Source organism: Phyllostomus hastatus, unplaced genomic scaffold (assembly GCF_019186645.2).
Source record: "Phyllostomus hastatus isolate PE091 unplaced genomic scaffold, TTU_PhHast_1.1 phas_contig_198, whole genome shotgun sequence".
Classification (NCBI taxonomy): Eukaryota; Metazoa; Chordata; class Mammalia; order Chiroptera; family Phyllostomidae; genus Phyllostomus; species Phyllostomus hastatus.
Genome location: NW_025333715.1, coordinates 4,359,202 through 4,494,205, shown reverse-complemented (window position 1 = coordinate 4,494,205; position 135,004 = coordinate 4,359,202). Strand labels below are relative to the sequence as shown.

General features: G+C 58.6%; 6 protein-coding genes and 1 pseudogene across 11 annotated transcripts; 3 read left to right on the top strand and 4 right to left on the bottom strand.

Moving 5' to 3' along the window:
* The first annotated feature begins 886 nt into the window (after nt 1-886).
* Nucleotides 887-56,590, top strand: SREBF2 (sterol regulatory element binding transcription factor 2). Its single transcript, XM_045834814.1, has 19 exons — nt 887-1,127; nt 25,418-25,831; nt 26,794-26,975; nt 27,657-27,803; nt 29,514-29,735; nt 30,973-31,087; nt 31,299-31,480; nt 33,064-33,256; nt 33,806-33,987; nt 36,545-36,821; nt 38,297-38,466; nt 44,526-44,694; nt 46,077-46,194; nt 47,010-47,119; nt 48,264-48,396; nt 51,131-51,299; nt 52,413-52,598; nt 54,297-54,408; nt 54,888-56,590. The coding sequence occupies exons 1-19, from the start codon at nt 1,040-1,042 to the stop codon at nt 55,106-55,108; spliced, it is 3,390 nt and encodes a 1,129-aa protein (XP_045690770.1). The 5' UTR covers nt 887-1,039; the 3' UTR covers nt 55,109-56,590.
* LOC123816079 lies at nt 13,656-14,041 on the bottom strand (annotated as a pseudogene).
* A 2,253-nt stretch (nt 56,591-58,843) lies between the features above and the next one.
* Nucleotides 58,844-64,123, bottom strand: SHISA8 (shisa family member 8). The gene is made up of 4 exons (XM_045835049.1): nt 63,600-64,123; nt 60,664-60,797; nt 59,758-59,907; nt 58,844-59,509 (listed from the first exon to the last, which is right to left on the bottom strand). The coding sequence occupies exons 1-4, from the start codon at nt 64,121-64,123 to the stop codon at nt 59,115-59,117; spliced, it is 1,203 nt and encodes a 400-aa protein (XP_045691005.1). The 3' UTR covers nt 58,844-59,114.
* Nucleotides 64,124-71,241: 7,118 nt separating this feature from the next.
* Nucleotides 71,242-75,706, bottom strand: TNFRSF13C (TNF receptor superfamily member 13C). Of its 3 annotated transcripts, none has more exons than XM_045835113.1 (3): nt 75,542-75,706; nt 74,933-75,262; nt 71,242-74,484 (listed from the first exon to the last, which is right to left on the bottom strand). In XM_045835113.1, exons 1-3 carry the CDS (start codon nt 75,675-75,677, stop codon nt 74,303-74,305), a joined length of 648 nt encoding a protein of 215 aa, XP_045691069.1. In that variant the 5' UTR covers nt 75,678-75,706; the 3' UTR covers nt 71,242-74,302. The 3 variants fall into 3 exon arrangements, with proteins under 3 accessions (XP_045691069.1, XP_045691070.1, XP_045691071.1); XM_045835114.1 differs by having other exon boundaries at nt 74,933-75,172; XM_045835115.1 differs by having other exon boundaries at nt 74,482-74,596.
* Nucleotides 75,707-82,457: 6,751 nt separating this feature from the next.
* On the bottom strand, nt 82,458-93,595 carry CENPM (centromere protein M). Its single transcript, XM_045834924.1, has 6 exons — nt 93,321-93,595; nt 92,683-92,762; nt 89,777-89,869; nt 88,645-88,724; nt 87,447-87,538; nt 82,458-83,919 (listed from the first exon to the last, which is right to left on the bottom strand). Exons 1-6 carry the CDS (start codon nt 93,375-93,377, stop codon nt 83,779-83,781), a joined length of 543 nt encoding a protein of 180 aa, XP_045690880.1. The 5' UTR covers nt 93,378-93,595; the 3' UTR covers nt 82,458-83,778.
* A 3,560-nt stretch (nt 93,596-97,155) lies between these two features.
* SMIM45 (small integral membrane protein 45) lies at nt 97,156-102,044 on the top strand. Of its 2 annotated transcripts, XM_045835037.1 has the most exons (3): nt 97,156-97,314; nt 98,821-98,968; nt 100,910-102,044. In XM_045835037.1, exon 3 carries the CDS (start codon nt 100,924-100,926, stop codon nt 101,128-101,130), a length of 207 nt encoding a protein of 68 aa, XP_045690993.1. In that variant the 5' UTR covers nt 97,156-97,314; nt 98,821-98,968; nt 100,910-100,923; the 3' UTR covers nt 101,131-102,044. The 2 variants fall into 2 exon arrangements, with proteins under 2 accessions (XP_045690993.1, XP_045690992.1); XM_045835036.1 differs by lacking the exons at nt 97,156-97,314; nt 98,821-98,968 and adding an exon at nt 100,566-100,686.
* Nucleotides 102,045-115,907: 13,863 nt separating this feature from the next.
* On the top strand, nt 115,908-134,293 carry SEPTIN3 (septin 3). Of its 3 annotated transcripts, none has more exons than XM_045835110.1 (11): nt 115,908-116,038; nt 119,977-120,168; nt 122,942-123,070; nt 123,535-123,616; nt 124,180-124,317; nt 125,573-125,690; nt 126,531-126,626; nt 128,238-128,334; nt 130,460-130,511; nt 130,805-130,898; nt 133,008-134,293. In XM_045835110.1, the coding sequence occupies exons 1-11, from the start codon at nt 116,029-116,031 to the stop codon at nt 133,071-133,073; spliced, it is 1,074 nt and encodes a 357-aa protein (XP_045691066.1). In that variant the 5' UTR covers nt 115,908-116,028; the 3' UTR covers nt 133,074-134,293. The 3 variants fall into 3 exon arrangements, with proteins under 3 accessions (XP_045691066.1, XP_045691065.1, XP_045691067.1); XM_045835109.1 differs by having other exon boundaries at nt 128,235-128,334; XM_045835111.1 differs by lacking the exon at nt 122,942-123,070 and having other exon boundaries at nt 128,235-128,334.
* The last annotated feature ends 711 nt before the right edge of the window (nt 134,294-135,004 follow it).

Sequence of the window (135,004 nt, the reverse complement as noted above, 5' to 3'; positions counted from 1 at the left end):
GCCCACTTGTCTGAGCACTCGTCCTTTCATTCTGTAGGATGTATCCCTAGACGCTTGCACATTTGTTTTACATCGCGGCTAGCTCCAAGATGGGGGGCCGCGGGCTGCCCGAAGGAGTGGGAACCTGTGGGGCGGCTATGCGTCAGAATTCCTGCGCCACTTTAGCAAAATGCTCACGCCGCACCCGCCTCAGGAGGCTCGTGGTAGCTCTGGCGCTGGCGGCGTTTGAAAGGTCTGCAGGCGGTTCTGAGGAACCCGGGGTGAGACCCGGAGGAAGAAGCGCGTGGTCGCGGCAGGTGCGAAGGCGCAGAGGTGGCCAGCGTGCCTCGTACTTGGACAATTCGTGGTCCACGTGGAGCCTCAGTTTCCGCCTTTGTAAGGGGCGTGGGAGGGACGCGGTTTGAAGGGTCTCGGACTGTTCCGGGGCCCAGCGTTCGGGAGCCAGATCCGATTACACTCGCAGTCCCAAGCCGGTGCGGGGAGGGGGGAGGGTCGCTGGGAAGATGACGTAATGTGCTCACAGCCAGCTCTGGGACTGCCTGGCGGGCGGGGGTGGAGCTTGTTAACTCCGCAATGCCGGGCGGGTGGATGGAATAGCTTGTGGAGCAGACCCGACGGAGAGGAGCGCGGCTCCTTTAAACTAGGGGAAGGAGGTTGGGCCGAGGACCAGGAGGCTCCTATTCGCATTCGCTACCACACCGCGAGGGGAGGGGTTTCGCTATGCAAATCTGAGCTGCTGATCGCTGACGCGCAATCACCCCACGCGCGGCTTCGCGCGCCGATTGGCCGTGACGAGCCTGGTCCCATTGACAACAAACGGGGGTACGCGCGGCCTGGGGGCGTGGCCGCAGAGGGCGCGGATTGGGGCGGGGGAATCCCGCCCCGCCCCTCCCGCGCAGCGCAAACATGGCGGAGGGTGACACCGGCCGGTGAGGCGGTGCCGGGCGGAGGCTGTGGGGTGTCATGGGTGGTGGCGGCGGCACCGCCCCCGCGTCTTCCTGAACGGGCGGGCAGGGAGGCCTGTTCGCCGAGCCGGGCGATGGACGAGAGCGGCGAGCTGGGCGGTCTGGAGACCATGGAGACGCTCACGGAGCTGGGCGACGAGCTGACCCTGGGGGATATCGATGGTGAGTGGTGGGTGGGTGAGTGGGAGTGCGGGGGCGCGCGGGGAGGAAGGGGTTACGGCGGCGCGCGCGGGTGCGCGTGCGCCCCCCGCCCAGAACCCCGGCTCGCGCGGGAAGAACCGGCACACGCGGTCGCCCCGGAGCTCCCCGGGCTTTCCGGGCGCTGCGGGTCCGAACCCCGGCCGGCCGGCTCCGTTCCTACTGGCCATAGGATGCGCTCCCGGGAGCTGCGTGCCCTTAAGCGAAGCGAGGGGTCGTGAGGCAGGGAGCGCGGGGCCCGGGGCCCGGGGCGGCGCGGCGGTCCGGCGGGAGCGACCTGAGGAGAACGCGCGGCCGCCTCTTCCCTCGCGCGCCTACACACGCCTCCCCGGGTCCCACTCTCCGCCGCCCGCGGCCCCGCGTCCTACCTGCCACTCCCCGCCCCGAAGCGGGGGCGGCTTTGGGATTCCGGGACTCCGCGCCCCCAGCCCCGGTCCTCTGGGGTGGACCCACGGCGGGGTCTCCGGCGTTCGGGAAACTTTGGGCAGCGAGTGGCTGCAGAAGCAAGTTGTCGAGGAAGCGAGCGGTGGCGGTGGAGGCTGCACGCATCTCGGTGGCGTGGAGACACGGGTGCTCCTGCTGCCGCGCTGCAAGGGGAGTTGAGCAGCAGGAATTCTGAGTTGCAGCCCCTCGGGGACAGGCTGGGGAGCGGGTGGCCTTTGTTCCAGCGGCCTTAACAGCGGAGTGGAAGAGCTGGTAGGAGCCCAGGGATCCTCTCTGCAATGCCCTCATTTTGGGACCCCAGAGTTTGGGGAGAATTCAGCGACCTGCCCAAGGTCACCCAGCGGGTTACAGAGCCCAGTCCCTGGGCCAGTGTTCGTGTTTACATCAGGCTTCCATCTGATCCTTGGGGGGTGAGGAATCCATTGAATAGGTTTGTAATGATAATAACTCTGAGTAGCTGGGCTCTTGTGATGTTCCAGTCCCCAGATACTCAATACTTTATGTTGTTTCACTTATTCCTCACCACAGTCCTGTGAGATAGATATTCTTACTTCTGTGTTTACAGGAAACTGAGTCCAGGAGATGTTAACTTGATAAGGTCACTCACCTTAGATTGTCCAGAACTTCATGCTCTTAAGCAGTATCTCAGGTGCATTGTGCTCTTTGCAAAGTACTTTTTGCACCTGGGATCTCAGTACAGCCTTGCAGGCAGGTATGATGGCTCCATCCTACCTGCAGACTATCTTCTAGGGGAAGAGATAAGTGGCAGCAGCCAGTTGAAAAGGATCAGTTTCCCATTTTGTTTCTATAACATTTTTACCCTCTGGCCTAACTTTGCATTCCATTTTTGGTCATCTGGGCAGCATGGTTAGACCTTTAGTTGAAGCCCCAAGTCTAACCACGGTCTTTTCCACTAAGTGCCCCTAAAACAGAGATGTATTAATAAGTGGGGGAGGGTAGTTTTTGGAACTTAACAAGGGCAGCTAAGTTTTGAGCCCTTCATACCAGGTACTCTGTTAGGTGCTTATATACCTCAATGTTCTCAATTCTTAACAGGTACTACTAGTCTACTCTCACAGATCCTGGAACTGAGGCCCAAGGCAGTTTATTAATTTACTCAAGGTCACACAGCCAGTAAGAAGTATGTCTGAAACTACCTACCAGGATGTTCACACATAGAAATTTAGGTCTATTTTGCATTCTCATTTTATAATCCATCTCTACTTGTCTTGATTTGTAATCTGTTAAATGACATAGCGGTTAAGTATTAACTTTGTCCCCAGAGATTTCTGAGTATAGTGTACATTCTGGAAATTGCCATAGTGGTTCAGTGGCTTCATAGGTCCCCATACCAGATTTCGGGGAAAGTGGCTCCCTGTGTTTAATTGGTCAGTAAGAGCCAGTTGTGGTTTCTGGGCTGTAGGGACCATGAAAGATAGGGTATAGACAATTTTATGGCCCCATGGAGCTTGAGATGAATAGCAGTAAAACTGTAGTTGCTGAATACAGAATAGCTCACAATTGCACAGAGCAGTAAGTGAAAGCATCGAGGGAGCTTGATGAAGCCTGGCTTACCAGGAAGATTACACCAAGGAGATTCCTTGCCCTGGGTCTTGGAGGACAAGAAGGGCTAGGCAGACTGAAGGCTAGTGGTCAAGGCCAGTGGTCTCTGAAGGTGCCAGTATCCCCAAATACTTGCGCATGCGTTCTACCTCCAGAACATCAGCACCATGAGGGCGAGGGCCTTTTGTTTTATTCATACTGTATTTCTTGTAGCTAGAACTAAGTATTTGTGGAATACCCGAATGAGCCCAGGGCCTTGAACTGGGCAGGATTCTAAGTTGTACTAGATATAGTTCTAGGGGTTTGGGTTAGGTCAGGGGTGGCCAGCCCAGATGCTTTTGGTGTCAGTCAGATGAAGAAGAAAAGCTTCTGGGTATGAAACACACACACACACACACACACTCTGTTGTATGTGTGTGGTGGGGGAGAAGGGATACTTTCAGCGTAGAGAGCTCATACCTGCCTCTTGGATTGGCAGGCAAGTGGGCAGAATCCTTCATTAGCCATCGTTGGCCCTATTGCAGTTCACGAGGATGTGGACCCAAGGAGGCCATATCCATTCACTTATTAAGCACATCTCTTGAGTAGCTTCTAAGTACCCCCCATGATGGACAAAGTGCTGAGAATAGCTTTGAACGAGACATCCAAGGTCTCTTTTAGGAAACTTCCGTTCTTGAGGGAGGAAATAAGCTGAAAATAAAATAAATAACACTGTTGGCATAGCTCTATGAAAATAAAATGGGTCCATGTTATAGAGAGTGACTGCTGGCTAAATTTAAACTTGAGTAGGTTAGAGAGGCCTCAGCAGAGTGATCAGCATCTGTTCAACTGATGCCCAAGTCTGGATTTTTTACAAGATTTTATTTTATTTTTTAGGAAGAGAGGGAGAGAAACATCCATATGCAAGAGAAACATCAGTGGGTTTTCTCTTGCCCGCCCGCAACTGGGGACCTGGCCCGCAACCCAGGCATGTGTACCCAGACCAGGAATTGAACTGGCAACCGTTCAGTTCGCAGGCTGGTGCTCAACCCACTGAGCCACGTCAGCCAGGGCCCCAACTCCGGATTTTTATGTGAAATACCCAGATTTTTAAATATTGGCCCAGCAAAGCATGTGTGTTAATAGGTCTCCAGTGTCTTGTTCCACTGCAGAATGCTCAGCTGTCACAGGCCACCAGGCCTCTTATGGCAGGGTATCTAGAGTATTATCTTGTGATAGGTGCCTGTGTTATGAGACACTGTGATGAGCCAGGTCTTCCGGAAAAGCAGAGGCAGGATTTTCTTCTACAGGGATCAGGAAAGGCACAATCATAGAGGTTTTTTTACTGGACCCAAAAGGAGGGGTGGCAGAAACAGCATGACAAACGTGGAAAGAGAACAGTCAAAAAATAAATTACTACAAGCAAGTCCTTGGAACAGAGGGCGTGCATAAGGAAACAGAAGATAAGTTCTGAAAGGTGACGCGGAGCCAAATTATGGGGAATTTTCATACCAGACCCATGTTTTGTGGAAAGTAGGGAAGGTACGATGCTAATCATGGGTTTAAGGACATTCAGCTGTGGTGATGGGCAAGGAAGACTGGAGTCAGGGAGACCAGTTAGGAGAGCACTGCGGCCATCCAGGTGTGAGCTGGTACTGAGAGGATGATGCGACTTGGATGGGAAGTGGCCATTGTGCAACTTGCTGGATACGACAGGACATGGCCCCCGAAGGCTTGGCCCTGAAGACAGACCAGAGCTGGAATTCTAAGATGCCCATCAAGGCCCTGATCTTGGGGTATGGGGAGACTGCAGAAGCCAGTAGGAAGAGCTGGTTTGGGCAGATGACAGTTTGTCTTAAATGAGCTCAAGTGGAGGTGCATGGGGGGTCATCCACTAGGAAATGGAAGGCAGGTACTTGGGAGGAGGTCCAAACGGGGGGTGGAGGAGTAGGCGCTGTGGGTGAGTTGAGTGAGGACAGAGGTGGGAGAGGACAGAAATGGAAGGCCAGGGGAGGGAAGTGCCATACCTGAGAGGAGCTAAGCTTTTTGAGGAGTGATTAATGCATGATGGAGACGGTGCTGCAGAGGACGGTAAGGACGACAGGGCCATGCAAGGAGTCATGGGGTCTGGCAGTTAGGAGGTCAACCTTTGACAGTAGTCAGATAAGGGAATGCAGGGCTGGATAAACCAGAAGGGAGTCGGGGGTGAGTGGGTGATGGACAAGGAGAGGCAGCCGTTCTCTTCTGAGATGGTTAGAGAAACTTCAGCCAGCTAGTCTACTTACTGTCTTCATGGATTTGCCTGTTCCGGGCCTTTCATTACAGAGGGACTCATACAGTATGCGGTATAGTGTTCGGGTCCATCCGCATTGCTGCATAGCGTTCACTTGTATGGACACAGCACATTTTGTTTATTAGCTCATCAGTCGATACACATTTAGGTTATTTCCACTTTTTGGCTATTATAAATGAAGCTGCTGTGAACATTTGTATATACATTTTTGTGTAGACGTTTTCATTTCTCTTAGGTAGATCCTCTACATTTTTTGTTGGTGTATGTGTTTTCCTAGGGCTTATAATGGCCCCATTTATTCACTTGCTCACTTCCCATGTTCCCGCAACTAATTCAGTCCTAAATCTTACGATAGAAATTCTCACCATGGTGGACAGTTCCTTTTACCCCCCCTCGTTGATGTCTCTCCTGGAGACCTCCCTCTTGCTGCCCCACCGGGAGGTTGTCCAGGTCTGCTGTCCCACACTTACCCTAAGCACCTTAGCCATCTCCCTGGGGGCCCTGTTGAAGCCCTGTTCCCCAGTTCCTGCTTTTTCACTCATGTGTTTGATGGAACGCATCCTCCAGTGGCTTCCTGAAGAATACTACATTGGAGGTAAATTTGGGGGGACCTTGCCTGTCTAAAAAATATCTTTATTCTACCCTCACTCCAATTTGATAGTTTGGCTGAGTTTAGAATTTTAAGGTTGAGCATAATTGTACGTCAGAATTTTGAAGGCATTGCCTAATTGTCTTCTAGCATCTAGAAGTTAAGAAATCTGATACCATTTTGATTCCTGATCCTTTGTGTGTGACCTGTTTTCTCCTCTGGAAGCTTGTAGGGTTTTGTGGCGTTCTGAATTCCGTGATGGTGCACACTGGTATAACTGAGCTGTCAGTCACTGTCCCGGCGTGATGGGCTCTGCAGGGCCGATGATGTCAGGTACTTGCACTCATTCATGCAGTCCTGCTGGTAGCTCACCCTGCACCCCAGACTGCAAGGAACTTCAGTCCCTGAGCCTTTCGGTGGCACTGCTTTGGGTCTCTGCGAGCTTCTCCTCGCAGTCATCCCCTCTTTAGCGGAGTCCCCAGGCATGACCAGGCGCTCTGTAAAGGAACATCTAATGAGGAGAAGAACGCACTTGAAGTTGAAGGTGTTGGGTGGGCCCCCAGCCCTGGGCTCCACATCACTGGGAAGGTTGGAGTGGCCAGCCCAGTGAGCCAGGGGTGAGAGCTGGTGAGGGTGTGGCCCGCACACCGCTGGGAAGTGGAAGTGAGAGGGGTAAAAACTCACTTCCTATTTTCCCAGTGAGTCATAATTTGGAAAACTGCTCAGTGAGGTGTACCACACACGGATCTACTTTTTACCCTGCGTATCCCTTTTTCAAGACATCAGCTTTGTATTGACCCCCCCAAACTTGAAATTTATTTTAAAATGTATATTTATTCTTACATGCTAAAACTTTTGCCACCTTCACAGTACTCTCCATTTGATGCAATACATCTATTGAGATGGTTTTTTCCACTGCTCAAAACAGTTTTTGAATTCATTGATTTTGATGCCTTTTAGTGCTTCTGCTATTTTTTGTTTCACCTCCTCCACATTGGCAAAACATTTCCCTTTGAGGACTTTTTAATCTGAGGAAACAAAAAAAAAAGGTCACTCGGGGCGAGATCGGGTAAATAGGGAGGGTGGGGCATGGGGGTTATGTCGTTTTTGGTCAAAGACTGCTGAATACTTGGTGTGGTGTGGGCAGGTGTGCTCGCAAATGGCCCATCATAAAATGGGCAAATACATTGAAAGAGTTGTCAAAAAAAATTCACTGAAGCCCAATGCAGCCTCTCACAACAATGCCAGCTGCCACACTGATACAGATGGGTCTCTAGAACACTCACTTGTACTACCAGGGGCCCGCCCTCCAGAAGGTAATTCTGGGTTCTATGTACCCCACTACCCCGCCCTGTATGTCACTGTTACTGATGTTTGGGTTGACAGTGCTGTTGCTAACTCACAGCTCCTCTATTTTCTACCCATTTTTAGCTCTTGATCTCATCTAGGTCCATTTCCTGGGACACATTTTCTGGGGTTGCACAGACACCAAACCAGTCTCCTGGCGTTTTTTTCCTCCTTTCTAGGTCAGACTGGCCTCGCCCTTGACAAACATTCTCCACCCAGACCTTCACACCCAGGCCTTTGGCCTAATGTTCTTCGGTGTTGCCTGCCTCTCACTGAACGTGCTTTCTGTCGGTCTCATAGTCAGTTCATGTCTTGGCATTTTTTTTAATGTATTTTTACTTCTTATTCAATTAGGTCTTTTTTCTCCTCAGTTGTAAGAGGTTCTTAAGCGACTTTACGCAGATAGCCCTTGAATATGAAACTGTCTATCCTTCTGGATTCCGTCTGAACTTTACGAACGTGCACCCAGTTATTACACTTTCACTTACAGGTTGCTGTGTGTTGAAATAGTTGAGGTGCAATAGCCATGTAAACCAACATAATCCATCTGAAAGGCAAACACTGACATATCTGTGTCCCTGTGGGACACTTGTGTCATTTGGAGTTTTTCGTCATCTTAGAGGCTGTTGCTGTGAACACGGACGGGCAGGTCACCTTGGCGTCGGCTCACTGGTGTGTGTTTCCCACAGAGGACCCTTCAAGGCAAGAGCTGTCACACTGCCAGCTGTGGCTCCTCCATTTCTAAAACCTTCCCTGTGCTATAAATTACTGTGTTGATCAGGATTTATGACTTGGAAACAATATAAATTTTTTTGAAAGGGTAATACCTTCATGTAGCAAAATAAAAGGTGTTAGAGGATTCTGGGAAAAGTCTCACTACCAGCCCTATCCACCTTATCTTTTGGACCACAACCCCCACTTCCTCACAAGGAAATCAATTTTTTAGGTTCTTTTATCTCCTTCAAAACATAATGCAAATATAAGCAAATAACAAATACAGATTTTCATTTTTTGCTCCCCACTCTGTTTTTTAGACAAATAGATAGCATTCTCTGCCCTGTCCGGGCAGTTCAGTTGGTGAGAGTGTCGTCTCGGTACACTGAGGTTGCAGGGTGGTCACTCCCAGGTCAGGGCACATACAAGAATCAACCAATAAATGCATAAAACAGCAAATCCATGTTTCTCTCTCTCAAATCAGTTTTTTTTTAAAAAGTAGGCAGCATTCTCTGAGCTTTGTTCTTCTGCACCTTGGTCCCTTTTTTACTTAGCAGTATGCCTTGGAGGTCTTTCCAGTTACCTTCACTGCTGCATGGTTTTCCATTGTATGGCTGTGCTGGGTCTCATCCGTCCAGTTCCTTTACGGTGGACATCTGAGGGCCTTTGCAGTCTTACTACTGAAAACAATGCTGTGGTGAATAGCTTTGTACATTCATCTTTTGGTGCCTCTGCCAGTGTAAGTTCAGGATGAAGGACCATCAGTGGGGCTGCCGCATGTGTGTATTTGATAGTGAATACGGGACCATTTCCTCTGGACCCCGCGCACATGTACCTTCTTTCATCCTGAGGCGCATTGGTGTTCTCCAGGTGAACGAGGCTTGTCTTTTCTTAGGTACTGATGTCTCTGCAGTTGCCTGTAGTTCTCCATCCTTCCTCAGACTTGGAAATCACAGTGCAGGCAGCACCTGCCACGTGCCCAGCACTGGGCAGGCCCACAGTTCAGACCCTCACAGCCCTGTGCTGAGCTCTCGGGGTGAGCAAGATCCCTACCCTCACACGATGTGTAAGGCCCTTTACTACAAGGTCTCATAAGTTTCACTTTTAATCCCTTCTCCAGATGGACCACACACTCCAGATGACTAAACTGAGGCCCAGATCACAATTAGTAAGAGACAGAATGGTGACCTCAGTCTAGACTTGTCCAACTCCAAAGCCCGTGTCCTTCCCCTCTGCCCCACACCACAGCCCTGTCTGGCGTAAGTGGGCTTCTGAGCTGTAAACCAAGGCGGTGTGGTGGGCTGAGGCGAGAGAGACCTGGGCCCCAGTTCCTGCTGTCAGGGGTGGAGAAGGGGGGTCCTTTGGGGCAGGACCTCACCTTTTCTTTTGACTCTATCTGAGAATGAATGAGGAACTTCAGTTTGCAAGTTGAGTCCTCATTTAGGACCAAGGGGCCTTTTTTTTTTTAGAATACAGTTTTAGAATGTTTACTTTTTTCCTTTGAAAGGACTTTTGTAGGTGTGGGTGGGACACAAAGGAGCAGTCACAGAGTGCAGGGTAAAGTGTTCCATTTCTGGACCACAAGCTTCAAGGGTTAAACTTTGTTGACATGATGGAATTTTTTGGAAGAGTAGCAGGATCCCAGAGCCTGGGACTCAAGGTGAGACTCCCCGGGGAACCTCTGTTTAGAAACTAGTCCTACACCATTGAAGGGCTGGGAAACTGGAAAACAGAGCTCTTTCCACATGTCTCAGGCCTTTGGAATTGCTAATGAATGTGTGTCTAAATGTCCCTAATAATTTAGTCTCCATATCCGGCCCCGTGGAACTGGTCTGTTGGGTTTAGGGTCTGGTTTGGAACAGTGACGAAATTCCGGCTGCTGGACCAGATGTAGAACTGCCTTATTAGGGTGGCACTGCTCCGCCTGGGCCCTCACCAGCCACAGCAGCAGGGGAGACCACGCTTCTTCCTAAGAGTGGACAGTCTGATGAGGCCTTGTACGTCACACAAGTCCGGACACACTTGTCTTCCTCACAGTGCTGGGAGGCACGTGCTTGATTTTTGTTCCCATTTTTTCAGATGAGATACTGAGGCAGAGCTAACATGATTTGCCCGAGGTTTCCTATGCCGATGAAGTGGCGTCAGAGGTTGAACTTGGGCGTCCTCATGTGGAATCTCCCACTCATTCCTGCCCTGTGGGAATAAGGTGGGAGATGCCCTGACTCAGGAAGGCGGAGTAAGAGTCCCTGCTCTGGTCAGAAGTTGCTTTTAAATTTAATTAAAAAAATTAGTTCAACTCAATTCAGCTTGAATCCACTGAATTTCCAGCACAGTGCTAGACTCTTTGGAGTATAGAGATGAATGAAACAGTTCCGACTTCCAGGGAGCTGACATCTTAACAACCAGTCGTGGTACCAAGCAAAATGCAACAGAGACCGTGAAAGAGGTATAAACTCCATTTTTGGAGTACAGAGGAAGGGGATTAGGAAAACCTTCACAGGGACTTCGCCTCTGAGCTGAGTTGTGGTGGGTGAGAGCATGGAATTTTGGAAAGGGGTAGGGTGTACGTTTTGACAGAATGGAACCACAATTCGGAATAATTTAACATGTTCTTGGAACACGTGGTTCAGCGTGGCCAGAGTACAATATAGGACACAGGTTTCCAAACTAGGTGCCTAAGAACCCATCAGGGCACGTGCACCTCCAAAGATCGGAATCTGGAAGGCCTGGGGCAGAGTCCAGGAGCAGCACCTAACTAGTGGAGAGGTAAAGGCAGAGAAGGCTTTGTGCGGAGGAGGGCACCTTGTAACCCCAGGTCTTGAGGGCAAAAGGGTGGCAGGGGAGAGGAGCCCTGCTCCAAGCCGAGCGAACAGCCCTTCTAAAGGATTGCCCGGTGCGGGGGTACGTGGACAGTTTGCAGTCTGCACTGTTGATAACTGTTATCTTTCTCAGACGCAGTTTGGATCTGGCTGCTTTTCTGCTTCAGTGTGTTGAGTGTCAGTCAGGAGCCTTGGTGATAAGCAGCAGAAACTTCTGGTGGCTACCAAACAGACAAGGAGTTCAGGGCAGCGATTTTCCGCCGGCACACCGCAAGAACGTTTAAAACATGCAATACCTGGCACTGACCTCTTTTTCCCTTAGATTGTCAAATAAAAAATGACAACAGTCTGCACAACAATAGCTGTCTGGTGTGAATGAATCAAAATTATGCCTTATGTTATTAGATTGGCAAAAAATTACATTTTTTGGTGTGCTGCAGAATGTTAGTAATTAGTGTGTGTATGTGTGTCATGAGATAGAAAAGGTTGGAAATCGCTGGTCTGCGGGAGAAAGATGCAGGGACTGAGAAAAGCTGGGGAGCCAGATTTGGGAAGTGGGCCAGAGCCAGGGGAGGCTCAGCAGCCGAGGGCAGCCCCAGTGCAACTGGGTTAGGAGCCTGCCACCGTGCTTCCCGCCGTATCCCTGCTCTCCTGGGTCACTCCTGAAGAGTCACCTGCTGGGGATGTATGTATCAATCCGAGCCCAGTGGCAGGAAGCCTCTCCATCCGCCAAGACCACCTGTGGGGGTTCTCCAAAGGGAAGCTCAGGGTGCTGATGGGAGGGGGAGGGGTGGGTGATGGGCTGACAAATCAAAAGTGGCAAATGTCCACTACACTAGCTGTGCCTCTCCTTGCCTCTGAAATAAAGTCAGATGCCGTATGGCATGACCGAGGCCTTCCACAGCTTCACCGTAAGCAGCTGCACCTCCTCACTCTGCTCCACGCCCTCCCCAGTTCTGCAACTTGCCGGACACTTCCTGGTACCGTGGGTGTGCTCAGACTTTCCTCTGCCTGTAGTACTCTCCCCTCGCTCTCACAACCCTTCCTTTGTCTATGCCCAGCTTCCACTGCCTGCCAGGACGGACCAATCCTTTCTCTACATTCCGACAGCCCTTTCCTTGTGAGGCACTTGTGGGTTCCCGCCATTGTCACAACTCCTTCCGTTGGTTGGGTTTCTCTGAGATTGGCAGGTGGGAAGGAAACCAACACTTTGGAGTCCTGCTTCATGCTGGGCCCCACACCTGGCACTCGGGATCCTCCAGCTCCCAGCCATAGTACCCAGGGGCTGGGTGGATATTTGCAGCATGATTTAATAACCTGCTTTGCAAGTATTATTTTTGTTCTTAATTTGAGGGAGATTTGGGGGTGTGGTGATGATTGGAAAGGTAAGATGATGAGTTGTTGGTGGCGGGATTTGTTTTTTTTTTTTTTTTTTTTTTTTAATTTTATTTATTGCCAAGGCTGGTGTGACTCAGTAGATTGAGCACTGGCCTGCAAACTAAAGGGTTGCTGGTTCGATTCCTAGTCAGGGCACATGCCTGGGTTGAGGACCAGGTCTCCAGTTGGGGGTGCACCAGAGTCAACCACATATTGATGTTTCTTTCCCTCCTGTCCCCCTGTCTAAACATAAGTAAATGAATAAATTTAAAAAGAAAAAAAAGGATTTATTTACTTTCAGAGAGGGGAATGGAGAGAGAGAGAGAGAGAGAGAAAAACATCAATGTGTGGTTGCCTCTCATGCACCTCAACTGGCGACCTGGTCCACAACCCAGGCGTGTGCCCTGACTGGGACTCAAACCAGCAATCAATCCACTGAGCCACACCAGCCAGGACAGATTTGTTTTTGTTTTTGTTTTTGTTTATCTCAACCAGTTAAGGGCTGTAAAGGTTGAAGAGCATCCCACCCTTGCTATGGGTGCTGCCCCCAAGAGGACAGTTCCAGGATTGTGCCTGACTCTGTTAACACTTGGTTACCTGGCATTGTGAAATGCCGGGCCCTCGGCTTATGGAACAGGATCATGCAGGATGGGTTCCTCAGAGTCTTACTCTCTGCTCTTTCTCAACTTCCAGTCTCTTGTTCTGGAGCAGTGAGAAGGAGAACAAGACAGTGCAGGGCAGGAGCCGGTGAAGAGTTGGAAAACACTGGAAGGGCTGGGGTGATGCTCCTTTTCTTCCTGAGCTGGAGTGTTCATGCTCATTCACGAACGACGCACTTACTGAGCATCTGCCTGATGCCAGGCTCTGTTTCGTGACATCCCTGCGATAACAGAACCAGTGTGGTGGCTAGGAGGGTGACTTCATTTTTATGTAATTTTCTTTAATTTTTTATAACTTATATTTTTTATTTTAGAGAGAGGGAAAGGGAGGGAGGAGAGGGAAAGGGAGGGAGTTGGCTGTCTATAGTGTTCCAACTGGGGACTGAACTCACATCCTAGGCATGCGCCCTGACCAGAATCGAACCGCGACCCTTTGGTTGGTGGGATGATGCCCAGCCAACTGAGCCACACTGGCTGGGGCTAAGAGGGTGACTATTAATCCCAGTACCACCACCTGCTGACGGGGTGGTGCTGGACAAGTTGCTTACCCTCTCTGTGTCTCATTCCCCTCGCCTGTGAGGTGGAGGTGAAATGAGGAAATCTGTGCAAAACACTTAGCATAATTTTTGACACATAGTAAGAGTTCAGTAAATGTTAACAATTACTATGCTATTTTTATTTTGGGGGTTTTTAATGACAAAAAAAGATCTAAAACTGCAGCTTCTGGAAGAACCATTTGTTGTTTCCAATCTTGTACTTCTCTTTGAACTTGAGCTTGGCCTACTGTAGGTCCTTGCATTTCAGAGCAGGGTCTCTGAAGATGTCCTGTTGATAACAATTTTGTCCAAGGGGATGTTCACAGAGTACCTTGCAGGCATGAGGTGATTGTAGTTACAAGCTTTCACAAAAGACTTGGTCTTTGACCTCCTGACAGTTTCCTTCTTGCCCATGGTGGCTGTCACTTTGTGGGGATAGTGGTCCAATTCCAGCAACCAGAGCATGACTATAGGGGCAGTCTGAGGGGCCATGGTCTTTGCAATGACCACTTTTTATCAGGCCAGGACCAGCACCACCTTCCCGGGTTTCATGAACTTGAACAGTCATTCAAAGTTAAATTGAATAAAATGAACCACCTTTCTAACGTGGGTGCTATCCTTCTGATGCCTCTAATTTGGTGTTACGTTAGGAGGCTTGGGTTCCCTTGCTGGACACTGGCTGGGGCTCTTGCATGGACAGGGCACTTATGATGGCATTTGATTGTTGACTGCAGCATTCCAGAGCCCAGTCGCAGAGAGGGGCTCTGAGAGGAAGCCCCCAGTGTGCTTGTTGGGGCAACGAGCTGACCAGAGCAGGGTGCTTGTGGAAAGAGGAGGGGCCTTTGAAGAGAGAGGGGGAGGTTCCTACCTCAGTGAGCTGCTTCCTTACCCACCTGCCTGGGACTGTGTGCCATTTGCTCCCTCTGTAGACCTGCACTTGTTTCTTCCTGTGTAACAACCACCACCACTGTTTTTCAAGAATTTATTAGGTGCTTTATACATATTAACTCATTTAAAACAGTGCTTGAGCCCTGGTTGGTATAGCTCAGTGGATTGAGCACGGGCTGCGAACCAAAGCATCGCAGGTTTAATTCCCAGTCAGGGCACATGCCTGGGTTGCAGGCCACGGCCCCCAGCAGGCACACATAGATGTTTCCCTCTCTCCTTTTCTCTCTCTCTCTCTCATTCTCCCTCCCTTCCCTCTCTAAAAAGAAATAAATAAAATCTTTAAAAAATAGAGTGCTTAAAATAGCTACCGCACAGGGTGATTTGAAGATTATACACAATGCCACAGGTGTGTGAAAGTGCCAGCAAAGTGTTAAAAGCAAAAACAACTGGGTGGCAGTGCTAATGAAGTTCCTTTTCAGTTAAAAAAAAAATCAGTTGTGATGGGAGTAAAAGATAGAAAATTGTATTGCAACAACAATTAAAATAAAAGTTTAAAAAAAATCAGTTGTAGCTGATGTGGCTCAGTGGATTGATTGCTGGTCTGTGAATCAAAGAGTTGCTGGTTCGATTCCCAGTCAGGGCTCCTGCCTGGGTTGCAGGCCAGGTCCCTGGTTGGGGGCTTGTGAGAGGCAACCACACATTGATGTTTTTCTCCCTCTCTTTCTCCCTCGCTTCCCCTGTCTAAAATAAATAAAATCTTTTTTTAAAAAATCAGTTTAAATTTTGTTTCTAAATATACAAGTATTCTCTCTCTCTCTGTCACATACACACACACAGATGAGATACATAGCAGTAAAAAATCAACAATGAAAGCTTTTTAAGCAACATAGTTCCAACAGGTTTCTCTTTTTATCCCAACACTTGGTTCCTGGCCAATGTGTGTATGGCAGATGTGTGCATAGGGTTTCTCTACCAGAACATGTGTGTCTTTTTTTCTTTTAAGGTTTTATTTGTTTATTTTTATAGAGGGGAAGGGAGAGAGAGGGAGAGAAACATCAATGTGTGGTTGCCTCTTGCATGCCTTCTACTGGAGACCTGGTTCCCAGGCCGGCACTCAATCCACTGAGCCGCACCAGCCAGAGCAGAACATGTGTGTCTTGAAGGCATTTAACTTTATGTCTGACACCTAGCAGGCTCAGTTAATGTTTGTTAGATGATGTCTTAAGGGGCGTGTCTTTATTGATTTGTTCTCTATTTAAAAAGAGAGAAACTATTCTCAAAAGGAGCATCTTGTCAAGGTAGAAGGTCTCATTTGGAGAGTAATTTAATAATTTGGGTAGCAAAGTATACTTGCAAAACACAGGCAGGCAAAAATCTCCCCTATTTCCCCGATGAGTCCGTTACATGCACGCTTACCCTGAAATTAATCATCTTCCATTAGCATTGAACTTAATATCGGGAGCTAGAGATGGACTACATTAGTTCTCCCCTCCACACACGTACCCCAAGTCCTCCTTCCTTGTCGCTCCAGGTCTGTCTTGCATCTTTCAGGTTGCGGTGCGTGTGAGTGTGAAATTCCAAGAACGTTTGCAGGGGCAGCTACTGTGTGTAGAGAGAGGAGTGAGTCGGAGGAGCCTGAATGCAGACCTCGGTCCAAGTCTCGGCTCAGCCACTCCGTAGCTCCTATGTGGTGGGCTTGGGCAAGTTACTTAATTTTCTTTAACCTTATTTGTCCTCACTTGTAAAGTAGAATAATAATACTGGTCTCAGGGTTTATAGTACTAAATATTTAGTAAAGTACTAAGTAGGTATCAGTGGTAGCTATTCGTATGTTGTTGTCGTCCACACAGCATCTGTGTGAAATGAATTTCATTTCAGTTCCAACCACTTGCTGTACATTTAAATAAAATGCAAACATGATTTCCAATTTGAAAATAGGTTTATTAACTTTGTCACTGAGTTTTTGCTTTTAAACTTCAGTAGTGTGACCATTGGCTTCTATTCAGAGGTTAAATTGGATTCTAAACTCAGATACCTCCTTTTCCAACTTGATGTTTAAAAAAAAACCTATCAAAGAATCAAATACATTTTATTATGTGCTGGACATAGTTCTATATATTAATATATATCCATCGGAGTTTGGATGCTTCCCATAGTTACTAGTAAAGAAACTGTCGCAGGGAGGCTAAATAATTCTCCCAAGGCAGCGCCATGATTACATCCCTAGGTTGACAGCCTGGTCTTGCTGATTCCGTAGACAGGTGGAGTCCCAAGTGGGTGTCAGTGGGAGTTGTTCTTATGTCATCGTCCACACAGAATTTGTGTGACATTCTCTGTGAATCTAAACTCGGGAATCCCCATTCTGTTTTGTCTTCCTGTGAGTTCTTGGTTTAGCTTTTGGATATTCTGTTCTCCCTGAATAGGATTCTTTGCCTCACTTCCGAGCAGGTGGCCTGTTTCGTGGTGTTGATCTTGTGTGTGTTTTGAGCATTTTTTTAACACTATGCCAGGTGGGGCAAAACAGGTTTATATTTGTCCATAGAGAAAAAAAATACAGTAGTTAATATGACTATAATGCAGTAATGAACTGTTTCACATGCTCACAACTGTAAACCTGCTTTTGTCCCATCTGTACATAACCAGAACTTACCTGTGATGGAGTTTCAGAAGACTCTCTTCATTGGTTGACAAAATGATCCAAGTTTTTGTTTCAGCTGTTCAGATGTTCTCCCCTCAAGTCAGAATTTAGCCCTTCAGAATGACTTTTTAAAAAAATAATCCTCACCTGAGAATTTTTTTTAATTATTGATTTTGGTGAGAGAGAGAGAAAAACACCAATCAGTTGCCTCCCATATGCACCCCAGTACCTGCAACCTAGGTGTGTGCCTTGACTGTGGCTCGAACCCGCAAGCTTTTGGTGTGTGGGACAGTGCTCCAACTAATGCTCAGAATTATTTTTTCTCTGAGAGAGGGGAAGGGAAGGAGAGAGAAACATCGGTTGGTTGCCTCTCATACACACCTTAACCAGGGACTGAACCCACAACCCATCTGGGTCACACTGGTCAGGGCACTCAGAACGATTCCTAATGAATCTGTGGTGTTTCGGGACTCCGGGCAGGAGGCCAGCAGCCCCGCTGTACAAACCAGGGTGAGCAACCGCTGTGCTGGAGGGACTCTTCTCCCTAGAGCTTCATTGGACAACTTGCTCTGGCTCTTCCTTTAATAAAGAGAAGAACCAAGTGCACTACCATGAGCTGCAGAACGCTTTATGATCTGACCCTGCCCGCCCGCCCGCCTGGCGGGTGCCCCACCCTGTCAGCCGCTCGTTCTCCTTGGCGGCCCCCTACACAGACAGCTCCATGCCTCCGGCCTTGGCTCCTGAGACTCTGGCCCTAAAGTGCACCTTGCGCCCTGATCAGCCTTCAGTCCGGCTCTCTCGGGAAGCTGCTTGATCTGCAGGAGCCAGTGGTTTGATCACATTCCCTGTGTCCTTTTTGTCTGCTGTGACCATGTTGTGTCACTTCCAGTAACTCTTCGAGGTCAGGCAGCACTTTATCATCTCTGAGCCAGCACACAGTCGGTATATATTTCAGGGCACATGCAGGCCACATAGATGGGTGGAACCACAAAATCTATCGCAATCTCTCTCTCTTTCCTTCTTCCTCCTCCCTCCTTCCATCTCTCGCTCCCTCCCTCTCAAATCAAAAAATAAAAAATTTATAAATTGTATTGCATTACACACCTGTTTCACCAAATACTGGTGGAAACTTTGTAGAAATTGCATAGATTTGTCTGGATTTCCAAGGACAATTTCAAAACTATCTGGTCCCATTGTGAGGTGATGTGTCCCTTGCAGTTGTTGTTCATAAAGAATGATTGCTATTTTTATAGATTTCATGAAAGTTGCTTTTGGTGGCATTCCATTGAATCGATTCCATTGAATCAGTTTTTTTTTAAGATTTTTATTTATTATTTATTATTTTAGAGAGATGAGAAGGGAGGGAGAAAGGGAGAGAAACTGATGTGAGAGAAAAACATGAGCCCCCACCGGGGACCAAACCCGCAACCCAGGCATGTGCCCTGAGTGGGAATCAAACTGGTGACCTTTCACTTTGCACAAGGATGCCCAACCAACTGAGCCCCACCAGTCAGGGCTGATGCCAGTTTTTTTAACTACCAGAGTGCTTAGTGCTTGGAGAGGTACAGGGTAGTGGGAGATGTTGTCCATGTGCTTGTGGATACAAGATAATGAGAAAAGCATTTAAAAATATAACTTACTGTATGTAATGTAGCAAAATTAAATTTTTGAAATTTTAAACACATACTCATGCTAATAAATTATCAGCACACATTAAAGACTTATTTAACATTATTAATGAAAAAAACCAGCAAGATGACAAAGTTATCTTGCCTATAATGACTATAAATTTATAGTAGATTTATAGAGAATGTAAAAAACTGGTATTTGCATAGTAGAAAAAAGAATAAAATTGCAATTTTAGATGCAAAACTGATTGATGTCCTACAAGCCAACAGAAATAAAGCCTTCAAAGTTATCCCTTTTGCCAGACAGAAATCATTTGCAGTTTATCAGTTTCCTACAGGCAAATGTCTCACTTCACAGACTGCGCCTAATCGGTGGTAAACAGAAAGTCAAACAATGTATGTTTCCATAGAGCATCAGGTGACTTTTGGGTGGGCAGGTTAGACATGCCTGCCTCTCATATGATTTTAAAAGGACATATTTTTTTTTTTGGTTTGGTTTTGGTTTTTGCCTTATTTTCAAGTTTTAGATAATTTTCTTAATGAATCACAATTGGGTTTAAGAGCTGAAAGGTAGCTGGACCTGAGGTAGAAGAGAGTCCTCGATGAAAGTGATTGCAGGTATTTTTGAGATGGGATTGTGAAACACAGACAGGAAGGAGGAGGGAAGAAGTGGAAACGGGGAGGCGTGCATGGTAAACACATTCTGAGAACCCCGCCCCGACTGCCCAGACTGCCCAGAGGCGGGGGTGGAAGAGGGCGTGGGTGTGTTTCCAGGATAGATGGTGACATGGGTGAGTGGGAAGTGAAGTCCCCTGGAGTCGGAGGGGGCAGTGGGTAGAAAGCTTTGTTTAAGAAACTCGATTTGGTGTGAAGGACTGCTGGACCAACAGGCCACTCAAAGAAGATGATTGTCTCTGGGTAGGAGGCTGCAGGTGAGGTCAGGCGGAGTGTGGAAGTGGAGCAGAGATAACTCTGATACCACGGAAGGAGGCCTGCCAGAAATTCAAAGTGAACTTACCGCAGAGGAAAGAAGAAAGAGCAATTGAAGGTGGTGCTGAAGATCACTCCCGGGGGTGGGGGGCGGGTTGAAGCTCGGAGAGCTGGCTCGGGTCCCCTGCTGTGCTGGACCAGAGAAGCCGGGAGCTGGAACCGTCAGGGGCTGCCCCAGAGACAGCCAAGCAGAGCAGACCAGGAGAGCATTTGCGAGTGACTTTGGCTTCCCTTTGTGCCTTCTTTCTCTCTTAATTTTCAAATGTTTTATTTTGTTATGTAATATTTGATAAATGCAAAGGCACATATGACACATTTGTGGATTATGAAACAAGCATTTGAGAAACCCCATCTCTCCACCCAATTTCTTCCTTTATGGTTCCACTGCCAGTAAAAAGGGTTTACTCACCCCTCACTGAAAACATGGGGTGCCTAGTCACTCATTTGCCATCCTGCGTCATTCAGTAACCTCCTCCAGGCTCCCTTTCCCCAGAGCCCCCGTGAGGGACACGGTGCCGTCCCTGTGCTCCAGGGTTTCGTCCCAGTGAGTGTGCCCCCGGTATTGGAGTGCAGGGATTTTAGGCCCCGATTTGCCTGTTAAAACTGTCCCTGTGTTCCTTGTATTACTGCTTGCCTTTCAGGGCGGCTGTGTTAAAGGGTGTGGTTGGTAGAGCCCATCTCCATAGCCCCTTGCTCCTCTGAGTGGATGGGGGTGACTGATGTTTTAGGTCCCAAGAAGCAACGGTGATCACCAACAGCAGAATGGTGGAGAAATGGAAAGTTATTTCACTGTTGACCCTGAGATTTGATACTTGGTTTACGTTATGTTATGTTATGTTATGTTATGTTATGTTATTAAGATTCTGTAATTATTAGGAAAAGACAATCCTAGGAGGGATGGTAGGATCATCGGGTTGAAAGTAAGACACTCAAGAAGGATGCTTGTTGGGAATTAGATTTTCTGTTTACCCCCTTCTCCCCACTGGCTGTGGTCTGTCTTATTCCATGGCCTACACACATCACACACCATGCTTATTTCTGTGTTCTTATGTTTCTTGAACTAGTGTGAAAGATAAAATGAAAAAAACCTAAATGGAGAAAGCTTAGGTGAATGTTCTTCATGATCTTAGGGACGAGGGATTTTTTAAGTGTAACACGAATTTTACTACACAATATTAAAATTTGTATGTGGTCAATTTCTGCTGTAATGTAACATATGAATTCCCCAAAAATCACCGTACTATGTAAAATCATGCAGTAAAAACCACAGGGCTTATGGGGGCGGGGGTCAAATACTCAAAAACTGTAGAGGTAACTAAAAAAAAAAAGAGGAAAGTAAAGATAGGAACCTAATAAAACAGTGCAGTTTTAACAGATGTTAAGGGTCTAAGAAGTATATAAATGCCACCAAAAATATGGCACCTTACCTTGAAAAAGAGATGAAGTGGAAGTGGGCACTGGCACAGGGAAGGGGCGGGAGCGGGCTTGCTGAACTCAGATGGAAAGTTCTGACTTCGCGACGGAAAGTAGGAGGTTGTGGTGCAGAGCGCCCAGTGACCTGACGAGCTGGCGATCATCCGAGGTGGGCGTGTGTGCGCATTTTGTGGATTCCTGTGTGGCTCATTTCAGCTGGGTACGGTTTTCTGCGTTTTCTAGTGTTTCTCTCATGCATAAGTAAACACAAAATTCATGTTATGCTCAAATTGTTCCCTTAATATACCCGGTGCATTGGAACAAATTTGCATTCTTCAAAATAAGAGTCAAAGCAAAACTGGCAGTCCAAAAAAACCTCTATGAATAACCTGTGCTATCTAATAATAAGTGCCAGGCACTTACCCCATGAGTTAGACATAATCGTGAGCCACATTATTTCAGATGAGAAGACTGGCTAACAGAAGTAAAACTTGCCCCAAGTCACAAGGCTAGGACATGGTAACTGTAGTCACTGTGCCATCCCTTTTCCTGAACAGACTAAAAGTAACAAAGTATGGCAAATATATAAGAAAGAGCAAATGTCCCTAATATGAAATTTTTTTCAAATCAATGAACAGAGGCAAATAGTTCAACAGAAAAAATGGACAAAGGTCAGGAGCAGGCAACTTGCAAAGGAAGAAATACAAATGGCCAACACAGTTGGAAGAGGAGACAGTCAGCCTCATTAGTACTTATTCACACCAGTCAAAACAGGCCGATGTCATTCTCTCCCTCTGCCTGATGGACACAAGTAGATGTGGGGGGTGCTGGCAGGAGCGGGATCGTCGCAACCTTGCCAAGCGCACACACCTGCCTGCCCTCTGACTCAGCCATCTAACGCTGGATGTTCATCCAAGAAAGTGATCAGACAACCGGGGAAAGATTTTTCAAGATTTATGTAAGAATTGTTAATAATCCTGAAAAATTGAAAACACCGATCCATCATTACTAAGTGGTTAAATTCTAGTGCATCAATTCAATATAATGCAATACTTTGAAACTCTCAGAAATGATGGTAGTGTAGCCAATATCCATAATGGCTGACAGTGAATATTCTTCATGCCTTACTAAATAAGCAGAGGGAGCAGTGCACAAAAGAGCATAATCCTGTTTCCGCAAAACCATTCACATGCATGCGCACGGTTGTGTGTGTGAGCAAGCCCTGTATCGGAAAAGGTCTGGGCGCACACACAGTTTGGAGACAATGTTTCCCCGCTTGGGGCTTCAGATTCATTATTCCTGATGAGAATTAATCTGATAATATTTTGGGTTGACTGGTTGCAGTGCACAAGTGACAACTGGAACCTCTATTTGGTTGGTTACAAGCTTTTAAAGAGTCCAAAACCCAGGTATAGTTTCTTGGGCTCAGCCCTCTTTTGATCCTGAGTTGAAGCAGCAGCTGAAAACAGGGATGGGGCGTGGCTGGGGAGGGTAACTGCCCGGGGGGCCCACCCAGCTCCGAGGGGGCCCGCATCTGGCCTTCAGCTCTGGGGGCCTCGGCTTGTCGTGCAGTAACCGGAACTTCATTTTCAAAGCTCCATAAAACCTGTGCCTCCTCCCAGGCCTGTTTTTTCTAGGTCTTATGGCTCTCTGCGGAAATGAAAGCCCGTGTCATCAGAGCAGGGAACGGCAAGGAGACATTAGGGTGCTCCCATGGTGAGGGGGTGGGGGTAGCTCAGAGTTGCAGAGCAAAGCTGCACTTGGGGGTGGGCCTCCTGTGCCTTGTTTCTCTTGGCCTCATTCTTGTTGGGGAGCCCCCCTCTTCTTTGTCACGCAGACCAGATGGGGGTCCCACGGAGTCAGTGGCTTTAAAGAGCTTCCCATTACTTCTCCCTTCAAATGCTGGGTCTTAATGGGCCCTTTGTGCCAATCAGCCCAGTGCCAATCTGCCTGGCTGGAGATAACACCACTGGAGCTTGTCAAGTGTGGGTTGAAAAGGATTTATTTTTTTAATTTAAGGAGTTGTATTCCATCTGCCTACACACTCTTACCCTGCTTTGTGAACTGAGCTTTGTGACCTCTGCGAGTCACCTCGCCGCGCCAGCCAGGTCCCCCCCCACAGCAGGTTTTGGAGAGCACTCAACAGGGCGCCATAAGTGGGGCCAAGTGCCCGTGTAGTTGGTGCTCTAGAAGCAGCACTGAGAGGAACCTTTATAAAGGTCTGCCCTTCACCGAGCACTTTGCATAAATTATCTTACTAATCCTCAAAACAGAGAAGCCAAGTGAGGTTTTGTTTAAAGATTTTATTTATTTACTTATTTATAGAGAGAAGGGAAGGAAGGGAGGGAACAGAGGGAGAGAAACATCGATGTGTAGTTGCCTCTCACGCATCCCCTACTGTGGGAGGACCTGGCCGACAACCCAGGCGTGTGCCCTGCCTGGGAACGGAACCTGGTGCCCCTTGGTCCCCAGGCCGGCGCGCAACACACTGAGCCAGACCAGCCAGGGCCCAAGTGAGCATTAGGGCAGCCACTGTGGTGAGGAAACCAAGATGGGTGACTTGCCCACATTCACACAGCAGGTTAGGTGGGTGCCTTGAGACCCACCTGGTACCAAAGCCTGTGCCCACTTACCAGACCTCTGGCTTCTTTTCCCCTTTGCCCTTAGCGTTCCATGGATAAAAACAATCAGCCAGGGAGTGACTTTCTTTTGGCACAAGCAGGCTTCTGTGTCAGTTCACCAAACTCGGCATTTTATGGAATTCTGGAAAGCTCAACACATTATTAGGTTTCTCTTAGTCCTTTTCCTAAAGCTTTTTTATAATCTTGTGTTGTTGGACTTGGAATGTAGCAGCACTAAATTGTGTTTTGTTTCAATTTTGTGCTGAGTTTGAGGATATTCCTCATTTAGTCCTATATTGGGGAACTGGAATCGGTTGGTGCGAGTGGCAGTACCTGCAGCAGCCTGTCCATTTCTCCCCGCCCACGCAGCTGGCCAGGTGCACACAGAGTGGAATGGAGGTGTTGGGAGCAACGTCACCGTGCACCGCCGCTGCTGGAGACCTGGGGGGACTCGCTGCTGGAAGTTTGGGGAAGTGAAAGGAAATGGTGTTTAGGGAGATTGTTTTTGTTTTGTTTTTTATTTTGGTGAACAAATCAGAGCATCCTGTGGCCTTGGGTTTGGAGAGGGAGGTGCCACCGTTCAGGAACAAGCGGTAGCTCTTTGGGAGTATATGGGAGAGGAAAGGTGGGGGGTGATGTGGACAGTGTAGAGAATTGCAGTTCTAAAAATACTTGGGACAAAGCTGAGGCTGTAGACCCCTATTGGGGACCAGCCCTATGAGGAGGAAGGAAGGAGTCATGAGGGGTGAGTCATGGATTCGGTTGGGTTTTGGTAAACCTTTGGGAGGGTGAACCAGGGAAGAGGCCCTGGAAGCAGGCTTGAGGCCCTCTGGGCCAGGGATTCAGGGGCCCCAGGTACTTGGAGCAGGAACCGGAGTGGGCGGGGGCAGTGTATCCAGGTGGATGCGTCCTGTTGGCCCCACAGACTCCATGTCCTGGGGAAGAGGCACAGCCAGGGGAGGGCCAGAGTGGGCCCTCCAAAGCATGGAGTCCACAGCCATGTTGCTCCACCCTGACCTTCTGGCCGTGAGTGCACTGAGGGGCAGAGACCTGGCCATGTTCTCATGAGCTCTACGACCCTGGCCAGGTCATTTCCCTGTTCTAGACTTTGTAGATGGATTTTCCATCCATTCTACGCCTAAAGATCCATGACTTGGGCCAACTTCATGAGTCTTCCTGGGGGTAGCAGTGCCCAGGAATTTGCCCATCTTGGAGAGAAGACCCAGAATCTGCTTGTGGTCACAAGGGAAGTCTGTCTGGGGCGAGGGAGAGTGAGTCTGGCGCAGCTCTGCAGCCAGACCCACGTGACTCCCTCGCGCCGTGGGGAGCAGTGCTGTGACTGGAAGTGGCCTCACAGAGCAAGGTTACTGAGCTCCAAACCCTTAGGCAGTGACACCCACCTTCTGCCCCAGCGGCCCCAGTAAAATGGGACTGGCAGTATCCTCTAAAAGTAGCCTTCACCCAGCACAGAGGTGGCTCCTGATAGGCCAGATGCAGTAAGGAAGGTGGACAGAAAGGGCCCGGAGGCGGGGTCAGGAGAGAGAAGAGGAGCGAATGGATGAACTCCTGGCTCCTTTTCCCTCGGTTGGCCGTCTTCGCCCAGTTCGTAACCCCACATGAGAGGTGAGGGTTTCCTGGCCCACTTCTGCTCTGATCTTGGGAATGCTTTTCGATTTTCATGCCTCAGTTTCTAAGCACATTTGAAAGTTAAATATTTTGGATGTGAGTAAAGTGACTCCTTTTCATTTGTCCACAGAGATGCTGCAGTTTGTCAGCAATCAAGTGGGAGAGTTCCCTGACCTGTTCCCGGAGCAGCTGTGTAGCTCCTTCCCCAGTGGCGGTGGTGGCAGCGGCGGCAGCAATGGCGGGGGCAGCAGTGGCGGAGCCGGGGACCCATCGGTGCAGCGCTCCTTCAGCCAGGTCCCATTGCCTTCCTTCTCTCCCTCGGCCGCCTCCGCGCAGGCTCCAGCCCTGCAGGTCAAGGTTTCCCCCTCCTCGGTTCTCACTCCTCCGAGGGCAACTCCCGTTCTTCAGCCCCGCCCCCAGCCCCAGCCTCCAGCTCAGCTGCAGCAGCAGACGGTGATGATCACCCCGACATTCAGCACCGCGCCCCAGACGCGGATCATCCAGCAGCCTCTGATATACCAGAATGCGGCTACCAGTTTTCAAGGTGATTCAGGAGTCAGGCACCATAGTGATGGGTTATTCAAAAGTTCGTGTGCCAGTTTGCTGATGCTTCTGAGGCAGATTGCAAATAGTTCTGTCCTCTTTGGGGATGCCAGAATCTGTCGATTTGGTCCTGTCCAATGAGGTTTGGTTACTGGCAGCCAGGACAGTGGTGTGGAACAGTTCCCATTCTGCCTCTTCAAATAAATGCCTTAATATCTTTTGTGCCTCCTGCTTCAAAGAGTCCAGCAAGCAGAGTAGACACAGGGCTGTCCTGGCAACTAGAGGTGGAGGCTTAAGTAGAATTAGTCTCGAAACTTACCCAGGTACCTTACAGGAGGCTTGGCACCTGTAAGTTGAGAACTGAGCCTTCAACTTTTAACACAGGTGCTGGGTTTCCGAGTAGCAGGTCTCCGAGCAGGCCCTCGGTGTGGGGGGTGAAGGCGCGACTTTGCCTGCTGTGCTGTGCCCCGGCGCCTTCTCATCAGACACCCTCGGGCCTTGTAGGGAACCCTGGGTGGGATTAGTGTTGCTCTGACGATTCTTCTTTGGGCTTTCAGGGTTTAGGGGATGGGGGTGGGAGCATCAAGGCCAAAAGCTGAGACAGTCATCCCAAAGTGCACTTTGCGTTCGTTTCATGGGAGGCAGTGAAGCCCCAGGGACTTGTTATTCTCAACATCTGTTAACTCCCTTGCTGGGCCCAGTCATTCACTGATTAGCTTCCCTCACCTCCACCCCACACCCAGAATAATAAAATAATTCGCACTCATTCCCTCAGAAATGGATGCAGCCCTTCTGGGGTGTTCTTGTTATCTAGAGCAGCTTGTAAATGGATGCACGCACCTTCAGCAGCCATGGGTGGGGAGTCGGGGTCGTGATGAGGCACTCCATCCTCCGTTACTGCTGCGGCTGTAGTGACAGAATGCATTCCTTGTCAGCGTGACCTTTTTCTCTTCTTCTCCCAAGTCCTTCAGCCTCAAGTCCAAAGCCTAGTGACATCCTCCCAGGTGCAGCCGGTCACCATCCAGCAGCAGGTGCAGACGGTGCAGGCCCAGCGGGTGCTGACGCAGACGGCCAATGGCACCCTGCAGACCCTCGCCCCGGCCACGGTGCAGACAGTCGCCGCGCCCCAGGTGCAGCAGGTCCCGGTAGGTGGCGGGTGAGGTTTCAGGGAGGCACTGCCTGGAGCCCTCAGCGGGCCTCCTGTTGAAGATGTGGTCTGCAGACTAAGCAGGACTGCTGGAGTGTGAGGGAGCACTTACGGGGTGGGTGGGGGCGCCTGGGCCCTGCCAGGCACCAGTGAGCCTGGTGTCGAGACCTGGCTGAGGGGGCGCCTGAGGGTGTGCACTGGCACTCACGTGGACTCCGCAAATGCAGGTGTATCACTTACACAGACGGTGGATATAAAACTAGGAAGAAAGGTGCTCGAATGTTTGAAGTCATGAATCACAGTAGATGTATTTTCTTACAAAGTAATTTTTCTTTGAAAAGAAATCTCGGTTTATCATTTCTGCTTCTTAGCCAGGTTCCCCACTTTCCTGAGTTTGTTCAAAATCAGACCTCTCTCCCCACCACCACCCGCCCCAAGCCGCGCCACTCTGTCCCCGCTAGGCCACTGGCACCGCTCTCCTCGGAGCCTTTCAGCCTCGCAACCCAGGGCCCTGTTCAGCTGTGCTCTCTTTCTCCCTCTCAACCCAGAAATCAGGTTGTGTTCTCCGTTTCATGAAAAGTTCATTCTCTCTTTCCTGGAGGGTCTACGCCGTAAGAAGCTAATGCAGAATAGAAAAAGAATGCCACTTCCCTCTTCCTTTTCCTCCTTCTCCCTCCAGGTCCTGGTACAGCCTCAGATCATCAAGACAGATTCCCTTGTTTTGACCACACTGAAGACAGATGGCAGCCCGGTCATGGCCGCAGTCCAGAACCCGGCCCTCACCGCCCTCACCACCCCCATCCAGACAGCCGCCCTGCAAGTCCCGGTGAGAGCCGCCGGCCCCCTGCCCTCCCCCTCCGCCTCCCTTCAGGGCGTGCGAGGCCTCAGAGGCGTCCATAAAGCCTCTGTGCTGAGGAGCTGCAGAAGCTTTGGGGGATATGCTGGCCCCATTGCAGCTGTCACCCCCCTAGTGCTTTCCCCCCAAGGAGCACCACCGACGCGTGTTACATGGGAGTTCAGGGACTAGAGTGGGAGAGAGGAACAGCGGAGGAGCCCCAGGCTCTGGGCAGCCGCTCGGCTCGGGACCATCCGCCTCTGGATCTGCTGATGGAGGTCTGGCTTCTAAAAGACCCTAGACCTGGTAGGCAGGGAGAGGCTCCAAGGGAGGGGCACGGAAGGGCCCCATCCTTCACGTGTAGGGTTTCGGCCACTTTCGGGATCTTTAGCAAGAGAGTTCGTCAGAGCAAAAGGTGATCAAAATTTGACAGCAAGCTTTATTCATAAAAGCCAAGTGTCCGACCCAAATGTCTGGCCAAAAAGAACTATTGATGTGTATGACTACATGAGTGACCCTCAATGGAGTATGTAGAGCAAAAGGCAACTATCAAGGAAGAGCCTGTGCTAATGATTCCACTTACCCACTTACATGAAGTTCAGGAAGAGCAAAAAAGTAAGCAGTGGTGGCAGAGGTCGGCGTGGGTTACGAGAGGACAAAGGAGCAGGCGTTACTGGGGAGAGAGCTGAGGGAACTTTCTAGGGGGTACAAATGCTCTGTCTTGGTCTGGGTTATCGTACTTGCCCCCATTCTACACATACGTAAAAGTTCATTAAATTGTGTACTTAAAATGAATGTTTTTTATTATGTGCAAATTATTTCTTAGTAACTAATTGAAGTTGAGCAACTTTTTATTTGTGCATTGGTCATTTGGGTATTTGAGGCCATTTCTGGAACAAAATAAAACTAAAATTAGTGCAAATAGAGACAGAGGGGGGAAAGCAAATTTTTTAAAAGATTTTATTTATTTATTTTTAGAGAAGGAAGGGTGGGAGAAAGAGAGAGAGAGAGAAACATCAATGTGCGGTTGCTGGGGGTCATGGCCTGCAACCCAGGCATGTACCCTGACTGGGAATGGAACCTGCGACACTTTGGTTCGCAGCCCATGCTCAATCCACTGAGCTATGCCAGCCAGGGCTGGGGAAAATCAAATTTGAGGGGAGAAATGGGGGAAGCCTCTATGGTTGGCCTATTTACTTAATGAAATCGCTCTGATGAGAGTGTCACTTCTGCCCTCAAGCTTTTTGATGGCCGCATAGTATAAGGAAATGCAGTAAGTTACTTCATTGTCACGTGAGGGGGAAAATGTGTCACACTGTAGGAAGAAGTCCTTCCTAGGGCCAGAGTGATGTGGCGTGCTGCATGCAAGCTCAGTTCAGAGAGGGTCAGTGGTTCAGCGAGAAAACGGAAGTCACATGACTTGTTTCTGGATCCCCAGACCAAAGGATAAGACAATTTTACCTATATTAGTCCTAGCGAAGCGTGAGTTATGAACAGTGAGTCTGAAAGAGGCATAGGACCCGAGGTCCCGTTGCTCCTTGGACTTCTTGAGGCTTCTCGGACTTAACCCTGAAAGGGTCTCAGACCACCCAGAGCCGGGCACCAGCTGGTGCCACGTGGACAAGCCTCAGGTTTGTCCAGTGAGGTTGCTTTACTCAGACCAACCAAGGGGTAACTGCCCTGTGTCTGTGCCTGTTCTAGACCCTGGTGGGCAGCAGTGGGACCATTCTGACCACAATGCCTGTGATGATGGGGCAGGAGAAGGTGCCCATTAAGCAGGTTCCCGGGGGAGTCAAGCAGCTCGAGCCCCCCAAAGAGGGAGAAAGACGGACGACACACAACATCATTGAGAAGCGGTATCGCTCCTCCATCAATGACAAAATCATCGAGTTGAAGGACCTGGTCATGGGGACAGATGCCAAGGTAGGTGCCAAGCAAAATGGTGTTTCATGCCCTACAGTCCTCCCCCCACCTGGTCTTGCTTCAGGAATTGAGGAGTCTCCAGGCCCTGGCTGAGTGAATGCAAATTAGCTGCTTTCTTATTAAATAAAGCATTTTAGCTTTTCAAGAGTACAAAATATTAACCAGTGTAAGTGGACTGTTGTGGGTTGGGTAAGACAGTGGCCTTCCTGGACCTTTGGCTCTGTTCTGCAGTGATCACGGACCCCAGAGTCACAGGCAGAGAAACGCCTGCCACCCATGGGGGCCAGGCACACAGCTGCATGGGCCTCGAAGTCGGCCGACCGCGTCGCTGGCCTGTGTTGAAGTGTGTTCAGGGTGGCCAGTGATACATTTACCCATTAAGGAAGAGAGAAACTGGAACTGGTGTGGGATCAACAGCAAATAGAGGAAGTTGATTTTTTATATATTTCTTGTTTTTTTTTTTTAAAGATTTTATCTGTATATCCCCAGAGAGAAGGAAAGGGAGGGAGGGAAGAGAGGGAGAGAAACATCAATGTGTGGTTGCCTCTCATGCATCCCCCACCGGGGACCTGGTCTGCAACCCAGGCATGTGCCCTGCCTGGGAATCATAGCGGAGACCCTTTGGTTCGAGGGCCTGCGCTCAATCCGCTGAGCCACACCAGCCAGGGCTGGGTTTTTTATGTATTTCTGATGTTTCAGTGAATATATCTTCTTGCACACTGACACCTAAATTTTCTTTTTTACCTATTTGTTCTTCATCTCTATTTTGAGAGAAAATTTCACTTTCCTTTGTCGCCTACAAATCTGAAAGGTACCTGATATACCTTTACTTTAAGATAAACTGTCCAGCAGTGCTCTGGTTTTTTGTCATTTGTTTAAACTTTGTTTGGTGCCGGGATTATTACAGGAAGTAGTCCTATAGCTAAATTTATCACGTGTCACTGTGTGCCAGGCCAGCAGCTAAGCTCTTTCCGTGTATTATCCCCTTGAGCCCTCACTGCATGCCTGTGATTTATACCATTATCCTTATCCTCATCCTAAGGAGGAGGAAAGTGAGGTTCAGAGATGTCAGGTGCTTGTCCTGACAGCAGAGCTGATCGGTGGGAGAGCTGGCATCTGGACCTGGCGCCACCCCCTTCGGAGCCTCCTTGCTGTCACGCACGAGCCCTGGGCCTCCACTCTCCTCACTGTGCAGCCTGCACTGATGCTGCTGTGTTTTTACCCATCTCCCTCCCAGATGCACAAATCTGGCGTTTTGAGGAAGGCCATTGACTACATCAAATACTTGCAGCAGGTCAATCACAAACTGCGCCAGGAGAACATGGTGCTGAAGCTGGCGAGTCAGAAAAACAGTGAGTGTGCTCATTGAGGGAAGGGCTGTCAGGCCTGGTCTCAGGCGAAGTCCTGTGCCGGGCTCTGGGGAGGGCCCACTGATGCGCAAGAGGTGCCTCCAGGGGTGAAGCAGGAGCAGGGGCCATGCACCCCTCGCCCAGCCCCGCCCCGCCCCAGCCCAGGCAGGACTCTGGGAAACAGATCGTTTGCCAGATAGGGTTTTCTTTGCAGAGCTCCTGAAGGGCATTGACCTAGGCAGCCTGGTGGACACTGATGTGGATCTGAAAATCGACGACTTTAATCAGAATGTGCTTCTGATGTCCCCTCCGGCCTCCGATTCGGGGTCCCAGGCTGGCTTCTCTCCCTACTCCATCGACTCTGAGCCCGGAAGCCCTCTATTGGATGAGGCAAAGGTATGAACTTTTGAAATCTCCCAGCCCCTGGGTCTCCCCCATCTCTCCCAGGTCAGTAGTGGGGAGGCCACAGACAGGTGCCTCTGGTGTTCAGAGGACCCGGGCTGGGTAGGAGCAGGAACTCGGTGGAATTAGCCAGGCCTGGGACAATAAAGAGGAAGAGAAAGAGAACACTGACTCTGTGGGGGGAAATAGCAGGGGCTGTTTAACTGGTTCAACGTGGCCCCGTTGAACCGGTCTTGCTGAAAGGGCCCGTCCAAGAGGACTGAGGGCCAGATCCAGAGCGGAAACACACGGCAGCCGTCCTGCGGGCGCCAGGCATTGCTGGAGGCGCCTCCTTACTTCCCTTGCCTGTAACGGGCCTGGCAAGACCACTGTGTGAGGCTCCTCACTCAGTTTAGGGCGGAGCTGCCTCTGGGCCCTCTTCTGGAAATGACTACAGGGTGCAGTCTAACAGATAGCATTCCAACCACGGGCCTCTAATGGACCAAGGAGGCCTCCCAGCAACTGCTGTTTAATGGAATTGGTTAAAAGAGGCTCGAGCCTAATGATCTTCCTGGGCACCCGCGGGGACCACTGGGTCTGCAGTGGATCTCAGCGCTGGCGCTGTCTGACTCTGAGTGCGCCAGCTTCCCTTCCAGTGTACGCTTTTGGCCAGACTGTTTGTGGTATCACACACTTAGTTTTACTAAGGAAGCTTAGTGAATTTTTCTCAAATATTTTATAAATGTGATTCTGTTTGATAACAAAAGGCCATATGACATATGCATCAAATTAGCTAGGCCTCAACAGCATAAGAAATTGTTTTTTTACGGTGCTGAACACCAACATGGCACTTTATTGTTTCATAAGAAATTTTTGAATGATTTTAAAACACTGGAAAGGAGGGGCATGGTTCGTGCATGCTGGGAGTCGGGGGAGATGCAACCCAGCCTCCCTCCCCCTGTGGGGCTCCCGGGTGGGCAAGGCCTCTGCCTCCAGTTCTCCCTCTGTAAAGTGGGGAGGGGAAAAGGCAGGATTATGGTTTTAAAACAGGCAAGCCCCTCTATATAGATACATGCTGAAGTATGGTCTTTAGTCAACTCTGTTGAGGCCTAATTTATGTGTAATAAAGTGCTCCTGTTTTGCAGTATCGTACAGTTTTATCACATGCACATTAATGTAACTACTGCTATAGTGAAGATACAGAGCATTTTCCTCACCCGCGAAGCTCCCTTGCACACCTGTGCAGGTGGTGTACACACCCCTGTCGAGCCTCAGGCCGCCACTCCGCTGCTCACTGGGCCGGCCTTGCCTGGGGTGGCATCACACGGGAGTAGCCGCGCCTGCGCCCTGCCGGGGTGGAGCCCTGCCAGGAAGGCGCAGCCTGTCCGCCTCTGGTCCTCAACGTGTGTTCTTTCCCAGGCGGCAGGAGGGCGAGGGCTGCAGGGCTTGAGTGGCAGTTTCCTCCTGGCTCCGCTGCTGTCTGGCTCAGTGGTCTTCAGTTTCCACGTCACAGTCTGATTCTGAGCTGTGTAAAAGTAAGATGTTATGGAAACCCACGCAGCATTCGTTCACTCTAACCTCATGGCCCTGTGTTGAAGGTCAAAGATGAGCCGGACTCTCCTCCCATAGCGCTGGGCATGGTGGACCGCTCCCGGATCCTGCTGTGTGTCCTCACCTTCCTGTGCTTGTCCTTTAACCCCCTGACCGCCCTGCTGCAGTGGGGAGGGTCCCGAGACCCAGACCAGCACCCGTACTCGGGCTCCGGCCGCAGCATGCTGTCACTGGAGTCAGGTGGGTAGACGAGTCCTCGTGCCACCCACACGGGTGGCTTGCCATGGGAGAGGCCGGCCCTGTGTGCAGACTGCGTGGCTTGTCCACCAGGCCCCAGAGGGCTTTGGCAGTCACCCTGGCCTGCTTGCTTTTGACAGGGACCGGCATAAGTCGCATTTTGGAAGTAACAGAGCAAACCGAAGTTTAGTCAGAAAGAGCACAATAATCCAAGAACCTGCGCTGCTGTAATTCCCCGGGGTGGGGGCGGGGGCTGTTTTCACCTGAGTCCTAGAACCTGTGGCCTGACCCCCTTGGCTAACAAAGATTTTCTGTGGCACTTGGCTCCGTAGTGACAAGGGTTGTAGGGTTCCTATTTAGAGTCCAGAATTGTCTCAGGCTCTCCTGCAGTGTGGGTTATTCCTGTCCTAAGCATTTAGACATCGTTAGTAAACGAGGCGATCTTGTTACGCACCCTTTCTTCTGCAAATGGATTGGTAGGCTCTTCCCTGTCACAGTGCTAGGGGTCGGGCAGGTGCCCTCCTCTCAGGCTGACCGGGAGCTGCTCTGTAGGTGCTGGGGGCTGGTTTGACTGGATGATGCCAACGCTCCTCCTGTGGCTGGTGAACGGCGTGATTGTCCTGAGCGTCTTCGTGAAGCTGCTGGTCCACGGGGAGCCGGTGATCCGGCCACACTCGCGCTCCTCGGTCACCTTCTGGAGGCACCGGAAGCAGGCGGACTTGGACCTCGCCCGGGTGAGCTCCCGTTCACCTCTCCCCCTCCTCCCCCCCCCGCCCAGGGTCAGCCGGCAACTCAGCAAGTTGTGTTAAGCACCCCAGCGAATAAAGTCCTGTGGTGGGTGCTTGCAGGGGCAAGCAGGGTTTGCGAGGAGGGAGGGACCCTGCCCCCAGACTCTGCCAGGGCGGGCAGTGGAGCAGAGGCACCTGAGCGTAAATGGCTCCGTGCACGTGGGGTGACAGAGGAAGGCTGAGGTGCTGCGGGAGCGTGGGGACGGGAGACGTTCTGGCCGAGGGAACCTGGGGCTTGGCGGAGTGGTCAGGGGGCAGGGAGGACCTGCCACGCGGAGCGAAAGGCGTGAACACATGGGCAGTTGGGGAGCGGCGAGTGGACGGGTGTGCCTGGAGCGTGGGGACCATCGGGAGAGAGTGGGGCTGAGGCTGCCGGCGGCGTCGCTGGGGCCCAAACGGAGAGGGCTCTGACTGGAAACCGACTGGGGGCTTTTTTCCCAATTCTTTGGAGAGCCAGGAAGATTTTTGAGCAGGAAAATTAGCTGGAAGTTTTCTTTTGAAACCAACAAGACAGTTTACGGGTCGGGTTCTGGAGCAGCTCGGCCCTGAAGGAAGGGTTGAACGTCCCTGTCTCAGGAGGCGCAAGAACCAGAACACCCTGCTGCAGCGGAGAGACACGGGCCCGGGCCCCCCTCCCGAAGCAGCCTGGGCCCGCCGGCACCGTGCCCGGGCCTGGCTCCTGCAGCGTAGGTGCACTTGTCGGGGCCCGCCTGGAGTGGGGCTGCTCCCAGGGAACAGAACCCCAGGACACATATCCTGCAGGCAGGTTTCGGTCCATGTTTATAGAGTGTGGTTCTGGAGAGAGGCCAAAAAATGCACGGGAGCCGGTGGGGAAGGTGGCGAGGACCTGGAATTAGAAGGCATGTCAAGGAAGACCTGAGACGTAAAATGGAAAGAAAGTGACCATGACATTGGCTCAAAGATAGGAGCCTGGAACATGTGGACTCTGTCTAAGCCACGGTGTTTGGAAGTGCGGAGAGAGGGCCCTGTACCGTGAGACGCCACCAGACAGCAGGCCGTGGGGGCTGGGGAGGGCCGGGGCCAGAGTGTGCTGGAAGCTCTGCACCTGTGGGGGCGGGGGCTGCCTGGGCAGAGTTGGATTAGAGAGTTGGGAGAGGCAAGAGCCAAAGGTTGAGCCCTGGGAACAGCCAACCTTCCTGGACAGGAAAGATGGGAGGAGCTGTGGGTACAAAAGAAGGCCACCTCCTTTGGAATCTGTAAATACAGGTGCTTCTCCTGGCTGGAAAGATGCCACCACCACTGTAGAGGTTGTCCCTCTGAGTATGTTGTCACCCGCTCTCCCCTTGTAATAATCCGCTTTCCTGTAATGATACGGGAAGACCAGAACAGATGTCATCCTCGCTGTATGATGTGGGGAAGGAGAGGGAAGATTACTTCCAGTTTCCCCAGGTGGTGGCCGGAGTCTCTGAACCCTCAGTGATGAGAGAAACAGAGAAAGAAGGCTTCAGTACAGGGCCATAGGCTCTCTCAGGCCGGTGGAATAGTTCATCCACATCCTCGGTTAGAATAGTGTGTTGTGTGTTTGCTAAAGCTGCTTCCCGGACTTCAGCAGGCATCAGAATCACATGAAGGCTTGGGGGGGTGGGGGTTAGACTCTGTAGGCCCAGGAATGTGGGAGTGGTACATCAAGAATTTGCATTTCTGTGCTGGTGGGTGTAGCTCAGTGGATTGAATGCGGTCTGCAAACCAAAAGATAGCTGGTTCGATTCCCAGTCAGGGCACATGCCTGGGTTGCAGGCCAGGTCCCGGTGCAGGGTGTGTGAGAGGCAACCCACACACTGATATTTCTCTCCCTCTCTTTCTCCCCCCCTTCCCCCCTCTCTAAAAATAAATAAATAAAACCTTTAAAAAAAGAATTTGCATTTCTAACAGATCCCAGGGGCTGATGCTGCGGTCACCCCCAGGGACCACACTTTGAGATCCTAAAAGGTCGCATAAGTTATCTAAATGTATGTTATCATTTTATGTATAAAAGCTACTGTGGGAAACTGAAGAGTATTTGCTCAGAGATAAAACACAGTTAATCCCAACTTAGTAAAAAGGCTGGGAGAAAATATATTAAAATGCCAGTAGTCCTTGCTATGGGATAAGATAACAGTGATTTCCTTCTTTTCATGGCTTTCTGAATTCTCCCAGATTTTCTTCAGGGAGCATGTATTACTCTGATGATCTGGAAAATGAAGGGAGAGGGGGAAAATTTTTCTAAAGCTTTTATTCATTTATTCCCAGACAGAGGGGAAGGGAAGGAGAAAGGGGGGAGAGAAACATCAATGTGTGGCTGCCTCCTACACATCCTGCACTGGGGACCTGGCCCACAACCCAGGCGTGCACCCTGGCTGGGAGTCGAACCTGTAACCCCTTGGCTCTCAGACCAGTGCTCAATCCACTTAGCTACACCAACCAGGGCAAGGAAAAGTTTTCATTGAAACGTAAAAAGGCCACGGCAAGGCCAGTGAGCATCACACCTTCTGCTGTTTTCTAGGGGGATTTTGCGGCTGCTGCCGCCAACCTACAAACTTGCCTGTCAGTGCTGGGCCGGGCACTGCCCACCTCCCGCCTGGACCTGGCCTGCAGCCTCTCCTGGAACGTGATCCGCTACAGCCTGCAGAAGCTGCGCCTGGTGCGCTGGCTGCTCAAGAAGGTCTTCCGGTGCCGGCGGGCCACCCCGGCCACCACGGCGGGCTTTGAGGACGAAGCCAAGGCCAGCGCCCGGGATGCAGCCCTGGCCTATCACAGGCTGCACCAGCTGCACATCACAGGTGAGAGGCGCCGCCGCTGCCCGCTGCCTCGAGGTGCCCCGAGCCGCCTTCCCACCCCAGCTTGGTTTGCCAGTTCTCTGCCGCATCCGTGGCTGTCGGGGTGGCTTGTGACCGCAGTTCATCGGTTTGAGGCGCACACGAATGTTCCCATTATCGTCTCTACACCTGGGCTGATCCTCTACACAGTGGCGTGCCGTGGGCGCGTCGGCAGTGTTTCTTCCTCAATGGCACTTACATTAATCATGACACTTAAAATTGTTGACATCTTAGATCCAGTGGAACATGACAGTTTATTTCATTCAGCAAACTCCTGCTCTGACAGAGGCAGACAGGTCAGCAAGTGGGTTGCAGTTCGGTGTGGTGGACGGGGCAGAAGGACCAGGCTCGCCCGGGGGTGGGTACCTGTTGGGGGAGGTTTCACGAAAGGCTTTCTGGAAAGTCTTGGCTTTGCACGGAAGGGTGCGCAGCCTCCACCGGTTCTGCCGTGCGGTGTGCGTGGCACTGACTGGGGGGACAGAGGCAGCTAACACGTGGCTCCCGCACTGCCCTCCACCCTCCCTGCCTCAGAGGAGACAGCCTGGGGGCACCTCCAGGGAGATGGGCGCCTCCCACCCGTGCAGCATGAAGCGTGGGGGTGCGGTCTCCCTCCTCTGACGAGAAGACCAGGGAGCTGGAGTGGCCCCGTGGGGAGAATGCAGCGCTGGGTCAGGTTGCGAGGCCTGGCCTGGCCCCTGCCTGGACCTCTGGCATGGGCCCACCCTGAGGCTCAGCTTCATCCCTTAGCAAAGGGAGGCGACCGCGTACCCTGGCCACCTCCCCGTCCTGTAGTGAGGACCGAAGCGAGCAACAGGCTGAAAGCCTGAGAGCCTCGATGGGCCGCCGCGCCTCTGTGAGGTCCCTTCTGCCTGGTGTCGGGGCCACCTCGGGTGGGCTGTGCCACCCTCATGTGGGAGGGGGCGTGAGCCTCTCCCGCCCTCCAGCTGCTAACCCAAGACACGTGTGGCCGTGGCTGTCATTGCTCGGTGCTGTGCCACTCCCTCCTCCAAGGGGGTGCGTGGTTATATGCTGTGCTGGGGTCTGTTAAGGGAAAATAAATACAAGTCAGGCTGTTTAAAATGTCTTCATCACCACCCTTGCCAAGTTTAGAGACACGGTTCTGTCTCAGCAGACCGCTGCTGTGGTGGTGACACTGTTTTGGGAACTGCTACGGTGTGCGCCTCTGAGCCCGCTGTGGGCCTGTCCTCACGGCCCTCCCGCTCAGACACGTGCCCTGGCCCGCCTTTTCTCCGGCCCCTCTGCGAGGTGGGAAGGAGCACGTGGCTACCGAGCTGCGGGGCCCGGCGCCCCGTCCAGGACCGTGTGGTCACCGTCCAGGCGCTGTCTCGCATGGCTCCGCTGGCACCCTGGCTGTGCTGGAGAAAGCGGGGGAAGCCTGGGGCTGGGGAGCGTGTCAACACCAGCATCTGCCCCCACAGGGAAGCTCCCCGCGGGATCTGCCTGTTCGGACGTCCACATGGCTCTGTGCGCCGTGAACCTGGCCGAGTGCGCGGAGGAGAAGATCCCGCCAAGCACGCTGGCGGAGATCCACCTGACGGCCGCCGTGGGGCTGCGCACCCGGTGCGGAGGCCGGCTGGGCTTCCTGGCGGTAAGTCCCCTCGGCCCCTCCTGCGGCGCTGCCCGCCTGGGGGGCACGCGTGCGCTCCGTGGGTCCTTCGGGCGCTCAGGGCGGTCCAGCAGGCTGGCGCGCACCCGCCGCGGCGCTCACCAGCGGAAGCAGGGCGCGTTGGTGCTCTGGGATGAGATCCGCTCGGTGACACACACAGTGACCCGTACTCGAAGGTCAACAGGGACTCTTCTGCTCTTGAGCGGTGATAAAAATTCCTGGAATCTTCTGGTTGTGTCCCCTGGTTCACTTATTTGCTTAAAGAGTTATTCATTGGGCACCTTGTGTTGGTCGCGTCGCGTGGATCCAGAAATAGCGTAGAAGGTGTCTGCAGCGAGCCGGGCAGACCAGGGCGGGCGCTGTGGTCACCAGGAGCCTCCAGGGCGCCTGGTGTGGAGCCAGCCCGGGAGGCCGCAGAGGTGGTTCGCGAGCCCTGTCACCTGCTGGTTCGCAGGCAGGCTCTCGCCGCAGCAGAGACGGGTGGGTTTTATTCAGCGCCTGCTTTGGGAGGCTGCCACGTACCTCAGCCGTGTCCATCACGTCTCCGTTTGCTTTCGTGTATCGGTAATGGCACTGAGGAGCTGAGCGTGAATGGGAACGTGCCCCGTGGTGACGGGGGTGTTTCCTGAAGTGGATCACAGTAATCTAGGTGACAGTGGGTGTGCCTCGACCCGGTTCCCATGACGCTAGATAAAACACTCGTTCGGCAAACATGACCGTGGGCCAGGCACTTCTCAGAGTGGAAGTGCAGCAGCGAGCAGGACATTTGCCCTGTCCTGGAGGAGCGACAGCCTGGCAGGAAGTCCAGACAAGGAGCAGGCCTTCAGGTTGGCAGGATGAGCGTGAGGTGGGGTCCACCCAGCTGCCCAGAGAGCACATGGGGTCCTGACCCGGTCCTGGGGCAGACGGGGGGCTCTCAGGGCGCGGTGACCCCAGGCTGAGAGCAGGCGGTTGGCCAGGCTGCTCCTCTGTTCCATTCGTTTGTCCCGGTGCTCGGGGCCGCTGTCCTCACACTGCGGCTCCTCTGCCCCCAGAAGGTACGTTGAAGACATTAATTTTATTGAAACCCGGTGCACATAGAGAAAAGTGCACACGTTTACAGCTTGATGAATTTTCTCAGAGTGAGCTCCCCGTGTAACCACCAAGCAGATCAAGAAGCAGAAGGTTCCCGTCACCCCAGAGACCTCCCACGGCATTTCCGCACTCACCCTGCCCCCTACACAGGTAGCCGTCATCCTGAGTCCTGTCACCGCAGTTTGATCTGCCTGTTGTTTATTGTTCCTGTAAACTTTTTATTGCAGTGCAATGTGCACGTGGGAAAGTACACACATTGTAAGGACACAGTTCAGTGACTTCACAGGGGACACGCCCATATAACCAGCAGACACAGCAAGAGAGAGAAAGCAGCCAGGACCCCAGAAGCCTCCTGTGGGCCCCCTTGCAGTCAGCAAACTGCCCCTCCCCCGGGCTCTCCAGCCAGAGTAACCAGCGCCCTGAGCCCCGGGCCTGGGCGCCCTGTCCTGAAGCGACAGAGGCAGAGGCACGGAGCGTGTTCTGTGGGCACCAGGTGGCTTCTGCCCGGGGTCCTGTGCAGTCGCAGAAGGTCCGTCCTCGTGGCCCCGTAGCGTCCCACTGTAGGACGACTCTCGTAGACGGACGGACGGACGTCTGCCTGGATCATTCCTGCTCTGGGTCGTTGTGAGCGGTGAGCGAATGTTCCAGTTCACCTCTCAGTGAATACACATGTGACTGGCTGCATTTCTAGGAACGGCATCGCTGGGTCAGAGGTTCCGCGGAGTAAACACTGCCCAGCAGTTTGCCGAAGCGGTGGTGCTGACTTCCACTCCGTGAGCAGTGTAGGAGTTTGGTGGTCCTCCTGCGTCCTCACGAAACACGCGAGTGGGCCAGTTTTGTTTTGTTAGCCCTGCTGCTGGTGTCTCACTGTGGTTTTTATTTGCATTTCCCAGGTGACAAATAATGTTCAGCACCTTTGCATTGGCCATTCAGATGGTGTGTTGACTATTTGGGTAGACTTTTTGTGAAAACCCTGGCCAGGCCTTTTACCTGTTGTTTATCCGGGGCTCCTGTCCTTCTACGGCCCGAGGAGGCCTTTTCTAATCTGGCTGTGACCCCATGACGGGTGCGTGCCTCGCTTCCGTCCTCCCCACTCCCCGGGGGCATGCTGTCCTCTCCCTCAATGCGGCAGTGGGTGAGCAGTTTCTTAACGTTCGTGAACTCCAGGTTATTAGTCTTTACCTTTACAGGTAGATGTTGTATGTCCTGTTTTCATAAATCTGTCCTGCCTCCAAGTCCCAAAGAGAGTCTCCTGTACTATCTGTTGGGCGCTTTATTCTGCGCTTCCACACAGGGGCCCACAGTCCACCTGGAACTGATGTTTGTGTGCGTTGGCGGTAGGGGTGCAAGGTCTACTTTTCTGCCCATGTGGGTATGTCGCTGCCCCAGACTGTCCTCCTGTTACCACTTTGTGTCCTGCTGAGCCCTGCCGCTTGCTCCTCCAGGACCACCCACTGGGCAGGTGCTGTGCAGCCTGCAGGAAATGCCCCACGCCCCTGCGGGGTGGGGGGAGCTGTGGACGCTGGTGGTTTCCGGGAACGCCGATTCTCCCCTCTCCCCTGCCCTTTCAGGGTTCTGGCTCCGTGCTCCCGGGGTCCCTGCAAGTCTGCAGAAGATTACAGGATGAGTTTTGGGGAGGGGCTGAATGTGCCTCACTTGTTTTTCTGTTATTCACTGTTGGGGGGTGCCCGTTGCGCGTACAATTTGCGTGCGTCTCTGGGAGGTTGTCGGCTTAGGTTGGTCCCATTCATTCACAGTTCTGGCATCGCCATGCGTTTGCCGTCAGGGCTTGGCATTAAGTGGTTTTCTTCGTTCAGATTTGAAGAAAGTAGAATAAATGAAGTGACTATCCTTTCCCACTGCACCAATGCGACTTTTCCCTAACCCAGGCGTCCTCGTACGGCGGGTCTGCGTCTGGGCTCTCGAGTCTGCCCCGGTGCCCTCACGCCACACGCCCGCAGGGGCTGAATCCTTTCATGTGTCTCGATGCCTGGAAATGTTCCTCCTCTGGCTTCCGTGCCAGTGTTTCCTCTTCACCCTCCCGTATAAATTTTGAGATCATCTCGTCATCCCAAAAATTCCACCAGGGTTTCCATCCTCCTTTTTGCTGAGACGCAGCTGTCCTTTGACGGGAATTAGCGAGCCCACATGTGAGAGACACGTGTGTGGCCGCTGAGGCTCGGGAACGTGGTTCCCCCGAAACCGCCCCTGCCCGTGCGCTCCCGTGCCCACCGCCGAAAGTGTCTGGTGCACCTCAGCAGCAGCGGACAGCATGGTACGCCCTCTTCAGGACTTCCTCCCTGCACACGCTGACGCACACACATTATACTTGATGGAACGTGATCGTACCAAAAACCCTGTTTTGCTTCTTTGAACCTGATGGTTGAGTCTTGGGCCTCTCCCTCCGTCAGCTCGTTATCCCACACAGGCACCTGGTACTGCGAGCGCGTGCTTGTACCATCGTTGGCTGAGCCGTTTCTGCTGGCGATCGTGGCCAGCCGTGGCAGGGAGCACCCTCCCACACGGTCTTCACCCACTTCGGGTGACTCTCCAGGAAGCGGAGGTGCTGGTCACGGTGCAAACGTTGGGACGTGAGTGGTATGGACGTCTGGCAGCTTTCTGTCAGGTGGCGGAGGAGAGGTCCTGACCTGTAGGGGAGTAAGTGCCCCTTCCATCTGCTTGCTTCTCTCGGGAAGGGACAGATGAAGAGGCCCAGACAGTACTGTCTAAAAGAGGGAGAGGCTTTGATCTCAGCCGAGTATATTTAGCTAGCCAGGGAGTCAGGCTCTGGGGCGCCCACGCGCCTCTAGGAGCGGATTAGGCCAAGGTTCCCTGTCTTTTTCGTTCCCGGCACCCTTTGTGTCTCAGTCCGTTTTTCATGGTTTGCCTGGAGTAAAAGAAACACCTAACAGTTCTGTCTGTTAGGTAGGTACAAGTATCTTAATAGATACCTATGTCTCCACAATTTAATAGCTACTAAAAAGTAATACACAAAATTGAAGGGAGAGATTATTTCACTGTTAACTGTAGTTACCTACGAATGGGATATGTGTGCCTTCTCAAACTTTGCGGTCAGGGTGGACACCACCACCTTCATTTTTTGTTGCACATCGATTTCCACGCAGCACTTGCTGGGCGTTACAACCTCCGCAAACTCAGCTTCACGGCGATGTGCCATCATCCAAAGGAAGGTCTTTGAGACCTCTTTGAGACTGAACTACCTCCATCAAGTAGTTTACGTGGTACCTGACTTCTATTGAGGATTGCCGTGTTTACCTCAAAGACGTAACCTCCGGCGGCGCCCCTGCAAGCTCACTGTAGTGCTGTGGGCGCTGTGGCACACTCTTTGAGAACCGGAAGGTCAGGCGGTGTGGGAGGGCCCAGCCTGGAGTTAGGATAGGCCGGAGGGTGCGTGGCGGCCCTCAGGATCTAAACCCTGCTGAGTGTCCCGCCTCAGCCACTGGATCCGGCAGTTAGCGGATGAGTTACAGGGGAGGGTCTCCTGGGCCTCGGCTCGGGGGAACTCTGGTGTCTGTAAAATTCTGGGAGATCGTCATGGGGTGGTAGTGCCAAGAAAATTAAAAGAGCATCGGAAGTTATTTTCTCAATTTCCCTTCTAGAAGCCATACTGTGGGTGACTATTCATGGATTTATATTTCTTATTAATTCACACCACTAAACTCAAACTTTTCCTGCCATACCCCCAACTGAGATTTGTTATAACTAAGATTTTTCTTTTTCTTTTTAAAGAATTCAGCATAGAAATGTATTTTAACGTAATGATTTTCTAAATGGCTTCTCTGGGTTCCTCTTTCAGTACAACCCAAACGGGCTCTGTGTCTGCCTCTGGTGCTGGGTCACATTCAGGCCAGGGGCCCTCAGCCTCCCCCGTAGCGGCCACCAGGCAGGTGCCCTCTGGAGAGTTTGGGAGAGTTGGAGCGTTTCCAGCTGTTAGAAGGCTCTCCGGCTCCCGGGGCCCCGGAGTTGCCGCCGGCCACCCCAGCCTCCGCCTGGGCTGGCTGCTGCTCTGAGCGCTGCCCTCGTGAGCCCGGTTCAGCAGGTGCTCTCCTGAGGGTCAGGAGGAGGTCGTGGGACCCCTTTGCCTTTGCCCTGCAGGACCCTTTTGCAGGCATGGGGGCCGGCAAAGAGGAGGAAGGGCCGCTGGTGCCCCTGGCCCGTGGGGAGAGGTTTAAGCGAAACGTCCCGCTGGCCCCGCGAGCACTGTGATGATGTCAGTGCGTCTGGAGAGCAGTTTGGCCGGGTCGTTTCCTCTCGGGTTCAGGGTTCGGGCGGCTGCCTCCAGACTCCCACAGAGAGAAGCAGCCCTCTCGGTCCGGGATCCTTCAGTGGGTGGCACTTCGGTGGTGCCATTTCCGATCCTGGCATTCAAGTCTCCTGGAGCCGTTACATTAGCTGATGGCTCCTGAGAGCCCAGGAAAGGTCAGCACCATCAGACTGAGCCTCACTCGGAGACAGCGCCCCTTGGGGTGGAGGCCAGGGTAGACGTGACCATGGTGGGTCCCTCCGCTGGGCTTCTGAGTGCCCTGTGCCTCGTGCTCCTCCCCCACACCCTTCTCTGCCCAACTCTTTCAAGTTGGCCTGTACCCGGTGGTGTTACATGTTAGAAAGCACGGATTTAGAATGAAGATGCCCTCAGTCAGAACGCGTCAGAACTTCTGAAAACGTGAATGGACAGCATTGTCCCTGTGGTCCTTGCTCCCGGGGCCCAAACGCATGTTACCCTGCAGGCAGAGGAGGGGCCTGGTGCTGGCTCATTGAACTGCCCGGCACAGCGGCTTTCAAAGTCTCTCTTGGCCTTTCCTTGCAGGCTGGCCACTGGGCCGCTTGTCCTGGCTTCGGTGGTGGCATTTACTCTCAGGCACTCGAGGGTCCCAGCCCTCCCGCTGATCTCCTGTCCCCAGCCTACTGCTGCCCCAGGGTCACCTGTGCCTCTTGTCCTTCCACAGAGCTACTTCCTCAGTCGAGCCCAGAGTCTGTGCGGCCCCGAGCGCAGCGCCGTCCCTGACTCGCTGCGCTGGCTCTGCCACCCCCTGGGCCAGAAGTTTTTCATGGAGCGGAGCTGGTCAGTGAAGTCGGCTGCCAAGGAGAGTCTGTACTGTGCCCAGAGGAGCCCAGGTGAGAGCACCTTGCAGCCATTGTGCTCGGGGGAGCCGCGAGCACCACCAGGACAGCAGGGTGACTGCGCCCCGACACGTGGAGACCCGGACGTCTCAGTCTGGTTTCTCCTGAAGCTCGGGGGCTCCTGAGCCTGATCAGCAGCTGCGCTGCGTCTGTGGCTCAACTTCCTCTGGCGTTCAAAGCCTTGCATCGGTCAGACTGTCCTCTCGTCCTTGTTCCCGGTGCTCTGGAGAGACAAGGGATGTGTGGGGTTGCTCTTCGCTGGCCCGGGTCCCACTGGAAAGCAGACAGACATGTACAGGGAACAGTAGGCGACAGGCGGTCATCAAGCACCCAGAGTGGTGGCAGGCCGGGGCTCCGGGCGCTGGAGCGGATGCCGGCTTGCCGTCCCTGGTGCTTGACGGTGATTGGACTCGACTCGCCTGGCTTTGGAGTGGTGGCCGCTAGGCCAGTTGACTCAGGCCTGAACGGCCCAGCGGGCTTCGCTCCCCATGTGCCGTTCCCCGCTCGATGCCATGGGTCAGGGGAGAGCAGGCCAGTCCCACAGGTGCAGCTGTGTGTGTCACACAGTTTGGGGAGTAGGGGTGTCCACTGTCCTCTCTATAAAAATAACTTTATTGCTCAACATAAGAACGTGGTACAGCACCAAAAAGTAAGGATGAAAGCGAAAGCCAACCTGCGTCTCAGCCCCTCCCACCGTCGGCTTTGTCCACACCTAGGTGTTCTCTGGCCTTCCTGCCTCCTTGTTCTCGCCAGAGTGAGGCCCACACGTGTGTGCGAGGGGAGGGGAGGGGCTGGTGATGCCTGGCTTTGAGCCTGCCGGCAGGGGACCTAACTGATGACAGCCAGCTGCTGCAAGCGTTGCAGGGACCCTTGTTCGTTGATCAGCTCAGCCAGACCATCGCTGGCCGCAAGTCCCATGACAAGGCTTTGGAGAACCAGGGCAGTCTTCCTTGTCGTGTCTGGGCAGCAGCCACCTCCTTTTCCCCCGCTGCTGGCTGTCCTCCTGAGTCACAAGGAGAAGAGATAGCATCTCTGAGATGTGGGGAGTCATCTGCCTTCCCATTTTCTGTTTTCTACAAGGCTTGCGGCCACCACCTTAGCCTCCAGCCTCGATCGGAAGTGCTGAGCTCAGCACCGAGACACTCCACGCGTGCACAGCTGTGCATAGTCTCGGTTCTGCACTCCGAGGCTGACCGCTCTCCCCACCCCCGCCCCCCTCCCAACCCCTTAACAAGGTAGTTCTGGGCTTTGGATGGGACCATTCTATCCTGGGTTCCTCCTGCCGCCCTCTGTTTTCTATGTAGAGACAAGATGGGCTCATAGGTAAAAGGCCATGAAACCCTTTTAACTCTGCCCCTGATCTTCCTCTTCCTCAGCTGACCCTGTGGCCCAGGTCCACCAGGCCTTCTGCAAGAACCTGTTGGAGCGAGCTGTGGAGTCCTTGGTGAAACCTCAGGCCAAGAAGAAGGCCGGAGACCAGGAAGAAGAGAGCTGGTAATGTCCCCAGGACGCCCCAGCCTTGGGCCATCTGCCCGGGAAGCTCCAGGGCACCATGAGGCCTGAGCTCCTGGAAGGAAGCAGGCCCTAGGGTCAGGGCCACAGGAAATGGAATGATTCCCCTGGGTTCGTTCCTCCAGCCTGGCCTCTGCCCTTTTCTTCCCAACTGATCGTGTCACTTTCCCAGTTTTTTCCTTTTCCACCCGTGCCTTCAGCAAGTGGCATCAGTTCGCAGAGCAGGTCAGGGACGTGATTTCCTTGGGGTGGGGAGGGGTGGCCTATTAAAAGGACAGGATCGGAGCCCGGAGAGCTCAGTGAAGGCAGCCACCTCTGGCCTGGACATCGTGGAGACCCAGACCTTTACTGAATGTGCCCAACAATTCTCATTTCTACGTCGTTAATAAGCAGTCTTTGCTCCACAGGGTAAGACTGTTCTCGTAGGAGGCCCGCGTCCAAGGCCCGCGTCCTGACTGGGTGTGCCTGGGGGGGCGTTTCCGCCCAGCAGTGCAGAAAAGTTGTGGGAGGGGACGACATTCGAACTGGGCCTTGAGGGGAGGCGTCGGGCTTGGGGACCAGGAACCGAAGAGAGCGCCCAGCCCTGGCAGCAGGGGGAGGGAGGAGTGTCAGCACCGTGCGAAGAAGGAACCCTGCAAACGGCGTGGGGGCAGAGCCCGGGGTGCCCAGCCCGGTGGAGGAGGAGGAGGGTCCAGAGACAGTCCTGGGTCTCAGAGCCGGACGACTGGACAGCCAGGCTACGAGTGTGGTCCTTATGTGCATTTGGATGTAAGTGGGACTCTTCCTTTTCTTTCTAGTGAGTTCTCCAGTGCTCTGGAGTACCTGAAATTGCTTACGTCTTTTGTGGACTCCGTGGGGGTTGTGAGCCCGCCCTTCTCCAGCAGCTCGGTGCTCAAGTCGGCCCTCGGTAAGCGTCTTGCAGGGTGGCGCCCCAGGCCTCCCGGGCTAGTCCCATCCTCCACAGCCCTTTGTCCCCGCGTCCCGGGCTAGCTGTAAGTTCGATCTCTAGAACCTTCTCTGGATCTGAGGTTTGTATCCACAGACCACCTCCACCAAAGCCCTGACCCCTAGTTGCCCCCTGCTGGGCAGCATTCTGAGGTCAGGAAATACAGGTTCTCCTGAGAGTGGGATGAGCCAGTGAATGCCTTCCCCGGGGCCTGGCTGGTAGGGCAGCCCGGCAACCTCCCCAGGCACCCAGAGTGGGCAGCAAGTGATGCAGCACCAGGGGCTGGTGGGAGCGTACCTTGCTGACACGCAGCCCCCACCGCAGGCTGCCCTTGGGTCTGACGCTCGGATGAGAAGACCTGTCATCTGGGCATTTGTGCTGCTCCAGCTGCCCATGGCCCTGGGTGACACAGTGCAGTCTGCTGATTAAATTGGACCAGGGCGCTCTTTGCTTCTGTCCCTAAAATGTCATCGGGATGATGGCACATCAGCTGCCACCTATTGTGGTTCTCAGCCTGCTGGGAGAACAGGGGTATCAGGCTCCTTTCTAGTCACTCTCCCAGGACGGGCGGGTCCCAGAAGACCAGCTGCCGCCCCGCACCCGGCGACCGCCGACCTCGAGGCCTGTCGGTACTTCAGAATCGAGAGCACGCTCTCAGGCCTTTGGTTTACACGTCCCTTCCCCTGTGTCTCGAGGGCGCTGGCATCGTCAGTTTACAGCTGAGAGAACGGACCCCGAGAGAAGAGAGGACTTGAAAGGTGCTGACATGAGCCTGTTCCTGCGGAGACTTTGGAAACACCATTTGTCTCAGCTGCTAGGAACTCAGTCGTTTCCAGCCTTTTGCTTAGAGACAACACTGCATCTTTGTTAAACTTTTTTCTCCATTTTAGGCCAGCTCCATCGGTTAGCTTGCCCAAAATGGGATTTACCAGGTTAATAGGTGTGAACATTTTTAAGGCTCTTAATACCGATTGCCGAGGGCGCAGGAGATGCTTCCACCAGAAACGTGTGGACAGTGTAGGCGGCTCGTGCCGCGTGGGGACTGGGTGCGGCCAGCAGGCCGAGCGCCGCCGGTCGGACCTCTGTGGGTGCTGTTTCCCCCCAGGTCCGGACATCGTCTGTCGGTGGTGGACATCCGCGATCACCATGGCCATCAGCTGGCTCCAGGGAGATGACGCGGCTGTGCGGGCCCATTTTACCGAAGTGGAGCGCGTCCCCAAGGCCCTGGAAGTGACCGAGTGCGTGAGCCTCCTTGACCGCTCCCTTCCCTCCAGGGGAGTACCAAGTGCTGGGGGACCATCCGGGTGGAGGGTCAGGCAGCCCAGGGACCAAACGATAGATGGCGCGTGCCGGGGGGGCGGGGCACTGCGAAGAACTGGGGCCTGGTGAGCTCGTCTGTCTGTGTGCGTCGTCTCAGAACTGTCGGTGCTGTTTCCAGGGCTCCCCCCTTGGCCTCCATGGAGCCAGGGCTGACGATGGAGGGGGTGGGACTCCGGCATCCTCAGAAACTCACGCTGGAGCCAGGTGGTGTAGTGATGGCCCACGGCCAGCACGGGGCGCCAGCGGGCCCAAGGAGCCTTCCCTCGTGTCCTTTCCGCCTCCCTCTACCCCTACCAGCCCTGTCATTCAGAGGGCCTTCAGCACGGGCTAAGCCAGCGTCTCTGACACCCACTTTGGGGACTCAGGCCTGCAGGCATTTGGCCTGCTGACCTGGTGTGACTGGGAGGAGGGGCACAAGGGCTCCACGAGGTCAGAGGTCAGGTCGGTCCTTGGGGCCAGGGCTGCATACAGCATTTCCTGCCTAGCAGACTCCTACCCAGGAGCGCCGGAGGGAGCTGGGAAAAGGGGGTGTCGGCAGGTTCCCTAAAGTAGCCCTGACATCCAGTTTCACTTAACCCGTTTTCTTAACTTTTTAAATTTTTTAATTTTTAAAGATTTTATTTATTTTTAAAGAGGGAGGAATAGAGGAGAGGGAGAGAAACATCTCTGTGTAGGTTCCTTTTATGTGCCCCCCCACTGGGGGCCTGTCCCACAACCCAGGCATGCTCCCTGCCTGGGAATCAAACCAGTGACCCTCTGGTTCACAGGCCGGCACTGAATCCACTGAGCCACACCAGCCAGGGCTGAGTAACCCATTTTTAAGCGCCCTGACCAGTGAGCACCCACCCTGCACCAAGTTCTGTATTACCACCTCAACCTGTGTGTGTCTCCAGCCAACACGCTGAGACTTAGCAGGGAGATTGTCGGAAGTCACCTCACTTCTAAGCAGCCTAGCCCAGAGTGCAGCTAAGACCCTTAGCAGGCATTCCTGCCCCTGAATTCAGGCCTTCCGGGGTCCCTTTGCTCTTCAGGGATAATGGCACTGTGGAAACCTTCCACCAGCCTAGCCTCCCCATCCTCTCCTCCGTTTGCTCTATGAAAAGTAGCTACGTTTCTCCAAGTAGAGTCTAATATCAGCTCCTGGGGGAATGACCTCTTAGAGAACAGGTGCAAATAATGGGCCAACACTATTTGTCACCATGGACAGCAGCACGTGGTACTGTGGCCACTGCATAGACAAGGAAACCGAGGCACAGATTGTTCGACTCACTGTCTCAGGTGGCTTCTTCGTGGCAGCCCTGAATGGTTGAGCCTGGACCACTGACTCCTCGTGCACTCTCCACAGCCCCACCATTCACTCAGCAGACACTCAGCCGAGGGCCTGCCTGGTGCTGGCTCCGTTCTAGGCTCAGGGAGGCAGCAGAGCGCCAGACAGCAAGTTCGTCGTTCTTCTGGGGAGGGCTGTTGCCATGGCTTCCCTGAAGCACCCAGTGCGTCTCTTCACTGGGAGGGGTTCTGGGCCAGAGGCAGGTCATCCCCTGCCCCTGAGAGTCCGGTGCAGGAGGGAGGCCCATACCCCAAGAGCTGGTGCTGGGGCCTCGGAGATGGGTTCAAAGGGCCTGACCCACTGAGCAGCCATGGGAGGCGTGTAGGGACAGGCGGGGGAGCTAGAAGGAAGGAGAACGTGGATTAGAGGGCCCAGCAGGAAGGAGAAGGCGGACTAGAGGCGGGACAGGTCTCAGACGCGACTGGGAAAGGCTCCCCTGTCAGCAGAGGGCAGGAGTGGGAAGGGGACCCATACGCTCTGGTTGCCTGGAGCCTGGAGTGGGGCCAGGGGCAGGAGGGAGACAGGCCACGGCGGGGCCGGGAAGGGCCTTCTTGGCCACGATTGGTCCTGCAGTTCGCCCTCCCCACTCCCCTGCTGCTTCTCTGCAGCCTCGCTGGCCCCTGGGTGTCCTCACGCACGTCCGCACCCAGGGCCTTCGCACAGGCAGCAGCGAGGGAAGTGGGGAGGGTCTCCTCTGCCTGGGACCCTCCTCCCTGGAAATCACTCAGTTCGCTCCCCCAGTTCCTTCAGGCCTCCGCTCAGATGTCACCTCTCCAGAGAGGACACCCTTGACTGTTCTTTGTCAGTGCCACCCTCTCCCTCTGAGTGACCTTCTTCGTGGCTCTCGCACTGCCCGCCGTTGTGCAGTCGGCATCTAACGTGTTTATGTCAGACCCCCCACTAGGAAGCGAGTGCTTGAAGGAGGTTCTGTAGGAGTGGGGACCCCACCCTCGCTCGGGGCCGCCATTTCAGACCTGGCGCTGGGGCCCAGAGCCACTGTGGCCGCATTTGCTTTTTTAGATAGTTTTGTTTTTAAATCCTCACCCGAGGATATTTTTTATTATTGGCTTTGGTGAGGGGAGTGGGAGGGAGAGGAGCATTGCTTGCCTCTCGTGTGCACCCTAACCAGGGATCGAACCCACAACCTTTTGGTGTGTGGGACAATACTCCAACCAGCTGAGCCCCCCAGCCAGGGCTATGGCAGCATTTGAGTCAACAGGCCCACGTGTCCTGGCAGTTTGGGGTGTGGTGGTTGCCTGTTCAGGCTCCTCCTCGTCTTACCCAGGGGACTCACACTGACCGCCTTCCTCCCTCCCACCGCCCAGGAGCCCCCTGGTGAAGGCCGTCCTGCACACCTGCAGAGCCATGCATGCCGCGCTCCCCGGGAAGGCAGACGGGCCGCAGAGTTGCTTCTGCCACTGCGAGCGGGCCAGCGGCCACCTGTGGAGCAGCCTCAACGTCAGCGGGGCCACGTGCGACCCCGCCCTCAACCACGTGAGTCGGGGCTCATCTGGCCCTCCGGGAGGTGCCCAGCTCCGGTGGGTAAGAATACTCTGACCTGCCTTGAGCCGAGCCGACCTGTGAGGCTGTCCAAGAGCCAGCGCCCAAGCAAGCGGCCCCTCCCCCAAAATGTAGTCCATCGGCCCGGGGGGGTTCCCTCTTCAGTCCTGGGGGCAGACACGTTCCACCCGCACCTGAGTCCCAGATGCTGCTCTGCATTTGCTCCGGGCAGCGTGCACGACCCCCCACGATCCCCCAGACCCTACAGGCCAGCCGCAGAGTGGGCCCCACCCCCCCACACACACACACCCTGAGTGGACCGGCTGCATCCTGGCGGGCAGCTGTGGTGCATTGTAGTTGCATTGCATGTTCTGGCAGCACCCATGCAATGTTTCCACAGTGCATCCCAGAGGCCTGCCCGGCCTCGAGAGGTCCTTCCCACCCTGGCCTTGCGAGAGGACTCTGTGGGGCCCTGGGCACAGCCCCCCAGGAGAGGGGAGGGAGGAGCGCACACAGCTGGAAGTGCAGTGTTGTCTGCTCACCCAGAGGAGCAGGGCTTCCCTCCAGAAAGGGAGGGATGAGGTGGTCGCAGAGGGGCAGACTCTCCGAGCCCCTCACTGGTCTGGAGGCCAGGCTGGCGCTTCTAGTTAGAGGTAGCCAGTGCCCCAGGACACTGGGGTGAGCCCGGAACGGCAGGCCAGCCCCACAGGGCAGGCGGTGTGCAGAGTGGGCCGAGACCAAAGGCCTGTGGGGGAGCCACACCCCACTGGTGCCTCCCCTTCGTTGGCCTTCAGGAGAGAACCAGCTGCATCTGGGGAACAAGAGAAAGGCTGTGGGCACCCTTGGGACCGTGTTCCTGGGTGGTGGCTCTGTGTGGGATAGTGGGCTCAGAAGAGGGAGACCCCATCCAGCCTCATGGCTCTCAGAATCAGCCCCAGGCAACTCCCCCACCCAAAGGTGCTCACCTCTGAGAAGTGCCAGGTTTTGTTTTTGGCAGGGTGGCCTCGTCCTGGAGCTGCTGAGTGTTGGGCTTGGGGAAACCTGGTGGGTACTGGGTCTCCCGCCCCAACACTCAGCCTGTCTCCTCCCCCCTGGTCCCACCCACAGGTGGTCCAGCTGCTGACCTCGGATCTGCTGCTGTCGCTGAGGACGGCACTCTGGCAAAAGCAGGCAGGAGCCAGCCAGGCCTTGGGAGAGACCTACCACGCATCAGGTGCTGAGCTGGCCGGCTTCCAGCGGGACCTGGGCAGCCTGCGCAGGCTGGCACACGGCTTCTGCCCGGCCTACCGCAAGGTGAGACCCAGCTGCCTGGGGAGGAAGGGCAGGTGGGGGTCCCCAGGGCCCAGCACAGCACCAGCGTGGGGCCGAGGAGTTGGTCTGGGGAGGTCACCCGGCTGACCTGGCACACACTGGTTGTGTGCTGTGTTCAGCTCCTGCGGGGTGAGTGCTGACCGTGTGCCTGGCCCCAGAGCACGGGGTGAGCGGGCCACACCGGCCCACAGACCAAGGGGCCTGCGCCTCACAATCACGGGCTCGGGTGGAAAGGGCTCGGCCCCTCCAGAGTGGGGTGGGAGGGACACAAGGAAACTCTCCTCTGGCCTTCAGAGCTGGCCTCAGAGACTGACTGTCCTCAGGACTGAGATAGGTCTCCAAGGGCAGTTGTAAAATGGGGCTTACTGCGCTTAAATAATTTCCTTGTTTGTTTGTTTGGTTGGTCGGTCGGTTGTTGTACTGCTGGTTAGTGTGCTCTACGTATTTTTGCCTGAGTTATCTTCACAAACTTCAAGTGAGGAGGCCAGAGTGTCAGTGAGGGGGAAGGGTGCAAAAAAGGGAAAGGGCTCCCAGTGAGGCTGCTCTCACCCAAGGGCGCTGCGGGACCTTCTGAGGTAGGTGCACCGTGACCGCTGTGTTCCGAGAGCCAGGTCGGACACAGCAGACCAAACAGAACCAGAGGGCCGCCCCTGCTGGAAACAGGAAGTGTGCCCCGCGGCTCGCGGCCCTCGGGTCTGCTCCGCACAGGGCTGGCCACAGGGCCTCCCTTGGAGCACCGTCTCCACCCTGCCCCGGCCCTGCTAGAACCCTCCAGTGGCTCCCCCACTGCTTTGCGGGTGCGCTTGAGACCCTCCCCGCCCTGGTTGGTGTGGCTCAGTGGATTGAGCACTGGCCTGCAAACTGAAAGGTCGCAGGTTCGATTCCCGGCCAGGGCACATACGTAGGTTGGGCGCTCGAGAGGCAACCGATCAGTGTGTCTCCCACAAATTGATGTTTCTCTCCCACTTGTTCTCCCTCCCTCCTTCTTCTCTATCTGAAAATAAATAACATCTTCAAAAGAAAAAAAAAAAAAGAACATCCCCATCGTCAGATATTGAGATATGAGAGAACCTGGAGGTTTTAGATTAGGAGGCCCAGGCCCGGGCCTCCCCCCAACGCCCCCTACCATGACTCGAGTTTACAGAAGAGCTGCAGACTCCCACCTGGGAGCGTCCTGGGCTCTGTTTCCTTCTGAAGAAACAGAAGGGAACAGGGCCCTGGGCCTCCGTGGCACCAGCCTAGCTACCTGCCCCCCGCCCCCCAGTAGTGCTCCTGTCCCCACCTCCCATCCTGTCCTGTTTTCAACGTGGAGCAGCCTCCACGGACTGGAGGCCTCACCCGGGTACTTGTCTCCCGAGGCCCAGAGGCGTGGCTGTGCCGTCTTCGTCCCTCGCCGCCCTTCGCTCTCGCTCCCTCGTCGTCCGGCTGTTGCCCCTGCCGGCTGTTGCCCCTTCTGGCTGGCCTGTGCTGCTGCCATTCCCCCACCTTGCTGGCTCGTACCGGGTCAGAGTGCGGACGGCAGAGGTGGCTTTCCAGGGGTGAGCGGGGCAAGGCAGTGCGGAGAGACGGGGTGTCGTCAGGTGGCAGGCGGTGCTGCAGGGACGGCGCCTGCACATGCTGGGGCACAGACTGGAGAAGACCCAGGGCTTCACCCGGGGTGTCGCCCCTGTGCCTCCCCAGGTGTTCCTGCACGAAGCCACAGTGCGCCTGATGGCGGGAGCCAGCCCCACCCGCACCCACCAGCTGCTGGAGCACAGCCTGCGGCGGCGCACGGCTCAGAGCACCAAGCACGGTGAGTCCCCCGGTGCCCCAGCCCCCCAGCCCGAGGGCTTGGTGCAGGCCCTGCCGGAGCGGGGGCAGCCCCCGGCCCAGCACTCACTCGGCCATGTCCTCGGAGGTGCGCTGAGTGAGGGCAGCCCAAGGCTTGCCTGGGTGTGTTTCCCGGGAGGGTCCGTGAAGGTGCTGTGGGGGTGGGCTTGTTGTGGGTGCGGCCGCAGGGTGGGGAGGGGAGGGCTGGGGTATTGCCCGGATGCAGAAGCCGGACTGGCAGCGTGGCCCGCTTCTCACGGCACCACATGAGGACAGCCGTGTGGTGCCAGCCAGGTGCATCTCGCCCTGTCCGTGGAGGGAGGGAGCGCGGGCACTGGGACCCACCTCCCTGGGCAGGCGTGAGGACTGAATAGCCAAGTCCACACCGAGCCCGGGAGGAGGACCTGTGCTCCAGGGGGCTGTCAGCGAGCGGTTCCTACACCTGCCCCCTTGTTCCCACAGGGGAGGTGGACGCCTGGCCCGGCCAGCGAGAGCGGGCCACGGCCATCCTGCTGGCCTGCCGGCACCTGCCCCTGTCCTTCCTCTCGTCCCCCGGCCAGCGGGCGGTGCTGCTGGCGGAGGCCGCCCGCACGCTGGAGAAGGTGGGCGACCGGCGCTCCTGCAGCGACTGCCAGCAGATGATTGTCAAGCTGGGAGGCGGCACCGCCATCGCCGCCTCCTGACCACTGGGCCCCCCCCCCCCCCCCGCCTCGGCCACCGCCGCCGCCCCCCTCTGTCCCCATCTCCCCTTTGGTCTCTCGGCCTCCCCTCCTCTCTCACTGTCTCTCAGTCTCTCCCTCCCCGCTCCCCCTGGAGCTGGGGATGAGCCTTCGTTCCGAGCCCTCACCTGGCGGGGCTCACGGACCACTGCAGACCGGCGGACCCCTGGGCTGTGGGGCGATGCCCGACGGTCCAGGGCCGGTCGGGGCGGGAATGGGGTTACCCTGACTCGAAAGCAACGGGGGATCCCGCCCCCGGGCTGCCCAGCCCGGCTCCAGCCTCCCCAGACTCTTCCTCTGTATGTCTCTCCCCCCTTTCCCGCGTCCATGTTTTTTATCAGGCGGCCCCTCTGGGGACTGCGGTTTGGGCACCTGAGCACTTCGCCCTCGGCCCTGTGCCCGGCACGCCCTCTCCCCGTTTTTATACAGATGTTTTTATATCCGTGTGCTTGGGTTTGCCGTGACGCAGGACTAAGTTGCTGTGGCATTTTTGTTTCTCTCCCTGGGCCTGCGTCCCCTCCCCCGTGCCCGACGGAGCCGGCTCCTTGAGCCCACTCTATCACGCAGGACAGCCCGGGAAGGAGGACCCGGCAGCCCCGGGGAAGGGGGTGGCGGGGGACGGGGGCGAGCCTGGGGGTGGATGAAATAATGTCGGCATTATTTTTTAATTTTTTAAAAAATAAATGGTATCTTATTTAATTGTCCTGTTCCTTCCCACTCCCCCAGCCCCTGGGGAGTCAGCCCAGGCTGAGGGTAGGCCCAGGGCCTGGGGGAGATGAAGCCACCCCCATTGGGACTGGGGACCGTGTCCTTCAGCGTGGGCTCTCAGTCCGTCCCCCCCCACCCCCCCCACCCAACTCCTACCTCCATGGTCTGTTTTTATCCCTAGTTCTTGACCTGAAAATAAGCCAGGGTGGTAGGGACCAGCGCCCCAGTGACGAGCCCCTTTGTGGGGTGGGCACTAGGAATGGGGTCCCTGCCTCGATTGAAGTTCTGAGAGGAAAAGTGGCCCCACTTTCAGATTCCCTGGCCTGGGGCCTCCTCTGAGGCTGTTTCTTCAGAGCCTGGGGCACTCGGCACCCCACAGCCCCCAGGAGGGAGCCTGAGCGGGCTCCCCCCCACCCCCTCGCATTTCTCACCCCCACAGGCTGCTTGGGGGGAGAACAGGCGGGGCGCCCTGACCCGAGTGGGGCAGCTTGGACCACGCCCACCTTCTCCCCCTGGCCTCGACCTCCTCCCCCCACTAATTTATGGCCCCTGGCCACAGGGCGGGCCAGCCCTAGTGTCGTGTAGATACTGTGCCTTTTCTCATCATTGTTTCGGGGTGGGAGGGGGCGGTTTTTCACGGAAAAGGGGGGTGCGCCTATGGCAGCCTTGATGTTGAATCAGCCGTGCACCCTGTCCTGGATGGAGGTCATTCAATAAACACAGATTGGTACCACCCTGCATGGAGTGTGAGAGGCTCTGTAGCGTGACCGCTGTGGGGACTAGCCGGGCGGCTGCGTGGCGTGGCCCCCAGGGGGCCGGGGCCGAGGACGGGCCTGCCCTCTGTGCCGAGAGGCCCCAGAGGCCTCGTTCACTTGGGGCTTCCTTGCCACCACCACCCCCCGCCCACAGCCCCGCACACGCTACCACCAGGCGCCTGGCCCCTCCCTTCCGGCGCCGGCTGCCTGGCGCACACCCCAGGCGGGGCTGGGACAGAGCTGAGGGTGGGGGGGGTGCTGCTCCGTCGGTGGTCACGCAGCCAGGACAGAGCTGGCTGTTCCACTGACAGCAGCGAGCGGTTCTTTCGGATTTGGGGTGCTAAGCCCTCTGTGCTCACCCCTCTGAGACACCACTCTCCCCCACTGGGTGGGCCACCCCTCAGTGTCCCTCCCCATCCTCCCGAGAGGCAGCAGGCCTCTGAGGAGACTCCTGGCCCGCAAGTCACATCCGAGCCCAGCACCTGTGAGTCCCCCGCTGGGTCACCTCAGGCAGGATGTCGCTCCGCCTCTCCGTCCGCGTGTGCAGAACGGGGGCGACAGCCCCTGCCTTTGGCTGCAGCCCTCCAGGTTTGCTGGCCGACAGGAACCTGCCAGTTCACATTAAGTGCCGGTGAGGCTGTGAGGGGCCAGGCAGGGCAACGGGCGCAGTGGGGAGGGGAGCGTGCTGGGCCGCGTGGAGGCGGAGCCGGGGTGCTGAAGTTCATGGTAGCCCAGCCCAGCTGAGAAACGGTCCCAGACCCCTCAGCTCTCTCAGCCACGGCCTTCTCCGAAGGGCCGTCCCAGCAAGCCACTGTCCCGAGGGCAAGCGCAGCCCCGAGAGCAGAGGCCCAGCGGCACCGGGTCCCACGCACAGTTCCCGTTCACGGTCATGCCCACGCCCAAACCGGACCCCGTGGGGTGGAGAGCCAGGGCCTGAGTCACCAGGGTGGGTGATCGTGGGTGGTCAGTGTGCCCGGGAACCGGATCCTTCTTGTGAGTCCGGGCTGGCTGCAGGACTCGGTACCCACCCCACCCTGGGTTGAGGGCGTGAGGCTGTCTTCCCAGCGACCACTGGGGCCCTCACTGCAGGCCCTGGGCTCCGCTGTCCTGGGGCTTCTGGGCCTTGGTTTCAACAGCCTGTAGGGACGGGGGTGAAGAGCTGGTGGGTTTGGGCGCCTCAGGAAACCTGAGACTGTCTGTACCCTGGGAGCAGGGGCCGCTCCCTGCCAACACAGATGCGTCCCCCGCCGCCGCCGCTGCCTGCCATCCCGCAGGGCCGCAGTGGCAGCAGAACATGGAAGGGTCCCAAACTGGAGTCAGCTGGGTGATCTTGGCAAGGTACTGAGGTCTCAAAGCCTCAGTTTTCCTCATCTGTAAAGTGGCATTCCCATGGGGTCTCTGTGAGGCTTAAATGAAAGAAACAGCTACAAATGGCGGCCACTGTTACTCAGACAGGACGCCACGCCTAGGGTGCCGAGGGGAAAAAGGCCCACCCGGCTGGCTTTGTTGAGGTCACACAATGAGGGTCACAGCCTGGCCCTCAACCCCGCATCCCCCCCCCAAGCAGTACCTGTCACAGAAGGTTGATGCACTCGGGCAGTTGGCACTGCCCTGGGCCGCAGCCAGGTACCACCCAACGCCTGCCTGGCAGGAAGGGGGAGAGCTGGCCACGCATGCGTGTGGTGTGAGCACCCATGTGGGGGCGCTGCTGAGGCTCTGGGGCCAGCGTCTCCAGTCCCCTTTCCCTCCACAGCAGTTACTGCGGGGAGGCCCGGCCATCCTGAGCACCAGCTGTCTCCCGGGCCCAGTGCCCACACCCATTAGGGGGGTGGATCTGGGCCAAGCTGACCAAGTGGCCTGCAGCCCAGGGTCCGGCCCGGTGCCAAATTGTGTCAGTGAGGATCAGCCTGGCTCCACCAACTCAAGCTGCAGAGTGTGGGGGGGGGTCCTCTGGAGGGGTGCTCACCGCCAGTCAGGGGGTGATGGCCCCTCCGCCCTCTCACCTGTGCGCAAGCCTCCAGACGGCTAGGGCCTAACTGCCCCCAGCCCCGAGGGTCCACTGGTGTGGACATTAAGCCTGGCCTTCAGCCCTGACCACCCCTCCAGCCGCTGCTTCCCAGCTCCTAGAACACACACGCCCCAGAGCGCTCGGGAACAGGCCTCTGCTGTGCACAGGCTGCGCCCTCCGCCCGCACCACCGTCTGTCCAGTCAATGACCAACGCCTCCGCCGTCAGCTCCGCTCAGACCCAAGCTGGGGCTCCTTTATTCTCAGGGGTGGGAGCCACAGAGTACGGTTTATTTACACGAGGAACCTGGGCCCTAGGGCCCCCGGGACAGGCCCCTCCTTAGCCCTGCGGGCTCCAAGGGCCGCCGTCCGGTTCGGCCAGGCAGAACGGCTGGACTCGCGCTGGCGGTGCCCCTGCCCCTTGTGGCCTGGGCCCCTGGGCCAGGCGGACGGCGGATCCCTGGTAGACGCGATGCCTCGGAAGAGCCAACAGCCCCGCCTTCACACGGTGACCTCGGCTTTGCTGTTGGTGCTCAGGTGCCCGAGGGCAGGGCCCGCGCAGCCGTAGAGGCCGGGGGGCTGCGTGCCAAAGCCTTCGGGCAGCTTCTTCACGCTGAACTGGCGCCGGGGCGGGCGGCCGGACCGCGGGGGGGCAGGGGACGCCTGAGCCGCCAGGTGGCTGCGGGGGGCAGGCCGGGCCAGGCGGCTGGTGGTCCAGGCCTTGCAGTGGCCCGTCGGGGCGGGGCCGGCGGGGGGCGCATAGCCCGGAGGGGCCCATGGGCAGGCGTCAGGCAGCGCGGGCAAGTCCTCGGGGGGCCGTGGGGCGCGCGCCGGCAGGGTCCGTGGGGCGGGGGCGGGCGCCGGAAAATGCTGGTAGAAGTCCTGCGGGGAGGCCTCTGTGGGGACAGAGCGGGCGTGTTGGGGGTGGGGCGGGGCGGGGATAGGCCGTCTGAGACGCGGCTTTCCACGCCTGGGGGCTCTGGGTCGGGCAAGGGGTCCCAGCCAGTCGGCCCGGCCCGGGTGCGGCGCACGGCTGCGGTGAGGGGCGCCCCCTGTAGAAGCTGCTGGAGCGCAGACCAGCCAGGCTGGGGGTCTCCGCCACTCCAGTGGGCCCCGCGCTCCTCCCACAGGCTCGGCCACTCACCTGAGGCCTTCAGCGCGGCCGCCTTGAGGGTGGCGTACTTAGCGTAGTCGGGCTGCAGCGTCCTGCTGCCGCCGCCGCCCTGCAGCCGGGGGCCACGCTGGGGGCCCAGGGTCGCCGCCGACCCCAGGGGCCCGTTGTGGCGTTTCTTGTCTAGAGCGGGGGAAAGGGAAGACGAGACTCAGCCCGCTGACCAGAGGGCTCTCTGCACGTACCCCGCCACCTCTTCGGCCCTCTCTCCAATGGCAGCTCAGTTGGGTGGCTCTTTGGGTGAGACTGAAAGTGGAACCTGTCTCCATGGCACCATTTCCAGCGTCCGGAACAGGGCCTGGCGCAGAATAACATGAAGAGCAGCCAGTCCTAAGTGGGTGCTAACCTAATGGGATGATTCGCCAGCGTATTCAGCGTGAGCCAGGCACTGAGTCCCAGGACCTGACCCGGCGGAGAGGGAGGGAATGTCTGGGCATTAGAGCCCACGGGGTGTGTGTGTGTGTGTGTGTGTGTGTGTGTGTGTTGGGGGGTGCCGTCAAGCCTGCTCTACAACAAGAGGCCCAGAGGGAGGCTCGGGCCTAGAGGAAGGGACCTGCAGGAGGCCACAGACCCTGGCCAGGCACACCCCAGGGTGCCGAGCTGGAGCCTGGAACCACAGCCTGAGCCAGCAATCCCCTTACCTGGAACCTCCCTGGAGTCCCTGAGGCTGGAGGTTGCAGGACCCCTCAGAGGGTTTCCATCCACCTGGGGGAGCCTACCTGCGCGCCCATCCCCCACTCACACCTGCGGAGGCAGCGGCTCACATCCGTCTGGGAAGCAGTCTTCCCAGAGCCTCTGGCCCCTCCGCACAGCCCTTCCCTTGCCCCCAGGCCCATGACAGACCAGGGGGACCCAGTGCCCCCCCATCGGCCCGCTTACCTGTGCTGTTGTGGGGGGAGCCCCGGAGGAGGCCATCGCCCATCTGCACCTGGACATAGCTGCCCACAGGTGGACCCAGAGGCGGAGGCAGTGGCTCCTGCGGGCCGGGCTGCTTCAGAAGCTCCGTCAGTGTCCTGCGAGAGAGAGTGATGAGAAGCAGCACCCCCCAGGGGTCCCTGCTCCGCCATCGCCCAGGCTCTGCCCTGTGGGAGGCCAGCCCCGGCCGGCCACCACTGCCTCGCTGCGTGGCCCTGGGCAACTCTCTCGGCCTCTCTGGGCCTCCCCTCTGCTCCCCTCTGGTTGACCTTACGCATCTAGTCTCCCCCACCAGGCACAACCTGTGGCCCCGACACGGCTACTTCCCACAGCAGGTGAGGAAGCCAGTGGCCCACAGGTAACCAAGGCCACCTTGTTCTCCAAACCCTCCGCCCCTGCTGGAGTCCACTCTCCGAGACCCTTGACTTCAGCCTCCTCCCTCGACACAAGTCCTGTGAGCGCATCCGTCTCCAGGACCTGCTCGTGCTGCTACTTCTGCCAACAGCACCTTTCCTCCACCTCCTCCCATAACGCCACCGTTCTTCAAGCCCCACCAGCGTGCCTCCTCCAGGAAGCCTCGGGAAGTCCCACCTAGCCCTCTGGCCGGGTGGCTCAGCTGACTGCAGCATCGCCTGCACACCAGGACAGGTTGTGGGTCTGATCCCCAGTCGGGGCACATGCCTAGGCTCGGGGTTCGTTCCCCGGTCAGGGCGCATGTGAGGGGCAACCAACCGATGTTTCTCTCTCACATCAATGTTTGCTCCCCTCTCTCTCCTCCCTCCTCCCGCCTCCCTCTCTAAAATCTATAAAACTACATCCTTGGGTGAATATTAAAAACGGGGGGGGGGGGTGTCTACCTAACTCCCCTCCTGCAGCGGCATCTTCTGCCGGGTCCTGGGATGTAGCTGCCGGCACAGGTATGGAGGACGGACAGGTGAGCCAGAGGGAGCCCGGAGGCCCCTGTGGCAGCCCAACATCAAAGGCTGTGTGACCTTGGGCAGTGGCCCCCCCCCCCGGGTACAAGGACACCCGGCCCCAATCCAGCTGTGGCAGCGTCTGACGTAGCCTTCCCAGCGGACAGCCAGGCCCAGGCCGCAGCCCAGCTGCCTTCAGTGCCCACAAGCCATGACTGTCTCCCAGCTTGCTCTGACCCCCTTCAGGGCCGGGGCCTCCCATGATGGCTCGCTCATGAAGAATCGCACTGGAGGTGGGACACCGGGGGCAGGCGCGGTTTGGCCGAGGTGCGGCAGGGTCTGGGAGCCGCCTTGTGCCTGCCTGAGCTGACCTGCGCGTGCTGCCCAGCCCACCACATCTCTGGGCACACACCCCTCCGCCAGCTCTCCCAGACACCCGAGCAATTTTCATTCCTTCGGGCCTTTGCACAAACTGTCTCTAGGGACAGACTCCAGCTCCCGTCTCAGCCCTCTGCGGAGCCTTTCCTGACCATCCATCCCGACATGGCAGAGTTAAGGGGAGACGTGGTGGGAGCACAGGAGTTCACAACACACCCGCGGGTGAGCTCAGGGTGGGTTTCAGGTGTCCCCACGGGAGAAAAGGGGGTCAGGACACAGGGAGCCCAAAGCTCAAGGATGGCAGGACTGGCCCTGGCCTCAGCACATTACGCGAGGGCCGGCTCTCCCGGAAGCTCCACCAGACCTGCCTCCCTTCCCAGTCCGCGCAGCTGAAGCCGGTTCAAGGTGAACGTGTCAGCGAGGCTGCCCCAGTCACCCCGCCCCCCTCTACCATCACAGCCCTAGGTCCTGCCGCCCCACTCGGGTCAAGGACGTGCCCTATCCTCTCCCCCCTCCCCACGAGTGAAGGACTTCAAGCCCAGGGGGCCCCGGCCCTTCCCTTGCAGCATGCGGGGCCTGGGCTCAGAGCCTCCACAGGTTCCAGCCCAGCTCTGCCCTGCAGCTGTCTGGGAGGGGTGACCCCTGGGGACCAGGGGTGCTGTGGGGCTCCAAGGAAGCGCCGATCCTCTGTCCCTGAGGTCTAGGAGGGGGGAAGCATCCACAGCTGGCCCCCCCGGGCCTGGGAACTTCTGTTGTTGTCACTTCTGAGTACTAGCTTGTCACATGCAGTGTCAGCAAGCTCCGTGCCCCCCAAGGGGAACAGGACCTGGGTGAGCGAGGAGGGCCAAACCCCCAGGACACGAGGGTGGCTGGAGGCATGTGAGGGTGGGGGGTGTGGGCGAGGGTTCCAGGGTCAGGACGCAGAGTCCCTGAGTCCCTAACCCGGGGAGGAGGGGAACCGGGTCCTGGACGAGCCACTTCACACAGAGCTCAGGACTCAGCAAGCCCCTGTCTAGGCCTCCCACACGCGCCCGCCCCTTTCTAGGGGTACTGAGTGGGGTGAGCTGGGGGGGCCTTCTGAAACCTAAAGGAAAGGTCAGGCCTGAGTCACAGCTAGGAGGGCAGGGAGAGAGGTGGGAGGAGGGCGAAGTGGGGGGGGAGAAGCTGGAGACAGCCGAGAGGGCCACAGAACAGGCCCCCACCCGCGTTCCTTTCCCGCCCAAGACACCCAACCCTACGCCCCGCCCCCACCCCATGGTGCTGGGGCTCGGGCCCCAGACCCCCTCCCCTGGGCGCTGACATGGCGCCCTCTGCCCACTCAGGAGGCGGCGCGGAGCCGCGGGGGAGGGCGGCCCAGCACCCAGCTCTGCCGGAAGGTCAAGGGGAGACAGGGCGGTGTCAGCTGTCTCCCTCCGTGAAGTGGGGACTGCGGGGAGACAGGGCTGGAGACAGAGGCAGGGAGGAAGGACCCGGAGGAGGGGGCTGTGCAGAGGCCCGGGGCTCCGAGACGGGCACGAAGGACCAAGGGCAGCGAGGAGGCGCCCGCCGCGTGGTCGGGCTGTCCGAGCGGAACGTGCGGGGGCCCCCGGTCGGTCGGCGCGCGCTCACCTGGTCACCGTGCGCCGCGCGCGCGGACTGTGCGCCTTCTCCAGGCCCAGGCGCACGCCGATGCCGGCCAGCACGAGCAGCGCGGCGACGCCGCACACCGCGTACACCGCCATGTGGCTGCGCTCGCGGCCCGGGTCGCGGGGCACGGCGGGGTCTCGGGCCCGCGCCGGCGGCCGGCCGGTCTGCACCCAGGCCGGCGTGTCGTAGTTGGAACAGCGGCTCTGGTCCAGGCGCCGTGGCCCGTCGTGGCAGCAAAAGCGGTAGCCGCACGTGCCGCAGCAGAAGCTGTAGGGGCCCGAGCTGCAGTTGAAGGGCGGGTCCCACTGGCCCATCACGTCGTAGTAGCCCCGGCAGCGGTCGCCGCCGGCCGGGGCCGCCGTGCTGGGGGCCGCGGCCTCCTGCGCGTCGGGGGCCCCCGCGCCGCCCGACGGCGGCCGCGCCAGAAGCAGCAACAGCGCCAGCGCGAGCCGGAGCGCCGGCGGGCCGTAGCCACGGCGCAGCTCCCGCGCGCTGGCCCGCTCCATCGGGCCCGCACCTTCGGCTACAGCGCCCCGCGCATGGCGGCGCGCCGCGGCTCCCTCCGTGCCCGCAGGGGTCGCGCGGGGCCGGCTCCCCAGGCGCTGGCTCCCGGCGGATGCCTCCTCGGCCGACAGCCTCCTCCGAGGACCCCAGAGCCCGGTGGGCTCGACCCGAGGTCTCGGGGCCGGTGGGCGCGTCCTCCGCCTCGGCGCACCTCGGACTCCAGCCGGCCAGTCTGCGCCCCGGGACGTCCCCCGGTCCGGGCGGCGGTCCTCACCTGCGCGCGGCCCCGGGCCTCTCCCCGGCCCAGCGGGTGTGCGGGTCCCGGGCCTAGCGGGGATGGCTTTCCCGCCGCCCGCTCTGCGCTGCCCGCGCTCTGCTCGCGGCTCCGGCTCCGGCTTAGCGCGGACTAGGGCGGGCGGGGGAGGGAGGGAGGGAGCGCGGGAAGGAGCGAGCGGAGCCGGAGGAGGAGCGCGGCCGCCTCCAGGGGCGGGAGGGGACGCGGCGGGGCGCGCACAGCCCGGACGCCCCTCGGGACCTGCCCCGAAGGCCCCCCCAGGTCGTTCCTCGGAACTGGGCGCTCCGAGGGCTCGGCTTCGGCCCTCCGGGCTGGTGCTTCGGACACCGGGCCCGCGGCGGCGCGCCTGTGTCTTACAGGTGAGGCCACCGCGGGGACAGAGCGGCCGGTGAATGCTGTTGCTGCCCCCCCACCCCTGCGCCTCCTTCGCGCCCCCTCCGTCAGTTCTGACCAGACAGGGAGGCCCTTTCCCCTCTCTGCCTGCCGGTTGCTCCCGCAGGTCACCTGGGAAGGAGACCCCCAGCACAGCCGCTGCACAGGGACAAATGTGGGTCCCCCCCGCCCGCGGCCCGGGGCGCAGCGCTAACGCAGGGGCTCGCGCCCTGGTCCCAGAACCTCCTGGACACCGGGTTGGGGTCTTGAGGTGTCGGGGTATCTACGGTGCCCCCGGGCACGGCCGGGCCGGAGCCTTCCAGAGCTCGCCCCGCCACCCTGTGTGTGACCCGGGGTCAACGAGGCGAGCCCAGGCCTGCGGCGAAGGGGGCGGGGCCACTGGCGGACGCTCCACGGGGGGCCCCCCCCCGCAGGACCCTCGCGTCCTTTCACAAGCCCCGGGCCAGGGGGCGGGCCGGGAAGGTGGACCGACTGGCCGAGAGCTCGCTGGGCCTTGTTTACCTAGATCGGGTCTACCTGGAGAACGCGAACCAGCAGCAGCGCCTCGCTTCTCTCCGCCTCGGTCTCTCATCTTAACATGCAAAACTCTTCCTGGGGGGGGGAGCAGATTCATCTCGTGCCCCCTCCAAGGGGCAGGGTCACTGTGGTGTCTCCCCTCATCCAGACGGAAACACCAAGGGGGTCTGCCCAGTGTCTCCCCGGAGCGCAGGGCTGCGCCCTCTCTGCTGAACGAATGAATGAATGAATGAATGAATGACTCTGGGCTCTAGTGCCTATAACGGGAAGAATTCCGGCCCACGGGGTCTGCTCGCCTGCGCATCCCGTCTTCACTGGGCGACTGGGGTCGGCTGGTAAACACAGAGGAGGTGGGAGAAGAGGGAGAAGGATTTACATTTTAAGGAGGATCAAGCCCTGTTGCTGAGATGAGGGGCTGACAGGCTAATTCCAGGTATTAGTGGGCTAAGACAGGAAAGGAGGGGGGTGGCCTCCCCCCAACACCCACCCCCCTCAGGGCGATTCCTCGGGCCCTAGCTAAAGACAGCCCCTCCCCCTCCTCCACCCACAGGCTGCCTCTGGTCCAGACCGGAAGACCCCAGCCCGATGAAACACTGTTACAAACCTGGAGAAAAAGGAAATAAGCAAAGGAATGAAACGAAATGGCCTTAATCCCACCACCGGGGACAGCTGACGCTAAAATATGTCACACTTTACACACCACTCTGTAAATGGTTTTGTTTACCCTTTTTTTATATATTTTATTTATTTATTTATTTATTTATTTTAGAGAGGGAAGGGAGGGAGATAGAGAGAGAGAGAGAGACATCAATGTGTGGTTGCTGGGGGTTATGGCCTGCAACCCAGGCATGTGCCCTGACTGGGAATTGAACCTGGGACACTTTGGTTCCCAGCCCGCGCTCAATCCACTGAGCTACGCCAGCCAGGGCTGTTTACCCTTTTTTCAGTTACCTTCCATCACCATGCATTTGGCTCCCTTCGCTTAGTTCACATGTTGATGCCAAACTTCCAGTTTGTTCTTCTGCTTAGGACGTTGTGGCCGTGTTTGCTGGTGTGTCCTTTCCTGCTTCCTGGAGGAAGAGAATCCACAGCACAGTCCGGCTTGGATCCGTGCCCCCACCCGCCCCCTGCCCAGCTGCCTTCCAGGTTCCCCGGGGCTCTGAGGGCGGCCGACTCCCCACCCTGCTGCTGGGCACCAGGCTTAGAAAGGCTTGTCTCAGCCTCCCGGGGCTGCGGCCTCTTCCTCAGGCCGGGTGACTCCCTGGGCCCAGAGCGCCTTCCTGTCTTGTGTCCACTACCCTGGCATCAGTGGGCGCTCTGCTCAGCTCCCACCTCATGTTAACCCCCATCATATATATATACATATATATGTATACACACACACACACATACATACATACATGATCTCCATTTGTCCAACAAAGGAACGTATTCCAGTCCCCTCCCGCCCCCAGGGACTGAGGTCCAACCTCCAGCTCCTCCCACACCCGTGATGCCTCCCCATCCCAGTCTGGTTCCGTGGCCAGCCAGCGACCAGAGACCCCACACCTACCAGGCCCACGCCCAGCACTCAGCGCCCTCTCTGAGTGAACAGACAGCCTGGGGGGCGGGGGCGGGAGGGGGCAAAGCAAGGAGAGACCGCAGCTGGCTGGTGGAGCCCTGGGCGTTGGCCATCCCTTCAGCTGCCACTACCCCCAGGTACCCAGCCATGTGCCGGGGGCAAGGGGATCCACACATGCAGCGAGGTCGGGCCAGCTTTGGAGCGACCCCTTTGCTCAGGCTGCCCTCCGGGGCCTGGGGGTGTCCCTCCCTAGCACGGTACCGGAGCACTTGCCCCTTGTCTCCTCTGCTCGCCGGCCCCCAAGCCTGTGTCACCAAAAATTGTCCATTGATCCAGGCTTAAAATAACCCCTGGCATCTGCAGCGAGCCCCGCGGGGCGGGCAGATGAGCCGAGTCTCTGAGCCTGAAGGGCACCTGCCCCGCCCCCCAGCTGTGAGTGCTGGCGGCGCCAGTGGGCGGTGCCTGCGTGCTCACGAATTTCAGCGAGTGTGCACACCGGGGGCTACTGTGACGGGCGCCTTCCCTGCCCCACGGGCACGTGTGCACACGTGTGTGTGTGTGTGTGTGTCCGTGCGGATGCACCTGTGAAAGCATGTTCTTTCCTCACTGCTGAGCCTCACTCAGTGCCCAGCTCTGGCCGTGCAAGGCTCAGGGGCTCGAGAGGTTGTGGACATTCGGGAAAGCCTGTGCTGTGCCCCAGTGTCCCCATGTTAGGTGGTGGGTGACCAGTCTGCCCAGCCCTGGGCCCAGGGGTATCTGGGATTTCCTGGAGAGGAGAAACCCAAGCCCCAGACAGGGGAAGCAACGGCTGTGACTGGCGCACAGCCAGCAAGGGCCAGCGTCTGGCCTGGAACCTGGGCTGTGAGCCCCAACCTGCCCTCTGGCTAGTTCAGTGCCAACAGAGAGAGAAGCTGGAGGGCCCCGGCCCCGAGTGGCGTTCGTTCCTGCACTCTGGCAGCACACCCAGCACCCGACAGAACCGCCTGACCAGTACTGGAGGCACCCTGACTCCTCTGGGAGCCCCCACCCCTCCCACAGGCCGGTCTCTCTTCCTGGAAGCCTTCCCAGCCCCTCGCACTGCAAGCTCCTCCTTATCCTGCGTGTTGGAGCCAGGCCAACAGGGATTGAAATTTCTGCTCTAATAGGGCCATTCAGCCATTCTAGGCCTCGGTGTTCTCATCCGCAGGATGGGCTGCCAGCACCTCTGCCACAGGGCTGCAGGGAGAGGCCAGCTGGTCCTGCCTGAGGCGCCCTTGGAGGCAGGCAGCCTCCTGGCCTCGCCCCCGCCCCCCCCCCGCCCCCTGGGCTGAGAAGCTGGCCATCGCCACCAGGGGTACTGCCCCCAGTCTCAAAGCCCTAATTCCAGCCCTTTGTGCTTCCATTTTCTCCAGGGTCGAGCAGAGACTGCAGGCAGAAGCCTGTGGACTCCCTGCCAGCGCAGATGGGTGCCAGCCCTGGAAGAGGGTCTGGCGGGGAGGGCCCTGGCTGCTTTGTCTCCCTGACAGGCAGCTGGTGACTCAGGCTCCAGCTGCCTGTGGGAGGGAGGGGGTGCCGGGCCTCCTGAGGTCGCCAGGCAGTGGAGCTGCCGGGTGCGGGGAGCTGGGGCTCAGCCTCCCGTCCCAACTCCCCGGTCACCCTCTCCCCAGCCCTCTCCTCCCCTCCCCCCGCTTCCGGGCCTCGGGGAGCCTTGCCCCGGACATCACAGTTAATCCCCCTGGCCTGGAGTGACCCCATTAGTCGCCATCTTCAAGCCCCTGTGAACATGGAAGCCCGGGGCTGGCCACCAAGACCGTAGGGCAGAAACGAATCCCGAGAGGACAGGGCTGACCTCGGCAAATGCCACACAGCTCGGCCACCTGGGGCGCGTCCGCCTGCCCCGCCCGCCTGCGGGTTCCTGGGACACAACTCCGAGGTCGGCACCGAGCCCAGAACGCAAGGGGCAGGTGTCCTGCCCCACACCTTGCCCCAAAGTCCGGCCGTGCCCTGCATCTGGGCCCCTCTGGCTCAGGGGGCGCATGGGGACTCGGACGCCACGTGAGCGCGGAGAAGTTTGGAGGAGTGTAGGGTCGCCGCGGCTCCCCCGACTCCTCCCTGGATTTCCTCGCCCTCCCTCCGCCCGGCCCCTAGCCCCTGGCCCCGCCCCTTTCTTGCCCCTCTTGGGGCTCAGGGTCCCTCAGCCCCGCCTCTCCCCTTGACCCCGCCCCCGCGCGGTCCTCCGCCCGTCTGGGTCAAACACCTAGCGGTTGGCAATCGCGATGCCCCCGGGGCTGGACCCCAGAATCTCTGCAGCTCAAAGGAGTGAAGAGGCGCTCCGAGGTCCCCTGGGCGCTGGGACCCGTGCTGTGTTCCCGGGGCAGGCAGCCCCTCAACCTTCAAGAGGCCCGGGAAGGAGCAGAGCCGGAACGCAGGCTCTGCGTGCCTTCCTGGCTTCTCCCGACTCTCCGCGTGTGACCTTGGGCAGTCGCTGCTACTCCACTGGGACCCGGGGTCCGGACCCGGCAGCGGGGCAGGGGCACAGGCTGGAGAGGGGTCAGATTTCATTTCTGGGTGAGGAAGAGTCGGTCCTGGTTCACCGCAGCGGAGCAAAGAGGAGCTCATTCCGCCCAGAGGAGTGCGGAGGAGTCCGGTGGCCTCTCGGGGGGACGGGAGCGGGTGAGACACCGACAGTGCGGCTGGAGGGGCGCCCGGGTTCCCCGAGGACGGCTGTGTGCAGGCGGCGGGCCCAGCGCAGCAGACAGCCCGTCCCGGGATTCAGGCCCCGCTGCCCCTCTCCCCAGCCCCTCCCCTTGCCCCCGTGACCCTCCCGCCCCCTCTCCTCCGCACCTAGTCCCCTGGGGCAGGAATGCCATTTCTCTGCTCCATCCCAGCAAGAAAACCGCCTTAGGATTCAGGGCACACCTCCTATTCTTCAAAGCACTCCCCCTGGGACCCTGGATTAGTCGCCCCCCCACCCCCAGCTTGGGACACTCCCTGGCCCTGGAGGGGATCACCCTGTCCCGTCATTGCGTCATGCTCGGTCTCCCCCATCAGCCTAGGACCCAATGGCAGGGCCTGGGGCTGACCCAGCACCACCCAAGGTGGCCTTGGCACAAGCAGGCGGGTCGGGGATCCAGCGCGATCCACGGGCAGTAATGGATGAGCGACGGGGTGGTAACTGCTCTGGGAAACTGACTTCCGGAGTGGGGGGGGGCTGCTGAGGGTTGGGGGCTCGGCGGGAAGTGTCTGCGTCCTGGGGAGGGAAGGAGGCGGAGGCACTCCTAGGTAGGACTGGACACTCCTGCTTGCCCTTTGACCCCTGTAATCTCCAACAGCTGGGTCGCTGGCAGGCTCCATTTCGAAGACAGGGATTCAGGCCCAGAGCGATGCCACCCTCTTCTAAAGGTACGGGCTGAGTGGGACAGCCCTTGCTGAGACAGGGGGAGCTCAGGGGTCAGGCCCCTCCTTCCCGGGCTCACCAGCTGGCACGCCCCGCCCCCACCCAGAGTGCAGGGCTGCAGGGGCAGGAAGTGAAAGGTGCCTGCAGGAAGCCCCAGGAGGAACCGAGACTTCAGCCAGCCCCTCCCCTGACCCTCCTTTAGGCCAGACGCACGGGCTAAGGGGAGGGGGCTGCTTCTCTCAGTTCCCACCCCAAACAGCAGTTCTTCCAGGGTCTATCTTGGATCCCTCCTACTGCAAAAAGAGACCAGCTGGGGGCAGAAATCTTTGAGTAGTGATGAAAGCAAGGAGTAGAACCTGGAGTCGGTCCCTCAAAGAGGGCACCTAGGGCGTGACCTTCCGCGTGGGGCAGGCATGCGGGGGGGTGGGGGGGGGGACTTGGGAGCTTGGGTCCAGCCCAGCTGCAGCTCTGCTTATGTGTCTCTGGCCAGATCCCGTCACCCCTCCGGGCCTCTCTTCTCCTGTCCGCAGGATGGGCCGTATAACCTCTGTCCATGGACTTGAACTGGTCTCCATTGGCAGGAAAGCAATTCAGCCAACAGGGGCCTTTAAAAAGGTCAAAGCCTTTGGTAGCAACAACTCTGCTTCTGGGAAACAGACTCAGGCAGAGAGTCCTGCATTAGGAGGTGCCCTGGCCTGCCCAGCGCCACACGAGGTGGCCCGGCCCCCGGCCCGTGGCCAGAGCCCGGGACCCTACATATGCTGTGTTTTCCTACACAGGCATACCTATGATAAAGTTTAATTTATAAATTAGGCTCAGTAAGAGATGAACAATTACTAATAAAACAGAACAGTAGATTGTAGTAAAAGTCATGCGAATGTAGCCCCTTTCCAGTGTGTATGGGCGCAGCGCTTTCTGGCACTGCACTGCCATGGGTTAGAACATGTTTTCTGCTAGTGTCTTAAAAAAACAAACAAACTGGCTTTATTTATTTATTTATTTACAGAGAGAATGGGAGGGAGAAAGGAAGGAAGGGAAACACCGACAGGAGAGACAAACATTGATCAGTTGCCTCTCACACCCACCCGAACGGGGAACCGTGATCCAGGCTTGGGCCCTGACCGGGGAATCGAACCGGCGACCTTCCAGTTTGTGGGACGAGGCTCAGCCCGCTGAGCCACACCGGCCAGGGTTCTGTCCATGCCTTGCGCTCACATATGGAATGCTTTTTCCATTCTACCTAACCGCTTACCACGCACCGACAGCAAAACCAGCAGGGATTTCTTTTCCCTCCTTCACAATTTCACAGACAGATTTGTTCTTACTGTAGATCTTAGCGGCTCCAGCACACAATTTCTTTCCCTACCTTATTAAAGGAGAATACTTTTACCTTTTCACTTACAAGAAGCACTTTAAGACTTGACGTATCTTAGAGTCTCGGCATATCAGAATCGCCGGCATCACTACCCTTGGTGCTTTGGGGCCACATTAAGTGAAATAAGGGTGACGTGAATCCCAGCGTTGTTTCTGACAACCGAGATGGCTAAGTGACTGAGGGGCAGGGAGTGGGCACCGCGTGGAGACGCAGGCCGAAGGCAGGTTCACGACTCAGGCAGGGCAGCGCGAGAGTTCGGGGGGCCACTCAGAGCAGCGCGCTGTTTCAACCTCACAAGTTGTTGATGTCTGGACCCTCACATGTGACATTTCCAGGCCGTGGTTGACCCCAGTCAGCCAAAAGTGAAACTGTGGATGGAGGGGGACCACTACACAAACGGACCAGAACCAGATGCCCCAGGGGCAGACTTTCCCAACACAGGCAAGGTTTGCAGCTTGATTACGAAGGACTTAAGGACAAGGGACAGTCGGGACACCAACTCCCAGGTACAGCGCGAGGACAATGACGTAGGCCACCCAGGAGGGGTCTGGGGCTGCTGGGTTGCGGGCCATTTCTCCAGAGCCCCCATCCTAGATTGCTGCCTCAGACCTTACAAAGTGTCTACAAAATGCATGCCTTGATTTTTAAAATAAAAAACATTTGTTTAAAGCAAACACACACACTCACCCCGCCCCCACCCGCTCCCTTCAGGTGCTATTTTAAAGATCGAATGAAGTAATCCTGAGGAGGCTGCTTACAAAACAATGCCCAGGACTGAGAGCCAGAGAGGGAGACCCCTGGGAGGTGGGGTCCCTTTCAGGGGCCGGGGAGACCGACCCTGCTCCTTGCCCACCTCTCCCCTGGCCCCTGCTCCTGGTTCTTCCCTAATAAACCCCCTTCTGTGATTTGCTGGAGGACAGTGACGCCAGGTCTTCTCCTCTGGGCCTCAGTTTCCTCATCTGTAAAATGGGGGGTGGCACATGAGGATTCCCCAAGGTTCCTTCCAGTCCTTCTCCTCTGAGGGTCACGGGCCAGAGAGAACTTCTCACCCAGCCCCCACATTTCAGAAAAGGAAACAGGCCGGAGGGGGAAGCACCCACCAGCCAGGGTTAGCCAGGGCTCGGTCAGCCCGAGGTGCCCGAGGTTTGCATGTCTGGGCCCCAGAGGAGTTTCAACCACTTGCTTCACCTCCAAGGCCCAGCCCCCAGCTCTGGGGCTCCAGGTGGGAAAAGGGGGGTCGGGGTGATGGAGTGGTCAGGAAAAGCTCAGACTCCCGCAGCCCCCGAGACTGGGGAGTAGCCAGGGCCGCCCCTCACCCTCCTGCCTACTGCCTGCCCCCTGGCTTCCTGGAGGGAGGGGCACCTGGGCCGGTTCAGGGAGGGAGCGGGGAGCATGAGACGCAGATGTGAGGGTCCAGGTCCTGAGGGCTCCACATGCTGCCACCTGCTGACTGTCTTCTAGGCAGGAAGCGAGGGTAGTGGCCAGGCAACCCCAGTGTCAAGGCAGGGAGAGGCCAGCAGCCTTGGGAGATGTGTGTAGCCAAGGTCCCACGGCGGGACGGAATGGTCCCCAGAAGCCCCTCTTCGGACTCACACGCAGCCCAGGGATCCTTCCAGGGATGCCGAGCTGTAAGGAGTTCCAAGGACACTATCCAGGGAGGAGTCCCGGCAGGTCCAACCCTGAGAAGCAGGGCTGGCAGGGGAGGCTGACCCGGCGCGCGGTGTGGTCCGGAGCCGGGCAGACCGTCTCAGCCCCAGGCAGGGCAAGCGGCGCCGCTGTCGGAGGAGCAGTTCCATTGGGATAGTGGGTGACCCCAGGGGCTGGCACAGAATGGCCAAGTGACCCCAGCCCTTGGAGAGGGCAGGCCACAGAGAGGAGGGAACTCAAGGGACATCGAGTCCAGCTGGTTCAAGGCCACAGGCCTATGAATGCAGGTCCGGGGCCCTTCCCTGTGCACAGCTGAGTGAGCTTCGGCGGCAGCTGGGACCCAGATGGCACACAGGGGAGCCGCCTGTGTGCCTTGGCAGGCCCGCCCCAGGGGGTGTGGACTTCCTCCCAACAGCGAGCCCTGGGCTCTAGGGGCTGCCCCTGGAGGGCAAATGGCATCATAGGTCCTAGCAGACTGGGCCCAGCTCAGGGTTGCCACCGGGGTGCAGGTACCTCAGAACCAGCACAATCCAGGCTATTTCTTAAAATCGTCTGGTGTTAAATCCCCAGGGGAGCCCATCCGTTGGTTTCTGGTCAGCGTAGCAGCCATGTGCTTTGGCTTAACAGCAGGACAGCCCCGAGAGCAAGGAGTAAAGAAGCACAACGCTCGGCTACATGTCATGCCTCGTCCCACTCGGTCCTTTTCCTAGACTCACTCGGGTTCCCTGGTGCCATCCGTCCGCTCTCTGAAAGCAAACCGCTGCCCGGAGGGCCCCCACTGCGCGGAAGCACAGGTGCTCAGTCACAGCCTTCGAGGGCCCCCGCCCCTGGCAGGGTTTTAGCCCAAACACTGACACGCCGCACACACGCCAGCCCAGCGGGGCAGCTGAGCCTTGTGGTCTGCAGCCTCGGTCCGCCGCGCAGCCTGGTTTTCAGAAAAGGGGTGGGTAGATGCGGGGAGGAATCCCTTGGCCGACGGCTGCAGGGTGGACAAGGGCCACCTCCTGCCCCTTCCTCGCTACGGCTGCTCAGGGCCCGCTGTCTTGGTGGTCACCAGTTCAGTGGAGCCCAGCTCTGTAGCTGGCACAGGGACGCTGTGGGCGGGTGGGCCGGTGGCTGAACTGTCTCTGGGTGGAGGCCAGACGGGGGCTGTGGCATTAGGGGACCCCGAAGAGAGGACCACGACTTTATCCAGGGGCCCTGGGGGGGGGAACGCAGGGTCAGAACTGGGTCACAGCCATCTCCGTCCCTGTTCCGGAGGCCTCTCCGGCAGCACAGCCCTGCCGCTGAGAGGCGAGTGGCTGGAGCCCCACTGCAGAGGGGGAAGAGGGGACACATGACCAGCCCTCAGGACAGGAAGTGCTGAGAGGGCAGCAAAACAGGGGGTGCTGAAGGAGGAGAGAGGAAGTGTGGCAGCCAGTCTGCTCATTCCCGGAGGGGACAGGACAGACCCCTCTCTGCCTGGGGCCTGGGGCTCTTCCTGGTAAGTCTGGGAGGCCACAGCTGTGTCCCTCACGAGAACAAGGGTCTCAGCCAGAGACCCTCAGAGCAGCCCTTCCCCCCTTTTCTGCATGCCCCATGGGGCCATGCCCCCCATTTCCCTTGCCGCCAGCCCTCACAGTGGGACCCTCCCCGACGGGGCACTCACCGTCTTGCTCTCTCTCTGGGGCCTCCGGGGAAGTGGGCCCGCGCGTCCGCTGCCGCCGCCGCCTCAGGGTCACCAGGGCCACCAGGACCAGGACCAGGGCCAGCGCCAGGCCCAGCAGCGCGGGGGCGCCTAGGAGCAGCGCGGGCATCGGCAGCACCGGCTCGGCCTGGGCGGTCGCCCCCGTGCCCACCGACTCCTGCTGCTGCAGCGGGGTCCTGGGCGCCAGGCTGCTCGGCCAGACTGCGAGCGGAGGGGACGGGGAGGGAGGGCAGGGGACACAGGGAGGGGAGGCCCGAGCAGGGAAGAGTGAAGGGTCGGAGGGAGGCGAGGCTGGACGGGGAGGGGACGGGAGGGGAGGGGAGGGGAGGGCCGGGCGTGGAGAGGGTGGGGTCATAGGGAGGGGAGGAGAGAGACGGTGAGGGCCACGTGGGGACGGCCGCTCCCCGCCGGGGCCCCTGCCCGCGACCCCCATCAGCCCTGGGTCCCCCACCCCCGCCCTGGGGCCCGCGCGGCGGTGTGGCGCCGCGGCTCCGGCCGGCGGTGGCGCCGCCCTGCCCCTTCCCGCGAGGCGGCCGGGCCAGCCTGCCGTCGGAGGGAGTCGGCTCTTACCCGAATTCAGCTCGGGCGGCCGGAAGAGCTTGCAGTCCACGCAGGAGCGGACCAGCGCGTCAAAGCACTGAGGCGAGACGCATTTCGTGGGGTCCGGCCCGCTCTGGACCCCCGGGCTCCCCGCCGGCCGCGGCATGCTGCCGCCGCGCCGCACACCCCGCTGGGACTGAGTCTCCGCCGCGGCCCCGCGGGGAGGGACCTGGGAGGGGCCACCCGCCCCGCCCCGCCCCGCCCCGCCCCCCTGCCTGGTGGGGTGGGACGGCTCCCGGCCGGGGACCGGGGCGCTGCACCCCAGACCTTTTCACCCTACCTGCGCTTCCTCCCTTCAACCACTCAACCATCACCCCCGCCCTCTGCTGGGACGGGCGCCAGGGCCGGGGCCTGCTCCTGCGCACAGACCTCTGGGGGGCCTGGTCTGTCCTGCTCCCTAGGCCGCCAGCCCCACCTCCCCCCACACACACCTCTCTCCTCTCCTGGGGAGCCCCCCGCCCCCCCCCAGGCGGAGCTGGCTCAGTTCATGAAACGCACCCCGAGTGCCCACTTTGGATGTGTCCTGAGGGACTTCCACGCTGCCACGCTCGCTGCCCGCTGCCCGCGGCCATGGGCAGCCAGTGGCAGCTGGGACCCCGCTGGCAATGGGGGAGCCGACGCAGGTGCCCCCACGGAGGAAGCAGGGAAGCTTTGGGGCGATGAGGGGGCGTCTGCTGGATGGAGCGGGGTTTAGCTGGGGAAGCTCCATGGAGGAGGGGCCCCGCGGGAGCTCGGGCCTCGAGGCCCAACTGCGGAGGAGGCGCGAGGGGCCGGCGGGGAGCCGTGACTGCCGGCTAAGGAGCTCAGCTGGGCCCGAAGGCACTCGGGAGCTGCGCAGGCTCTGAGCGGAGATCTGCGGGTTAGCGAGGCACCCCTGGCTGGAGGGGAGGGCCCGGAGTGGGTTAAGGGGGGAGGGGGGCAGCGTGCAGAGACAGCTCAGTCTCTGGCTCCTCGGCGGAAGGGAGACGCAGATCAACAGATCAACAGATGGACGAGCAGACCGAGGCCCAGTGGGCAGCGCACCCACCCTGCTCCTTTTCCAGGGCCGTGCGCGCGCTGGGCAGCTCCCCTCCCTGTGTCCCCTGCCCTCACCGCGGCCCCCCCCCCCGTCGGTCTCGTCTCCCCAGGGCTCGGGGTTCCCCACTCGTCCCTCACCCGTGTCTCTCAGACTGAGTCTCAGACAGACACCCGCCGGCTCCCTCAGCCTCCCCCTCCCTGGGGGCAGGGGCTGGCAGAGACCCTCGGGACCGGAGCCCCGGCCTAGCACCTCCTGGGGGCCCACGCCAGCCCCGAAGCACTCCAGGGCTGGGGGCGCAGAGGAAGGAGAAGCAGCCGTCCAGGGGACAGGGAGGGAGCTTGGGGACAGGAGTGGTTCTTTAACACGTGTAAGGCGCAGGGGAACCTTCCAGGCAGAAGGGCGAAGACATGGCGTGGGGGAAGGGGGCACTTTCTCTGGGGACACGCACGGCTGCCGCCTCAGGGGACGCTGAGGAGGGGGCAGGAGGGCGGGAGCCCCAGGCCGCAGGCAGGCGCGGCCTGGTCTCCAGCCACAGGCGCCCTGGCAGCGAGGGGACTTGAGCTTCTTGAGAAGGGGCCGAGCCTCTGGCTGCCGTGGAGGTGCAGACCAGCCGGGCGAGCGGAGCAGGGTTAGGAGGCTGGAGGCTGGCACCGTGGGAGGGCGGGGGGCAGTTCAGGAGACACGAGTGATGCCCTGGAGTAAGCGGAGCAAGGCGGGTCCCCGACGTCTGTCTCGGAGGACCCCGCGGGGCGCACGCAGAGCCCCGAGGCAGCCAGCCTTGAGAAGCCCCAGCCCCTGCCCCAGCCCTGGCCCCTGCCCACGGGCCAGCAACTCCGGGGCAGGAAGGTGTGGGCGGTGGGGCAGCTGCAAAGGAGAAGTGGGTGGTGGGTGTGGGTGGGTAACGAGGGGGCGGAGGAGCGGGGGGTGGGGGCAGCCCAGGCAGGGGAGGCCCTCCCACGGCCGAGGGGTAGAGGGGAGGGGAGACGCCGCCCCCGCCCCTCCCCACTGGGGTTGTTACCTGTCACCCTCGGGACAGCAGACCTCACTCCGACCTCGACCTCGTGCCAGAACTTCCTTTGGGCGGAGCTGGCGGAGGCCTGTGGGGAGCCAGGAGTGGGACCCCCATCCTAGGAGAGGGGGGGCCAGGTCTGGGGTCATTTGTGTGAGCCACCTCTGACCCCTGAGGCAGAGAGCAGAGGAGGGGACCCTCCTGGCCCCGAGCTAGAGTGGGAGAGTGGGAGCCGGGGAGGGCAGCCCTGAGGCCGATGGGGCTCTGTCATTGGACACAAATGTCTGCCTGCGTGGTGCCTCCTTCTGCCTGCCCCCGGCGGGTGGTGGGTGCCGAGGACAGAGCCGGCACCCCCGAGGGCCCTCGGGACCCGCGTCGAGGGGGCGAGCAGGTGCCTGGCCCTGGACAGACCATGGTGCTCCAGCCTCCTAACCAACCGGGGGAGGCGGGGAGGCCTCGAGGCTCTGCCCAGACGACGCAGCAGCTAGAAAGAGAAATGTCGCCGTCAGACTCACGCGCCACGTGTTAGGTTACTCCTCGGTGTATTCTTCTCCTTTCTCATAGCAATTAAGTTTATTCATTTCTTTTTTTAATTGAAAAAACTTATTTTTTATTTTAATCGATGTTCAAGCACAGTTTTCTGTCCTTTACTCCCAGCCCAGCCCTCCCCCATCCCTCCCCCCCCAAGTTTATTAATTTCTTTATTCAAGTGTTCCACGTCGCTTTCCGATTGTGACATGCGACCAAAGAGGGGAGCGTTCAAGTTTCTAAAATCAGTGTGGTTCTCACGAATTTTCCTCATTGTTTCCATAGCGTTTACTTTCAATAAGTGACATCTTCCCCTCCGTGCATTCCTGGGCAGAAAATAAGGGCATTTGCTGCGACAAACCTTCTGATTGAATCTCTTCGTTTTCTCAAGTTTCCATGCACTGATGATTTTTCACAGGATGATTCATTTGGGGTCTGTCAGGGAGAAGGGAGTCTCCCTTGATTTTTCCCCCCCACCCCCCCAAGGGGGCCCGACCTCCAGCACTGGGGCGAGCTCCGTGTTCTGGGAGGGAGGCCGTGAGAACGCAGGGATGACCCAGCACTTGGAAGGGGCCGGCGGGGCCTGTGTTCAGCCAGTCGTGAAGCGTGGCCTGTGCCCTTCGTGCCTTGGGGACAGGGTGGGGGAAGTGGGAAATTCGGGGCCTGTGGGACGGTGTTGTGTGGGGGCAGTCCCTCAGGGCAGGGGGCCCGGCCCCCCCCCCACCCCGCCGGGTCTGGACAGGAAAGTACTCTGGGACCCAGCATGCACTCTCTACTTAGTTAAAAATTAGCTTTATACGTAATTCGTTGAGTAATACCTAAAGACCTTCTCCTGAAAAAACCCTCAAACAATACCCGAGTCTCTGAGTAAGAACAGGCATTTCCGCGCCGTCCCTGGGGTGGGGGGTGGGGGGCGGGGGGCGGTGGGGCATGACTTCTCTTCACTCGGGAGTCTCTCACTCCCGTCCTGTGCCCTGCCTTTCAGCTCTCCGGCCTGCACCTGGGGGAGCGGGTCTGGGCCCTGGCTGGTGTGGCTCAGTGGACTGAGTGCGCCGGCCTGCAAAGCCCCAAAGGTTGTGGGTTCGATTCCTGGTCAGGGCACAGGCCTGGGTTGCGGGCCAGGTCCCTGGTTGGGGGTGTGTGAGAACCAGTCGGTGTATCTCTTGCACATGCATGTTTCCTTCCCTCCCCCTCTCTCTAAAAATAAATACACGCAGGCTTTGTGTTTCATGAAGGGGGTGGCGCGGTGGGAGCCCTCCATCCCCGTGGGTCCGGCAGAGGCCTCTGTCCGCCCTCCGTCTGTTTGCCCAGGTTCCCAGAGCAGGTCCCCCCCCCACCCCCACCTTCTTGAGGAGTTGGCTCTGACAGGCCGGAGGCTGCTAAGAAGGCCCCCTCACTGGGACAGCAGGGAGGAGGTGGCGCTGGTCCTCAGGACACGGGAAGGGGCCAGGGAGCCCCCATCCTGCCCCCTCCCCTTGAACTCAAGTCGCGCAAGGGTCCGCGGTGCCCTGCCATGAAGCGGTCACAGACCCACACCCAGGCTTCCATGGGCCTCAGCCGGCCGTGCTCTCCGCGCCGACGCACAGAGGCTTGCACACACACACACAGGATCGCACACACAGAGGCTTGCACGTGCACACGCTCCAGTACTCCGAGGGGCACTTGCATGGGGGGCATGGGGGGATGTGGGCCCTCCGTGGCTCTGTGTCGGGCTGGAAAGGAGGACCCCTGCCGCCCCTTTCCAACCCCACCCCGTAGTCCCTGCCACGGGGGGGGGGTGGGCGGTGGAGTGCCCACCTTCTGGAAGCCAGGCCTGAAGGTGGGAAGGTGGAAGGAGGCCGTGAGGCCAGGGGGGAGGGGGAGCGGGGAGGGGGAGGAGAAGGGACCCTCCCCAGGGGCCACCCCTCCCTGAGGCCTCATTCCGGGGAGACAGCAGGGAACCTCGGAGACAAGACCTACCTACGTGGTCAGACCATTGAGGCGGTGAGAGGTGCCGGGGAGAGACACCCAGGAGGGAAGGGTGCTGGCAAGTCAGGGAAGGCCTGGCGAGGCCTTGGAACAGGAGGGGGGAGGTGCGAGGGATCCCCAGGGCCATCTGGGGAGCAGCGCCCAGGGCCCAGGGAGCGGGACAGCCACCAGGGGAGTGGCGGAGCACAGGGCCCGCTCTCCCCCAGCCTGGCCCTGCGCCCCCCTTGCCTCAACCCTGTTGGGAGGGGGGTGGCACCAGATCCTCCTTTACAAAGAGGAAAGCCACCCAGCGCAGGGGGGTGAGGAGGAGCCGGGCGGCAGCCCTCACAGGACTCACACCTGGGGCCTCTCCCCGACCGCAGACCAGGGCCCGCCAGGGGCCTGGGGCCGGGCGTAGTACAGGAGGGCAGAGTGCTAGGGGGGGCGTTCATTATCCATCAGACCAGGCACCTACCAAATGTTAGCCCCAGGGCCCCCCAAAAGCCTTTGGCATTCCTCCTGAAGAGGGTGGCCCCAAGGCAGGCTGCGTCCTGCCCAGGTCAGTGACACGGGGGGACTGCCCACCCACTGTCCCTTCCAGAGCTGGTCCTCAGTGGCCTCTGGTCCATAGGGTCCCACTCAGGCGGGACTCAGATCTGGGGCCCTCCACAGTCGCCCCCAGCCCCTTCTCCGCTGTCCCTCGGGTCTGCAAGCGTCAGGGTGAAGTCCTTTCTGGACGATTCTCTGCCCGCCCCCTGTGACCTCGGGGAGCCTGAGGGAGGGCGGGGTGGTCCCTCTGTGCTGGAGTCCTGCCCGGGCAGCCTGGCCCCGCACTAGCTGTGTGCGGGGAGGGGCATGCGGAGGCTGGGCTTTACCTTGGGGGTCCCCAGCTCGCCTCGCCAACCACAGCCCTGGGCACAGCCCGCCAGCCCTTCCGGGCCGCTGTCCGTGGATGGCAGACTCGGGGCATGCACACTGGGTGCCAGCCTCTCTGGTTTTCTGAGCCTGGCAAGAACCCCAGGGGGCTGTGGGGCTCGGGGACAGGAAGTGAGCTGCACCAGGTGACGCTGCAGGTTGGCCGCAGACACCAAGTCAGTGGGACCGAAAGGCCAGGTCCTTTCCCACCGCACCACTTCCCCTCTGTGGCCAGGTCACCCTGTCCCAGCCCCGGCCTTGCCCCCCGACTGCCCCGCCTCTGCTCCCTGAGGGGTAGAAGTGGCAGGTGTCACACTGCAGAGCCCCCTCCTCGCCAGGGGCGCCCTGCTCCCTTGGCAGGGATGGGAAATACCCCCATTGGGGCCAGAATACCAGGGCCTCACAGAAACGTGAGTTCCCAGGGGCGGGCCCAAGGGCTGCCCACAGCCAGGTGGCCTGAGGGGGCAAAGGCACCTCTGACCCTGAACAATCCTCGCCCCCGCCCACCGAGTCTCGGATGCCTCCACCATGCAGCAGGGGCCCCGAGTGCCCCACTCCGTCCTCTGCTCAGAGGGCACGGGCCCAGCAGCGTCCAGGTCCAGTGGAGGGCGGCTCCCAGGGCCGCCCCTCGGACCGGTAGGCTGTCAGTAACTGCCTCCACGTGGCCACCCCGGAGCCACGGCCAGCTGAGAGGTCTGAACACTGGTTCCGACCTTTGTTTAAAACAACGGCTTCTCCTCCTCAGTCCTCCCAACCGGCTGGGGAGGGAGGCCTTCGTTAACCTGACCCCACTCTACAGGTGAGGAAACTGAGGCCCACAAGGACAAGGGACCTGCCTAAGGTCATGAGGTCGGGGAGCAGCCCAGCACTGTTGAGCATGAAGACAGGTCTCCCGGGGCTTCCCCCGGTCAGACTGGCCTCAGGACAGAGGACAGTGCCAAGCAGCCGCACTGCCCGGCCGGCAGGGGCCGCTCAGCTGCCGCAAGAGGCGGGGGCCTCTCGGTCCCGGGACCCCTGCCCAGCTCGCTGGGGCTGGCAGCAGGGACAGCATCGTGTGCCCCCAGCACTTGGGACGGCTTCGACACCCTCGGCGGGAGGATGTGACGCAGCTTCTCTTGTGCAATGGTGCCGGGTGGCACAGAAACAGTGGCGTGGGGACTGGAGGGAGGAGAGGTGGGGACTCGTGCTGGCTGAGGGGCTGCAGGTTGGGGCGTACCGGGAGGACCTCCTTTTGTCTCCAGCAAAGTGACATGCCCAGAAAAGACAGTGGCTGGGTCCGTACTGCCGGGCGTCCTCCCTGGGGTGGGCCAGCCCTGGCCTGCGCCCTGCCCTCCCCCTCACGGAGCGGCCCCGCCCCCAGGTCCCTTGGGACAGGCCCCCAGCAGGGGGCAGCGCTGCCTTCTCAGGCCCAAGGCCCGTGCTCCGCCGCCGAGTCTGCTGTTCGGAGCCTGCCCAGCAGAAGCCCCAGCCTCTGTTCAGCAACTAGCCGCCTAAGGAAACCCCTGGGGGAAGAGGGTTGCAGCCAGGGCCGGGGGGCCGGCCCTGCTGCTGCTGGGCTCCGACTGCGGACACGCCTCGGACTACAGGTCCCGGTTTCATCAGCTGTGAAATGAGAAAGGCCGACCTCACAGGTCTGCCGGGAGGCGGCGGGAGCGACCGTGCGAGGAAAGCTCCGTGGAGCGTGAAGTGCCCTGCCACATGTCCAGTGACATTTGGGGCCTCGACCGAAACATCCTGTGAGGCTGCCCCGCAGACAGGCAGGTGTCCGTGAACCTGAGCACTGGGGGTGGGGCGCCGGGCTGGGTCCCCGGAGGAGGCCACGGGAAAGAAGCCGTGATCTCGGGAACGAGTTGCAGCTGACCCGCCGGCCAATGAAGATCAGGGGCCGGCGCTGCCCAAGGCTCTGGCGGGGCCCTCCCGATGCCTGGGGGGTGCAGGGCAGGCCCTGCCCCAAGGGAGCCAGGACCCGGTTCTTTCCCACCAGACCTCCCGCTCCCCCCACCCCCCAGGCTCCCCTGGGCGCAGCAGCCACAGGGGAGGGCAGGGCCCGGCCGGCCGGCAGGATTCTCGGGTTCAATCGGACCCCAGGGCGAAGGCGTGCAAGGCACGCAGAGCCTCCGGCCGCCAGCCCCGCAGCCAGCCCCTCTCGCTTGGTCCTCACAAGCGGAGGGACCCAGTGGGTCGCCCTGGACGTGCGCCAGTTTCTGAACTCAGCACTCAGCTCGGCGTGATCTCCGGCGAGTCACCGTTCATGGAGCGCGCGCCTGGCAGTAACGCACTTTATTAAGAAACACACGGGCGCGAGCGAGCACGGGGAGCGAAGACGCCAGCTCGGGCCTCCCCGTCGTCGCTCGGTGCGGGCCCCCAACGCGTGGAAAGGGAGCACGAGCTCCAGCACCGCCCGGGGAAGCCGAGGCTCCGGGAGGCAACGACCAGGTGCTCTAAGAACAGCCAGGCCCAGACGTGGAGGCGGGCTGGGTGGGCCCACCGAGGCCAAGACCCCCCGCCCGTGCCCGCGCCCGCTCTCAATGCTTCCGAGTCAGCTCCTCCGCAGCACGGAAGCGGTGGATGGGACCAGTGGCGTTCCAACTGGTTTTGGCCACAGGCTCCGTGTTCACAGGAAGTCCTGAGTGGGGATGGACCCTGTCTGATGGATAAAGCCGAGTGAGTGAGTGGGGTTGTGGGGGTGGGAGGGGGGCTGGGCCCACGGCTGGGCTCCCCCACAGCACGCCCCGCTGGAGCACGGAGTCGGGGTCCCCCGGGAGAGCCGCCCCGCTGGCCCGGGGACCGTCACAGGCCCTCTGCGGAGGGGTTCTCGGAGGTGCCCATCAGGGACAGCAGGTTCAGGGCCGACACGCCGGGCACGTGGCCGGCGCAGACCTGCAGCATGCGGACCAGGCGCTGCGCCATGCTGACTCGGAAGCCGTCCACCTGCGGGGAAGAGCAGAGGACAGGGTCAGGGCGGCCGCACGGACCGCCAGGGGGGGCCCGCGGTCCGAGACGTGGGGACAGACTGGCGCACCACTGCCCCTCACGGCCGTGCTCTCGGCCACGGCACACCTCTCCAGGCGGCTTCCAAGTCCTCCTAGCGCCCTCCAGGGACACCCGAGACGGCGGGCCCTGTTCCGGAGGAGACAGGGGCTCACCAGCGGGACCGGTGCGGCGGGCAGACTGCCCACCCAGAGTCGCACTCAGCGACCACAGCCACAGCGGTGGGGCCTCGACCAGGGGCCAGCCCCTGGAGCTCCCTTACCAGGGTCTGAGAAACACGCCCCCAGGGATGGGGTGGAGGGGTGGACAGAGAGCGCCCTCCCTGGGTCGGGGAGACACCACCAGCAAAGAGCCCCTTTTTTGGGGCTTCTGTGGGCCGCAGGGTCCCGAGGCGCCGCGGGGTGAGGATGCCCCAGGGCCCGGAGCCGGGCAGGTCAGAGGCCCTCCCCAGGCGGCTGTGGACGAGCAGAGTGGCGCTCAGCGGTCCTCCCCTGGCCGGCGGCGGCCTTGGAAGCATCCCCCCCTTCCCCGGCTCCCTCTCCAGCTGTCCAGCCAGTGGCCCAAACTAGAGAGCCAGGCGCCCTCAAGTCCTCCCGCTCACGCTCCCCCCCCCTCCCCGGTCTGTCCCCTGTCACGTCCTCGGTCCTGAACCCAGAGCTGGAGTCGCGGTCCTCACGGCACCAGTGTCGCTCTCACCGGACTCCCCGGTGGAATCCCACGCAGCCCCTTGCCCCCCGCCAATGGCTTTTTGTCCCTTGCCCCAGGACCCCACCCCCGGTCCCCCAGCTCCCCTCCCCCTGCCCAGGCTACTCCCTCCTCTTTGTCCAAAGTCTAAATGCGGGGGCCCCAGGGCTCCCACTCCCTACGGGCCCCAGGGCTCCCGCTCCCTACGTGACCTCTTCCGGCCCCGCGTCTCTGAAACCATCTCAGTCCCAGACGGCCTCTCCAGACCCTTCCTCCGAGTGCCAGACGCACACACCAGCTGCCCACTCCATGCCTGCGCAGACCACTGAGAGACACCTTCACCTAACTTGTCCAGCGCGGAGCCCCGGGGTCTCCATCTCAGCCAGAGGCCGAAAGCTCCAGAGTCGTCCTCGACTCTTCCCACCCACACCTCGCGCCCAGGCCACCGGCACCTTCTACTGGCACCACCCTGGGCCCTTTGCCCCAGACGCCACCGAGTCCAGGCCGCTGCTAACTCTTCCGGAAACAGCCCCTGGGCCCACCTCCATCCGCCCCGCGTCCGCTCAGCCTGCCCTCCTCCCAACAGCTGCAGGGACCCATCTGAAACCCAAGTGCGACCACACCTGTCCCTGGCCCCACACCTGCGGTGGCTCCAGCGTTGCTGAGAGTAAAAGTCCCGGCCCTTCCTACGCCCCGCAAGGCGCCACCGACCTGGCCACACCGGCACTCTGGCTCGCCTACCGCTGCTCCGCCCCTGGTTCGCCTTGCGCGGCTGCGGAACCTTGAACACAAGGCAAGTCCCCTTGAACTCAGGGCCTCCGCACCTGCTGCGTCTCCTGCCGCCAGCGCTTTCTCTGCGGGCGCCCCCACGAACTGCCTTTGTCTTTGCTTACAGGCCGCTTTCCAATGACCCCGTCCCCGTCGCCCCACCTAAATCCCACCGCCTCACCAACCCCGGCCACGTCACCGCCCGCTTGCTAACGCACGGCGCACTCTACGCCCGCTTCCTCCACCAGAATGGAACCGGGACTTTTTTTTTTTACCGTTTTGTTCTGTGATGCATCCCGAGTGCCTAGAAGAGTGCTTGGCACTCCGCAGACATGTGAGAAATGCTGTTGAATAAACCCTCCTGCTCGGAAATACACCTGCAAGCGCCTGACCTCGCCCGGGCCCCACAGCCGGCCTCCTGCCCCGGGCCAGGCCTCCCCCAGTCCGCACGCCGCACTCCAGAGACGTGGCCCGCAAACCCAAGTCTGACCCATCCCCACGGCCTCTGTCGCCCACAGGAAGGAAGGACTTAGTCCCCCTGCCTGGCTTCAGAAGCTCTGCAAGCTCTGGTCTGTTGCATAAGTAATTGGCTGGTGGAGCTCAGCAGGCTCTGAGAGGGCGGTGCCAACGCCTGGCGTGTCTGCGTTCTCACGGACCCGCTCCGGCCCTGTCCGCAGGGCGAGGGAACAGGTTCGCTGGGCGAACCCCACACCTCGGAGTGGGTTCCTCTGCGTAAAATGGGGCGACAACTGTTGCCACGCAAAGTCCTCCCAATACGGTGCGGCCCGAACTTGATGAGTGGAGGTTCTGTGCCCTGAAAAGGTGGACGGCAGGAGGACAACAGACCTCTTTCCAGAGCTCAGGCTCCAGGGTAACCCAGGCCCTGGTGTGGCCTGCCACCCACTGGCCACACGCAGAACTGCACCCCCGCCACAAGGTTAGCGGGCACCCCTGTGCCCCTGCCCTTTCTGCCAACAGTCAGATTCTGCTACTACTACTGACATCTCTTGCCTGCACTCATAATGCTCAATTTCACTTAGGTGTTGATAAAATAAAAAGAAGCAACTGTTGTCTCGCTCCAGTCCACAGATGCCTGAATTCTCCTCTCAGATCAGAGGAGTCCACAGGCGCTGGAATAAGAACCCCCGATCCAAACGGCGGTGGAGGACCGCACGCTGACTCAGTTCTCTCTGCGTTACATCACTGCGCCTTTGCGGGGGGGGGGGAGGGGGGTGCAAGAAGTAGAACAGACCAGAAACACAAGTCTTCTAAATGAACTTCAAGGCCAATACACAGACCCCCAAACCACCTGAGCAGCCCAGGCCCTGGGGGCCTCCGCAGACCTCCCCAAAAGCCGGCAGGATTTCTACTGCAGAAGGAGAGGCTGAAGAGAAAAAGAAAAGACAGCAGAAATCTGCTCGGCACCGCCCACGATGAGGGCTCACCTTGAGAGAAACGCCACCAGAGTCAGGGCAGAACCAACACCAGAGGCGTCCCTCCAACATCCGCCCGCCCGCGCCCGCCGGCCCCCGCCCCGGGCTGGGAATGGACAAGGTCTGCAATCAGAAGCGTGAGGGCGCGCCGGGCACTCCAGCTGCCGGGGCACGCGAGGATGCACTGGGTGACGAGACAGACAGGTGCCTAGCCCCACGCACTTACCCCCCTCGTGGGAGAGGGAGGCATTTACTGGCACCCACAGATAAACACCCGCGGCTCAGTTACGAGGGCAGAAAACACAGCAAAAGGAGAAGCAAGGTGACAAGGGATAGCACCTGGCATGTAAGAGGCACTCACGATGAATGAATGTCATCACTCCACGGCACATTTGTGTCCCCAAGGCGTAGGAGGGCCCGCCCAAGTCACAGCCAGGGGGCGGACACGCCAGGATTCAAACCAGGACCCTGTGTCTGCACATCAGGACCCCTCCCTCGGCCCTCGGGGCTCCTCCAAGGAGCAGTCCTGCGAGCCCACTGTGCGCGGACTGCTCCTCCCCGCGCCCGAGTGCCAGTCCTCACCTCCAGGTCACAGAAGAGCAGGGGGCTCCGGTAGGCCTGGGCCAGCCTCAGCACGGTGTTCCGGTGCACGCTGCAGTGACTGTCCCGCCCGGCTGCAAAGAAGCCGAAAGTGCCACAGCGGTGATCTCTGCCTGTCTGGCTGCAACCAGGGTGCCCCGGGCAAGGCGAGGGCACCCCCTCTCCAGCCCCAGGCTCTGATTGACCCCAGGTTCTGCTTGGTGGTGGGGGGAGACTGTCCTGTCCCACCTTCTCTTCAGGTCGCCAAGATGGTCAAATTAGACAATAAAGCCAAAAGGACTTTGAGCTCGAATGCTAGGAAAACGAGGTCCCCTCATCTGTAAGATGAGGGTCACGAGAGCTGCGCCCCACTGACTGAGCACGCTCAGCGACCTGGCATTCCTTTATTCACAGAGGCTTCTGGACAGTAGTCTGCACCAGGCCCTTCCCAACAGGAGCGCCAGTTCCGCTCGGGGTAGTGCAGGTGGGTGCCCGAGGGCCCGGCCTGCGGGGCTGGGCGGGGAGGCTTCCCCCAGGACACGGAAAAGAGGGGCTGGCTAGACGGAAGAGGCGGAGAGCGTGAGAGGGAAGGCATGTGGCTCAGGAACACGACACCCAGGCCCGCCTCTCAGCTCCACCGCGTTCTCGCTGTGGGGCCTTGGGCAAGTCACTTAGCCAGTTTCCTCAGCTGTCCAAGAGACAGCTGCCCCTACTGCACAGGGCTGCTTGTCTCGAAGACTAGTGCCACAGAATCAAGGCACTTGCAACAGTGTCTGGCGTACAGCGAGCACTCGGCGAAGGTCAGCTACCGTCATTCCGCTGTTAACGATGCAGAGTAGCAGTGGCAGCAGGGCCCACTCAGATACTACAAGCCGAACCAGGGAACGAGAGACCGGGCAGGAAGGCGGCGGCCCAGCTGCAGACAGGCCGTGCCTTTGCAGGGGTTTGGGCTTTACTCTAGAAAACCACCAGGCGACTCTGAGCTACGCCCTCAGCAGGGTTAGCTCGGCGGCAAGCCCTGCTCAGGGGCGCTCTCAGGAAGACCGACACCAGGTCGGATTCCAAAGCCCGTGTTCTCTCCTTCCGCCAGGCCGCCTGAGCGAGGAGTCTACCCCACCGCCAGCTGCCCTCGGCGGGGGGCGGGGGGCAGGGTGAGCGGTGGCGGGCAGTGGCAGGCAGTGGCAGGCAGGGGCGCACTTACCGCCCGTGGCGAGGAAGCCCACCTTCCCCAGGAAGAAGGCGGCGTCCACGTGGCGCAGGGACTCCTCCACATTCTGAAGGCTGCGGCCGCGGCGCCAGGGCAGGGACAGAAAACAAAGGGAGGACAAACCTTACCACGGCGAACCCAGAAGCCCCCGCTCCTCACCCCGCAGAGGCCAGGGGAGGACGGGAGGGTGACAGGACACTGCCCCGCAGTGACACTTTCTCCTTGCATTGTCTGCGTTCAGTTAGGGGGCCACTCAAGCCTGCAGGAGAGTGGCGTGAGCGTGGAGGTGGAAGTGCTGGCTCCCTCTCTGGCGCCGCCCTTCAGTCCCCTCCCCCCAGAGGGAGCTGCTGCCAACAGTGTGGGCTGTAACTCTTCTAGAATGTTTCACGTGCAAATACAGACAGGGACGGGTAGGTACGGGCGTCTCACTGGGCGTAGCTGGCTGTGCCACATGTGTCTCATTCCGTGGAACGACCACGGCGCCACCGTTTTCCCAGTGACGCGCGTTCCCGTGGCCCCCACGTCCTCCTCGGCGCGGACACGCTGCACGAGCACCCGCTCACACGCATCCTCGCGCGTCCACGCAAATGTGTCAGTGGGGCAGTAGCTCGGCCGGCCGGGGCACGGCGTGCGTCTTTTAAAAATACCTGCAGGTCCTGCCGAGTTGCCTTCCAATCAGGTTGCCGTGTTTGAACCCAACACCTTGTTTAAACACTCCCACCTTTACCTGGCTAACTCCTCGCCTCTCACCTTTCCAGTGTCACCTCCACCACCAGAAAGTCCACCCTGACTGAGTCCTGGGAGTCAGAGGTCGTGTGGGCTTCACCAGCATTCCCAAGTCCAGCCTCCTGCCCCAAGGGCTAGGAGCACGTGAAGGACAGGGGTCTGTGTCATTCGTCACTGGCCTGCCACCAGGGATGCAGGGCAGACCCCAGAGAGCCTCAGCTAAGCGACAGGGACGCTGCTAGGATGTATCCGTGTCTTCTGAACACCCTGCGCCGGCCACCGGCTCCCCAGGCAGCCTCTCCCCGCCTCTCCGCTCCCCATCATAAGCGAGGCCGCTGTCCTAGTGCGCGCCTCTGCCAGGTCCCCCTGAGCCCCGACAGCCCCCGCCGCTGGCTCTCACCTGTATTTGCTGTGGAGGTTGACCACGAACACAATCAGGTCAATTCGGGGGCGCGTCACATTGGAAGGCAGAGGGAGGGACTGCGCCAAGTGGCTGAAAGAGACATTGCATGACATTCCCGTGACCACTCCCATGCTGTCCTTCGGAGAAGAGGAGGCCGTCAAAGGTGCCTCACCTGTGCACCTGACGCCTCGTGGGGGGACCCCTGGGGCAAGCACAGGGCAGGGCGGAGCCGGTCCTGCCCGGACTGCCTTCTCCCGGCTCCTCTGCCGGAGAGGGGCTGTTCAGTCACTGCCTCGCAGGGGGCAGTTTTGGGTGGAGGGGGGCGCGAGGCTGGCGAGCCACACCGCCGAGAGGGGCACCGGGCTCAGAGGATGGTGTGTTGACCGTGGAGTTTAGGGGTAAGGCGGAGCTCCCTGGGAGTGTGACAGACAGGGCTCAAGTTCCAGTTCTGCCGACTGGCAGCGGTGTGACCTTGGACACGCCACCCTCGTCATTCTCATCGGGACTCAGTCTCTGTTGTCAAATCCCCACGGAAGGTTTTCCTTGGACCCTCCACTTCCGCCCATCTCCACATGTCCCTACTACCCACCTCCCCCACCCAGCATCCTCCCGTTCAGGAAACACCGAAAAGCACAAAAAACATGAAAGCTAAATTGCTAGTATTAATTAACATTAGAGCATTTTTCTGAACATGTACGCAACATCATGGTCATGTACGTAACGTACTATACACATTCAGACACTAGAGTAGATATACTCTAAAATAGGACAATAGTATTAATTTAATTTTATCTGCATTTAATAAAGGCAAAAAATATAAAGTAGAACTGAAAAAAAAACAGATGAACTTGGATAAATTATTTTTTAATCAGAGACTGTTTCCTGAAAGGACCCAATTAAGAAAAAAATTATGAAAAAGTTAGTAAATTGGTATCATTTTAAACCGCACGTTTGAATTTTCTCTGTATCGCACTGATTATTATAAAAAATGAGAAAATTAACATTCTTATATCTTGCCCTACCATTTGGACAAGACATATTATTATGGTTGTTATTATTATATATATTCACAGTTTGCTCTGACCATGACCTTGGGCCCACACTGATGAGGCCGCCACCCTGGGACATTGCAGGTCACCATGGGAGGGACAAAGGGCACTGAGGACAGCTCACTGTCAATTAAACAGTTCACCAAAAAAGAGACAAATCATTTTTCTGCTTAGAACTCATTGGCCAGAACTACCACTTGGCTCCACAAAACCAAAGAAGCTCAGAAGGCGCAGTCCGGTTCCTGCTGTGCGCTCCAGACGCAGCAGCTGGAAGTGTCTGGCGACAGAGTGAACCGATGCTCGATGCCCGCATGGGGATCTGCCTTTCCGGCTGGGCAGTCTGAAGAATCATTTACCCTTGAAGTTCAGTAACTTACCTCGACATGAAGTGTTCTGTGTCCATTTTTCCTGGAATAAGGTGTACAGTCCCCTTATCATGGAAAAATTAAACTCTTTACTCATTCCAGGGATGTTTTCTTCTACTACATCTTTAAACATTTTTGTGATTTTCTCAAATCTTTCTTCTTTGTAGGTAATGAAGTGCTGAGTTACACCTCCTCTGATGTTGCTGTTTCTAGTCGTTCGATTGCGCATTGTACTATTTTCAGCCCGTTTTTGCCCTTAGGTCTGCAACTTCCCTTTTTCTGTCATTCTGTTGTTCTGTCATCTGGTCTTCGAATGCCCCTTAGAATTTCGGTTTCCATCCCTGACCGGTGTGGCTCACTTGGTTGAGCGTCATCCAGCAAAGCCAGTCTGATTCCTGGTCAGGGCGCGTGCCTGGGTTTCGGGTTCAGTGCCTGGTCACGAGAAGCAACCAATGGATGTTTCTCTCCCTCCCTTACTCTCTCCCTAAAGATAAATAAAATCTTTTAAAAAATATTCAAGTTCTTACTAAATTTCTCAGCAGCACAAAACGTCAAGAAGGAGCTTCTTTTTCGAGAGTGGGGTCTCCATCAGATTTCTGCACGTCATGTTCCTTGCCCTTTTCCAGCAAGGGTTTCCACGACACTTCTTTCTGCCTTGCCCGATATAGGCCAATTTGTCCACGTTTCCCATTTACCCTGGTGCTAACTGGATGAACTGTTTAAAAAAATAGTCCTTTCCTATTTCTAAGTTATGGGTTTGAGACGGTTGTTTGTGTTCAATGTTCTGTGGCCTGAGAGCCTGGCCAGATGTGTACGGCAGATGGATCCATGGACGGTCTTTCATCAGAGATTTGTGCAGGTGCCGTATCAGGATTTACTCTACCTAGTAAGGCGAGTCTCCAGTTCCCATGGAGGAAATGCTCTTTAGATTTGGATCGTCCTCCTTCAACACGGACCGTGGAAGTTTCTCCATCTGTCATGGCAGACATCACCCCCACACATACAGCAGTTGACTCCCTCAGCAGCTGTTTCTACTTCCCATCAGGTTAGAAGGAAAACAAATTATACTTCCCTTCATCACTTTTCTCCAAATTCGGGGGATACATCTATGCTGTGGCAGGCGCTGCTCAAGGCACTGGGGATTCACCAGGGAGCAAAAGCCAAAGGCCCTGGCCTCAAGAGGCTGACCTTGGGGTCCATGGGCGTGGTGGGTTGGAAACACGTAAAAGAACAGGTGAACAAGGAACTTTCTTGCGGTGACAAATCTTAACGAGGAAGAGAACCAGTATATGGCAGAGAGTGACGGAGGATACCTTAGTTGGGGTGCTACCAGACGCCCGCAGGGTCAGCGAGGGCAGACCGAGCGTTAACGATGGTTAAGGGGTTGGCCAACCTGCCCCACCTTCTCCCGCCTCGGGCGGCTCCTCCGCTCTCCCTCGCACCCAGGCCACAGCCGAGCGATCGGACAACCCCAACCTCAACTACTTACACCTTCAGGTCGGAGGCGCAGTCCTCCTTGAGAATCGAATCGGCCAGCTGCTGCAGAAGAGCATCCTCCGTGCCCACCAGCTGCCCAGAGAGAGAAGGCGGCCGATTGGTACCTGGGCACAGCAGTCCCTCTGGAGGGCATGGGGATCTGGGCGCGGACCGAAGGTGGCCGCGACTCCCAGGATTCTGGCTCCAGCGCGCAGGGCGCTATTTACCGAACGAGCACTCTGCTAGGTACGGGTGGAAGACACCACTCGGGTCTTGTTGCTACAGCACTCATTGCCTTCCGCACCCTCCCTCGGCCTGCTGGACCATTCCGGGAGCCCTCCGCGACCCGGGAAAGCTAAGTCCCCGCCCCGCGCGGACCTTAGCCACTTAGCTACCTATCCGGCGCGCGGGCTCCCCAAGCCAGAAACCAATCACAAACCGGAAAAGAGCCCGCCGCGCACCTATTGGTGAGGAGGCGACTCTCGGCTTCAGAGGGAGGCTACTCTGATTGGTTCAGAATGTGGCTATCCCGCCCACCACACCCCTGACGGAACCGCGAGGGCCAGCACCGGGAGAGCGCAGAGAACCGCGTAGCTGAAGCACAGCCAAGGAGGAAAGGTGGGCGAGGGGAGCCGGGCTGCCGACGCCTACCAATATGGTGGCCGTGTTGAGGCCAGGCAGCTGGTCCTGAGGCCGCAACACCGCCATCCCAGTCGCAGGCCAAATCGTTATTCGGGCGGCGCGCGGCTAGCTTTCAAACCGTGCTGCAGCCCAGCCCCTGCACTCCCTGAGGAACACGTGACTCTCCCTGGGCGGGGTTTCGCGGAGCGGGGCGGAGCCTTCTTAAAGGAAATGCTCCGTCCTTTTCTGAGCGGGTGTTCCAGCGCTGGCCTCAGACCTTGCAGGTGCTGCCCATGGGACAGGCCTCCTAGTTCACGCCTCGGAAAAAGAAGGCCTTCAGTGATTCATTAGTTCACTTCTGCTCATTCATGCGCATTCACCCTACTCCTGATTCTTTCCAAACCTGCCCCTTCCCCGTCTTCCCTATCTCAGTCGACTCCAACCTTGCAGCTGTTCCAGAACAAAACCTTGGGGTCATTTTTGGCTCCTCTCAACTCACTGCCAGCCCTTAAGCGAGCTTACGGGTTCTACTCTTTTTTTTTTTTAAGATTTTATTTATTTATTTTTGGAGAGGGAAGGGATGGAGAAAGACAGAGAGAGAGAAACATCAATGTGTGGTTGCTGGGGGCCGTGGCCTGCAACCCAGGCATGTGCCCTGACTGGGAATGGAACCTGTGACACTTTGGTTCACAGCCTGCACTCAATCTACTGAGCTACGCCAGCCAGGGCGGGTTCTACTCTTAACATGCATCCAGAAGCTGACCACTTCCCACTGCCTCCCCTACTTCTTCCACTACCACCAGGACAAGCCACTGCCGTCTCCCACGGGGACTACTGTAACGGCCTTCTGACTGACTTCCGGTTTGCACCCTGGTCCCCAGGGCTACAGGCTACTCCCCACACAGCAATCAGAGCCATCCTTTTAACACGGAAATCAGAACAGGCCACATCTCCGATAAAAACCCACCAGCAGCCCTGGCTGGTCTGGCTCAGTGGACTGAGTGCCGGCCTGCTAACCAAAGGATTGCTGGTTCCATTCCCAATCAGGGCACATGCCTGGGTTGCTGGCCAGGTCCTCAGTTGAGGGCCTGCGAAAGGCAACCACACACTGATATTTCCCTTTCTTCCCCTTTGTCTAAAAATAAATAAATAAAATCTTAAAAAAACAAAACAAAACAAACAAACCACAAACCACCAGCAGTTCCCATCTCAAAGTACATCGCAAGCACTTCACTCGGCTTTTGAAGCTCAGCGTGTTCTGCCCCCCCGCTCCCCAGCAGTCTCCCTGACCTCATCCTCTGCTCCCCTCTCTTCTACGCCTCCTGCAGCCACATGGGGCGGTTCAGCTGCCCTCAGATATTCACCGTATCCCCCACCCCAGGACATCTGCCCCTGTGGTTGCCTCTGGCTGAAATGCTCTGCTGCCAAGGAGTCACGTGGCTCATTTCCTCTCTCATTCCGGTTTCCGCTCCAGTGTCGCCCTCTCAGAGCAGCCTTTCGCAATGACCTGTCTAAAACGGCGAGGCCCCCATTCTCCTTTTCTCCCTTCTTCTGCTCTAGTTTCTCAATAGCTCTAATCTCCACTTAACACATCGTCAAGAACCACGAAGCCTCCGAGATTTTGCCGTACTTGCAAGCCAATAAACTGTTTGTTGCTGTTGCATAATAGTCTGTTACTGTCTCTCGGATGTTGGCAGAAGCCGCGAAGCTCCTCAGTAAGAGACAGAGGGCCTTATTACTTACAGTAAAACCAATGGCCAGGGCTTTGTGTTGGTTTGTGCTGCTTCCCCTGTCCTGTTCTTTGTCCCCGGGGAGCTGTTGCGTCACTCCTCGAGGTTGCCGGCTGCCATCGCAGCCCTGAGAAATGGCCTGGGTGAGGAGCTCTCAGGGTCTTGCTTTCTTAGGATGCTCAGGCATGCTCAGGGCCCATGGCAGATGGCTTCTCCCAACATTTATAATAGTACTTGTTCCTTACCTTTCCAGCTAGAGTGCAAGATGCCCCTTAAAAAGTGTTTGGCACATGGCAGTTGCTCCATAAACAGTTGTTGAATGAATGGATGGCTTTCCAGTCAGTCGTTCTGTTCACTCATCCACTCATTCTCAGCAGTGGTTCATTGAGTCATTCTTTTGAAGGGCAGACCCAGTGCCCCACGCCGAGAGCATGAAGGAATCAGACATTACTGATCGGCTTGGTGCATTGGGGAAATCAGACCGAGATCGCCCCGTGTGCTCACCGCCGTGGCCCCTGGCAGAGGGGAGGCGGACTCCCTGTTTAACCTAAATCTGTCTCACTGCAGACGAAACTAGCGTCCTGCTTAGAAAGAGCTGGGAGTAAACGGCTTCATGGAACCCCGGCCCCAGCACAGATGGGGCTTTGGTTCCCCAATGGCGAGGGGTGTGGGGGGGGGGACTCCCGGAAGTCAGGCGGTGATGAGCACCATGCAAATAAAGCAAGGCAGGCGAGGGGGTACATAGAGGTGGGTAGGAAGAAGCTGCTCCAGGTCAGGGGAGGCCTCTGGAAGAAGGCGGCATTGGAGCCAATGCCTGAATTCAGTGAGAGGAGCCAGTTTACCTGCATCGGAGCAGAGGCTTCGGGCAGCAGGAGCAGCCAGTGCTGAGACCCCCGGGGAAGCGTTCCTGGCTCTTCAGAGGAACTGCAAGGAGGCCCGCGGCTGACGCAGATGGAGAGAGGAGAGGGTGGGAGGCGATGAGGCCACAGAGGTGACCGAGGGCCAGGTGACTGAGGCCCTGAGAGAGTCATGGGAAAACTCTGGACCCTGGTCATCCCTTTCGAGGAGGGACTGAGCCGAGCCATTCATCCAGCACGTGCTGGGTGCCTGCCATGGGCCTGGGCCAGGCCCCTGGTGCTGGGGGAATGACCCCAGCACGGGACATGTCATCCCCGCTCCAGGGAGTTGTCCGTGGCGGATGAGCAGATGACAACAACCACATGCGGCACAGTGGGTGGCAGCCACCCGGAGCAGCAGGAGCCCAGACGAAGATGCACGAAGGATGCCTTGGGAGCTCGTGCGACACTGCAGTGGGGAGGTGGCTGTTGGCTTAGGTGTCAGGTGACTGGGTGCTCGTCACGTGCACCGGTGCCACAGCAAATAACCATGTGTAGGGTCCAGAGCGTGAGGAACAGCGGAGATTGGCAGGAAGGCCAGACTCAGGCCTGGAGGTTTCGTGGCAAGAACACCGTGAGCTGGCAGGGCCTCAGAGACCCTCTGGGCCTCCTGTGGGGCCCTGGGGCCATGTCCCTGGGGCAGTGTGAGGGGCAGGGGGCAGCTGCGAGGCTGGGGTCCAGAAGCCCCATCCCTCTGTTTAACAAAGCAGCTCTGGCCAATGAGCTTCCCATAAGCTTTTGTGTGAATAAAGAATCATGGGCTAGCCCTGGCTGGGCGTAGCTCAGTGGATTGAGCGCGGGCTGCGAACCAATGCATCTCAGGTTCGATTCCCAGTCAGGGCACATGCCTGGGTTGCAGGCCACGGCCCCCAGCAACTGCACATTGATGTTTCTCTCTCTCTCTCTCTTTCTCCCTCCCTTCCCTCTCTAAAAATAAATAAGTAAAAAATCTTTAAAGGAATCATAGGCTAAAACAATATCTAAAGGCCACTGATCACATTTTTTTACAGATTTATTATAGTTGACTTATAATAAGCTACGCATATTTAAAGCATACAGTTTGATAAGCTACGACACATGTGCACATCTAGAAAACCACCACTGCAATCAGGAGAATGAACAAACCCATCCCCCCTCCCCGCCCCACGGTTTCTCCGTGCCCTTTGGCCGTCCCTCCCCCGTCTCCTCCCTGCCCTCCCACTCCAAACTGGGGAGAAGCACTGGGGTGGCTCTGCTCACACTAGCCCAGCGCTGGAAACAACCCGAACGGCGTCCTTCAGCGGTGGAGGGACAAACAGGCCGCGGCGCACCGATACCCGCGGCGTGAGCGGATAGCGAGAGCCCTGTGCGGGGCCACAGGCCAGACAGGAGAAGAACGCACCCTGTGTGGTCCCACGGGTAGGAAGCACAGACACAGGCAGAACCAGTCTGTGGTGGTAGGAGTCAGGGCAGCGAGTGCCTGTGGGGAGGGGTGCTGACGGGGGCACAGGTGGCAGGACACTGCCTGGGGCGGCGGGAATATCCTGGACGTCGGTCTGGGCGGTGGTCGCACAGGTGTGCGCGCAGGTAAAAACTCCCGCCGTAAGGTGTGTATTTCCATGTATGTACCTCGTGTCCCCCTGGAAAGCTCTCTGCGAGGACTAACTCCCTCTGCATGCTCTGCTCGTGCTGGAGAGGACCCAGCACGCTTGCAGGGGCCGGGAGCGGGCAGGGTGTCTATGGTTGGGGGGCCCAGCGTGCTGAAGTCATCTCGCTCACGGCCTGTCCCACCTGCCTGTCCTCAGGTTTTTGGGAATGGACTCCTTGGGGACAGCCTCTTCTCCACCCCGTGGGCCTCTGGGGCCACTCTCTCCTGAGACAAAAGCCATTGCGGTTTAAGGAGTACACGCAGGGCACCCAGCTGTGCAGACACTTTGTCTGTCACACAGGAAGGAGGACCCAGGCTCGGGAGGCCGGCCCCACCCCCACTCCCTCCCCCGCTTTGTTGCTGTGAGGCCGGGTGGCCTGGAAGAAGGTAGACAGCGTCACCTCTCCGAGCTGCAGCCACCTCACCCTGCAGTGGGCTCACGACAGCAACCAAGTTGGAGGACAAATATGGGGGGGCCGTGCCTGGCATATGGGGGTGCTCAGGGTCCGGGACCCACAACTCTCTTAGGCCGTATCCCAGCCGGGGGGGGGGGGCGGTGGGGCTGGTGAGGCAGCAGAACGGGGAGGGGCAGCCGCCGCGCAGGAGCCAGACCAGGGCTCCATCCCTGGCGTCATCGCTTTCTTGCTGCGTGACGGATGAATGAGTTAACGTGAATAAAGCGCTGAAAACGGGGTCTGGCCCGAGACGAAAGCAATGTGGGACCCATGCGCCAGACTCTCGGCCTCCATCTTTGTTGCACCCTCTGTAACCTATGGCCTCATTGGCTCTACTGATAACCACTCGTGTCCCCACCCACTTGCCAGGGACCCCAATCTCTCCCTACTCTCAACTGGCAGGCCTCTAAACCCTCCCATGTGTCCCGGTTGGGGTCCCCTCCTCTCCAGGCCCTCCAGCTATGGGGCCGAGTGACCTGCTGGGCGGGCGGCTCCCACTCCTCTTCGGATTCCCCCAAACCCGCCCTGTCTGTCATCACTGCACCACGTGCACAGTGCCAGGGATCCAGAAGAAAGGGATGGTTGCCAAGGCAACGGAGGATAAAGCCCTTGCTCTGCCAGGCTGCTGATTGGCTGAGACAGGTCCCGCCTCCTGACATCCTGAGGGTGGGGGGCAAGGGAGGGGTCTCCGATGGACAGGGAGAGGTACCAGGGTGCCGAACCAGTCCAGGACTCTTCCCTGCTGGCCCAGCCAGAAGCTCAGGGCCTGAGAAGCTCTGTCTCCCGTGGGGGGCGTTGGCCTCACCCTTTCTCTGCCTCCAGCACCCAGGACGGCCGCAGATGGCAGTGTCTCTGGGAACGGCAGCTGTGACTAAGTCCGAGGGCCAATGCTGAACCGCTGAGCTGCTCGGGCCGAGGTGGTGAGCTCAGTGCAGAGCCCCGGACCAGGCGTCTCTCTGCAGGGCGTGAGGTGGGTCTGTGGGCACGCGGTGGGTGGGGGGCCGAGTGATGCCGGTGGCTCGGGAGGCAGGGAGAGAGGGGGGTCTGCAGCCCGTACACTGTCCTGGAGCTTGGCTGGAATGGAACTGGAAAATTCCTTACAGGTCACCTGATAACCCCGCGCCGCACCCCTGTCACTGTGCTGGGGAACCCTGAGGTCCAGAGAGGGTGAGGGGTGGCCCGAGGTCACAGAGAAGGCCAGTGAGTGTTTGGCTCCAACTAGGCCGGTCCACCAAGAAGCCCGGCACAGGCTAGGGGTCCTCAGTCTGCCCCTGAGTGCCTGGGATTCTGTTCACAGGGCCGGAGGGGGTGGGGGGCCCCGAACTCAGCCTCACAGAGCCACACGTTGCAGCTGAAACAGCGGCCACTCCGCCCGAGCACCCCGTTCTCGTGTTGAAGCTGGAAGGGGACAAGGGTCTTGGCTGGGGCCGGGGAGGGGGCACGAGTCACCTTGGCTCTTGTCAGGCGGGTTTGGAGCAGCCTTGCTGCTCGGGGACCCCCTTCCCAGTGGGCCCGCCCCCCCCCCCCGCAGGCAGCACCAGGCAATTGTGACCTCTACCCCTGGTGCTCCAGAAAGGCAGACGGGGAGGAGGGCCCTGTGCTAGCCTGACTGCATGCCTTTAGAGCAGTCCTCAACTTGCTCCTCCAGGAACAGAGCGCCTTGAGACGTCTGTGCTTCAGAACAGCGAGTAGGGACCCTGGGGTGCAGGGGCGGGGCTCCAGATGGGTGCAGGACTGGCAAGCAGCATCTGTCCCTCCCCTGGGTTGCAGCCCGCCTTGCAGACCTGCCTGGAGGTAGGGGCACAAGAGCAGGTGGCATTTGGAGACAGGCGTCCCAGAAGTTGGGGTCATTCCATCCGGACCCTTTCTCTCCCCGCAGAAGCCAAGGTGGGCTCCTGCTCATGTGTCTTCCCTCCCCCCTCCCCTGGGAGGACTCGAACCTCAGCACGTCACTGGGGCTTGGGTCCAGCTCCCAGCTGGATGACCCAGGCCGAGCGAGCGAACCCACCTGGGCCTCAGTTTCCGTCCTGCGGGGCCAGCCACCCCCACCCCACAGGCCTGCCGTTCTCTCCCTTCCTGGCAAGCAGAGGGGGCTCCTCACCCCAAACCTTTAAGAAGTGGGTCCTACTCTGAGCCTCCCTCTTTCCCAGAAAGGCAAACTGAGTCTCAGAAAATAAAAACAAACTACCGTATAGCACTTATATTGTGCCAGGCACTGCTTCTGAGCATTTCACATCCATTCATTCACGTAACAGTCACAACAGCCTCACGGCCTTTGGCACCATTTTTGTTCCCATCTTACAGACGTGGAAACCGAGGCCCACGTTTGGGGGCTGGTGCCCGTGTCTGTACTCAGTATAATGTTGACGTCGGGCGTGGGCCTGAGCTCGGGAGCCTTTGTGGCCCCTGTTGATTTCCACCAGGTCCCCCGGGGCCGGGTGTTTGGTTGCCACGCTTTCGCCAGCCGCACCTGGCCAGGATGTGTGGGCGGCCGGGGACCCGCCCATCTGTGAGGGGGCTGGCGGCGGCGGCCTCTGTAACTAAACTGCGCAGCCGGTGCAGCTCAGAGGAGGCATCGCCCGCGCTCTCCTTTACCGAGTGCTCTGAGGGGGTCCGTCGCCTCAATGATCCCCAGGAGGCTCCCCAGGAGGTCCCCTTCCGCAGGGGAGGACCCCGAGGCCCGGAGAGGTTGGGCACCTTGCCTGAGCTGGGGCACTGTGCTGCAGAGGGGCTGGGCCACCCGTGATGGGGGCAGCTCCGTGCCTGTCCTGGGGGTCTGTTCCTGCTCAGGCTTCCCATCTAGAAAGTGATGCTCAGACTCCCTCGGCTCTGGGAACCTCTGCGGACCTCCTGGGCTGGCGGGCAGGACACGGGTCACCTCTGCCGGCCCTCACCACCTCTGTCTCAGCAGCTGGGGCCACGGCGATGCCGCACTTCCTGGACTGGTTCGTGCCGGTCTACCTGGTCATCTCCGTCCTCATCCTGGTGGGCTTCGGCGCCTGCATCTACTACTTCGAGCCCGGCCTGCAGGAGGCGCACAAGTGGCGTATGCAGCGCCCCGCGGTGGACCGCGACCTCCGCAAGACACTGATGGTCCGCGACAACCTGGCCTTCGGAGGCCCAGAGGTCTGAGCTGAAGGCTCTGGGCTGGGGCTGGGGCCCCGGGCACCCTCCCCGGCCCCACCCGGCTTGGAGACCCTGGGGCAAAGGGAGGACGACCTCCGGGCCTCCGGACCCTCCATCCCAGCAGATGTCTCTGGGTGCTTGGGGCGGACCCTGGCTGTGGAAAGATGGGGCACCTGGGTGCTCGGAGGTGTTGCTGCCGCTGGCTGAGGGCTGGGGCTCCCCGCCTCAGGCTAGCTCACCCCGTGCCCGCCTTCCCCGGCTCTTGGGACACCCCCACTGGCCCCCAGTGCCTTTGTGCTGCCCGGCACTCCTGTCCCTCCCTCCACGTGGAGTCCCGAGCCTCCAGGGCTCCCACGTTCCCACTCAGTCTCCAGTCACACTCGGGTCCCTGCTCCACCCAGCGGCACCACGGACCCCACAGCTCCTGGTGGCTGCTTCCAAGCTGACCCAAGGAAAGGGCCCCATCTGGACGGGGGTCAGCTTGGTCCGGACCAGCCCCCACCCCTCTGGGCTCAGACTTGGCACTGGTGTGTGTGGAGGGCTGTTAGAGGGGCAAGGCCACGGGGAAGGAGGTGTGTGTGTGTGTGTGTGAGAGAGAGACAGAGAGAGAGACAGAGAGAGAGTCTGGGGGAAGTGGGGAGACACGTGGGGGGAGGAGATGTGTGTTTGAGGGGGGACTGAGGGTCCCAGGCAGGAGGCGTGGGGATGGGGTGAGCTCTGTGGACAGTCTGGGGGTCACCCACGGCAGCTCCCGCCCCCTCCCCCTGCCCTTGCTCCTGAGCCAGGTCCCCCAGCCCCGCACCCCCACCCTGAACCCGCCTCCCGTGTGGGGCGCTGTTGCCTCGTGGTGGACACAGATCGGCAACCTGCCTCGCTCTCTCCCTCTGGGGCTTCCATCTTAATTTATTGCAATAAAAAGACGTCGTGAGCATCTCTGCGGGACTGTGGCCTTTCCTGACGGTAGGCGCGTGTCTGTCACCTCGCAGGGGACCGCTCAGGAAACACGAGGGTGGGCGGGAACACTGAACGTCAGAGAGGGTGGAGCGGGGCTTCTCGGCAGCAGCTCCGCAGACTTCTGGCCCAGACCGTCCTCTGTCAGGGGGACTGTGCCGTGCACTGTGGGATGTTGGGCACCTTTGGGTCTCTACCCAGTAGCACCTGCCCCCACCCCCAGTTGGGACAACCAAAATGGCTAACGGGGATCCCTGGGGTAGGGAGCCAGTTAGAACGTAAACTGAGGCACAGAAATGCAAAAGAGCAGCGCCCTAAATGACATAGCATCCTGTCTTTCTCATGGTTCGCTCCATAAGGAGCTCGTCCAGAGCTGGTCTAGCGGCTGGTTCCATGCATCCTCAGGGACCCGAGCTGCTCTCCTCTGGCAGCGTCTGTGCCTGGGACGTCGGCCCAATGCAGGAGGACCCTCTGCATGCCCAGCCGCAGGGCACCGGAGGACGGAAGGGGCTGCCTCCTCCCAGATGGCTGTACCTCTTCCTTCCCCTGCTATCCCTGCCTGAACTTAGTCACGTGGCTACTCCTAGCTGCAAGGGAGGCTGGGAACTGTAGTCTTTTAGCTGGGTGGCGGCATGTCCGTTTAAAAACTCCACTTGTTTGGAAGGTGGGGAACAGGTGAGACAGCTACCATTCCATTCTCATAGGGATTTGCCTGAGGCCACGGGGCGGTGGGCTGAGGGGTGGACAGGCTCTCCGGACCCCAGACCAGGGCTCATTCTTGCAGGTGCCCCCGCTAAGGAGTCAGCGAGGGCAGAGCTGTCTTCCTTCACCTTGAGGGGCGTGCTGCCCCTCCTCCCTGGGCAAAGCCAGGAGCTGTCCTGCAGACCAGGGTGAGGGTGAGGCCAGAGAGGCCCCTCAGGGGGGGGTCACAGCTGAGTGCCCCCTTCAGTGCCAGGCCCTGGGCACTTCTCTTGCCTCACCCTGGCCCGGCTCCGGCCCTGCTGCGTCTAGGCCTCCCAGGGCTGAACCCCCACGCCAGGCAGCTCCCCCTGCACTACTGCCCAGGACTCTTGCAGGCAGCACAAGAAGCCACACTGAAAACAGCTTAGAAAAGGGTTCGGTTCTGGACGCAGGCTGGACCCTGGGCCTCTAGGAGGTCACTGGGACCTGCCCTCTCTACACTGCTCTGTCTCGCTCGGTCTCGCTTCATTCTCTCGGGGACTGTCTCCACGCAGGGGTAAGGTGCTCTCGCTCACGTGGCCCTTGGCGCCTTGACTTCAGGGGACGGCGTGTGTCTTGTTCCAGCCGAAGTTCAGGGTGTGGCTCCCACGAGCCCCAGGGCCCATGAGCCCGAGAGGCGGGGCACCCAGAGTGCCGGATGGCTCTGGTACCCTCCACTGGAGCGGGGGTGGGGCGCGGCCAGCGCTACTGACCACGTGGTCTGCGGGGGAGTGGGTAGCGGCTGTTCCCTAAAGGAGGGGAAGGGATGGGCGAGAAACGAGAGGTACTGAGGACACTGTTACACAGAGGAGGAACCAAGCTCAGGGAGAAGTGACCCACCCAGTGTGACCCGCGGTGACTGCCACCTGGGTTTGGGACCGGGAGTCTGAGGCAGGCGAGGGTGGACAGGAACCGCCAGAGATGGGTGAGCGTGTGAGCAGAGGCAGGCAGGCAGCTGAGTGGGTGCTCACCCTGGAAGGTGGGGAACAGGTGAGACAGGTCCCTGCGCTCCAAGGACACAGTGGAGGGTGGGGCCCTTCAGATCACCCTGCACAAGAATGGGGGGGACCAGCACCACCCGCTGGGCAGACAGTGCCGCACTGCCTCGGTTTCTCTCCCAGTGCCAGCCCCAGTGTATCCTGGGCTCCCCTCCCCGAGGGAGAAAACCCCTTACAGCTGAGGCTCTGGACCTCCTTTGGTGCCGACCTCAGCGTGCAGGTTCGAGGCCAGGCCCAGAAGCTCAGGGCCGCCCTGGTTGTCAGAAAGCTGTCTCCCAGCCACGGTCAGGGGCAGGCCGGGAAGGGCCCGTGCGGAAGCCACAGGCCTGTGCTGGGACCGATGACCGAGGGGACGCACACCCCGCTCGACTCGTCTGGGTGAGAAGGGGACATTATCACGAGGACGGGAGGTTGGGGCCCTGCGCGGACCCCCTAGAGGTCTTTCTCTCGGCTGTGTGCTTATTTATTTTTAGTTTATTTTACTCTTTACTTTTAGAGAGAGAGGAGAGGAGGGAGAGAGGGAAAGAAGCATCAATGTGTGGTTGGGTCTCACGTGGGCCCCCACTGGGGACCCGGCCTGCAACCCAGGCTTGTGCCCTGACCGGGATTCCAACCAGTGACCCCTTGGTTCTCAGGCCGGCACTCAGTCCACTGAGCCACACCAGCCAGGGCTCCGTTGGTTTTTTGTTTTTTGAATGTTTTGCGAGAGACGAGAAGGGAGGGAGAAAGAGAGGGAAAGAAACAACGACATGTGAGAAATACATGGATAGGTTGCCTCTCGTGGGTGCCCCAGCTGGGGACCTGGCCCAAAACCCAGGCACACGCCCTGACTGGGAATCGAACTGGGGACCTTTCGGTTTGCGGGATGGCGCCCAACGTACTGAGCCGCATGGATGGGGGCATCTCTCTCACAGATTTGTATTCTTACGTCTGCGCACCCTCCTCACTGGCCACGCCCCCAGCCCCACCACGGACGACGTAGCAGCCAACTGGCTGAGTTTTGCATCATCTTACTGTTTCGGGCACCGCGGAAAGTTCCCTGCTCCTCTCTGGCGTCCAGCAAAAACGCGCCCGCGGGAGGGGTTCATCCGCTCATCTCGGGCGAGGCGCCCATTTCAAATCAGTCCCCCAAGGCCGGGGTAGGGACCTACGCACGATCCCGCTTGAGTCGGGGCCCCCTTGGGTCAAGTCGACCTGGGCTGGGGTTTCTCAGAACAAGGCAGGTTTCTTGGGATGTTGTGGGGGGCAGTGGGGGTGGGGGTGGGGAAGACAGGGTTCGGAAGAGACGGTGTAAACGGCTGCCCCGCCCCCAGCCAGAACACGCCCGGCAGCCTGTGTGGGGGGCGGGCTGGGCTTGACCGGCGGGGGGGCCTCGGAGAGATCTGGCCAGCAGCCAAGTGCAGTTTGTCCAACACAGTGTTTTGAAAAAAATGCACATTAGGTGGCAGCATTTATGTCAGGAGATTACACGCGAAAATCTCTTCTTCCGACTCCTCTACACGAATAAAAATTCTAGCCACACTAGGTCTGAAGCGTGAACGTGTTCAAGGTCGGGAGCTTCAGAGCCTCAGCAGGGATGGTGCTGACTGAGACCCCGTGACCTCCCCGAGGCAGTAGCAGCCCTCACAGGAGAGAGGCCGCTTTCCCAGGGCTGCCGAGGAGGGGCCTGAGGCTCAGAGGGGGTGAGGGATTGGCCCAAGCCTTCAGCTCTTAAACCTGGGTCCTTTCCCAGTTCTCTCAGCAGAACTGTTACAGAAATGCTGATTTACGTGTGCCCTTCTCATAAAGGACCCAACAAGGTTTCATTGGAAGGAGCCACGGACACAGGAGTGAGAAGGAAATATTCTGACTCTGATTCGTACTGTAGTGCTATTACTTACCTCTGAGCTTCCTGGCAGCCAGAGAGAAAAGGTAAACATGAAGAGCTCATTTTATTTCTGTTATGCGATCAAAGGGAGAGATTGACTCTTCCTGAAAGGCCAATTTTCTGATTCTAAAGACTAAAAAGAAATGTCTCAGCCCTGGTTGGCGTAGCTCAGTGGATTGAGCATGGGCTGAGAACCAAAGCATCGCAGATTCGATTCCCAGCCAGGGTACATGCCTGGGTTGCAGGCCATGACCCCCAGCAACTGCACATTGATATTTCTCTCTCTCTCTCTCTCTCTTTCTCCCTCCCTCCCCTCTCTAAAAATAAATAAATACAATCTTTAAAAAAAGAAATGTCTCTAATGGGATATTAAACGTAATACAACAGACTGTGTTCAGCTTTTTTTTTTTTTTTTAAACAAGGGGAAGGATTGACCCAGATAGCGGAGCCTACAGAAACAGGTCCGTGTGCGTGGAGGCAGACTTCGTCCATCTGCCAGGGCACGCCAGGGGTCTGTACTGGGAACAACGTGAGGTTTGGCCTTGCCAGCAGTACCTCCTATAATCCGTCCAGACTGCACGTCCTGGGCACGTTTCCTGAGCTCTCAGACGCAGGCCGGATTCTCCCAGCGATTCTGTGTGCGGGGCACCGAGAATCACAGACGGTGAAAGTGCAGATAAATGTCCCCTGCCAGAGCCTGGCATTATGCAAAGCTAATGTCCCGTTCTCCGTAGAGACCTGTTGTCCTGCCCCACCTGCCTCACTGGGCGTGACAAATGTCGAAGGAGACACTCGGAAAGGAAGCCCAGAGCACATGCTGGGGTGGGGGGCGTGCGAGAGGCAGCTAGCTGGTTGATGTTTCTCTCCCTCTCTTTCTCCTTCCCTTCCTGTCTCTCTAAAAATAAAGAAATAAAATAAAAAAAATACTCTTGAGCCCTACAGAGACACGTTATGTGCCTGCTTTACCCCGACCTGGCACCAAGAATGCAAAGACAACGAAATAGCCCCTGAATCAACAGAGCTGACTAAGGGGAAGGGCGGGTGGATGTGAAGACAAATTACAAAACTAAGTGTAAGCCCTGGCTAGCATAGCTCAGTGGATTGAGCACGGGCTGCGAACCCAAGTGTCGAAGGTTCGATTCCCAGCCAGTGTACATGCCTGGGTTGCAGGCCATGACCCCCAGCAACCGCACATTGATGTTTCTCTCTCTCTCTATCTCCCTCCCCTCCCTCTCTAAAAATAAAAATGAAATCTTTAAAAAAAAACTAAGTGTAGCAAGAGATGTATGTGTGAGACGCTGAAGACAGAAGGGGTTTGTTAAGGAAGCCTTCCTGGAGGATGTAGGGGTCGAGCTGGGTTTGAAGGTGGGGGTGGGGGGGTGGGGCAGGGGGGAGGCGCTGGCAAGAGACCAGAGAGAACCCGTCTAGTCTAGACCTGTGAGTGCTGTCACATGGTTGACACATGGCATGCCAGTAAGTGGTGGGAGGGGAGACGGAACAGCCAGAAAGTGGTGTTCCAAGTAAGGGTTAAGTTCAGGGAGAGAACCTTCCGGTTGCCACCTCCTCCAGGAAGCCTTCCCTGACCCCACTGGCAGCTTTTCCCCTTCTGGCCTTAGTCTTGTGTTGTGATTTTGTGCTGGTGCCTGTGGAGAGCAGCCGCGGCATCTTTTGGTTTCCACCCACAGCGCGCCTGGCACTGGCCAGGCCCTTCCTGAAAGCGTGCTTGTTGATGAATGGGGCCAGTCTCTTCAGAAGTCTCGCCAGAGGCTACCCGTCTGCTTAGAGACTAGGATTTGAGAGAGGCGTGAAGGCTTCCTGGGGGTTGGGCTGTTGTGCAGGTTTTTAAATGCCTCTGGAGGTTTTGCAAAGTCCTGGGAGCCCTCCCTCCCCACCACCTGGGAGCTGTCAGGATGCTGCGGTTGTGTCTGGGCCCGGCCCAGAGCAGAGGGACGGGAGGCGGGAACGGGCAGGGTCCCTGCGGAGGAATGGCTACAATGTTCGGACTCTGGCCCCGGGGGATGCACAGGCTCGTCATTGTTCCACCCCCTCGTTCCCCACTCTGGCGGAGGGGGAGAGCTTGGGAACGCGGAGGGACCAGCTTGGGGAGGAGGGCAGAGCTGCAATCTCCCCTCCAAAACCGTCACAGTGTCAGTCAACGCCCTTCCAGAGACCCCTGGGTGGGCACAACTTCTGCCCCACCCCAGAATGTGAGAGGGGGTTCAGGATTTGGATCCTGGAGAGCTGGGTGTCCAGCTACTGGTTCACTGTGTGAACCCTGGCCAGTCCATCCCCCTCTCCGTGTCTGCAGCTGTGACCAGCTGGAGCTGATGTCAAAGTCACAGGAAACCGTGAGGATAAATGAAACAGGACATCAGGATCGCAAGGCACAATTTTAACGGCTAACAGGGACGGAGCTCCCGGCACCCCTCACTGCATTCTCACAGCCATGCAGGCGGGTCGGCATGGCGGCTCACCAAACACTTCTGGCTCTCGGCTCCGGCACGTGGCAGGGTTTCACCTCCTCGTGCTGGCAAGTAGCTCTCGCCAGTGAGTTATGGCCGGAAGTGAGTCCAGGCCAGAGCATCGAGTAGCTAGTGCGCGACTCAGCGCTCCGCCCTCCCCTCCGCCACAGGGACCGGCGGCGGCTCCCGAAGGAAGGTGGCTGCTGGGTCCCGGGATGAAGATGACCCAGAGCAGCAGAGCCCCAGCTGACCCAGTCCCCAGTGCGCGTGAGGCCCGGAGGAGAAGTAAACCTTCGCTGTTGTGAGCCCCTGGGATTTTGTAGTTGTTTTTCACTGCAGCATAGTTGAACCTGTCCTGGCCGATAAAACCCCCATTTTACAGGCGGATACACTGGAGCTCGGAGAGACTGTGACGTGTTCGAAGGCCGTAACAAACCCAGGTCTGAGGCTCCAGAACCCGTGCCACTCGTCAGGGAGGCCGCCACAGCGACGCTTTTGCTGAGGTGGTCTTGTCCCTGAGGTCCCTTCCAGGCCCGTCAGTCTGTCCTTTGGTTGGAAAGGTTGTGTACGCGAGGCCCTTGACACTTTGGGCCACTAGAGGGCAGCTGAGGCCAGGTTTGTAATGACCGTCTGGGGCAGGCGGTGCGCCCCAGGCCCCTCACCAGCCAGGCAGAGGAGGAGCTGGGGGTGGGCACAGAGATGAACAACACCCATTGCTTGCATTCAACACCTTAACGGCCTGGCAGGCAGGGAGTGAGATGAAAACACTCTACACCTTCAAGCTTGGAGAGGCTACATGAGGACACCTGGTCCCTCTTTGCAAAGGCTCCTTAGGCCCAGAAGGCAAGTGATTTGATAGAGGTCGTTGAATGAGTTGTTGGCCAAAGTGGGGAGAAGACCCAGGACCCCGACTTCACTCAAGGGTCCCTGCATCTCAGAGATAATGCAGTCGTGTGGGGGTGCCCAGGAAAGGCTCCCCCCACCCTATTTGGCCAGATGGAACGCGCCGCCCCCTCCTCCAGCCCCTCTGTTCTTCCTCGGGTTGGTCTGGTCCTCGGGCCTCAAAGCGAGAAGGAAAAGGGGTTAGAACTTGAGAGGCCCCTCCCCCCACCCAGGGGTAGGCCAGCAGGTTGCCCTGGTGACAAGAGCACAGCCAAGTCTGAAAACCTATAGCTCCAACGGGAGAGTGTGGATAAGAGGGGAGGGTCCTAGGTCCACCTATTCACCATTCATTCATTCATTCATTCATCCACTCACTCACCAGTTCATCGATTGTACAGAAATGTACTGCGGCTGATTCTCGCCAGGCCCTGGGACCCAGCAAAGGGTGAAATCCAGGCCCTTCAGAGCTTTGCTGACCACCATGGTAGCTGCTAATTAAAGTGAAATAAAATAAACAGTTTAGTTCCTTGGTCACTGGAGTCACGTTTTAAGTGCTCAATAGCCAGCCGCCTGTGGGTAGCAGCTATTGCAACGGATAGCACAGAGATAGAACGTTCCCATTATCGCAGAGAGTTCTATTGGCCGGCGTGGCCCCAGAAGTTCGTGGGCTAGGGAGAGCAATGCGCAGGGAGGCAGACCAGGCCACACGGCGTCGTGTGGCTGTGACGTCCTCACCAGCAGGAGGCAGGCGACGAGGCGAAGGTTAAAGGAGATGCCGGGAGAACGCCCGGCCTAGTTCCCAGCTCCGGGTGAGTGCTGGGGGTGGCGCCTGCCGTCGCCGCCGTCAGGCGGACACTGTAAGGATCTGTGCACACGCCCGTCTTCCCGAGCAGAACGAGAGCTCCTCCCCAGCCCGGGCTCGTAGTAAGTGTTCAGGAAACGGGAGCTATTACCATCACCATCTCTATCATTTCTGCTGCTATGAGAGAGGCCAAAGAGGGTGCCCGGCCCAGCCCCCAGTGCCAGCAACAGGCTGGGTGGCCGCGTGGGTCTCCACGGGCCCAGGGCTGTGTTATCTTCGAGTCCTCAGGGCCGAGGAACAGAGGCTCAGGGAACAGTTGTTGAGCCAGACAGTCCCTCCTTCGCCTCCAGGATCTGCAGCGTGCTGGAGGCTAGAGCTTAGCTGGGTGGGTGAGGCCAGAGGTCCCAGAACTGAAGAGGAGGCGGGGCCCATGCTGAGGGTCAGAGGTTGGCGCCGTGATCACCTGAGTATGGCCTTCTTGCTGGGGACATGTCTCCAGGGGTCAGAGTCCGTGGGAGGGCAGATGTGGGGAGGGCAGGGAGCAGGCATGCAGCCCCCGGTGGCCTGGACAGCAGGGCCGCCCAGCCTAGCCGTCGGGAGCCTCCCATGGCCCTTCGGGATTCCAGAGGCTCAGAGCAGCCATTCACGGCCGCCCACTCCAAGGAAGCCAGCCTCTCCCTGACCCAGAGCCCAGCCCAGCTGGGGATGTAGCTGGTGGGACAGGTCCGAAGAGGGCTGGGCCCTCTGCCTGGGGCTGTGGCCTGGGGGCTGAGTGGAGGCCCGGGAGGGGACCACGGGAAGAGGCCCCTGGGCTGCCTGTCATGGCCACACTCGGGGCACAGAGGAGGTGAGGGGCCTGCACCAGCCTCAGCTTCCCAGACCAAAGGCCACTGGACCTTTCTCGTTCTCTGGTAGAGGTAGGCGGCTGTTTTTGTGTGCAGCAGGAGGGAGAGGGCTGAGGGATCTCGGGGGTGGGGCGTGGACCTGGTGATGTTAAAATCGGCCTCAGGAGTCCTGTCCTCTGGCCTGGGCTGCGTGGGTGTGTGCACCGAGGGTGCACGTCCGTGCTCCCGTGCAGGGTGAGCGTGCGTGTGCCCAGGTAGTGTGTGGCTGTGAACAGGGCCGGAGGGCAGGGACACACTGAGCGGGGTGGTGACGGAGGCTGGCAGTCTCGGGTGCAACTGCGTGGCTGGAGGGGGATGAGGGGCGGGGGCAGCACTGTGAGGGGCGGTGAAGACCCCCTGCTCCAGACCTTAGGGGCCCAGTTGTAGGAGCGGGCCCCCCTCTCCCACGAGCCCGGTCTGCCAGCCCTGGCCTGGCCCCCCCAGCGTCCCGCTCCAGCCTGCTGTGCTGGAAGGGACAGAAACGGCTTTGTTCCAGGGGGTGAGGTACGTGGAGCCCGGAGTGCGGAGCAGCTGGCCGTCTCGGGGCCTCGGGGCGTGTCTCATCCGTGCCCACCACCTCTTCTCCCCCGGCTTCCCACCCACCTGCAGGCAGTGCTGTGCAAGGCCGCCTCCCCCGCTCCTCCCGCCCAGCCCACCGAGTGTGCCAGCGGTGTCCTTGCCCCCACTTGTGTTCCCCGCTCAGGGCACTGCTGCCCTGCCCCGGAGGGAGCCTTCCCACCTGCAGACCCGGCTGGTCCTCTTCCAGGGCCTGAGCGTCACTGTGGCCTGGCCTGGGCTCTGGGGCACCCGCAGCCTCGTCCCCTGCCCCTCCCAGAGGCCCCCCAGGGACCCCCCCGGTGGCCTTTCTGAAAGATGCCACATTGCTTTGCCGGACAGGTGTCCTCCTGGGAGCCCGGGTGGCTTCTCCACTCAGGCCCCGCCTTCTCCAGGGCCCTCCTCGGCCCAGGCTCGGGTCCCGGCCCCAGCAGCGGGCCAGCCCAGGCCTCTTCCCGGGTTCAGGGCAGGGGCTGTAGTTACAGACCCCGCTGCCCCGCCACACTGCCCATCCGTCGGCCTCCAGCCTGGACGCCCGACTCCGGCTGCCGTGGGTGGGACCCAGGGCCCTCTGACAACCACTGCCCTGTCTGGATGTGACCCCCACGGGGTTGGCCACAGAGAAAGGGGCCACACTTGGGCCCAGGCCAAGGGAGAGGTGCCCCTCCACCTGAGCTCCCCCCTCACAGAAGGAGTGGCCTGGTCCCTGGCGGCCGCCCTTGTTGGGACATCCTCCCACACCCACCCGAGTGGTACCTGCGTAGGTGTGTGTGTGTGAGGGGCCCCCGTGGGGGAGGGGTGTGCAGGTGTGTCACGGGCAGAGCTGCAGAAGGACAGGAGGGAGGGACGTGTGTAATCCACTGAGGACCTGGCCGTTCCCCCACAGGCCCCTCCACACCTGGCAGTGTCAGGGGCTGGGTGACGGGGAGGGTGGGCACCTACCCACCGAGCCCTCACCGCCGCTTGCCGCCCCCCCCCCCCGTCCATCACCTCAGGGGGAGACGGAAGACGTGGATGGATCACGGCCTGGAGATGCAGCCTCACGGAGCCCCGGGGCCCAGAACTTCCTTCTCTCGGAGCCATCTGCTGGGGCACCCGGCCCGCCCCTCGAGGCTCCCTGGAGGGATGTCGCCCCTCACCCCTGTTCTCAGGAGGACCATCCATCTGGACGCCTTCCCTCAAAGCCACGGCCCGCAGGCTCCCGGCCGCCTGGGCGCCGGAGCCAGGACGCGGAGCGTGTCCCCGCAGGAGGCCGGCAGCAGCCTGGTGCCCAGGAAGCTCAGCACCATCTCCTTAACACTCCGCCAGAACAGCCAGGCGTGGGGGGAGGCGCCTGCCCGGGGCAGGGAGGCCGCCGTCCACGGAGGAGGGGGGCCGCCAGTTCGGGACTCCCCGTCTATGGCCTTGCTGCAAGGGGGCAGGGTGCACTCTGAGGGCCCCGGGAACCCAGGTCTGGCCAAACCCAGCAAGATGCCCGTGGTGGAGAAGCCCCTGGTGAGTTCCTACCTGGCCCTACCTTTCCAGTCCCGGTCAGCCCAGAGCCCCTCACCAGACCCTGCAGGGCCCGGCTCAGCAGGTCAGAGGCACGCGGTCCCACCGGCTGCCCACGTGCCTGCCAGGCCTTCCCCAGGAAGAGGCAAGTCCAGGTTCAGGGGTATCCCGAGAGCCCGGCTGCATCTCCAAAGGGCCATGTCTACCGTGGAGCCTGCGACGGCCGTGGGTTTGGCAACTCTGGACACGGTAAGGCCAGGCACAGGCAGATATTTAGCCACAGCGGCCACCAACAGACCTAACTTGGCTGTCAACGTAGCCACGCCAAACACATCCAGACTGGACACAGGCGCCGGGTTCCTCGCTCTGGACGCCAGACTGGGCGCAGCCAAGCGGGGCCTGGTCATGGACCGGGTCACCCCAGGCCTGAGCAGGCTGGGTGTTGCCATAGCGACAGCGGGCACAGCGGGCACAGCCAAGCCGCATACAACGACAGGGGCCACAGCCTCGGATTTGGCAGCCCGAGACCCAGTCAAGTTGGGCACAGCCAGGCCAGACAGGGTCCTGGCTTTGGACAGACCGAATCCCGCCAGGTTGGACGTCACTACGGATTCTCCTGCTTTGGACACAAGCAGTCTGGGCACAGCCCCGGGGTCGGTGGTGCCGGCCGCCCTAGACCCAGCCATTGGGGAGACCGCGCCGGGCAGTGTCACTAACCTGACCGCCTCAGACTCCGCCACCTACCCACAGACGTCAAGCAGAAGCACGGACCCAGGCCCGGACCACGGCCCAGCAGAGGCTGCCAGAGACCTGCCCAGAGAAACCAAAGGTAAATGCCCAGAGCCTGGCCGGGCTGCTGGGGTCAGGAGGGGACGGAGGGGGTGGTGGAAGGGCCTGGGGGTGAATTATACGTGGATAGGTCGGAAAGAAAGGGGGGACTCTAAGGTCGGAGTCAAATGCGTGGAGGGCGTTGGGGGAAGGGAACAAGAGTAAGGGCAGGACGCGGAGGATGCACTGAGCCGGGCCCCGCCGACCTGCCAGGCCCAGCCAGCCTGAGGGGCGTCCCCAGGAGGGAGGTTTGCAGGGGTAGCTCTCGAGGGAGCCGCGGTGCCTTCAGCGCCGGCGTGGCTGTTCCCGGGGTCCGGGAAGTGCTGGCGTGATCGGGGGACTTGCAGGCGAGTGCAGGGTGCAGCAAACCACCCACAGGGACACACAGACCCGCACTCCGGGAAACAGTGGTTTGTCTGACAGTCGCTGCAGCTGGGCCGCTCGGGACGTGAACAGTGACCTCGCCCGAGACCGCCTCCGCCGCTCACATTCGGCCTTGCGGGGTCACCTGGGATTCTCTCTCCGGGTCCCCGGTCCCCGTCCCTTTAGTGCTGCTGAAAGGAGAGTCAGGAACTCGCACATAGGGAGGTCCATCACAGACCTGCGAACACCTAGGTCAGCACAGGCGCTCGACACTCCTTTGGCCTCAGAGAGCCTGCGGCAGGCTTTCGGTCATGCGGCTGGTTAAGCCGGTGGGAACCCAGGTCTCGGACTCCCACTGTGGGGCATCTCATCCCCAACATTTCCAAGGCGCGGAGGGCCTGGCTCTGGCAGACGCTCGGAAGGCACCCCGTCCAACAGCCTCACCAGGGCTTTGGGGCTCTCCCCGGTTCTGGTTCCGGTCCACACGCCTCCCTCTGTGCCTGCGGCCCGCCCTCCGCCCTCAGCCCAGCCTTCTCTCCTGAAATGAAGGTGTGGCCGGCCAGCGGCCGGCCGCCCCTCTGCCCACGCCCAGAAGCAGCCCGTTCCTTCCTGCACAGACTCCCGCCCTCCCCGGTCTCACTGTCGCAGCTGCAGAAACCTGGGTAGCCCTCTCCGTCCACTCCCCGCTCCCCCTGCCATCCAGTCTACTATCCAACTCTGTGAACCCACCTCCTGGACTGTCTGTCCCCTCCTCTCCATCCCTCCGCCTTGGGGGGCCAAGCTCCCCTCCCCCCAGGGCGCTCCCCTGCTCGCAGCCGCCATCGGGACTCACGTATTTGATGGAGCACTGCCAGCGTAACAGCCACTGGTGCCTCACCGTCACCCCCCCTTTAGGTCCAGCCACTTAACCTGGCGTCCAAGGCCTCGGCCTCCTCCGGCCTCCTAGCGCCGTGTCCCTGTCTGGAACTGTCCCTGCTCCGGCTGCAGCCGGGAGCTCGGGGTGTCCGCCCACAGCACCACGCCGCTCTCCCCTTCCGGCTCCTCACCTCTGCCGCCCCCTCCCCACGCAGTGCCCTCTGTCCTTCCCTCCCGCCGCCTTTTGCCATTCCGTCTAGGCCCTTGCTGCCCCCAAGAACTGCACACACAGTCCCTCTCTCCGCGGGGTGCCCACCTCCGTGCCCCCAGAGTACTCATGCACTACCCCCCACATCAGGACAGGCCAGCTGTCTGTCTCCCCCACGGGAAGGGAGCCCTTCCTGGACAGGCAGGGCCTCCCCATCCCTGTTCCCCTAGGGCCTGGCACCGCGCTGTCTGTTAACGCCGACGGACTGCGCGACAGATTTTTCTGGTGGGTCCGTTAAGACTCAGGAAAGGTCCTGAGCAGCTCAAGGTCATAGGGCGCACCCATCACCCCGGAGCCAGGCCTGGAACACGCGCCCCTGACTCAGGGCTCTGCAGGCACCCGCGCCCGGACGGAACCGCGCTGGGCCAGCGCGATATCCCAACCTCCGCGTGACTCACGCGCGCGCACCGCCGCCCCGCTGCTGCCACGGGTCCCCTGCGCCCCACGCCGCGCCCCACGCCGCGCCCCAGCCTAGAGAATAAGAGGCTGGAGCCGGATCCCGGGGAACGGACCAGGGCTGGGATGCGGACACCTTCCCGGGCCCGGCATCCCGAGCCTGCGGTTACAGCGCCCCTGGGTGCCTCCCGGGCCGCCCGCAGAAGGGTGCCCGCTCGCGCGTGCGGACGCGCGGGGAGCGGGTGAGGGCTCGGGTGCCGTGGGAGGGGGAGGGGCTCTCAGCGGGGCCGGCGGCGGGCGCGCGGGTCACGTGGTGCGGGTGGCAGCGGCGGCGGTATCGGTGCGCGCGGGCAGGAGCGGCGCGGCGCCGAGCGAGCGGCGGCGAGGTCCGGGGCGGGTGCGGAGGCGCGGGGCGCAGGGGCGGCGCGGCCGGGCCGCGGGCCGGGCGGGTGGGCGGAGAGCGCGGAGGGGCGAGGCCCGGCTGCAGGGGCCGCTCGGCCCAGAAGGAGCCCGCGCCCCGCTCAGCCTTGCAGCCCCGCGCCCTGAGCATCTCCCGGGAGGAACGGAGACAAAGGAGGATTCATGTCCAAAGGTAGGGCGGCTGGCCGGCCCACCGGCGCCCGCCAGGACGAGGCTGCGGCCCCGCGAAGCCCGGCTGGAGGTGCTACCGGGGGAGGGTTGCTGCGCCGTGGAGCCCACGCGCGGTGACATATGCACAGACACACGCACGCACGGCGACACACACCCCAAGATATATATGCCCGGAGAAATTCACCCACAGGAACGCGGGGAGATACAGAGACCCACGGACACGCAAGGAGGGACCCAGAAAGCCCCACACTGGAGCACACACCAAGACACGCACACGCATGCACACCACGCACAGGTAGCAGGGCCACCTACCACCCGATACACACCCAGGAGCTGACACATAGACAGACCCCTTCCCCCACGCACAGACAGACACCAGCTGGTGGTCTCCTAGGGAACTCGTTGGCCTCCAGAGAACCGGCATGGGGGAAGGGGGTGTCCCAGAGCCCTTTGCGCTGGAGAATGGGAAAAGACTGAGATATCTTTTGTGATTCCTTTTCTAAGAGCTGGGGCTGGAGCTGGGGTGGGCTGGAATTGCCTGCGCGGGTGGGGGGGTGGGGCCTGGGGAAGCTCTTCAGCTCAGGAAGGAAGAAGAGCCTCCCCACCCCCCACCCCACTAAGCCAAGGAGGCAGGTGCTATTCCGGAAAGGTCTCCTCCCACTGCTGCCACCTTCCCAGCTGAGGGTGGGGTTCCTGGGCCAGACAAAGACAAAGCCATCCCCTGCCTGTGAAAGAAAGCACCACAGCCCTTGCTTGGTGTGGTGATGGAGGCGCCGTTTCCGTGGGGGACTCAGCCAGAACCGAGTCAGGTGGCCCGTGCCTCTCCCTGGAGCGCTGATGGGGCAGGTGGCTCCTGGCAGGGGGTGCGGCAGCTTCTCCTCCTCTCCAGGGAGACCTGGGAGCCTTAGGAGGGCCTCCAAGGACCATTTAGGCCAGATGGCATATTTGAGCTATGTCCCGCTGTGACCCTGTCCCCAGCTCTTCCCCACCCATGGGAAGCCAGCCCCTTGGGATCCCTGTGGTGGGGAGGAAGCAAGTCTTTTTACAAAGAGTGTTCCCCCTTGGCTGTGGCCTCCACGCAGGCACCGTTTACCGGCTGGGGGTCCGCTGCTCTGTTAGCGGAGCTTCCGAGGGGCGAGGGGAGTGACATCTGCCTGACAGTGAGACATTCATTCATTCATTCATTCATCATTCGTTCACTCATTGCCGAGTGCCCGTGTGACGCTCTGCACATGGGGCGTAGAGAGCGGTAAGACGTGACTCCCGGCCTAAGAAGGGCAGAAACGAGCGTATGTTCAGTGCCAGGTGATTTACATCCTCGCTTTTGTGTAACCTTCCCAGCAACCTGGCAAGGTGGGCGCTGCCCCCATTCTCCTGAGGAGAACAGTGAGGCTCACAGGGCCCCCCAGCCGGGAATTAAGCCGGGGCCCACTCCCCACGTGGGGTTGGCAGGCGGGACACGGGCGGAGTGGGGGACTGTAAGCTGCAGAGGCTGGAGCTGCAGAACTCCAGAGCAGTGTTTGTCCTGTGCCCGGGAGGTCTTCGTGGACCTGTCAGGACACCTCGCCAGGGAGTGGGCCCTCGGGGGCCGTGACCTTGTCTGGGGCCCAAAAGTGTCCTTGGCATTTCCTGTAGGATTTGGGTGGAGCGGGCTCCTATGTGACAGCATGTGAAGGGGCTGGCAGGGATGGGTGGGATGAATGAATGAATGAATGAATGAATGAGGTGGGACTCAGGCACCAAGGGACTCAGACAGAGGCCGAGGCGGTGCAGAAGAGGGGCACCTCCACCCAGACGGGCAAGCAGAGACTTTCCTGAGGGGCGGCCCTTGCGCTGATGGTGCGGGAAGAGCGGGAGTCAGCCAGGCGCTGGAGGGGCGAGGGCCTGCCAGCAGCCCGCCCCACGCTGGCCGTGCTCGCGGCTGATGGCCGTCAGTGTGGAACTGGAACGTGTGTTGGCACGGGGGGGGGGCTTGCCACCGAGTGCTCTTCGCGGTGAGCTCAGTGGCTGCCAGCAGGGTTCGCCGGGGACGTCTGCCTGTGCACAGACCTGCAGCAGGCCCGGCCGCAGCGAGGACACCCACCTTGCGAGAATCCTCGGAAGGACTCCCGTAAATAAGTGCAAGACTCACTTTCCAGGTGTGGGGACCCGACGGGCTCAGCTGCAGAAGCACCGGGGAAGCGGGAAGGGCTGCCGTGGGAGCAGCTGGGCAGGGGAACGGGGCACCGGCCCCAGGGCAGGGGTGCTGCGTGGGCCGGGAGCCACGTGCAGAGCGAGCGTGGTGGGGGAGGCCGGCCCGGCTGTGAGAGGAGTCAGCTGCTGCGGGGCTGAGCCGGTCTCGCTGCCAGCCGCCTGGCTAGCAACAGCTTCCTGGGAAGCAGGAGGGAATCCGGCCAGACCCTGGGGAGGCCCGATGCTGTGTCAGATTCGGCTGTGCCCGGGAGTGATGAGGACAGAACATTTTCCCATTGGGAGACAGAGTCTTGGCAGGACCCGTGGAAGGACCGGGTGGTTGGGTGTGAGAACAGACTCCTGGCTGGGTGTGGGGTGGGGGAGGGTGGCTGTCCCAGCAGCCCGCCTGTTAGCTTGAGGCTGCGGGCCGGCCGGAGGGGCCGCCGGACACAGTGTGAGGTCTGGTGACTGTGCAGTGTAATTAGCATCTGGGCCCCTCCCTTCGACGAGTGCTTTCACATGCACCCCTTGACCTCCCCACAAGTCCGTGAACCTGAAGAGGCAGGGGTGGGAGGGGCTGGAGCTGGGAGGTGCACTGTGGGTGCTTCCAGGCGCCGTGTCTCATGGAATGCTCGCCGTGGGCTCCTGGGTGCAGGTGCTCTGTCTGAGTCCACACTTCTGGCAAGTCGCGGGGCCAGGCTCCCCCTTCTTCACCCCACACACCCCACTTTGTGGGTGGGACAAGGCTGCCTCTCCTGAAACCTGGCCTGCTGGACAGCGGCCCGGATGGGGACGCACACAGGTCTCTCTTACGTGTGTGTGGTGTCTGTCTTGACCAGCCAGACCTGGGGGCTGTGTGCCTTTGCCCCCTGGCGCAGGGTTGTGACCTCCCCTCTGCCACCCGCCCTCCCGACAACACGCTGCATCGTCTCAGGCAAGGGACTGCCCCGACCCGGGCCTCATCCTGTCCCCCCAGCTGGTCAAAAGGGGAGACGTGTTCCTTCAGTACATTCAGAGCTAAGGCGAGGAGGGCGGCTGCGGCTCCTCAGGGCACAGGCACCCCTGCTTTGCGGTGGTGCTCGTGGGGCAGAGGGGACACTGAGGCTGGGGGCAGGAGTGACACTCACTCTGCAGAGGGGCGGCAGCTCCATTTGCTTGTAAAACACAAAGCAACAGAGGTCAGCGACAGGCAGTAGAGGGCAGGTCCAGCATCCTGCACGGTCTTTGCCCTTATTTGGGGGGCAGGCTCAGGTGGGAATAATCCCCCCATCTCGTAGACCATGGTTCTCCACGAGGAAGGGCCGTGTGGTCCTCCGGGGACCACGGCACCGTCTAAAGCAGTGTTTGGCTCTCACTGCTGGGGGCTATTATTGGCATTTAGCAGAGGCTGGTGGGGGGGCACTGAACCTGCTACAGTGAGCAGGACAGCCCCCCACAGTAACGATTCCGCCCAAAGTGTCAGCAGCGCTGGGGTGGGGAAACCCTCGGGTTCGCCACACACACGTGGTGCTTTGGGGCGGCGAGTGCGTTTGAAGCGGCCCCAGCAGCTGGCGAGCTGGTTCTGGTCCAGACTCTGCAGCTGACTTGCTCCGTCTTCTTCGGCAAGTCCCTCCCGCCAGGGCCCGTGTCTTCCTGTGTGAGATGAGGGACCCGTGCTGGGTGACGGCTCAGGTCCCCCCCAGTCCCAGCTCCGGATCCAGGGGATGACGCCGTGGCTTCCCTGTGGCGCCGGCAGCCCACCCCCTACCCCCCACCTTGGCTTCGCAGGGCTGCCAGACACCAGGACGGACGCAGCCATGTCAGAGCTGGTGCCTGAGCCCAGGCCGAAGCCGGCGGTGCCCATGAAGCCCGTCAGCATCAACTCCAACCTGCTGGGCTACATTGGCATCGACACCATCATCGAACAGATGCGGAAGAAGACCATGAAGACCGGGTTCGACTTCAACATCATGGTCGTCGGTACGGAGGGCCGGGGGGTCCCTGGAGCCCCGGGTGGCGGGCAGCGCTGTGGGTTCCACTTCTCCCCCAAGGGCGACCTCGGCCCTGGCCTCTCCAGGGTGGGCCCCAGCTGGGCGTCCACAGGCTACCTTTGGCCATGCTCAGCCTGCGTCCCGGTGTGTGGCGGAGGGGGCTCCTCAGCGTCCCTCCCCACCTTCGAGAGCAGGGCTGGGCAGGGGGAGTTGGTGGGAGATGGCCTTTTTCTAGCCTTTTGTAGCATTTTAAAACTTAGAAAGAACTTTTTTGAAAAATTATTTATTTATTTTTTAAACTCATGGATTTTAAGCGTATATTCTTATTTTATTTTAAGATTTTATTTATTTATTTTTAGAAAGGGAAGGGTGGGAGAAGGAGAGAGAGAGAGAAACATCAATGTGCAGTTGCTGGGGGCCGTGGCCTGCAACCCAGGCATGTGCCCTGACTGGAAATCGAACCTGCGATGCTTTGGTTCGCAGCCCGAGCTCAATCCACTGAGCTATGCCAGCCAGGAGAAAGAACTTTTAGGACACTGATTGGCCACTAAGTATTGTCCCCAGGTCACAGAGCGATCTCAGTGAGATACTCACTCTGCTGCTGGAACGGGTCTGGGCGTCATCCTTCTCCTTCCGTTATGACCCGGGCCGGTCGATCAGGTTCCCCGTAAATCTCTCTCAGGTCCGCCTACTCCTCCCTGTCTCTGCTGCCCCCGCCCAGGCCGAGCCAGGCCTCCCACCTGGACAGCCACGGCCACCTGACGCGGTGCCGCTCACGGAGAAGGGGCCGGGCCAGAGTGCGGGTCATTGCGAAGTCCTGTGTAAGACACACCGGCCGAACGGAACGGTGCGCTGAGCGGCAGAGCTGGCTCCCTTTCTGGGTCGAACTACCTACCTCAAGAGCCAGTAACCAATGGTTTATGGACCCTGGCCCCAGGCCCCATTTTGAGTGGCATTGACCCTATTTCTGTCTCCTCGTCTCTTCAGTCCATTGTCTACCAGTGTCTGAATAATTTTTCCAACCAGAGAAACTCAGCAAGTCCCCGACCGGTTAAGCAGAAGGGTCTAGACTGCTAGCTTGGCCGGGTTCCGCCTCTCCACGCGTCCCTCACCACCTCCCAGGCGGCATCCGGCTGCTCACGAGGAACGGCTCTCCCAGACGCTCTTGCCAGACTCTCTCCTCCCTCTGAGCCTTTGCATACGCTGTTCCCCCTGTCTGCAAACCCCTTCCAGCTTCTCTTGGGTCATTCGAAGTCCTTCAGCTTTTAGCTTAGTTACTGCTTCTTCCTGGAAGTCCTCCTTGATCCCAGAAAGACGGGATTAGACTCCCTTCCGGATGCTATTAAAATACCCTGTGGTGGTTCATTGTGGCAACATATTGTAATTGTCTGTTTAAGCTCTGGTCTTTCTCAAAGGTAAGGATGGAGTCTCCCTTACCCCTCTACCACCAGCCCTAGCACAGCACTTGACACTCAAGAATACGTCACGAACAGATGGCCTTAGAAAACATCCAGACTGAGAACGGCGAGTACGCGGCACGTGGGCCGCCGCCTCTCTCCCCAGCAGCGCCGCGGCAGGCAGGCACCGCCGCTGGGCCCCGGCACACGGGCCGTCTGAACCCCGATGCGGCCTCTTGAACATATCCATCTGGGTGGCCACTACCAACCGGTCCGTTGGGAAGAGCAATGCACCTTATTCACCGTCCCTGGCCGCATTCAGTCCCTTCCCTCTGCCGCGTGGTCGGGAAGGGAACTGCAGGGGCAGACGCGGCCACTTGCGGGCGTCCAGAGAAACAGCACAGTGGGGTCCAGGCCTGCAGGCTCTGCTGCCGAACGTTTTCCTGATCTACCACAGGGGGCGCTCCAGACCAGCGCCTCGGGCTCCGCTGCCCGTGGGGTTCATCCAGAAGCCCCGTTAGCAACGCAGACTGTGGGTGGGAGGGTGGGGGGCGGGGCTGGGATCCTGCGTTTCCTACCAGGGTCCGTCCGGGAGATGCTGATGCCGCCCAGCAAGGCTCACGGTGACTCTGGGGCGCGTTCGAGTTTGAGAAGCACTGCTCAGACCCGTGGTTATTTCAAACGCCTTTTCGCCGTGGAGCCCCTTTCCGTGTGCTCCGTGGAACAAAGTCTGTAGGCCTGTGCGCGTGAACCGCCCACAGGGCGCCGCCGTGGAGGAGGCGCCGGGGAGGAGCCAGCCCCGCCCGCTCCGCCTCTGCCTCCGCTCACAGGGTCCTTTCGGGCCTCTGCCTCCGTGGCACGCTGGCCACTACACTGGGATACAGAGCGGATACGGGCCGAGGGGTTCCTCGGGTTCAAGTCCCGGTCTTGTACATCTTTTACGTTAGCTGGGGCTTCATCTCTCCGGGACAGCTTCAGCGGGGATCGGAGCTCGCTCTGCGGCGGGACTCGCAGGGCTGACAAAGGCGCGTCACACACAGGCCGCGCCAGAGTGCAGAGTGATTCTGTCACCGAAGACTTCAGCAAAACACAGAACAAAAACCTGCTACATTAGACGAATGCAGAGGTTGTCCCCTTTCCAGATGGCCTTGGGGCTCCAGGAAGGAGAGATGTGGCATCTGACCTTCTCTCCATCACACAGGAAACCATCCCCACCTGCCCGTGACCCCTGCTCAGCCCCTCCCTCCCCAGCGAGCGGTCAGACAAGGGCGCAGCCTGCTCAAAAATTCTGTAAGGTCCTGGGAGGGATCTCGGGTTTCGGACGTGGCCCTAGGGTCTCCCTGCCCTCTCATCCTTCTGTCTTAGGTCAGAGTGGGCTGGGCAAGTCGACGCTGGTCAACACGCTCTTCAAATCCCAAGTGAGCCGCAAGGCCTCCAGCTGGAACCGGGAGGAGAAGATCCCCAAGACAGTGGAGATCAAGGCCATCGGGCACGGTGAGGACCGGGTGGGGGAGCCCCGCGGGCATCGGTCAGAGGCCCCTGCCTCTGCCAGAAAAGGGGAGGAATGGGGCCTCTCGGGGAATGGGACAGACGAAAGGCGACCTCAGCGCAGAAGAGAATGAAGCTCTAAACCCCATGGGGCCAACTCCTTAGATTGCAAATCCAGGAGGGGGAGGAAGAGGGATTAGGAAAAAAAAAAGAAAGAAAAGAGGAATGGGGTTTAAACTGGCTGATAAAGCCCTTAGACAGGCAGAAGGAAGTAGGGAGTTCCTCCCAGGTGCAGGGAGCGGCGGCGTGAACAAAGGTGCTGAAGTGGGGAAGACCCTGAACTTGACTTTCCCAATAACTGGTCCCGAAGAAGGAAGGAGAGCCTGGGCCTCCCTGGCTGGTGGGCAGCAGGGCCCCTGGCACCCGCTGGGAGAGTCACCTCCCTGCTGCCCTTTCTGTTCGCACCCCAGTGATCGAGGAAGGCGGAGTCAAAATGAAGCTGACCGTCATCGACACCCCGGGCTTCGGAGACCAGATCAATAACGAAAACTGGTACGCGCGGGCCCCGAAACGGCGAGGGAGGTGCTGAAGGTGGGGCGGGTTCACTGGTGTGGAGAGCCACCTGCACCGTCCGTGCATGCTGAGCGTTCAGTGTCGTCCGGGGGATGGGGGAGGGGCCGCAGGGAGGTGAGGGAAGACATCCAGGTGGGGCTGGGCGTGGGGGTGGTGGAGACAGCGCAGGGGGGATTTTGCCCGAGGGATGGCCTGGCGGTGGCAGTGGGGGCGGGACGGACAGAACAAGGGGACCTGGGGTGTGAATCCGGGCTGACCCGGACACAGAGAGAAGGGGTGAGAAGCAGGAGCCACCGTGAGGATTGAGAGTCTGCCAATCCGCAGCAAGGCCCCTTTCCCGATGCCTTGCTCACGGGAAAGCCGTCCACGGGAGGCCGAGGGAGAATGCCCAGCAGGTACTCCAGACCCCTGCCCCTCCCCCCGCCCTGGGGGAAGTAGGAAATGAGACACCTGCACGGGGACCATGCCCACAGAGAGCTCCCAGGTCCTGTCCTTCTGGGACACCCATCCCCTGTCTCCCCCACCCGACCCCCGCCCCGCAGCTGGGAGCCCATCGAGAAGTACATCAACGAGCAGTACGAGAAGTTCCTCAAGGAGGAGGTGAACATCGCCAGGAAAAAACGCATCCCTGACACCCGTGTCCACTGCTGCCTCTACTTCATCTCCCCCACGGGACACTCGTACGTACCAGTCCCACCCCCACCCCCCCGAGCGGGGCCTGGCTCTGGTTTGCACCATCTGTGCCCATTCTGTAGGCGATAACCAATACACGGACTTGGCTGGGGAGGGCCAGAGGGGCCCCAATACAGTCACGGCCCTGGGATCCCCCAGACCTTCCCCAAGAAAGTCTGGCTTCCTTGCCAGGAGAGTGGCGCTGACCAGCCTCAGCCACCACGCTGCCTCTGGTGCTCTGGCACCGCGGCACGACTGTGCTTGTAGAGAGAAGTTGGGACACCGGAGCAGAGGGCTTCTTAGTCATTCAGCAGACACCTGCTTTGCACAGGGCTGGGTGGGGTGGGCGCAGCAAGAAGGGTCAAATGCCGGGAGGTGGGGCTGCGGGATTGGGGCTGGTGTTTAGGGTGGGGAGTGGGACCCAGCTGGAGGTGTCTGGAGGGTGGCCAGCCCAGCAGAAGGTGTCGAGAAATGAAGGCTGGCAATAAGCAGGGCATGCTGGGAACTCTGGCTGTGCGTAGCAGGTGGGGCTGCCTGGAAGGGCGTGCTGGCAGAGCACGGGGAGAGCACGTGGGCCAGCAGACGGCCTTCCTGTGGGGGAGGTCACACAACCTATTGCTACGCCCAGCTGCCAGGCCAGAGCTCTGTTCTGGAGAGGCTAACACAAGCAAGGCGGGGCCCAGACTTGGGAGGAACTGGGTGCTCAGTGGGTGGGGCCCAGAAACTCCATAAAATGGTTAGCTTTATCCCTCCCTAGACCTTGGACTCAAGGTCTGCAAGGAAGCAGGCAGCCTGACTCAATAAGAGGAGCCAGAGTCTGGGTGGAGCCGGGCCCTCTGACGGGGGAGTGGCAGACCCCCAGCTGGACCCCTGCAGGACCAAGTGGGGGCTGGGAGGAGGCCCTTCAGAACAAGACACCCATAAGTAACCATGACACAAGGACATATGGGTGGGGTGACCGTCCACAGCTGTCCCCGGCCAGCAAAGGTGCCGTGAGGGGGTGGTCGGAGTGGGGCTTAGGGAGGGGCAGGATTTGAGGAGAAGGGAGACGGAGGACCATGTGCTGGGGGGGGAGGGGGAGAGTCGGGGCCTGTCCTGCAGATGGCGGGACAGTGCGTACGAGTCAGGAGAGAGAGCAGCCTCTTGGCCTCAGCCGGGTCCCCGGCCCAGTCCTCCTGTCCCAAGGGTGGCCCTGGGGTGGCGGCAGTGGCTCAGTTGGGGAGGGCCGGGTGGCTCTGACCCTCCGCCTTCTCTGGGCCCCAGCCTGCGACCTCTCGACCTGGAGTTCATGAAGCACCTCAGCAAAGTCGTGAACATCGTCCCCGTCATCGCTAAGGCTGACACCATGACCCTGGAGGAGAAGTCCGAATTCAAGCAAAGGGTGAGAAGGCCCCTCCTCCTTTTCCTGCCCCCATCCCCGCCTTCCCCCTCTCTGGTCCAAGCCTCTCCCACCCTCCAGTGTTACGGGTGTTACGTTCGCCTCTCCCCACTCCCACCCAGCTCCTGCTTAGCCATTAAAGAGACGGGACCCGCAGTGTCTGGGGACCGCTGTCGAAGAGAAGTTAGTGCGTGCTCAGGTGGCATTCTTCCCCCCTCCAAACTTCTAGCGACCCCCGGATACATAAATCACCGTGAACAGGAGATACCCCTCCTCACCGCTAGGAGGCTTGGAGGACTAGATAATGAATGCATCAAGGCCCTCTAGTCCGTACTGTGGTTCTCTGTGAGCTCCTGAACTCCCAGCACCCAGGTGGGGATGGGGAGGAGGGGATGCCAGAGGAGTATAAAGATAATTGTTGCCTTCGAGTAGACGGCTGAAGAGGTCCTGGGTAGCTTCCTGGAGGAGGTGAGATTCAAGCTGAGCTTTGAAAGAGGGCAAACAGAGAGGCCGGGGGTGGGCGGACTCGCCCCCTTCCCTACAAACGGGAACAGGACCCGTGGCGCATGCGCACTGCCCATGTGCTCAGTGGTGGTGTCAGAGTCTGAGCCCTACAGACCCGAGAGGAGCGAGCTGCTGCCCTAGACTCTTCCTCGTCTCAGGCGGGGCTCCCGTTATTGTGCGACTGGGGTTCGCACTTACTCAGGGCCTCGGGACCCAGAGATGTCTGTGGATCCTCAAGGCTGCGTTTAGTCCTCCGCCCGCAGCGCGCGTGCACGCGCGCACACCCCCTCCCGTTATCCTGACACCTGGCTGCCTTGCTTTTCTGTCCCTCGCCTGTAGGTTCGCAAGGAGCTGGAAGTGAATGGCATCGAATTCTACCCCCAGAAGGAATTTGATGAGGATTTGGAGGACAAGACGGAGAATGACAAAATCCGGGTGGGTGCCTGGGGCTCCGCTCGTCACAGATGGCCCCCTTGGTGCCCGTGGGATGTGTACCGCACACTGCTCTGGTTTCCCAGCTGCTTCTCCCCTTCCGCACTCCCGGCCTCGCCCGGCCTGACCAGACCGGAAGTGACCTGGGGGAGGCTGAGGACTAGCGCCCCCTCCAGGGGGACTGTGAACCCTGCACCCACAGGCGATGCTCCCATCTGTCCCCAGGCCCCACGAAAGCCTCTTCCTTCAGCACCACACGGCAGAGCTGGGGTGCGTGGGGTCGGAAGGGCACCGGCAAGGACATTAGCTGTGTGTCCAAGGTATCTACGCTCTGTCAGAGCTCTGCCTCAGTGCCGCCCTCTATAAAGTGCAGAGGTCAGACTGGTTGAGTGGCCTGTGGGTTTTTAATTTTTCCCCAGAAGAACGCTTTAAAGAAATTAGATGTCAGATAGAACTCCGATATGTAAAATGCAAAAACAGAGCTGCTTTGGCTAAGTGACGTGGGCACAGAGCCCCACCTTACAGCAGGCCCTGGGGGAGCGCCAGGGAATCTTACCGCTTGGTGGAACCTGGCCGGCACGCCATCAGCCTATGGGATTGCTGAGAGTCCTCTCCGTTCTGAAGCTCTGCCGCCCCGGGGTTCCAGCTCAGAATCCTGAGCTCTAGTCCGGGCTTTCCCACTCACCCGCTGGGACCTGGGACAGACCACTCGCCTGCTCTGGTCGAGTCTCCTCCTCCCGTAAATGTGGGGCAAATACTCAAATCCCCGTTTCTGATCCAGCGGAGACAGGCAGTTGGCCCGTTAATTGAAGAAATCATTTAAACAATGACACATGCCAATCACAAATATTTTAAATAATTATTTTACTAAATTATTAGGTTAAAATGAAACATACAGATCACATGCGTCAAACATTCTTTTCATGGACAGAGCTGCTTCTCTGAGATTAAGTTCCCTCTTCATGCGAAAGCAACTCACCTCTACCAAGTTTTTCTGAAACATTCAACTTCATTTTCAGAGAAGCAGCTCTCTCCACTCATGCGTCCTCAGCTTACGGAGTTGTTAGTTTATCCAACTATGGCGACACACACACGCTGGGCAAATTCATTTGGGAAAACCAGCTGGCTCGTGGGGGACACGCAAGCCCTGTGGGTGAAGAGAGGGGCCCTCACACGTCAAAGAGGGGCCCCCGGGCTCTGTCAGGTCAGCGGCTGTGGGCGTCTGTCCGCCTGTAGGTTTTGGGGGAGACGGTGTGAAGCATGTTACTTGGGCTGTCAGCCGGGCGGGTATCACTTGAGAGAGGTCTGTCCATCCTGGCAGCTCCCAACCGTGTAGAGCGGCGCAAAGCATTCTCCCGTTGAGGGAACGCTGACTTACTGAGGCTGACCGAGGCGGCAGGGGTGCAGGCAGGGTTGGATCCAGCACTTGGGACTCCCAGTCCAGTGCTCTTTTGAAAAGACAAGAGCCTGCCCCACCCTTGCCATCAGTGGGACCACTGACTGAACCTCAGAAATGGGCAGTTCAAGGTCGGGGGGCCCAGGACCGCATTCCCTCCCGCCCCTGGCGGCCCTGATTGTCGAGGATGACGTGCCCTGTGTCTGGTCTGTCAGCAGGAGAGCATGCCCTTTGCCGTGGTGGGGAGCGACAAGGAGTACCAAGTGAACGGCAAGCGGGTCCTCGGCCGAAAAACTCCCTGGGGGATCATTGAAGGTAACGCACTGCCTCCTTTTGAAGAACTGGCTGCTGGCTAATGATGCGTGTTTAGTAAGCGTGGCTAGGTCGAGGCACTGTCCCAGGATGTGAGATTTAAAAAGAGGGCCAGGCAGACCCTGCGGAAGGAGCTGGCCGTGTGGTCGAGAAACGGGACTCCCAAGCAGGAGGCAGTAAAAGCCTGGTGTAGCGCCCCTCCGGGAGGCGCGGCGCATATGTCAGAGGTCCTCTTCAGAACGTGGAGAGATGAATAAGGGCCAGGAACGCCGGAGAGAGGTTTTCACGTGAAAGGGGATGCGATCTGACAACCCGCTGAAAGGTTCTTCGGATGTGGCTGTTTTTGTTTCATTATGAATGGATGTGACCTTGAGGCGGTCGTAACGATTCTGAAGGCTTTCAAAGAATCGCTTCAGTGATCTCATTCAGCGGGATAACCCCCTGCGGGGTTATGTCTGCTCCTGAGGCTCTTGAATTTCCGACAGTTAAATGTCTTGTCCAGATCACACGTCTTGTTAGTGGTGAAGCTTGGATATTTTTTGATTCTAAAACCAAGTGCAGCCCCGGCTGGTGTGGCTCAGTGGATTCAGTGCCAACCTCCCAACCAAAGGGTTGCTGTTTCGGTTCCTAGTCAGGGCACGTGCCTGGGTTGTGGGCCAGGTCCCCAGTAGGGGGCGTGAGAGAGGAAACCACACATTGATGTTTCTCTCCCTTTCTCCCTCCCTTCCCCTTTCTAAAAATAAATAAATAAAAATCTTTAAACAAAACAAAACCAAGTTCATCCTATTGTATCTTGTTGTCTCCCATTTTCCTATGATTTTTTAAAAAAAGATTTTATTTATTTATTTTTAGAGAGATGGGAAAGAAGGGAGAAAGAGAGGGAGAGGAACCTCAATGTGCGAAAGATACAAAGATCAGTTGCCTCTCACACGCCCCCGGCTGGGGACCTGGCCCGCAACCCAGGCACATGCCCTGCCCAGGGATCAAACTGGCAGCCCTTCTGTTTGCAGGCCGGTGCTCAATCCACTGAGCCACAGCAGCCAGATGACTTTTTGTTGGAATTTTTAAACAGCATTTCTTCATCATCTACCTTGAGTTGGAATTATTTCTGCGCATGCCTGTCCTACCCATTAGATTGTGAGACCATGGGGTTCATGTCTTAACCTTCTTCTGCTCCCACAATCCCTGGCTCATGATTTACAAATACAGTCATGCCTCGGTACCCGTTGGCTTCAGAACCCGTTAAACCCCGTGCTCATCACATTTGGACGAGAAAAGAAGATGTGTCAGCACCCCGCACTTGCTCGGGACTCTTCGCACTCGCTGTGACTTGCGTGAGTCACGACGCTGCCCCGCAGGAGGCAGCGCTTCCTCACTCGTCGCTTGTTCGGTGCTCAGCGGTTTTGGCACCTGTCATGAGCTGATGGCGAGTACCGAGGTCCCACTGTAGCAGGCACTCAGTCTGTGTCAAATTAGAGTATCGTGTAGTGCATGCCCTTCTTAAAAAAAATTTTTTTTTAACTTTTTAAAAAGATTTTATTTATTTATTTTTAGAGAGGGAAGGGAGGGAGAAAGAGAGAGAGAGAAACATCAATGTGCGGTTGCTGGAGGCCGTGGCTTGCAACCCAGGCATGTGCCCTGACTGGGAATCGAACCTGCGACACTTTGGTTCGCAGCCCACACTCAATCCACTGAGCTACGCCAGCCAGGGCTTGCATGCCCTCCTTTAACATGGCTCGATCATTGTTTTCTGTGTTACTGTCTTCCAATCTGGTTATAAGCTCCTCAAGCATAGGAGTTGTGTCTCAGGTTGGGCAAGTTTCTTAGACTCCCTGTAGCAGTATTTTTTCCCTTTTCTATAAAATGGGGAATACAATAGTCCCTCTCAGCTCTTATCCTGCAGGGTCTAGAATGGTATTGTGCCATTGCAGCTGCTTAACAAACGTTACGTGAATAAAACCCAGTGCACGGAAGCACCAGGACCAGCAGACTGCGGGAGGAGTTACAGTAGCCTGTCCCGTGCTCCCCCCCCAGAATGCCTCTGTGACCAGAGCAGTAGTGCACCTGCTGGGCGCCGCTGCATTAGTGAAATGACCACCTGTTTTGTTTTGTTTCGTTTTGTTCACAGTGGAAAACCTCAACCACTGTGAGTTTGCCCTTCTCCGAGACTTCGTCATCAGGTAAGATGTGCCCCTGCCCTCCCTCAAGTGGCAGGTGTAACGGCCCGGGGTCCGGAGGCCACCTGCTCAGAACCACCTCCTCAGTCTCCAGGTCTCTCCCTCCCGACGGGCCCTCTGCCCGCGGCCCAGCTGCCCTGCCGAAGCACGCGGGGCAGGAGAAGGGGCCTCGGTTCTCTGGAGTCGGCCGACTGGGCCCGGGCGGTGCAAGTGGCATGTTAACCTTGATGTGGGTCACCTCTTCCTCCTTCCCCTCTAATCGCGTCCCCCTCTCTCTTGTCACCCGCGCCCCTCAGGACCCACCTCCAGGACCTCAAGGAAGTGACACACAACATCCACTACGAGACCTACCGGGCCAAGCGGCTCAATGACAACGGAGGCCTCCCCCCGGTGAGCGCGGACGCAGAGGAGAGCCGCGACAGTAACCCGTGACGACCCTGTCCCTGTGCCATGCCATCACACACGGCCACTCTCCACACCACCCCGACACCATCACCACCCGCCTTCTCCTCTCTGCTCTGTCCCACAGGCCTGTCTGGTGTTTGTGGAGCGTCCTGTCTACAGCGTGTGCGTGTGTGTGAGTGTGTGTGTGTGCGTGCGTGAGTGTGCGTGTGTGCGTGAGTGCGTGCTCAGGGGTGAGGTGTTTTCACTGCCCTCCCTGGGAAGTCCCTTGTAAGTTCGGTTTCTCCATGCCTCTCCATTATCTGTCTCCTTTGCTTGTGTCCCAGAACAGAGCCGTGCGCCTCACTCAAGAGGCCCAGGGAGGTTTCATTTAAAAATGAGGGTGCAGGTGAGCCACAGGTAACTCCTCCTCATCTCCGACCTGCCTGCACCCCCGGACCGCGGGGGTCTTCCGAGGACAGGCTGCGGGGCTAGGCCCGGGACGGGGCAGGGAGTTCGGACTTAACCTTCCCGGGTAGCCGGGGCGGTCGGGGGTCAGGCCAGGACTTCCTGGGGAAAGGGAGGTCAAGGACAGCAGGGAAGTGGGCCACGCTGGGCACCTGCAGGAAGCATCAGTGCCTCGAAGTGGCGACGAGAGCTCCACCCTCCGGTCTCTGTCCCATTCACTGTAGAAGCTGCCACCTGTCCCTGCGGCAGCGCCTGCTGCGGTCCTCCCGCCACACGCAGCCCACACGCAGCTTGGCGCCCGCTCCCTCCTCTCCCTCCCCTCCCCTCCCTTCCTCCCCCTGCCCCCCCTCCCTTCTTTCACTCCCTTGTAGATCGAGCCACTGTAGCTCCATTTCCATATTTAGAAGGTACGCCCAGTCTACTTCTGAAAAGGACTTGAGGCCACCTTAAAATAAAATCACAGCTAGCAGCACGGGACAGCACAAACTAGGAGGACGGAACATCAGACGCAGAGTGAGGAGGGGGGAAGCGTTTGTGTGGTCCAGCGCGGAGACCGGCCCGGAGGAGCCCGCGGCCGTCCCAGGCCGGGGAGGGGCCGCCGCAGCGGGCACGCGCAGGCTGGTCCAGGGAGACACCCTTTTCAGGCATTAAGTTCTAGAAAAACGGAGTCGAAAGAAGTATCAAGAATAATGTACAATATTTGTGTTTTTTGGTAGGTTTGCCTTTCTCTTTTAGGAGGATTCTTCCTCCTAAAAGCTGGCTTCTCTGTCGCTGTCCCCTCCTCATGAACCCCGCTCCTTCTTCCCCCTCTCCTGCCCTCTCCCCGTGTTCTGCCGAAGCTGACTGCATGGTGGTCTGTCCGTCCTTCTCCACTGCTTTTCCTGTCCACCCTCCTGACATCTGTACACGTTCCCGGTGACACCCACAGTTGTACATTAGCCTCTTCCTGCCTTTCCCTCCAGCCCTGTATTTATTAACACATACGTGCATATCTCATTTGTTTTACAAACAAGTTACTCTTTCTCCTTTAGTCAGTGAGGTGGCTAACACTGGGGCCGGGGAAACAATGTAGCCTTAGGCAAGGGGAAAACACCAAGGGCCACAGTTTTACAGTGACCTCATACAACCTCCTGCTCCATGGCCTGGTCCAGCCCGGGGTGTGTGACAGGCCCTCTGCAAATCGCAGCGTTTATAGTCCCTTTTCACTCAGGTGCTAGGAAAACACAAAGACGTAAGACCAAGATTCAGTGCACCAGGTGAAAGAGGTGGGTGATGTCGCCAATGACCCAAACACCTATGGTCTCAGTCTTTCTTGGGAGCTCTTACCAACCCAGCCCGCGTCCTCCCTGGCCCACAAAGCTGTCCCAGAGGAGGCGCTGTCAGGATGGACCAGCAGGAGGGTTAGAGCCCAGAGGTTGCTACGTGTCAGCAGAAGAGGGATGCCTGGCCTGCACAGGAGCAATCCTGTGTGGGAATGTGGGGCTGGACCCCCAGGCCCAGCAGGGCAGATCTAGGGGTGGGGGCGGGGGGCGCTGGAGAGGCTGAATAAAAGGATGCTTGCCGCCCCTAAATCATGATCTCAGCCTCCCCGGAGAAGCTGTTTTATGTGTCTGGTGTCCACACCCTCAACTGTTCTCAACCCCCCTGCAGGGAGAAGGCCTCCTGGGCTCTGTCCTTCCACCTGTGCCAGCCACCCCCTGCCCCACTGCTGAATGAAGGCCATTTCAAGCGCTGCTTCTCCCTCCATTCCTCCCAGCTGTTATTGCTGCAGGGCCATGGCCCTTTAAGGGCCCACCTCCGCAGCCCGTCTGGGCCCTCAGCAGGTGGGAGGGGCCAGTTGCTTTAGGACAGCCGCCTTCTCCATGTCTCCCAACACTCCTCTCCTCCCAGTGGAATGGAGTTCTCGCCAGCACTGCCCTCCTCCATCGTCTGTGTCAGCTGGTCCCAGCCTGTCTGTAGGGCGAAAGAACTCATCAAGAGCTCCTTCTGCCCTTGCAAACCCATGCCCGCTACTCGTACCCATCTCCAAGGGAAATGGCACTGCTCCCTGTCCATCTGCATGAGCTACTTTTGGCTTTCTTTAAAAGGTCAAGGAAGCCACTTTTCTGCTTGTCAGATTCGTTGACATCAGCTGTGTGAGCCCAGATGTGGGACAAGGGTGTCTCCTTCGTTGCTTAAAGCTTAGTTGTGAGGATGGGTGACTCCAGATGTAGGGAAGCAAGGGCTAGGGTCTCTCCTTTAAAACCACCGCTTTGGGCTGGCCCAGAGTGTGGACACGCCCTCTCTCTCCCAACAATACAGCCTCTCAGGAAGAGTGGTTTCCCCGAAGAGACATTTCTGGAGTTGACTTCTTTATCTCCAATCTTTAAAAAAGGCACTAAACACAGATACAAAACTCCAGAGACCCATGAGATGTGAACGCTAGGAAGAAAAAAAAAGCACCCATCTGTCTACTCAGCAATAAGAGGGATCTCTTCCCACCCACCCTGACTATCCCCACCCCCACCCCACTCCACCCTGTTAATGTGAGGAATGAGTACGCCTGGCCGTAGCTGGTCGCCTGTAGGCTAGTGGAAAATACCCAACGGAGGGCAGAGGCCCTCATCAGATGCATGAATGTTTGCGAATGTCGGCTGCCACTGCCCCACACACCGTGTCTAGAGAACCCCCTGCCCCCCCTGCCCATCTCCGCCCGGACACAACTTGCTCAAAGGCTGGTGACTTGCGGGCCATGCGTCTACGATCAAGTCCTGATGGAGCAAGAGGCCCAAGCCTAGGGGATGCAAGAACAACCCATTTCTTAAATATTGTCAGTCCCAGCCAACCTTTTGGTGACATTATGGTTTAATTTCCCAACTGAAAACAAGCCAATGACACTCAAACCGGTTGTGTAAATGTCGCTAGACTTTATGTGTTGTACAACTAAACATTGCTGTTTGAACGACTGCCTGGCCTGGTCTCAGTGGTGTCCCTCCCTCCTTGGCCCGACAGACGTGACATCATCTCACCTGTGTGTGGAGGGTGTGACAGGGACCGTCTCAGTAAGAAGTAGCCACAGAAATTAAGGATAAAACATCTCTTGAGGTCAGCTTATCGTTAGTGGACATGAGTTTGGATACCAGTCGTAACTACCTGGGATTTTGTATGCAAAATGAGTGATGAAGTTATTACACTTGATCTTGAGGCAAGCTGTGCTCTGCATAGGCTGCTTTCTTCAATGAAAACAACGTTTATTTTCATTCAGCTAATTTTTCCAGCTTTTCCCCTCGTTTCTCCCGAAGGCACAGAACCCAAGTGTATCAAAGGAGTGAATCCATCTTGCCTCGTTACTTTACAATGAATACTTTAAGAGTTAAGGATTTACATTTAAAGCACTAGCTTGTTTCTTGTCTTTTTAAAAAAATATATTTATTTTTAGAGAGGGAAGGAAGGAGAAAGAGAGAGAGAGAAACATCAATGTGCGGTTGCTGGGGGTCATGGCCTGCAACCCAGGCATGTGCCCTGACTGGGAATCAAACCTGTGACACTTTGGTTCGCAAAGTTAAGTTTTTTAACTTAAACCATACCTGCCTCTCTTTGAGGTTCTCCCTCCTGCAGCTAGCAAATAACACAACTCTTACCTGCATATCATTTCTTTTCATTTGAAT

Coding starts and splice junctions, on each gene's coding strand:
- CENPM (XM_045834924.1), bottom strand. CDS start 93,377: ATGGCGGTGTTGCGGCCTCAGGACCAGCTGCCTGGCCTCAACACGGCC. Junction 92,763..93,320: donor TCAACACGGCCACCATATTG/GTAGGCGTCGGC, acceptor CTCTCTGGGCAG/CTGGTGGGCACGGAGGATGC. Junction 87,539..88,644: donor GGGCTTCCTCGCCACGGGCG/GTAAGTGCGCCC, acceptor GCTTCTTTGCAG/CCGGGCGGGACAGTCACTGC.
- TNFRSF13C (XM_045835113.1), bottom strand. CDS start 75,677: ATGCCGCGGCCGGCGGGGAGCCCGGGGGTCCAGAGCGGGCCGGACCCC. Junction 75,263..75,541: donor GCCGCCCGAGCTGAATTCGG/GTAAGAGCCGAC, acceptor CTCCCCGTCCAG/CCTCGCCTCCCTCCGACCCT. Junction 74,485..74,932: donor CCCAGAGAGAGAGCAAGACG/GTGAGTGCCCCG, acceptor TCCCCCCCCCAG/GGCCCCTGGATAAAGTCGTG.
- SHISA8 (XM_045835049.1), bottom strand. CDS start 64,123: ATGGAGCGGGCCAGCGCGCGGGAGCTGCGCCGTGGCTACGGCCCGCCG. Junction 59,908..60,663: donor CTCCCCCCACAACAGCACAG/GTAAGCGGGCCG, acceptor CCCCCGCTCTAG/ACAAGAAACGCCACAACGGG. Junction 59,510..59,757: donor GGCCGCGCTGAAGGCCTCAG/GTGAGTGGCCGA, acceptor CTGTCCCCACAG/AGGCCTCCCCGCAGGACTTC.
- SMIM45 (XM_045835036.1), top strand. CDS start 100,623: ATGATCCCCAGGAGGCTCCCCAGGAGGTCCCCTTCCGCAGGGGAGGAC. Junction 100,687..100,909: donor GGACCCCGAGGCCCGGAGAG/GTTGGGCACCTT, acceptor CTGTCTCAGCAG/CTGGGGCCACGGCGATGCCG.
- SREBF2 (XM_045834814.1), top strand. CDS start 1,040: ATGGACGAGAGCGGCGAGCTGGGCGGTCTGGAGACCATGGAGACGCTC. Junction 31,088..31,298: donor GCTGGCGAGTCAGAAAAACA/GTGAGTGTGCTC, acceptor TTTTCTTTGCAG/AGCTCCTGAAGGGCATTGAC. Junction 54,409..54,887: donor GGCTCAGAGCACCAAGCACG/GTGAGTCCCCCG, acceptor TTGTTCCCACAG/GGGAGGTGGACGCCTGGCCC.
- SEPTIN3 (XM_045835109.1), top strand. Junction 126,627..128,234: donor CGGAGAATGACAAAATCCGG/GTGGGTGCCTGG, acceptor CTGGTCTGTCAG/CAGGAGAGCATGCCCTTTGC. Junction 130,899..133,007: donor ACAACGGAGGCCTCCCCCCG/GTGAGCGCGGAC, acceptor ACCCCCCTGCAG/GGAGAAGGCCTCCTGGGCTC.